Source organism: Accipiter gentilis, chromosome 28, assembly GCF_929443795.1.
Source record: "Accipiter gentilis chromosome 28, bAccGen1.1, whole genome shotgun sequence".
In the NCBI taxonomy this organism is placed as follows: Eukaryota; Metazoa; Chordata; class Aves; order Accipitriformes; family Accipitridae; genus Astur; species Astur gentilis.
Window position 1 is genome coordinate 5,337,947 of NC_064907.1, and position 134,360 is coordinate 5,472,306.

Genomic DNA, 134,360 nt, shown 5'->3' on the forward strand with positions numbered 1-134,360 from the left:
GTTAGAGATACAACCTCCGTTTCTTCTGAAAGAGTTTTCTGCACATCTGTAAAAATTTATCGACATCTAGGTAAATGTAGCTATAAAACTCAGAAGCACCTGTTTTATATAAAAGCCGTGTTCTTTACCTACCTAAAACTAGGCAGCATTATGAAACAAGTCCTTTTTTCCCTGAATTCTGAGATTATTGTTTGTGCTGTGCACCAGCGGTTGCATGCCTAAATGAGATGAAACTCCCCTAGGTTCTTCCTTGTCTCAGGTGAATTAACTGTATGCTCCAGCATCTTTGAAGAGGTAGTTTTTAAATAGGAAGTGCAATTAAATGAAAGATGGAAGAATATGAACAGAAAATGTGCACATGTGAAAAGGTTGACTGTAAATGCTGATACTCTCAAAACAGCTTACCTGGGTTTCTTCAAATGCTAACTTGCGTAATTCATCGAAGATGTTTTGAACAAATTGAAGGACAGATTCCTCAATTACTACTTGTACAAATACCATCAAAGTGGTTTTGCGCCTTTTTTTTTTTTTTTTTTTTTTTGCGTTGGTGCTAGCATTAAGGCAGAGTTAGCAGGATTCGAGCGCCTTCAGTATCAATTTTTGCAAAAAACCACCTCTGTCTTCTCATCTTCCTTTCTGTCTCATTTCTCTTCTGGCACAAGTGTTAGAAAGAGTTAATATATGGCCAGATTGCTAAGATACCTGGGTTCTCCTTTTCTATTTGAGCACTTAATGGTCTATCTTTCCACGTTAATCCCTATCTGGTTTTTGGTAGTGTTTAAAACTATTTTAAAAACCCTCCTTCAAAATCTAATGTCAGTTAATACTTTTCATATGCTTAGAGATTGCGGCCGTTGAGTCCAGCAGACATCTGTTACAAAGAAACTTTGTCAACCTTACGATATGCTGAAAGGTACGCTTTCATAAGTTTCCCCTTTCTGGTCTTGGTGCACATTGCGGTCAGGTGCTGGGCAAAATGACAGAGGATACCAGTTCAACGGGACTGACAGCTTGGAAGGAAGAAAGGGTGAATCTGTCCATAGGCAGGGGCGGCACATTAAGAGCTTATTCTTTACCCTTATTAACGAACGGCATATGTTTTTACACCTAAGTTGTGCGACAGAGGTAACTCTATTTCCTCAGAATTCCAGGTCTCCCTCATATGTGTGACTTAATTGAGCTTCTTTCCTCCCCTTCCTCTCCCAGGAACACAGCACCTCTAAAACTAAGCTGAGGTTTGGGGTCCCACAGCCCAACCGTGGTTGAAACGTAGAACGTAGAAGTGAAGCCTGCTGCCAGGCATTTGTCGCCTCTGCTTCCCAATCCCAGAGCCCAGCGACAGTACCACACAGAGCTATTCCTTCCTGCCCAGGAGCAGCTTGCTTTCCCGGCCACTTTCCCAGTCCGTCAGCTCCTTCTGGAGGAGAAGGTTCCCTCTCTGCTCCCCTTTGCTCTCCTCCTGCGCTTCCTGGGCCTCAGGACTGAAAACCGCTCTCTTTGCAGTCCTTTCAGTCAGGCTTTTGCTGGGACGCCAGCACTAATGCCTTCTTATTCCCTCTCCCATAAAAAGAGGTCAGGCACTTACACCCCAGTCCGTTATCCCAAAGCGGATGATGGCTCAGTGACCTTGTAGCCGCAGCAGCCTGGCTGTTCGCAGGTGTCAGGAGCAGAAGGTTTAATGTCTCCAGCAGCAGTTCAGTCCTGCGGAGAGCTGAACTGCTTTCATGTGCCGATATGAACGCAGACCAGCAAACTCCCCACGCCTGAGCCAGCTCCGTGCAGGGGCAGCTGGAGTTGTCCTTTGCCTGCCTCCCTGCTGTACCCACGCTTAGAGTGGGTGAGGTGTGGTTTTGAAGTATCCCATCCCATCTTGCCCCGCATACTAGAGGCAGAGCGGCTATGGCTACATTGCTGCAAGTTAGGGTTAGCTGGAGAAGAGAAGGGCTTTCGTGGGCTGGCAGGGGCAAAACCAAACCAGGCTGTGATTGCTGGTAGCGGTACAAGAGAGGGCATCGGGTGTTTCCACCGAAGGAGCAAAGTGGCTGTGAGACTTTTTCGCTTGTGAAGTTCCAGAGCTACATGGGAAATTTCCGAACAGGGAAAAGAACAAAACAAAACAAACCCCAAAGTCACGTTTGGTTGGAAACGTTGTCGTTTGCTGGGATTGTCTGGGTAACAGCTTCTTTTTTGTCTTTTATGTATTTCCATGTTTAAAAGGGCAAAACGGGTGAGGAACAAAGCAGTGGTAAATGCAAGTCCCAGTGAGAAGCTTCTAAGAGAACCAACCGCAGGCTGAAAATAACAAACTGTTGTCCAGACTGGCTGGGCTCGGGAGCACAGGGCGACCAACAGCCGATGGAACACGTACGTATTTCAGCATAAATACAGCTATGAATAGCAAGCAGATTTTGACTTCCCAAAACATTATCAGGAGGCATTTTTGGTAATCTGTAACGCTGAAGAAGTATGGTGGGCATGGAGCTGAGGAGGATTCGCCGGGGTTGGCTCCTGTGCACGCTCTGGGCGCCGTGTTTTGTTGATCACCTTCTGGTTAGAAGAGGACAAGGAAGATGGCAGCTTTCATTTCCAGTTCAGGATGCCGACAGCAGCAACAAACATCTCCGCTGTTCCGCAGCGAGGTGAGTTTGTGTCCCCACGTGCCATACGGTCCCCAGGAGGTTTGGGTTGGAAGGGCTTGCTCTGCAAGAGGCCAGACCGCCTCCCACTGCATGGCTTCCTCGCTGCTGGTCCTCGTCTCTCACGGGGTTTGATATTTTACACGTAGGTACCCTGGTTAAAGCTGTCTTGCTGTTCACAAGAGGTGTGGTTTTTGCTGGCTGAGAACAAGTGGCAGATCTGGAGCACGCAGGCGACGTGGGAGTCCCGGCTGGAGGAAGCCCAGAAGGAGTGGGAGCACCAGCACGCTGCAGTGGCTCAGGCGAGTTTCCCAGTAATGGGCATCGTGGCCAGATACCTTAACCTCTGCTCTTCTGCTTCCGATGTTTTCCCCTTCTTGTCATTTTAAGACTCGTTACTCACACGCTTCTCTGCCAGCAATGCCCCGACGAGACCCTCCAGGGGCTTTTCAGCCTGGGTAAACTGGCAATAACGTAGTCCTGGGTTAAGGGTCCACAATATAATAGCAAATCTCGCATGAGTTCAGATAACAGAATATTCTGTCTACTTCTAAGTACCTTACGGTTTCTTGGTTTCATTTTGTAGTTGTGAGAAATCATGACTGAAATAAAAGATGCCAGTGAATGTACCGAGCCATGTCAAAGCAGCTCAGGCTTGGGTCGCTTCAAAGTCCTTGACAGGCAGAACCAGAGGTTTTCACTTTAAAACCAGTCATGAGATGAACACCCTAGAACTTGGGGCAGATGTGTTCTTTGCACTTTCTGAAAGAAAAAACCAAATGCAACAACAAACCAAAACCCCCAAAACCAAACCCCCCAAACCCAACACCCCCTCCCCCCCTTTTAGTTTTGGGCATGTTTCTGAAAGCAACCAAAGTTCACATGACTTAGCCAGAGAGAAGCATCTCAGTAGGAGGCTGTGGCGGTGTGTAAGAGCCAAGGAGTGCATGACGGGCTGCTCTGGGAAAGAAGGGGCCTGGTGGTGACTTGATGAATAAGTCGTTCAAGGCACACCTTCACTGAAAGGCCATACGCTGCTCCCCTCCCAGCTGCTTTTCACGAACCATTTTATTGCTTCAACATGGGTAACTGCCAAACAGAGGAGCTGGGAAATTGGCTCTCTGCATAGAGCGGCGATTGATTGTGGGAAGAGGGCTGGGTTTAATGGGGGGAGCAGAGCTTTACAGGAATCCAGAGCGTTTTGTGGGGGTCTCTTGATTTTTGCATGAAGCCTGCATCACGCGGCAAAGTTGCTGACTTAAACAAAAGTGCTTGATTTCTTCTGGCCTCGAGGTCTGGAGCTTCTGCCAATAGAAGGAAGCGTGGAGTCAGTCTTTCAGCTCTAGTAATTGCTTGCTGATGGTGTTTGGTAAAACTAGGGGAAATTCAGGGGCTGCATTCTGTCGGGAATGCTGAACCCCGTGTAGGGTGTACGGCTAAACGTGGTAGTTCAAGTGCCGCCTTAGGCCCATCGGTCTGGGTGATGGCATCAGTCTTGCCTGGCAGCTGTCACAGGTGTTTGGGCACACAGGGCAGTACCCTGTTCTGCTGAGGACAGCTCCTCATCCACTTGCTGCATCAGCTCGTTTTCCTGCATTGATTTGCCTAGGGTTTGCTTTTTGAAGACGGTGAAATGAACTTAATTGGGCTTCTTATTAGTTCTGTGTCTTCTCCCTAGCAAGCTGTTGGATATAGTTTTAGAGAAGTAATGGTGACAAGCCTTTGCTGGTGTGGTATTTTTTCACCTGTGTGGTGGAGAGAATACTTAAATTGGTAGGAGAGAGTCACGAAAAGCCTGGGCCTGTTGCACGTGTTGCCAATGTTTCTGCGGTTCAGCTTGTCAGGTTGCTGTTTGTCCAAGTACGTTTCAGAGCTAGATACTCAGAAGCCGTCTGGATGTGGTGCTGGGCAGGCTGCTCTAGGTGACCCTGCTTGAGCAGGGGCTTGGAACAGATGGCCTCCAGTGATTCTGGAAGGCCTTCTTCTTCCAGAAGAGAACTTCTGGAAGTTCTCTTCCTTGTGATTCTGTGATTCTAGAATTTGTGCTGGGAGGGGCAAGCACCAGGGCGATGGCACACCGGTGTGGTATGCTGGAAACGTCAGCTGCTGTCTCCCTCTCTTAGGAAGGCTGCGCCTGTGTTCTTTACTGAGACACTTGGCACCAATGTCTGTCCAGGTACGCCAAGCAATGTAAAAAGAGCGTAAGTTCAGGAGGGGCTTGAGGAACTTTTGCTAGCTTAGCCACGTTAGACAGGGGCTTCGACTCTTGAATGCAAGTATGGTCGTGTTAGAGAATAACCATAGGAGGTGGCTGGGTAAACTGGCTCCAGTGTCAAACTCTGAGCTGTGTTGGTTTTGTTTGTGTTTTCATTTGAGGGGAAGTCAAATCTATGGTCTTAGCTGTTGGGGGTTGTTGGGATAGAGAGCTGAAATTCTTCCTTCTCCTGGCCTTCTGCTGTAGGTTTGGGCTTGTGGAGCATCCGCACAAACTCTGCAGGAGAATCTGTAGGCTGCACTTGAGTGAAATAAGCCTGGTTGTGGAGTTCCGATACAGACCGTCTCTGTTTCGCTGGTGGCTTTTTAGACTAGAACTTAGGCCTTGGATTAAATGTAGGGTTGTTGCCTAAAGCATCGGGGCGGGGGGGTGTTTCTGCCTAAGTGGGAAAGAAATGACCCTGTGGTACTCACAAAGTCACCTGCTAACTCACTCACTAAATCCTCTTTCGGCAGGAGTAAAATATGGCAAAGCCCAAATTCACTGAACCCGACTACTAAGGTGCAGAAAGTGTCTTTTCCGTCCACTGCTCCTCCAGCACTTGTGAGCTGCCTCCTGCTTTTCTGGGGAAAATGTCATTGAACCAGTCGTTAATTATAATTCAGAAAATTCTGTCATTGTCATCTTTACGCGTTATTCAACAAAGTGGATGCTGTTTTTCTCAAAAGAACTTAGTTTTTCTTCCGTTTCTTCTTCTTTGGCTTCGTCCCACTCTTTGTCCTGTTTCCTTGGAAAATGTGACCTGAATCGTGTCGCACACTGTTGTCCGTTCTCTGATCGCCAGGTAGCACTTCCCTGAAATCGCTTTAGCTTCCACATCTGGCTGAATGAAAGAATGACGCCTGTCAGCTGCAGCCTTTCTCAGTGAGACAGTGAGTCTCTACGCGCACGAGGGAGTTAAAAGTTGACTGGCTGTGTCTCGGGTGGTGTCCTTTCTAAAAGGAAAGGGTTCTGCAGCTCTCCTTGCAAACTGCGTGCGTAGTTTCACACGTGTATGAGCTAGCATAACGGCTTACTGCCACCAAATGGAGACGGACGAATTCCCTCTCCTTCTTCCCAGCGCGCTGTCCTGCCTCCTTCCTTGTGCCAACTTTCATGCTTGCTCGTTCTCTCTGCCAGCCAGTTTAACTCTCTAAGCTGGTGGAAAACTAGCTCCTCTTCTGGGTTCGTTTCCCGTCTGCTTAGGCAGTTAACCTGGCTCGTAAAGTGCTCTAAAAAGTGCTCAAGTCAGTGCAAGGTAAGCCACAGGAATACAGCAGTAGAACAAAGGAGCAGATGGAGAGATGGGAGGCGGCAGCAAGGCCTCTCTTCCGGCGGCAGTGAAGGCAACGTGTTTTGTGAAGCCGTATCTTCAGCTGCGACTGAGCGTGTTTTTAGCTTTTTCTTCAGTAAGCCTGTAACATTGTTGGCCTTTGATTTTCCTGGACTACCGTCAGTCAGAACTGACATCGCAGAACTCTGACTTGGCTGTATGTGATTCCACTTGAACATGTAATTTCTCTCTTTTTTTTTTTTTTTTTTTTTCCTGGGGATTTTTAATCCAGAAGTCTGTCATCAGTCTATGACTTGTGGCATGTTCCTTTCTTTGGAAACAGTTCATGGTGTTTAGAGGTCATAAGTAGCAAGGGTGAAGAAGAACGGTAATTTTGGCAACTTGTGCGCAGACCACTTTGGTGTCGGATACAGCTGGGAGGTTGGATTCTGGCTTCCTCCTGAACATGGAGTAGGCCTGTGGCGTTTTACACTGATCCGTTTTCTACCAGACAGAAGGAGGAATGTGACTGTAGTTGTTGTTTTCAAAGAGAGCAGAAGTGCAGTTAGCGTTGGATATCTCTCTTAAAGGAGAGGCTTCATGCCTTTAACCTGGTTCTATCTAACTATTTTCCCACTGTGTGGATTTGCCAGTAATCCTTGGTTTAACTTAGCAGAATGATGCAAGTCAAACATCCTAATAGCCAGGTCACTGTATATACAGTTCAGGCTTTATTATGGAGTTTATCTTCCTAGTTCCATATTGCCAAGCCAGATGCCTAGGAACAAAATGTTTCAAATGCCCATTGGCATACTGGAGGAAACCTGGGCATGCCTGATGGTGTAGCGTTTTCACGTGCTTTTCTACGCCGTTAATAACTGCAGTGGAATTAAATTTAAAGTTCCATGAACGGTCCGGGCATTGGAGTGCTACATATTTGGTGGTTCTTAGCGGTGGTATGGGCCTGATAAGCACATTTGATGTGTACTGTAGGCAGGAGTACACTGTGTCAAGGTGCGAGCTTTCCACCAGAGAAGAATTATTTCTGATTTGGTGGGGAGTTTGGGGTGGCGAGTAGTTTGTTTTTACGCTCAACTCTCCCCAGTAGAGTATCTTAAAATTTGATGTGCAATTTGGCCACGCAAAGTTCTGTGCTCTTGGCCTGTCCAGGTAGGCAGTGGCAAAGGCAGGGTGACGCAGGGTGACTCTTGTTCTTCCTCTTCTGAAATTTCTTCCCGTGATAATCTTCTCTGGTCATTCCTCCTTTCTTATTCAGCATCACGGTATTGCTGAAGGCACCTATCAAAACAGTTGGATGTTGAAGGCCTTTGAGAGATGCTATTCACCACCCCAATAGATCTGTATTTGTATTTGGTATTATGGGTTACTCATAAACCATATTGATTAAATCATTACAATTAAACTGAGCCAGAAGGCTGGTCAAACTGTGGGGCTTTTTACTCTCTGGAGCCCCTGGATGCAGTGCAAAAGTTCATCCGGCTGTCACTGTGGAAGGATGGCAAGTACCAAAAAGCAAACGCGAGAAAAGTGCTGCAAATGAGTTGTCCCACTTGGAACTTGACCTGTGCTAGTTGTGAATGCTGGCAGGGCAGTCAGGCTGGCTGGCTGCAGCAGCACCCTGCGATACTGGCTTTGCCATCGGCAACCTTTTTTTCCGAGGGTTGACTTGCGCTTAGTGCGGGACCCTGGCTCACACTGCCTGTGTTTCACGCGCTCGTTGTTTTCATGCTGGCAGAAGATACTGGAACGTGTTCTCAGGTAGAGTGCTTGTGGCCTGAAATATAGTAGATTCCAGTGCCCAGGCTTTAGAGCATAACCTTTCTCCACAGAAGTACAATTTGTGTAAATGGTATTATTTATAAGCGTTTCCCTTGAATAACTGTGTTGCTCCCAGAGTCTGGTCTTCAGAACTAGCTGTAACCTCCTATGCCGTAAGGAAAATAGGTTATTAGTGCACGCTGCAAGGAGCAACCATAAAACTTTGTTTGCGGGAGAACGTGTGTGCTACAGTTAATGCAGTGGGCTTTGTGTGCCCATTGAAGTGGCTGGCTGTACTGGTTTGTGGCATAGGGTAAGGGTTCTGTTTGATGCCCGAATTGGTCGGCACGTGTAACGCCCAGGAACAGCGAGCTACGTAGAATATCTTCCTTCTGAGACTCCATGGAGAAAGCAGTGCTATTTGAAGAGATGCTTGAACCTGTCTTGTCTTCCGGAGGCTTTTTCGATAACCCACAGAACTTGCAAGACGTAGTGAGCTAAAGTAGTTTGTATTTCCACGTGTGTGGCATATCTCTTCTTTAGCCTCCTATTCAATCTTGTAAGTCACCTGAGCTTTTAAGTGTGTGTGTCCCCCCCAAATCTGTCTTGACATGGTGAAATGTGAACTGTCTGTGGAGCACCGATAGAGGTGTGGAAACTGAAAGGCCTCGAAGTTTTTGTAAAATACTGCAGAGATGTGATAAGGACTGGCAATAGGAAGGAAAGGACTGGAATAAGGAATATGGGGATTTAAGTGTAGAAAAGAATCCGTGTTTTAAGGTGCTGTGTTACGTTCAGGTGATAAGTGTACGGAAAACTACTTTCCAGCTGATGAGCTATGAAAGTCTGTATTGCTTGTGATGTGGAAACATCAACAGTACATTATCTGGAAGAGTTTGAGAGTGAAAGTAGTTAAGGACTTAGTATTCCTTAAAGTTCAAAATAAACACACAAGAAGTGAACAAGACACAAATGATGCCTGAAATCTACTAGAAGACAATTGGCAATAAATAATGAAGTACAAAATCAAGAGCAAGGACAAATGGAAACTCATACCTCTTACTGCAGCGCTAATTGAAATACGCTTTTTCTCGGACCGCATCTTACTACAGACTTACATATCTGAGTAGACTTGAACTCGGTGTATTGGTTTTTTTCCTGTTATTGACCTTATCAATACCCCTGTGTCACTTTTTGTTGGTGATCTCATAGGCATTAGAAAAGTAAAAGCATTGTCCTTTTGCTCTGCTGTGAGATCAAAAACTGTCCTGAGTGCCATTTTTTGAAGGAAAAGAGCTACAGGAGCTGTATAGGGATTATTTGCGGCATACTGATGAAACTTCTGTCAATCTCAGAAAGCAAATCTCAGTTATGGCTGACATGAGTCTATTTTTGCATTTTTTTCTTTATTTACAGTGAAGAATGCAACACCTATCTGCTCAGGTAACGAGCAGTCTGCTGCAGTTTCCAGAGGTGACTACTCAGGCACTTGGGGAAGATGAGATAACCCTAGGTTCTGTGCTGCGCGGGAAGTTTTCTGGAGGTGAGCATTCTCCTTTAAATTTGGTCTCGGTCTGAAGTTCTTGTTGCCTGGAGGTTACCTGAAGCACAGGGTCACAGTATCGACTGTGTCAGGCTGGTGCTGTTAAGATGCATCAGGTTTCGAGAGAACAGCAAGGAAGGAAGTTTTAACTATTAAAAATGCTGATGTTAAAACTTTACAACTAGTAGAGTTAAACTTTGAAATTACAGCAACCTTCACCAGTCTTGTGCTACTCAAATAATTTACTTAAGCATGCTGAGTCAGCAGGCCTTCCTCAATGTCGTGGTCACTCAATTTTTAATTAAATAAAAGGCAGTTTTCAAAAAAGTAATAGTGTTGTTTTGGGCCCTATTTATTTGTACCAGCTCAAGCTCTATGACCATCGTAACACCACATGCTGAACTAGTTCTTCTACAACGTTACAGAGGCACCCCCCCGTTACAGAGGCACCCCCCCCGTTACAGAGGCTTTGTCTTTTCCTAGTGTGAATACAAACAGCAAAGGAAGAGGATAACACTGTTAAGCGCTGCAGCCATATTTCCAACGTATTTAACAGGGTGCAGATGAGTACCCAGGGAGAGCTGCTGAAAGTGGCTAAGCAGATTAGGTAGTTGACTTTCTAGGCGATCCACAAGTAGAGCTAGCTGGGTACCTGTCTGGTTGTCTAGGCTTCTGTTAGACCAGGTGGAATCCATCTACCTGACTGAAAGTGCAGTAATTGAGTTAATACTTCCTCCGAGTTTGTTCAGTGAAAGAAAATGTGTTAAATTCTTTCTGTCATCAGCCCATGTAAAAGATTAGATTTACTCATGCAGTGCCCATTTTACAATAATTTCTTGCTGCCATCCAAATCCCTGCCCCAAGCAGGCCTGTGTCAAGTAAAATTAATAAACTAGAAATGAATTGGTTTAGATTTGTTAACTTTGAAGTATGCTTTAAGACTCGTATTCCCGTATGTATTTAGACGATTTCTAGCCAAAACAAGCCGAATATGGGATGAAGACTCTAGATCAATATGTTGTCATCTTCATCCCAAACAGTCAAAATCCTTCAGTGCGGGAATGAAAAGTAGAAGTGCAAAATAATGAGGTTGTTAACATTAAGAGGTAGTGCTGGCGGATCTCCATGGGTGATTTTAAATAATTGACCACAACTAGGGAAGTCGGTCTTCCCTTTGGGGTACTTTAATTGAAGGAAAGGGGCAGTGGCTGCAATTTTTCCGTTGTTTGCAATCTTGTGTTGGAAATTTGCTTTAGTTAGCTTTCTTTTCTCTTACAGGGAGAAGTGGCTTGGCATGGTTGGCGTGTGGTCCTCAACTGGAGGTAGTGAACTATGTGACGGGAGAGCGGCGCTCTGCTTACCATTTCCGTGGAGTAAAGAAAAAGCCTCCCACCATTCGTGTGGTGAAGGATTTTTCCTGGCAGAAGAGAACGGGACTGCTGGTTGGGTTGGAAGAAGCAGAGGGAAGTGTTCTCTGTCTGTACGACCTTGGAATATCGAGAGTGGTTAAAGCAGTTGTTCTCCCAGGAAGGGTACGTACTCTTTAATCGGAGGAACGAAGCTTTTGCGTTGTCAGGTGCTGCGTAATCCTGTTTCAGGAGAAGCTTTGGAGCGTCTCTTTGCAGGCGGTATTTCTTCTATCTTGCATTAGTGCAGACTGTCACTTCAGAGTATCCAGTCGAGAGAGCCTTGGTGCGAACTCTTGGGCTTAATGGTACCATTATCTTTTGAGCTTACTGATGGTAAAACAAGTTTTCTGGGTTTATGGTAGAGCACATAGTTACCTAATTCTCCACTGCCACAAAAAGGCATTGAGAACTATCTTTTTTTGGCCAGAGTGAAAAAGAAAAAAACCAAAACCCCCTGTTCCCAGTGTTTGTAACATACATTTCCTAAATGCTTGATTTCTATATATGATAGAAATAGTGTCTTTAAAATATCTGAAACTTCCATAGTTGTGCTGTAAATGACTTAGACACATTCCCCAGAATCTCAGACTAGCAAGCAGGTGGCTTTAGAGCAGAACAGATTTTTATGTTGACTTAGGATAGGAAAGAAGAGCCGTTAGGGAGTTACTGATGGACTGTCGAAAGATTGACTTTCAGCTTGCCGTCCTTGAATCTCTGCTTATTGAATATTGTGTTTGTGTAGATGGGAGAGGCTGGTGGAATGTTACTCCTTTTTTTCTGTCTTCTATAACCCAGGAAGTCCAATGATGTAATGTCCCCTAGTCTCATTATCTGAATGTAAACAAGGATCAGTGCAAGTTAATAGAACATCAAGATTCACTATATTGTTTTTTTCTTGATATAACTGGAAACAATGCTTTGGTTTTAAGTCTTATGGTCCTCTGTAGTTACTTTCTTGTTTCTGATGTGCTAATTCTGGCTTCACTTTTGAATGATTTCTGTTTAGCTTGTCAAAGAGCTTAAATGCTAGCTTGCAGTTTTCCTGTAGGTAACTGCTATAGAACCCATAACTAATCACGGAGGACCCAGCGTGAGCACTCGGCACCTACATCAGAGTCTGCGATGGTTCTTTGGAGTGGCAGCAGTGGCTACAGATGTTGGTCATCTACTTCTGGTGGACCTTTGTTTGGATTTCTCTTGCAATCAGAATGAAACACAAGCCTCGGGTAAGCCTGCAGTTTTTAAACTTGAATTTGAGAGTGAGAAAACTTGTGTATAAACAATATGCATCCCACTTGGAAGACACTAGTGTGCAGGCATTTCTGACTGCTGATTACAGGTGGCGGTTTGACTTGGTGTAGTCCTGACCTGCTTAAAAACGGGAGTGACTTAATACTCCTTCTAATGTGATAAATGCCCCCCTGCCACCAAGATCCGTATGTCACTATGATGCTTGCCGGTGAGGTGTAGGAATTTTACCACGTTTTGTCAATGCAGCTGCCTGAGAGGAAGTGGTGTCAGAGGCGCCCTATTTCTTGGGAATGTTCTTCTGCTTCTGTGAATTGACTTGGGGCAAATTTTAGGCTTGCTTGTTAAAATGAATCCGACTTGTCAAAAATCGTGCCTTTGGATGACGGGATTCTCTAATTTGCATATTCGGATTGCATGCGCTGTTTTGGCTATTACAAGAGTGGCTTCAGGAGTTGGTGTCGCTTCAGACAGCTTCATCATGAGGCCCAAACGCGTGATTATTATAGAGTCCAGGAAGAATTTGTCTACGAAGGTTACGCTTTTACCTGGTTTTATAATACGATTGAGAATACCTGTCCGATCAGAGAGTTCCTCTGTTCTTTGGAAACATGCAAAAGAAAGCGTTGCATAAATGGGTATTTTGCCCGGGGCGGTAGAATTGGATGAGATGTGTTGTCACATCAGTGTTCAAAATGCAGCCTAAATGGCCTAACACATTAATTCATGGCGTGGTTTTGTGTGTGTAGGTCTAGAAGTTGCCACTAGAATTCCTGCTGAAGTTCCACAAAGAAGAGAAGCTGTGACCAGAGAAGGGAGACATCTCTGCTTTCAACTACAAAATCCTTCAGGAACAGCAATATCAACCCTGTACTACATAAGCAGAAGCAATCAGCTCGTTGTGGGTTTTTCAGATGGCTGCCTGTCACTGTGGAATATGAAAACTTTGAAGAGGGAGTAAGTAGGCCTTTACACCTGGCCATGCCTGGAGGTGCAGGGGTCTCAATTGTTTGCTTACGGAAGCATGTTCACGAAAGAGAACATTTTAGGGACTGAAATTTTGGGTATAATCTTGGAATGTTTAGAAATCCTCTTCTGAAATAACTATGAAAAGTCAAACATGGATTAAATGGACCGCCTTCTCCCCAGTGGACTAGGATTGTTTTCCTTCTTGTGCCTGTGGCTCGAGGGATTGTGGAAAGCATGCTTCTTTGGGTTACGTCAAGCAGTTTAGGATGCGGTAGAGCTCATTTTTCTAAGACGCTTTGTCCGATCAGTAGTGTTCAGGGAAGCCAGGAAATGTGTGTATTTTGATGAACCAGATTTTCGGAATGATTTTGCAGAACCAGTTACTGCAATTAGGGCATACATTGTGAAGCTTAAGTATGTTAATAATGTGGGTTTGGTGGTAATATTCTTTAAAGTGTCCAGGATGAAACTAGTGAGACACGAAATATCAATAGCTGATCTGTGCCTGACAAGATATTCTTTCCTACATGTCAGCCTTGTCCAAACTAGGAGGCAACGTTGTGTGTGAATGAAAATTTGCTTGGAACACTTGGAGATGAGGATAAGGGGCATGTAAATCTATAAGCAATAGAAAAATTAAGAGACGATTTTATATCTGCCAAAGAGCAATCGCACGTGAAATATGTGACCAAATTCAGATAGGGATTGGCTTAAGCAAACGTGCAGTGACTCACCAGAAACTGTTGGATGCATAAATAGACAGTGGAGGACTAATTGGGTGGCAAGAATAGATTGTGAAGATACACGTAAGGTTCAGAAGTCTGGAGGAAAAATGCTTTACGTAGCATCCGAGTGAAGAAATGAGAAAGTACTTGTGTTTGGCACTGTCCTAGATTTGTTCAGAAGATAGGCTGCATTTTAAGTTCAATATTGAAGTCGGCTGGAACAGGAGGAACAATCTTTTGCCTGGCAGCTGAAGTAATCATTTATGTTCTTCCTCCCTAGGCAGAGAAGGATATAAACCCAGGTTATTGCACTTGATGGACAGTAATTTCCTCAGCTCTTGACTGTTGCATAAAAAGCAGTCGCTTCCCTGACTCACCTGTCTTGAGATGGAAGTGTGACCTTCTGTACTTTGAGGATAAGCATGGAAGGATAAGCTCTTTTCTCAGAAGATGCTTCTACCCTTCCACAAACAGTTAGGGCCCATCGTAGGCTCACAGGGGTTTTATTTCCTACCTTTTCCCCTTTTCCTTTTTCTTTTTTTCATTTTTTTTCTTTCTTCTTCCCCCCCCCCCCGCCCCCCCCCCAAACACGTAGGCACCACTCTCAGCTTGAAGGAGGAAGGATTCCTGTCTATGCTGTTACTTTTCAGGAGCCTGAGAATGATCCTCGCCATTGTTGCTACTTGTGGGCTGTTCAGTCTACACAAGAAAGGTGAATAAAAAGTTACGATAAGCCACGGAATGCATTTAAATTTTTTTGTATCTTTGTTCACATACAGTTGATACATGTATATTTGTTTTGTTTATGTAGCTGTGCAGGAGATTCTCTCAGGTATGGAAGGTGTTAAGCTTACAATGCAATTTTTACAGGATTTAACAGATGTGAAGAGGGACCTACTAGTGCCTACCTTCTGAAAGAAGGCAGAGCAACAGTGGCTATATTTTTGTGCTTGCATTCTGAAACGATTTCCTTTGTTTCTTGAGGACTGCTTCACGATTTGTTTGGTACTCGCACCATGGGATTAAAATACCATTACAAGTAGTTGGGGCTGCAGATCCCGAGCGCTAAACGTGCCAATGTGACAGCCGGCTGCCCCTAAAGGAGGGAGGTGACAGTATTGCGGATTACCTTGTGCCAACTTGCGCGGTCTTTGGAGCCTTTGTGAGCCAGGTCAGCTCACCTGGCGGAGACCGATCACTGTTCAGCAGCAAAGTCAATGGTTTCCTGCTGGGCTAATGACCCAAATCCGTATGTGGAAGGGTGCAGTGTGTGTATGCAAGAGAGGGGCTGGAACTTTGGTGGGAAGGGAAGGGAAGGGGAGAAAGATCTCTCTCTTTCAGCATCAGCAAGCTATTTAATCAGCTCAGCTGTTCACAGAGTGGCAGTCTTCTTAAGTTTGACTTTAAAGCAGCAATTTGTAGTCCATACAACATATTAAAGCTTTCAGATTGTGTGGTTAGCATTTGCCCCTGAAGCTGTTAGTGTCCAAATGTCCTCCTTGGTGTTATAGCGGCTACACATGACCAGTTATCTGATGGTTTGGGAAGTGGTGTTTTTCTTTTCAGCAAGAAAACACCAGTCTAGATCTAATAAAATGATAACAAGGCCTCTGAAGCAGCTTTGTAATCAAATGTCATAATTTCTACCTTTTTCAGTGAAGGTGACGTTGTGAGTTTACGTCTGTTGCAGTTAGCATTTGGTGACAGAAAACGCTTGGCCCCAGGACAAGTCATGTATGAGGTAAGGCGTGCATGTATGTGAAAAGATGAAAATAGTGATTTTGTCTATGTGAGTATCAGTTAAGTTGTCAGGGGTGATTTTTACCATCAAAATTCAGCGGTGACTGAAAACCCAATCTTTTGCTGAGTCTTCTTGGGCATGTTTTATACTGCTGCATCTCTTGTAGTGCTCTAAGCACTTGGGCAGGTCGACTGGAGAAAGATGCTTTAATCGTTCTCCAGTTTCACTTTTGAACTTCTGCTTTGCTTTATCCTCTTGTAAAAGTTATTTGTAGCTACAGTCTTAGCAGTGGCAAAGACAATACCTTGTACTGTGTGCTGCTTTGGAAGAACACCCAGACGTCGATATCCATTCCTCACGTGGCTACTTTGTTCTGTCTCAAGGCTTTAATGTTAAAATGGGGGACCTTTTACTATTTGGCAATGCTTTGTCTCGGTCATCTTATTTTCCTGAATAAGGTGTGACGAGTGTCAGATTTCACCTCAGAGGGTTGAAATGTTTCAGCAGCTTTGAAAAATGGGTCTACTAAAAACTCCAGTTTTAAAAAAAGCACACAAAGTGATTAAATTATGTGGTTTGCGTTTGTGACCTGAGAAGGCTGTGGTGTCGTTAGTGTAAGACTTTTAACCCTCTACAGACGGTGCAACCAGTAATACATTCACAGGCTTCTAAGAGGTGTCAGGCACCAGTTTCTGGCTTTGAGATATTTTACTCCCCTGCTGTTCCTGCGTTCCTGTGATGAGCATTGTGCAAGGTTGAAACAGGAACCAATCTCACAAGGTAGTTGAAGAGAGAACTAAACAGCTGGACCTCTGGGGGGAAAAGTCAGGTTCTTCAGCTAGCTTCCAGATGAGCCACTTAACACATGTAGCTTCATACCAAGTCTTGCTAACACCTACTGCCAAACCCCGCCCCAAACAACTCCCCCCCCCCCGCCCCCCCCGGAAAAAAAAACATAAAAGAAGCATTAGTACAGGATCTGTGTTCTACAGAGGACACTTGGAGTGTCGGAATACTTCCCTGTAGTCACAGATTGGTCAGTACTACGTGACTGTCTGCCTGCGTGACTGGCTGAGTCAAGTTTCTTGTCCGTCTTCCGTGGCAGAAAATTTCAGAGTTGTTCCCAGTTGCCAGGCCAAATTTGAGTAAAGGAGGAGGAATCTCCTGTTGACCCTTGTTCGTTGAAGAGGGTGCACAGAAGCTTGAAAGAAAGCTTGAAATCTAGTGCATCCAGGCACGGTCGTGGAGCGCACCTTTACGTTTGTCCTACGTGATGCTTGCAGGTGGATAGAGTATACAGCCTCCACTTCCACATCAGAGTCTGACGAGTGCATCTCATTTGAAAACTGTCTTCAGATTTTACGGGTCAATGAAGTCATTATTTAACATCTTCCATGCAGTGGAGTTCCTTAACTTAGATTTGCTTGCCCCAGTGGAGAGCTTAAAATACACTGTTTTGCTTCAGAAGTTGTCTTAGGCAGGAATGGTTTGATATCTTTTTTCCCTTCCCCTCAGCCCTAACTTTGGGAGGGACTGGCTCTTCCTAGATGAATAAAAGTTGAAATTTCTAGCGGTTAAAATTCATCTCTAAGAGGTTGATGGAGTTGTAGTACTTTATCCGACGAAAGGGTCTTTTGGCATGGTGGACCTGTTCAGGACATCTTTTATGATAAACTGTGTTTGGTGATTATTCCTTCTGCAATAAAAATGGGATTCTTTGCTTAGGCTTCATGCTAGTTTTTCGAAGAGATGGTTTAGATTTTTCCTATCTACTCTGCACATGTCTGTTATTTCCAAAGTTACTTGATAAAGTAGAATGAACTGTGCATACTTCAGAGCAAATTTTAGCTAGGGAAATGCTAAATTTTGAAAATGTGCAAAGCCCGTTACTATTTGACGCTTCATTCTCTTGCATGCCAGGTATAGTTTCTATTTGCCGTCAGAAATAAGCTCGTGGGAAATATACAGTACAATAGGCATATTATATTATACATATCCACATTCTTTCGTATTTAGCTGTAATGTATGTTTTTATCTCAAAATGACCTTTTCTCTCTCCTTTTATTTTTTCCCCAGGGTCTGGAATACTGTGTCGAAAGATACAGTTTAGGTCTCACAGGTGGAGTCTTTCCCTTGAGCGGGCGGGCCAGCGATATTAAATTACTTAGCTGTCAGACTGTAGAAAAACTTCCCAAACGTGTCGACGGAGAGGATAGTGTTAATGCAGGTTTGTTCTAATGTCCCTGTTTGGTTATTCTAAAATAAGTAGTTTTGGAATCTAAGCAATGAATGCTGTTCTGTACCCCAGTCTGTGAGTCTTGAATACCTTTACAGACTAGCTTGTTGGGCTTATTTAAAATGGGTGCTTAAGTTATATGGGACTTCTTCAAAGGAAAAAATAAGTTGTATTTTATGCTTGCTGACATGCTATAGCAATGTATGGTGGAGTCACCTGCATGATGCTTGCCAGTCGTTTTATTCCTCCAGCTGTCATCTTTGAACAATAAGATGATGCTCCCCATTGCTTAGGAGTGTTACCTGAATTTTTCTTTCCCTGTTCCAACCTATGTCTGCATCTGCATCCAGCTGGTGGCCGGTCACAAGTGGTGTTCCCCAGGGCTGGGTATTGGGGCCAGTTCTGTTTAATATCTCTGTCAATGATCTGGACGAGGGGATTGAGTGCACCCTCAGTAAGTTTGCAGATGACACCAAGTTGGGTGGGAGTGTTGATCTGCTTGAGGGTCTACAGAGGCTCTGTGGAGGGATCTGGACAGGCTGGCTCAATGGGCCAAGGCCAACTGTATGAGGTTCATCAAGGCTAAGTGCCAGGTCCTGCTCTTGGGTCACAAGAACCCCATGCAACACTACAGGCTTGGGAAGGAGTGGCTGGAAAGCTGCCTGGCTTTGGGCCCCTCGCTACAAGAAAGACATTGAGGTGCTGGAGTGCATCCAAAGAAGGGCAACAGAGCTGGTGAAGGGTCTGGAGAACAAGTCTTACGGGGGGCAGCTGAGGGAACTGGGGTTGTTTAGCCTGGAGAAGAGGAGGCTGAGGGGAGACCTTACCGCTCCCTACGAGTACCTGAAAGGAGGTTGTAGCGAGGTGTAGTGTTGGTCTCTTCTCCCAGGTAGCAAGTGATAGGACGAGAGGAAATGGCCTCAAGTTGCGCCTGGGGAGGTTCAGGTTGGATATTAGGAAAAATTTCTTCACTGACTGGGTTACGAAGCATTGGAACAGGCTGCCCGGGGGTGAGTCGCCATCCCTGGAGGTATGTAAAAGACAGGGAGACGTGGCGCTTAGGGACGTGGTTTGGTGGCGGACTTGGCAGTTGGGTTTAGGGTTGGGCTCAATGAGCATAAAGGTCTTTTCCAACCTAAGCAACTCTATGATTCTATGATCTGCCTGTCCATTTCTTCCTCTCTAAATCTAATAGGTTCCTACACCTGCAAGTTCTTAAAGCAATAGCTTTCCTTGTCCATATGCACAGTTAAAACTCCTACGACGTCTTTCATTATCTTGCAATAATTAAATGTCCATCTCTGGGTTTACAACTTCTCTTATGCTCTGACCATATTTTTGAGCCCGCTGCAGTGATAACTTTCATGGCCCTTTGTTTTGACTGCATTATTCACCTTCCCTCTCTTCTTACTGGCCTTTACTGATGTATGATGTTTACAAAGAAGACACTTGCATGATCTTTCTAGGCTACTTCTGTTTATCATCTTTGACTTAGTCCTGAAGCGGCAACTTGCATCTCTTTTGTGATGCCACCCTCTGTCAACAGTGTGTCCAAATCTAACAAAAACCCCTTTGGATTTTCTCCACTCGTGTCACGTTTCTGAGGAGAGTGCCTCCTAAAAGCTTGTTAAAAACAAACACACACCACCACTCCACCACACCCGACAAAAAAAAACCCAAACCAAAATAAGAACAACAAAGCCCCTTTCTGTCTCCTTTTTATGAAGCATGAGGCATGGAGAAATACCTGTAATTTCTCTGATGGTTTCTAATTAGCTCTTATTCAGAATCTGTTCAAGTGAAGTTCTAGGCACACAGGAGCTGCTGTTGGATGTGGGTTGAGTCTAGCAACGAAGCTGTCTTCTGAATTATGAAATTAATTGGTATCTTCAAAGGCACTTGCAGCAGCTACAAAACGGAAGCGGCACAGGTGTTCACAATGAAACGTAGTAAAGTGTGTGAGGATCCCTAAACGTAATGATGAATTCAGCAGAGAACAGAGAAACATTTTGCCAAACAAACTGTCGCCCCCTTCCTTACTCTACTAGGGTAAATGATATACCACATCCTTTGCTTCCATCTGGAGAATGCGTTCTCCCCAGAGAAGACAAACCATTCCACTTATTGAGAGAAGTGGAGTATAACATTGTGAATGTTTTATGTTAAAATCTTTATTCCAATTTCCCATTTGTTGGGTTTGGGGTTTTTGTATTTGTTTTGTGTGATAATTGTGTTCGTTCATTCTGAATGTGCTGGAAAGGAGCTATTCTTAAAACCTGTAATTGAGTCCAATCTGGAAATTAGTAGTGCCTGCTGAGTGATACAAGAAGAGGGGGCAGTATGACTGAAACCTGTCACAGAGATGTTTGCTATTCCGTACATTTTTTTGTTATTCTCAGTGAGTGTTGTGCTTCGTGAGTGATATAACAGAATTAAGCCAAAATAGGAAGTGGTGTTTTAAACATATCAGCTATAGCGTTATTTTCTACAAACAAGAAACAATGTCTTGTCTTTTACAGTAGTATCGCCTGACACCAGTGTATCAATCTTCAGCTGGCAAGTGAATACATGTGGTCAGGGAAAACCATCTGCTTACTTGGGTGTATTTGACATTAATTGCTGGTATCATGCTCACATGCCAGATTCACTAAGGTATATTTTTATTAAGTTGTTTTCAATATCCCTACAAATCAATCATTTGAAAGTCGGTGTTTAGCTCATGCACTTGCTTGCTTTCAGGCCAGAAGAACTCCTTCATCATTGCCCCTATTTTGCGTTGTGGTCACTGGATACTGTAATAAGCATGACTTCTCCAAACCCCCTTTTGGATATTCTGGTACACGAGCGGAGTCTAAGTCGGGGAGTTCCTCTTTCTCATCCACTACCTGAGCAGTTTTTTCATCCAAGCTCCTACAATTTTGGTAGGTATTTCACTGCTTTTGATAGTGATAAGCTTAAAGTGAGGTCAAATGCCATTTATTGGTTCTCCTGTTCATTGTTTGTCACTCAAAACCCATCCGAAACCAAAAAGCCCCAAACCCTCACAAGCTCAACCCTTGATTACGTTGTACTAACAAGGTGTTTAATGCTGTGACACATACCTGACAGTCTGCTGAGGTTTGGGTTTTGGTGCTTTTGTAATGTAGCCTGTGAAGTGGTGATGGTCATCAAATGAAATGAGGTTGAACTGAAGCTCAGAGCAGAGCACCTCGCTAGCACTAGAGATAAAATTTCTACACGCAGTAATTATTTTCAAAAAAATAAGTTTGGAAGTGATCTGACGAAGAAAATGGGTACTCAGTTACAGCTTTCCAGATACTGCTATTTACAAAACGTAAACTGGTCATAAGCTAAGTGCGAGAGTATGGAAGGCTGTCAAACGTTCATTGTCTCTGCAGGTGGTACGTGCTTGCTGAACTCCGGAGTTGTTCATATGACTTGCATCGGCTTCCAGAAGGAGGTGATCTTTTACTGTATCTCTATTGAGAATGGCAAGAGATGAACCTTTCCTCTGTTTTCTATTGCACTGCTTTCAGTGTCGGAGATCATTTTATGCCCATCCTGCCCATCCACACGCATGACGGCAATTGTGTCCTGCCAGTTTTATGCAAATGGTAACATTTTAGGTGCACTCTTGGGACTGTAAAACTACCACTGTCTCCTGTTGAAGCACGCTGAGGGATTGAATGTCTAGAGCGGAATACAACGTTGCTGTTGTAGGAGCAAGAACAAAAATGTTGTGGAAGTTGGGGAAAGCTGTTACTTCTGCATTACCCATCAGTGGAACTGCATCCATAGTCTTGAGTTAGGGTTTTGATGCCTGATTAACTTGAAAAAGGAGGGCAGAATGGAGAAAATGAAATATTACTTAACTGTTTGAGAAAAATGATTTTTTTTTCTCCCGCACTTGGCCAAACTGAAACTTCCAAGCCACTGCACAGCTTGTGACAAATAATTTTGAATTAAATTTCAGCTCACTAAGTGTTTCCAACATAAATCGACTTGTGCACAAACAAGCACAGAAAGGGTCCTCCAAAGCGTGATTTGGAGTTGTGTGCTAGCTTTAGCTTATACAGAATATATTTTGTGTCAGTGTTCAGGGTCAAAAAAGGTCTGTGTATTGACAGAGAAGCTAGAGAATACTTAATTAAGCATTGCAAGGGCTGACCTTTTGTTTTACAGGATATTTTTTATAAACCGTAGCGGTTAGTTTGGCTGCCGTCTTTAAGACTCTACCTAGTAGTGCTTACCGATGCAAGCTTTCTAACAATTTAAGCGAACATTTGTATTATTTCTCTTAGCGATTATTCAGAACCTTAGTGACTGGATAACACTGCTGTCTTAATCCGTAGTTTTTGATTAATGTTTCAGGCCTTGAATTTTTTAAAGAAATGTGGTCCTTTAAGAAGTGAAGCCATTCATGATAGCTACAAGAGGTGTCTTGTAGCTGGCTTGCTGCCTCCAAGACGCGTTGATGTCCAGCCATCCAGTTTGAGTCAGGTGAGTGCGTATCAGGGAATCAAGGGGGAAATACATCCATCTTGTCTGACAGGGCTGTAGAGGCTACAAGACATGATAATCTGATTTTCCTATTATTCGCAAGTTGCATTGAAATGCAGGTGTTGACTTGAGTTAGCAGAAGTTACAGTATTCTTCAATCCAAACTACCGAGTTTGAGTGGGGGCAGCCCTAAGAGATCTGCGTTGAGAGACCCATCTCTTAATTCCGTGCCACAGATGGGCACAAGGAAGCGTGCAGGCAGTGCTGGTCATGCGCAACATAAAGCATCTTTCCCTCACAACAACCTTCACCCCATCGGTTTCTCAAAGCATTATGTTCATGCAGTAGCTGACTATGGGGGTGTCTCACTCGGATGCGAGCTGTTGCAAACATCAGCTTGCTGCACTAGACGTGATCACTTGCTTCCAAGGAATTGGGCTGTGGTAAACAATTACTCTTGTCAGCTCTGCCCGACAACTTCATCACCGCTCCCCCTCATCTTCCCTTCATCAGTAGGCTTTCCTGCAGCCTCTCAAAGCAGATCTTCACCTCTGTAGCCTCGTAGCCCAATTTACTCTGCTTAGAGTGCCCCCTTGTTGCTGCAACACCTGCATCGCCTTTATCTCATGACACCCACTATCTTCTCTCTGCTTTGTCCCCCCATAGGGACTCCACCCCCCTCGTCACAGGTTTTCCATTTGCAGTGCACCAACCTTTCTCTCTCATCTGAAGAGTTTCATGAGAGACGGAGCCTTTGTGATGAACAGCCCCTCTTCACCCAGGCAGGATCCAAGCTAAACGATTAGCTAGCTGGTCGTCACACAGTGGAGCCATTAGTAGGAAGGGGAGAGCGGTCTTCTCACTGCCCTCATCTTCCTGTCTACTGGATTGTTCACCAGATTTGTGGAAATGCGTTAAGGCAAATAACACTTCTGCACAGTGTGGTAGCTAAAATAAGTTTCTTGGCAAGCTGCCCTAGCCCACAGACTGCTTATTTTGCAAGCCTGACGTAGACTCTTGCATTCAAATGGGATGTTCTGATGTCAGCTCCGATTTGGAAATAGCTTGGGAAATCAAGACGCGTTTTAAGAACCTTTGCTGAATTGTGGCCATATCATTCAGAGACTTGTTATGCATTTGAGCAGGGATTTCTTTTGAAAGTTAGTAAGACAAATTTCAGAGTTAGGGTCAAGAAGCTGGGTTTGGAGTTTTGTTTGCCACCATAAGTAGTATCTGGTGTGTTTCCTCGTCTGAAACCCATTTTCAGAAAAAGATGGACATATCATATGTGTATTCTAATGGGTAGAAATTGCTTTGAATGTAATGATTTTGCCTAGAAGGGAAAGCTACTTTTGAATGTCTTTAAAAAAAACACATTAAAAAAAAAACAAACAAAGAAAAAAACAAAAAGAAAAAAGTAAAATTTTATGAAGGCTCATTTCACCTGAAAGAAGTATCACAACACCAGATGAAATTAGCTGCTACTTAATAATCGCACGTCTGTGCATAGCTGTGCATTATCCTGCTCAAGGATTACCACTGCATTATAATACAGTATTTGAGCAGCCTAAAATTTAAACCTATTAGAATTTAAATGTTTCACGTCTTTTTCTGTCATTTTAGAAAATGATAAAGTTTTGGGTGTCTGAACTGCTTCATGTCTTCAGAGTCTAGGAAGCTGCTTGACCTTAGCTTCACTGTTTCCGTGCAAGCGTTGCACCGTTGTCTTTGCTCTGTCCCCTTCACGCATTCCTGATGGCAAACTTCTACGTGCAAAATGCGTGACGGGTATTAGCAGAGGATGTTACCGGAAACAGTTAATTGGAACTCGGTAAACTGAGACTATGCTGCAGAGGCATGCAAATAAAGGTTAGAATCAGCCTTCAGTAAGTTGCAATGTTAGAGGAAGAGTTTAACGTGTTTCTCAGACCAACAAGCAGTGCAGCCTGTGGCTAGAGTCAAGAAAAGGAACGTGGAATTAGCTGCGTGTGTACTAGCGGACTGTGTGATGCCTGAATGAGTGTACAGTTAGAAACAAACGCTTGCTGTTGCTGGTTCAGATATTGAAAACATGTAAGATTCTCAGTTTATTTTGTCGGTTACGTTTAGGAGGAGCAGTTAGAAGCGGTATTGTCAGCTGCTGTCCAGACAGGTTCTTTAGAACTTCTGACTGGATGCATTAAACATTGGGCATCTGAAGGTAATATTTCTTACGTTGTTCTTATGTTATCTATTTTTCTAGTTTGCAATTGTCGATTCATTTCTTTTTTGTTTTCTTTTTTTAAAGCGCAGCCAAGTTCTGCTGCTAATTTACGGTTTGTTCTTGAGTGGACATGGAACAAAGTGATCTATGCAAAAGATGAGTTTGACCAAATATGTGAGTACTAGTGTAGTCATTCTGCAAACATAAAATGGTTCTTTCTAGTTGAGCGTATTCAGGAATGTGGCGGTATATGGTACCGCACGGGGTTCTTTAAGCGTACTTTGAAACTCTGAAATTGCTCTGCAGGCTAATGATGTAATATTTATTCTTGAAAAGGTGTTCCGCTGTTTGATGGCTCTCGCAACTTTGTTGACCCGCAGACGTTACAGTCTCTTCAGCACTGCCAGTTGCTTTTGAGCAACCTTAGCGTGGTCTTAACCCGTTTTCTAACAGAAGCACAAGAGCTTACTGGAAAAGGTTTGTAATCGTATCTATGAAATCTTTGGTACCTTTTACTAAGATTTGGAATTATGCTTGAGTTGTAAGTGTGGAAAGATGAGCTTCTGTTGGTTTTGATGATTGGAAGACAGCCAAATTTAGCTGGGAGAAGGGGCTTAAATCTGAGAAGTTGGGACTACCACTTAATATGCGTTGATTTCAGGGAAATAGTTGGTTGTGGAGTTCATGCAAGTGGGTAGGGGAGGCTACATTCAGCAAGAAGCTGTGTAAGCAGCTGGGTGGAGATTCCAGCAACCGGATGTGGTAGCGCTGCAAATGATTCCTTTTAATTCTTAGCTAGCAATTTATAATTGCATGCGAATATTGTACTGCAAATTGCTAGAAAATACAAAGGAAGCACAAATGAGTAACTTGTGAAATAAGTTACTTGAGTTTCTGTAGCTTTTTATGTTACCACTTGTCCTTGGCATATTGAGGGGAAAAGAAGACTATCCCTTTGCTACGGTAAAAATCCCCACTACGTGAAGAACAAGTGTCTTATTTGTGAGTGTATTTAATAGTTCTGGCTTGAGGGTTTTTTTCTTTTAACCTTTAGTGGATCTGGTTCTTTGTAGGGGTTGCTTTTTTGTTTTGGTGGTGAATGTGGTTTTTTTTCTTCAAATAAGAAGGTGCTACAGAGCGCGAAATGCAAAGACCACGATTTCTACCGCGTTGCTTTGATTCTTTCTATTTGGGATGATGAAGGGGGTTTTGTAAAAATGAAAGGAATTGGATAACAAAAATCATCTTACGCCTTTTTTTCAGGTTTTACTGACTTGACAAACAAGCAGGTGGTAACTGGCCTCCTTTCTTTGTATGCACGAGTGGTCATCTGGTTCTGTCGATCCAGTCTCCTTCCAGAGGGTTTAGGTAAGCATAAACTGTAATACATTTGTAACCGGGAGACTATCCAGTAAGTGATTCCGATGAACACATGCTTAGCCGTGTTTTTGTAAATGTTTTGTCAGTGCTGAAGTTCTGTTGGTGAAACGGAGATTCTCCTGTTTTTTTCAAATGCATAGTGTAGAATAATGCAAGCAGTTTCTTTCCTGGATGTTCCTTAGAAAGAGCAATAAGCCTCTGACTTGAAGGAGTTGCTTGTGTCCACAGCTTGAAAGACTTGGGATTTTAAACAAATTACTGTTACACAACAAATACGGGAATGCTTGTTTTTACAGCAAAGGCATTACTTGCGTGTTTGGAACTTTTTATTCATTGCTTGAGGAAAAAATACACCTCAGCAAGACTTCTTTATTTGGGTGGATTATAAAGTCTATTGTCAGCCTTCATTGTCTCACAAATGCTCACAGGACATGTTTAAGAAACCATTCCCTTTGAGAATTGTCCTTTCTGTAGTGAGCTTCCGCTTACAGTACGTGTTCTAAATGCTACCTCAATTGTAAACTTGAAATGGCACTTGAGAGAAGAAGGAGTTGAGTCTTGTGTCTTACCACTCCTTTAGCAAAGGCAGAAAGAGGATCGGCTTCTTTCAAAGTTGGAGGCTTGCCTGTGTGCTTCTTGATGCTTAGCTCATATGATCGTCTGTCTTTTAGTCAAACGTTTTAGTTTCAAAATGTGATATTGCTTCTTTAACTTGCTTTTACTTTATTGCCTGTAGATGATGATGCGCGTTTGGGTAGACCTTTCTACAATTACCCTCTGATTCAGAGCTACTACACTGGTCATCGACAGAAACTTGAGCGTTTATCAAGGTAAGCCTTACAGGAGAACTTGAGAACACTTCCACTGTGAAATGAGAAGTGGCAGTGAGTGGCTTTGCTATCAACAGTTGGTATTTGCTCTGCTTAATGCAGTTGCCAGCAATCCTCTTCACTTCAGTGATGCATGCGTTCTCTTGAACACGGAGGTTACTTTCCTGTGTTACAATATTTGTATATACCTCTGCTTAGTACCACTTGTTGGCATCGTCGTTTCTTGGTAGCGTGCTTAATCCGGCAGCCAATCTGTATCATTTGGTACTACTGAAAAAGGTCATGTGTTCAGGAGAGGGTCAGCGATCTCCCGTTCAGCAAAGCACGGCGTTCACAGAACAGGTGCTTTGGACAGAGAAGAAAGCAAGTTTTAAAAACAAAACAAACCTCATCTCGTTTATTGACTAGCGAGCGATGGTAATAACTGTATTGGCCTAAATCACAAGTACATTTGTGTGATTTAATGAGATAGTCAGAGTTTGATGTAGTTGGCACACCTAGCACTCTACTGGCTGTTGGATAAAAGTCACTTGCCGAACGTGAACTCTCTTTGCTGCGCTAGCTCACTAGCATATAGGTGATACGCCTTGGATTGGACGATAATAGATTTTTCTTTGGAAATTGTGCTGAAAACTAAATAAAGAGCTCAAAGAAGCTTAGGCTATGGCACCGCGAACAAGAAGAGGATGCTGCAAGATGAGTTAAGGTGCAAGCTGCGGCGTAGTAGCTATTGACTTTAAAGTTCATCTTACTTAGCTTACTTCTCAAGTAACTTACATACCGGCTCAGGTGTTCCTTAGAAGCATACAACCTCCAGTGTGCTCTTTCTGCTTCTTATGATGGGGAAATGAAAGGGTAGTGTCCCAGTCAGCCAAAGATTGCGATGGACTTGTGAAGAAAGCAATTTTTAAAGGTTCACCCATCCGTGGTTGTAATGGTCTGTGCATAGAAACATAATGGGGATGTGCATAGAAACATAAATGCTGCTTAAGATGACACTAAACTTCACCTGTATGCTCAGCTTTCTGAAAACAACTTTTTTCAGTAACAAAAGTGAGATGCTGAGAACAAAATCTGAACTTTCCGTGGTGTTGTCTTCTTCTCACAGCTGTGTATTGGAACACTCCAACGGGAGGCATTAGACTTGCGTTAAAGAATAGTCCTGGTATTTTGACACTGTTGCGTTTCCTCTGTTAGACAGTAGGAGAGTGGTTATTTCTGGCACATAAAAAACTTAGTTCACACTTCCTTTGTACTACAAGACAACAAAAGAGAAAACCTGAAAACGAAAAGGTCCCTTAGTAGGGGAGCTTTCCAGGATGTCTGTTTGGAAGTCCTCTAATAATTCAGTATGATCTAACAAAGATCTTTCATCTGACTCAGACATTCCTTTCATGTGCCGTTTCAAGTCATAATCATGCCTTTGTGTGTTTGTCACTTTCTTTGCCTCGTGGGAGCTTTTTTTTGTTTGGTTTGACTGGAGGAGATCTGTTACACTGAGAGGCTGGAATTAGTGTTTGACTCTCCAAATCCTTGCTACCTTTTGTTCCAGAGGAAAATGGGATTCTGACTGCTTGATGATTGATGGAATGGTTTCCCAGTTAGGAGACCAAGTTGAGAAGTTGTGGCGGAGAGATGAAGGAGGAACTGGGAAATACCCACCTGCTAGTTTACACGTGAGTGTTATGTTCACTGAAAACAGCAACGAACCCCCCAAAGCCCCACCCAAAAGCCAATGATTGATGAAAGACAGGAGTTTTTAAAAAACTTTTGATTTTTCATTTTCAGGCACTGCTGGATCTCTATTTGCTAGAAGGCATTGAAGAAAGCTACAAACATGCAATTGTATCCTTTCTCGTTATTTTTACTACACCTTCAGTATACGCACATAAATGTTCTTAAATGTTTGTCACCTGCGCGTTTAATAACGTTTTTGAATTTATGCTTCCAACACAGTGCAAGTGAACACGTTTAGTTTAGAATGGAGATGTGGACAGGAGTGTTGTTTTATTTCTTTGTACTGTGGATTCTTTATGATTTATTTTGTTTTAATGTTTTGTTGCAAAGTCTTTTCTGACATGCGAAAACAGGTTTACTAAGAAATGTTAAAGCTAAAAATCTCCCTTGGTTTTTCTCAAAACTTAGCACAGTTTTTAATTTTTTAAAGCACCCGTGTCTGTAGCAAATGACTGCTTACTAGGATGATGCAGTAATACGTGCTGCTTGAGAGCAGAAGGATTTCTAACCGGTACCTGATTTTTGCCCAAGTCTTCTGTCTTCCTGCCCAGATAGCAGTGCTTGCTTTTGTTCTGTTAGAAGTGCAGGCACACGGAATAAGAAAGAGAGAGAAGAGAAAAGTCATTGGGCAGAAACTTAATTTTTAAGCTGCTGAAATCTACAGAATTACTTTTTGTTGTTTGCTGCCTAACCTGAGAGGGGAGCCTAGAGAGCAAGGGGTTTAAAAAGGGTTGTACCCCAGAGCTGTCTTGTTAGAATATGTCCCTAAAAACGGATGTCAGAAAGAGAAAATGACACTACTGATGAGTGATCCGCATACTGTTTTAAATCCAGTGTCAATCATTCAGTGCTAGGTTCTCTTGTAAGGACACCTTAATTTCCATTGTCCTATATACTCTGGAAATGAGGGAAAAAACCAACGGTAGAAATTGTTTGCTTTAATAATTAAGCATTGGATGTTCAGGTGTTTTGAATGTCCAGCTGGTAGCTCCAGTGACTAAAGAGGGAGCCTGAGTTTGTAACAACGGAAGTATTTAAGTATCTAAAGTTAACCTTTCTGAATGCCTTACAGAAATCAAAGAGTATTTCTTTCTGGCTATTTATTCAGAATGCAGTTTTGTGGTTAGGACCTGACCGTCCTCAGGTTATAATAGCTCAAAATGGCCAGACTAATACGGCAGTATTTTCTGCTTCCTACCACTTGTATATTCTGATTTCACTGTGTTTTTCAAAATGTGATGTGATAAATGTTTGGTCTTCCAAATTTATTAGCCTTAACTAGATACTTGATGTCAGACAATTTACTTGCTGCTAGATATCATGCATTCCTTTCCGAATAAAACAGAGACTTCAATCGACTCCTTCCCAACTGCCTTTGCTATCCCCTGGGGACTTGTTAAGCTTGTTGAAGGCTTTTGGCTTCTAGATCACAATGATTACGAAGTAAGTACGTTACAGTTCAGTTAGACATCCCCTACAGTCCAAAGCTGTAATCTGTAAAATGATTTTAAAAAAATCGGTGCTTAGCTAATAACAGGTGCTACAACATTAGAAGCCCTTTTGTCATACTGCTACGACATGTTCAGCAATAAGTTATAATCTGAAATTTTCTTTTAGCCACTTTGACAGGAAATTGATTAAAACAAAGAAGAAATCAACTTTAATAATGCTTGATACTTGAATTTTCAAAGCCATCCATTTAGGTTGTTTTCAGCAGACCGATGGAGCGCTTTCTCAAAGACAGTGTTTTAGGTACTTTAAATACTAAAACGACGATCATAGCAGCAAGGTTTGAGGCAGAAGACTGCAGAAGTGACTGTTCAACCTAATTCATGTTCTTTCTGATGCTGAAGGTTGTTCTTTGCCTGTCACGAAGTTAATATATCTGTTTGTCTGGGAGAACAGCTTATTATTTGGTAATGTATTTATAAAAAGTGGTGTTTGTACACAGAGATTTGGTTACTCTGGAAAAGTGTGAACTACTCCTTTTAAAACACTCGCTTTGTTCTGTACGGCTAACTGGATTTCTTTTTTGCAAATACTTGAGAATTTTTATTTACAGTAGTTAGTCATCTCAGTTTATTTAAGACACGTCCACCCTTACTTAAGGTACTTTTGAATGTTCTTGTGGTGTGCGTGCATGTGCATATCGTAATACACCTGACCTCTAACCTCTACAGAATTCACTGGCCCTGCTCTTTCATCCAGCTACAATCAAAACTGTGTCATGGCAGCACAGGAGAATTATTCAATCCCTGATGTGCCAAGGAGAGCATAGGCGAGCCCTCAGATACCTACAGATGATGAAGCCAGCAATGCCAAGCAGCAGTGAAGTGCGGCTTTTCCTCGCTGTGTTGTTGTCCAATAGGTAAAGAAACCTGTCCCACCGTTTTGGCATTCAAATATTGTGAAAGGTGGAGAACAAATAATACGAATCACCATCCCCTAAATTCCCTTTAAACTCTGAAGACAGTAGTTTGGGGGCATCTTTTTGGTTATACTAGTAATAAGCCTTTACGTCTCAAAAAATTTAATTACAGGTGTGTGGTGGAGGCCTGGGGTCTGTTGCAGCAACATGCCACCAGGTTAAACATCGAAGAGCTGTTAAAACACGTGTATGAAATCTGTCAGGAGATGGGACTAATGGAAGACTTACTGAAGCTACCTTTCACAGGCACTGAACAAGTAAGTGTGGACACGACAAAAATCTTAATGGTCTCTTTGAAAAGAGAAGAGGCAGAATCATAACAGTTTTTTGAAATGTGTTATTTCGCATAGGAGTGTTTGGAGAAGATTTTACAGAGCGACGCTGCTGTTCGGAATCCTAGATTTCCTTTAGACCACCATGTGCAGCGTGCCAACTATATCCCAGCGCTGCAGTCGAATCGTTCAATGAACGTTAATCTTACGGTAAGCATGAAAGTTCTGTCAAGTGTGCAGGTTTCTGTTGGGTGTTACTAACCATTTTTGGTAGTAAATAAAATAAAAATCAATGCTTTGTTTTCTATACCATTCTTTGAAATACTAGGAATAAGTTTCTACACTTTCCGTTACAGCTGAACCTAAAAGTTGAACAAAATATTTCACTACTCCAAAGCTACTGCGTGAAGTTATAAATTAAGTGTTGCAGACCATTGTCAACTCCACTTAACATAGTTTGTTTGCATCTAAGGAATAATGGTTTAGAATGCTGAACGCTGTTTGTGTCACTCCTTTCTGTGGCCTGAAGAGTATGTTGTATGTCATCTCTTGAATCTTGCACACAACTTTATTTTTCTAGCTGAGAGCAGTCTGGATGCCAATCCACAGGTAAAATCTGTGTGCTGGTTTGGTTTTCTTTTTATTTCCTCCAGGTATAGCATGAGCTCTGCGAATCCGCAACTTCTGGTTTACCCCTTTGATGACAGAAATTCCTATCTAACTTCTATTTCTCAAAACAGCCAGAACAAATTTTGCGTTTGGCGAACTTCTGTTATGAATCTGTGATACATGTTCTGTTTTCCGGAACCATAGTTTTCCAGTGGATCGCACTTATAAAGTGGTCTTGGAAGGTTTAGGTCCTGCATTTGAAAACTTTACTTCAGGCAGAAGGTGTGTGTAGGTAGCCTTTTCTTACCTGTTTTAATATTCACATCATTGCGTCCACTGTAATTTGCAGTTGTCCTGAATATTCAGTCATCTCGGACATTGGTGTTACAGGAAAAACAAGAGAAAGCCTGCTATTTCATAAGGCATTTGAAAATTGCAGGTGAGAACAAGAGGATCGGAGTAAGGTTCTGCCGAGTGCCGGAATTGTTTCAACCAGAAGTTGTAGGTTCTGTTCTTATCCTAGTCTGCCTTGCCCTTTGCTGAAATTACCGGGTGGAATTGGTGTGTGCCGAGGAGTAGAACTTGCTGCTCCTCTGTGCAGTGGCGGTATTGTACAGTATCTGTGGAGGAAATGTATTCACTAATTAGAAATAGCAGAGATAGTTGTGTGCAATGAACTTCTTGTAATCAGTTGCCTTCTTGCTTTATGCTTTTTGTTCATCAGAATGATGGTGAGCCTCGCTTGAGAGAGAGAGCAGTTGCCAGAAGTTCTAGATTGGACCAGTGTGGCAAGATCCTTCCTAGAGTTCAAAGGAAGCTGGCCAGAGAGAGAGCCAAGCCTTACCACTTGCCTTCATCGGTCTCAAGAGAAGGTAATTTTTAGGGGAGGGAAATACAATGGACAACTGACCACGACTTTGATCACACAAGGCTGATATTTTTTCCCCTCTTGCTTTACAGTCGCAAGACCAAAGCCGTTATCAACAGTAACAAAACAAGCAAATGCAGGAAATGTGCGTACAAGAGCAACGTTCATCAGTAATATATTGTCCAAAAGTGGAGAAGTAGGGGTAGGAAATGAGCAGAAAACCAGTTGCTCACGCCGTGATAGGTAAGCAGCCTTTTAAGAAAGTTTAGTCTTGAGCTGCGTGTCTGGAGAGAGAGAGAGAGAGAGAGAGAGAAATCCACTTGAATTATGTTAGTGTTTTGGAGGGAAGGGGCACCTGAATAAAGCTTCCTTTGGCTTTTTTGCACCTACAAGATATAACATTTGAGAATCAATTCATCGTAAGTAATACTTGGAGCGAGAGTTCTTCTGCTATGATAATCTCATTTGTGCAAATACATCTATTTACATTACAGTAAATGTGTTTACAGAATTTAAGGTAGCTGAAACGAAAACCATGGTTGCCAACAAGCTGTTGGTGTACAGGTTTTGGTAGACTTGATTGTGTGATCAAATAGTAATCTTTTACCACTTTGGGCCCAGTTTCTGCTTCGTTTCTGCCTTTTGTTTTGTTTTTTTTTACTCAAAACCAGGCAGAATTATAAAGAGCAAAAAAGAAGCTAGCAGTTGTCAGATGATTTTCCTAGCGGTGGTATATTCAAGGTGAAACTTGAATTCTGGTACGTTTGGACTTGAGGGGAGTGAAAGTCAGTTACATTTTCCGTCTAATTCTAGGCCTAGAGCTACAGAACCACCAGTCATAGCACGTCCTCTCCCTGATGCGGAGCTGCCCGATGCATTTGTTGGGACACCCGTTAACAAAATTTAGCTTTGTACCTGTTAAAGAAAAGGTCAGCTTGGGGACACAACTAAAGTGGAGAATTTGAAGTGGCCCCAGCAGTGAAATGCAGAGGAATTTTCTTCTGACATGAGAATTACACATCACTTGTGCCACGTAAAATTGCATTACTCTTGCCTCAGATGGCAGGGATTTAGGAAATTCAGTGTGACATGTCACGAAATAATGAAAAAACAAGAGAAGGCCTGTAACTTGTTCATGGGCCTGATACATCAGCCCAGCAGTGAGGGTTCACCTGTATTTCTTGTTCCTTGAATGTCTTTGTTAAGTATCACCTCAGATGTCTTGAGCGCAGCATGATTTTATTTCAGGTATTTATTTATGTTCACAGTTTCAATTGTGTCTCTTCACAGATCGCTGGATTTGGTGGTTCGTCCTGTTCCTTCAAGTTCTGCAGCACAGGGTGATAGCTGGCAGTCACCATGCAGCGCTTCTACTTCATTCATGGCACCCAGCCCGCTGAAACCAAATATGCTTGGTTCCATCTCACAAAAGAATTTTTCAGGAGCATCAGAGCTGAATTTACTGGAGACACCTCTTGTGGTTAAGGTTTGTGTTTTAAAAAACAGGATCAACCAACCGAAGCAAAAGCCTGTAAACTTTGTTTCACATGAAACCACCACAGTATTTAACACAGACCCTGTTGGATTCAGACTGTGGAATATTTTCAGCATGCGTGTGGTTATTGGACGTAGAATCCTTTTGGAAGCAGGACAAAGTTGGGAACAGTCTTGAAGAGGGAAAGTTTAGTTCTAAGTTAACTGCCGTACGCACATTGTCCCATAGCTTCGTGAAATACTTTGCTCCATGCAATAAAAACGAGTGTAGGTTATAAATTGGACTTCTCAGTACACATAGATCCTTAGAGATGCAATTTGTAGCTTAACCATCTCATTGTTTAAGTGCTCAATAGCTCTGTGGAGTTTGACTTGCATGCCTACAAGCAAGAATGTATATGCTTCCGTTTCTTAATCCACTTAAGGGAATGACAACGTAAGGGATGCCAGTTAAGCGATGTCAGTCTCTGTCAAATTCAGTGATGGCTTTTTGCAGGGATTCTACGTATTGATGCTTGTGTTAAACTCTCTTTCCATTCACCGCCATCAAACTCTCCTCATGTAAGGAAATAACAACTGACCAATCAATCTTCTTGGTGCTGCTCTTTTTGCCTTTGCCTACCTGAACAGAATAGTAGTGATCTCTCTGAATTATAACCTTTTTCTTCTTACTAACTATTGTCCATATCGTTAAGCTGGTTTCATTCTCTTCCTTTTAAACCCATTCAATACTGTAAAATCTTTTCTGAGCTGACGTAAGGAGACCTGAACGCTTCTAGATGAAGATGTGTAGGTATGTTTACAGCAGTGTCACTTCATTCAGTCCAGCGCGTGGATTGATTAATCAGAGAAGAAAGAAGGTATCGCTGTTGCTTTGCCGATTGCCATTTCTCATGGCAGTGTTTTCAGTTGCTGTATCTGGGGTAGCATTTGAAGCTGTATGCCTTGTAGAAGAGCAGTGTAGATATGGCAAAAGTTACTGGGATGGGAGATAGCATTGCAGACAAGAAGATGCCATATCCTTGTTTCTTCAGAAAATTAATTTGAACACTAACATTTTATGTTGCATTAATTAAAAAAAAAAAGAAGAAGAAAGAAGCCAAAAGAGTCATAAGAAACATAAAACGCATGGGTTTTATACCATTAAGTTTTTTGTCCCTTTGGAAAAAGAGCAGTGCAGAGGCTAATCTTTGTCCTCTCTGCTGGTACAAAGTCAGTTTAATTTGAGCTAATACTTTAGTTGTGTGCAATGAACTTCTTGTAATCAGTTACCTTCCTGCTTTATGCTTTTTGTTCATCAGAATGATGGTGAGCCTCGCTTGAGAGAGAGAGCAGTTGCCAGAAGTTCTAGATTGGACCAGTGTGGCAAGATCCTTCCTAGAGTTCAAAGGAAGCTGGCCAGAGAGAGAGCCAAGCCTTACCACTTGCCTTCATCGGTCTCAAGAGAAGGTAATTTTTAGGGGAGGGAAATACAATGGACAACTGACCACGACTTTGATCACACAAGGCTGATATTTTTTCCCCTCTTGCTTTACAGTCGCAAGACCAAAGCCGTTATCAACAGTAACAAAACAAGCAAATGCAGGAAATGTGCATACAAGTGCAACATTCATCAGTAATATATTGTCCAAAAGTGGAGAAGTAGGGGTAGGAAATGAGCAGAAAACCAGTTGCTCACGCCGTGATAGGTAAGCAGCCTTTTAAGAAAGTTTAGTCTTGAGCTGCGTGTCTGGAGAGAGAGAGAGAGAGAGAGAGAGAAATCCACTTGAATTATGTTAGTGTTTTGGAGGGAAGGGGCACCTGAATAAAGCTTCCTTTGGCTTTTTTGCACCTACAAGATATAACATTTGAGAATCAATTCATCGTAAGTAATACTTGGAGCGAGAGTTCTTCTGCTATGATAATCTCATTTGTGCAAATACATCTATTTACATTACAGTAAATGTGTTTACAGAATTTAAGGTAGCTGAAACGAAAACCATGGTTGCCAACAAGCTGTTGGTGTACAGGTTTTGGTAGACTTGATTGTGTGATCAAATAGTAATCTTTTACCACTTTGGGCCCAGTTTCTGCTTCGTTTCTGCCTTTTGTTTTGTTTTTTTTTACTCAAAACCAGGCAGAATTATAAAGAGCAAAAAAGAAGCTAGCAGTTGTCAGATGATTTTCCTAGAGGTGGTATATTCAAGGTGAAACTTGAATTCTGGTACGTTTGGACTTGAGGGGAGTGAAAGTCAGTTACATTTTCCGTCTAATTCTAGGCCTAGAGCTACAGAACCACCAGTCATAGCACGTCCTCTCCCTGATGCGGAGCTGCCCGATGCATTTGTTGGGACACCCGTTAACAAAATTTAGCTTTGTACCTGTTAAAGAAAAGGTCAGCTTGGGGACACAACTAAAGTGGAGAATTTGAAGTGGCCCCAGCAGTGAAATGCAGAGGAATTTTCTTCTGACATGAGAATTACACATCACTTGTGCCACGTAAAATTGCATTACTCTTGCCTCAGATGGCAGGGATTTAGGAAATTCAGTGTGACATGTCACGAAATAATGAAAAAACAAGAGAAGGCCTGTAACTTGTTCATGGGCCTGATACATCAGCCCAGCAGTGAGGGTTCACCTGTATTTCTTGTTCCTTGAATGTCTTTGTTAAGTATCACCTCAGATGTCTTGAGCGCAGCATGATTTTATTTCAGGTATTTATTTATGTTCACAGTTTCAATTGTGTCTCTTCACAGATCGCTGGATTTGGTGGTTCGTCCTGTTCCTTCAAGTTCTGCAGCACAGGGTGATAGCTGGCAGTCACCATGCAGCGCTTCTACTTCATTCATGGCACCCAGCCCACTGAAACCAAATATGCTTGGTTCCATCTCACAAAAGAATTTTTCAGGAGCATCAGAGCTGAATTTACTGGAGACACCTCTTGTGGTTAAGGTTTGTGTTTTAAAAAACAGGATCAACCAACCGAAGCAAAAGCCTGTAAACTTTGTTTCACATGAAACCACTACAGTATTTAACACAGACCCTGTTGGATTCAGACTGTGGAATATTTTCAGCATGCGTGTGGTTATTGGACGTAGAATCCTTTTGGAAGCAGGACAAAGTTGGGAACAGTCTTGAAGAGGGAAAGTTTAGTTCTAAGTTAACTGCTGTACGCACATTGTCCCATAGCTTCGTGAAATACTTTGCTCCATGCAATAAAAACGAGTGTAGGTTATAAATTGGACTTCTCAGTACACATAGATCCTTAGAGATGCAATTTGTAGCTTAACCATCTCATTGTTTAAGTGCTCAATAGCTCTGTGGAGTTTGACTTGCATGCCTACAAGCAAGAATGTATATGCTTCCGTTTCTTAATCCACTTAAGGGAATGACAACGTAAGTGATGCCAGTTAAGCGATGTCAGTCTCTGTCAAATTCAGTGATGGCTTTTTGCAGGGATTCTACGTATTGATGCTTGTGTTAAACTCTCTTTCCATTCACCGCCATCAAACTCTCCTCATGTAAGGAAATAACAACTGACCAATCAATCTTCTTGGTGCTGCTCTTTTTGCCTTTGCCTACCTGAACAGAATAGTAGTGATCTCTCTGAATTATAACCTTTTTCTTCTTACTAACTATTGTCCATATCGTTAAGCTGGTTTCATTCTCTTCCTTTTAAACCCATTCAATACTGTAAAATCTTTTCTGAGCTGACGTAAGGAGACCTGAACGCTTCTAGATGAAGATGTGTAGGTATGTTTACAGCAGTGTCACTTCATTCAGTCCAGTGCGTGGATTGATTAATCAGAGAAGAAAGAAGGTATCGCTGTTGCTTTGCCGATTGCCATTTCTCATGGCAGTGTTTTCAGTTGCTGTATCTGGGGTAGCATTTGAAGCTGTATGCCTTGTAGAAGAGCAGTGTAGATATGGCAAAAGTTACTGGGATGGGAGATAGCATTGCAGACAAGAAGATGCCATATCCTTGTTTCTTCAGAAAATTAATTTGAACACTAACATTTTATGTTGCATTAATTAAAAAAAAAAAGAAGAAGAAAGAAGCCAAAAGAGTCATAAGAAACATAAAACGCATGGGTTTTATACCATTAAGTTTTTTGTCCCTTTGGAAAAAGAGCAGTGCAGAGGCTAATCTTTGTCCTCTCTGCTGGTACAAAGTCAGTTTAATTTGAGCTAATACTTTAGTTGTGTGCAATGAACTTCTTGTAATCAGTTACCTTCCTGCTTTATGCTTTTTGTTCATCAGAATGATGGTGAGCCTCGCTTGAGAGAGAGAGCAGTTGCCAGAAGTTCTAGATTGGACCAGTGTGGCAAGATCCTTCCTAGAGTTCAAAGGAAGCTGGCCAGAGAGAGAGCCAAGCCTTACCACTTGCCTTCATCGGTCTCAAGAGAAGGTAATTTTTAGGGGAGGGAAATACAATGGACAACTGACCACGACTTTGATCACACAAGGCTGATATTTTTTCCCCTCTTGCTTTACAGTCGCAAGACCAAAGCCGTTATCAACAGTAACAAAACAAGCAAATGCAGGAAATGTGCATACAAGTGCAACATTCATCAGTAATATATTGTCCAAAAGTGGAGAAGTAGGGGTAGGAAATGAGCAGAAAACCAGTTGCTCACGCCGTGATAGGTAAGCAGCCTTTTAAGAAAGTTTAGTCTTGAGCTGCGTGTCTGGAGAGAGAGAGAGAGAGAGAGAGAGAAATCCACTTGAATTATGTTAGTGATTTGGAGGGAAGGGGCACCTGAATAAAGCTTCCTTTGGCTTTTTTGCACCTACAAGATATAACATTTAAGAATCAATTCATCGTAAGTAATACTTGGAGCGAGAGTTCTTCTGCTATGATAATCTCATTTGTGCAAATACATCTATTTACATTACAGTAAATGTGTTTACAGAATTTAAGGTAGCTGAAACGAAAACCATGGTTGCCAACAAGCTGTTGGTGTACAGGTTTTGGTAGACTTGATTGTGTGATCAAATAGTAATCTTTTACCACTTTGGGCCCAGTTTCTGCTTCGTTTCTGCCTTTTGTTTTGTTTTTTTTTACTCAAAACCAGGCAGAATTATAAAGAGCAAAAAAGAAGCTAGCAGTTGTCAGATGATTTTCCTAGCGGTGGTATATTCAAGGTGAAACTTGAATTCTGGTACGTTTGGACTTGAGGGGAGTGAAAGTCAGTTACATTTTCCGTCTAATTCTAGGCCTAGAGCTACAGAACCACCAGTCATAGCACGTCCTCTCCCTGATGCGGAGCTGCCCGATGCATTTGTTGGGACACCCGTTAACAAAATTTAGCTTTGTACCTGTTAAAGAAAAGGTCAGCTTGGGGACACAACTAAGTGGAGAATTTGAAGTGGCCCCGGCAGTGAAATGCAGAGGAATTTTCTTCTGACATGAGAATTACACATCACTTGTGCCACGTAAAATTGCATTACTCTTGCCTCAGATGGCAGGGATTTAGGAAATTCAGTGTGACATGTCACGAAATAATGAAAAAACAAGAGAAGGCCTGTAACTTGTTCATGGGCCTGATACATCAGCCCAGCAGTGAGGGTTCACCTGTATTTCTTGTTCCTTGAATGTCTTTGTTAAGTATCACCTCAGATGTCTTGAGCGCAGCATGATTTTATTTCAGGTATTTATTTATGTTCACAGTTTCAATTGTGTCTCTTCACAGATCGCTGGATTTGGTGGTTCGTCCTGTTCCTTCAAGTTCTGCAGCACAGGGTGATAGCTGGCAGTCACCATGCAGCGCTTCTACTTCATTCATGGCACCCAGCCCGCTGAAACCAAATATGCTTGGTTCCATCTCACAAAAGAATTTTTCAGGAGCATCAGAGCTGAATTTACTGGAGACACCTCTTGTGGTTAAGGTTTGTGTTTTAAAAAACAGGATCAACCAACCGAACCAAAAGCCTGTAAACTTTGTTTCACATGAAACCACCACAGTATTTAACACAGACCCTGTTGGATTCAGACTGTGGAATATTTTCAGCATGCGTGTGGTTATTGGACGTAGAATCCTTTTGGAAGCAGGACAAAGTTGGGAACAGTCTTGAAGAGGGAAAGTTTAGTTCTAAGTTAACTGCCGTACGCACATTGTCCCATAGCTTCGTGAAATACTTTGCTCCATGCAATAAAAACGAGTGTAGGTTATAAATTGGACTTCTCAGTACACATAGATCCTTAGAGATGCAATTTGTAGCTTAACCATCTCATTGTTTAAGTGCTCAATAGCTCTGTGGAGTTTGACTTGCATGCCTACAAGCAAGAATGTATATGCTTCCGTTTCTTAATCCACTTAAGGGAATGACAACGTAAGTGATGCCAGTTAAGCGATGTCAGTCTCTGTCAAATTCAGTGATGGCTTTTTGCAGGGATTCTACGTATTGATGCTTGTGTTAAACTCTCTTTCCATTCACCGCCATCAAACTCTCCTCATGTAAGGAAATAACAACTGACCAATCAATCTTCTTGGTGCTGCTCTTTTTGCCTTTGCCTACCTGAACAGAATAGTAGTGATCTCTCTGAATTATAACCTTTTTCTTCTTACTAACTATTGTCCATATCGTTAAGCTGGTTTCATTCTCTTCCTTTTAAACCCATTCAATACTGTAAAATCTTTTCTGAGCTGACGTAAGGAGACCTGAACGCTTCTAGATGAAGATGTGTAGGTATGTTTACAGCAGTGTCACTTCATTCAGTCCAGTGCGTGGATTGATTAATCAGAGAAGAAAGAAGGTATCGCTGTTGCTTTGCCGATTGCCATTTCTCATGGCAGTGTTTTCAGTTGCTGTATCTGGGGTAGCATTTGAAGCTGTATGCCTTGTAGAAGAGCAGTGTAGATATGGCAAAAGTTACTGGGATGGGAGATAGCATTGCAGACAAGAAGATGCCATATCCTTGTTTCTTCAGAAAATTAATTTGAACACTAACATTTTATGTTGCATTAATTAAAAAAAAGAGAAGAAGAAAGAAGCCAAAAGAGTCATAAGAAACATAAAACGCATGGGTTTTATACCATTAAGTTTTTTGTCCCTTTGGAAAAAGAGCAGTGCAGAGGCTAATCTTTGTCCTCTCTGCTGGTACAAAGTCAGTTTAATTTGAGCTAATACTTTAGTTGTGTGCAATGAACTTCTTGTAATCAGTTACCTTCCTGCTTTATGCTTTTTGTTCATCAGAATGATGGTGAGCCTCGCTTGAGAGAGAGAGCAGTTGCCAGAAGTTCTAGATTGGACCAGTGTGGCAAGATCCTTCCTAGAGTTCAAAGGAAGCTGGCCAGAGAGAGAGCCAAGCCTTACCACTTGCCTTCATCGGTCTCAAGAGAAGGTAATTTTTAGGGGAGGGAAATACAATGGACAACTGACTACGACTTTGATCACACAAGGCTGATATTTTTTCCCCTCTTGCTTTACAGTCGCAAGACCAAAGCCGTTATCAACAGTAACAAAACAAGCAAATGCAGGAAATGTGCATACAAGTGCAACATTCATCAGTAATATATTGTCCAAAAGTGGAGAAGTAGGGGTAGGAAATGAGCAGAAAACCAGTTGCTCACGCCGTGATAGGTAAGCAGCCTTTTAAGAAAGTTTAGTCTTGAGCTGCGTGTCTGGAGAGAGAGAGAGAGAGAGAGAGAAATCCACTTGAATTATGTTAGTGTTTTGGAGGGAAGGGGCACCTGAATAAAGCTTCCTTTGGCTTTTTTGCACCTACAAGATATAACATTTGAGAATCAATTCATCGTAAGTAATACTTGGAGCGAGAGTTCTTCTGCTATGATAATCTCATTTGTGCAAATACATCTATTTACATTACAGTAAATGTGTTTACAGAATTTAAGGTAGCTGAAACGAAAACCATGGTTGCCAACAAGCTGTTGGTGTACAGGTTTTGGTAGACTTGATTGTGTGATCAAATAGTAATCTTTTACCACTTTGGGCCCAGTTTCTGCTTCGTTTCTGCCTTTTGTTTTGTTTTTTTTTACTCAAAACCAGGCAGAATTATAAAGAGCAAAAAAGAAGCTAGCAGTTGTCAGATGATTTTCCTAGCGGTGGTATATTCAAGGTGAAACTTGAATTCTGGTACGTTTGGACTTGAGGGGAGTGAAAGTCAGTTACATTTTCCGTCTAATTCTAGGCCTAGAGCTACAGAACCACCAGTCATAGCACGTCCTCTCCCTGATGCGGAGCTGCCCGATGCATTTGTTGGGACACCCGTTAACAAAATTTAGCTTTGTACCTGTTAAAGAAAAGGTCAGCTTGGGGACACAACTAAGTGGAGAATTTGAAGTGGCCCCAGCAGTGAAATGCAGAGGAATTTTCTTCTGACATGAGAATTACACATCACTTGTGCCACGTAAAATTGCATTACTCTTGCCTCAGATGGCAGGGATTTAGGAAATTCAGTGTGACATGTCACGAAATAATGAAAAAACAAGAGAAGGCCTGTAACTTGTTCATGGGCCTGATACATCAGCCCAGCAGTGAGGGTTCACCTGTATTTCTTGTTCCTTGAATGTCTTTGTTAAGTATCACCTCAGATGTCTTGAGCGCAGCATGATTTTATTTCAGGTATTTATTTATGTTCACAGTTTCAATTGTGTCTCTTCACAGATCGCTGGATTTGGTGGTTCGTCCTGTTCCTTCAAGTTCTGCAGCACAGGGTGATAGCTGGCAGTCACCATGCAGCGCTTCTACTTCATTCATGGCACCCAGCCCGCTGAAACCAAATATGCTTGGTTCCATCTCACAAAAGAATTTTTCAGGAGCATCAGAGCTGAATTTACTGGAGACACCTCTTGTGGTTAAGGTTTGTGTTTTAAAAAACAGGATCAACCAACCGAAGCAAAAGCCTGTAAACTTTGTTTCACATGAAACCACCACAGTATTTAACACAGACCCTGTTGGATTCAGACTGTGGAATATTTTCAGCATGCGTGTGGTTATTGGACGTAGAATCCTTTTGGAAGCAGGACAAAGTTGGGAACAGTCTTGAAGAGGGAAAGTTTAGTTCTAAGTTAACTGCCGTACGCACATTGTCCCATAGCTTCGTGAAATACTTTGCTCCATGCAATAAAAACGAGTGTAGGTTATAAATTGGACTTCTCAGTACACATAGATCCTTAGAGATGCAATTTGTAGCTTAACCATCTCATTGTTTAAGTGCTCAATAGCTCTGTGGAGTTTGACTTGCATGCCTACAAGCAAGAATGTATATGCTTCCGTTTCTTAATCCACTTAAGGGAATGACAACGTAAGTGATGCCAGTTAAGCGATGTCAGTCTCTGTCAAATTCAGTGATGGCTTTTTGCAGGGATTCTACGTATTGATGCTTGTGTTAAACTCTCTTTCCATTCACCGCCATCAAACTCTCCTCATGTAAGGAAATAACAACTGACCAATCAATCTTCTTGGTGCTGCTCTTTTTGCCTTTGCCTACCTGAACAGAATAGTAGTGATCTCTCTGAATTATAACCTTTTTCTTCTTACTAACTATTGTCCATATCGTTAAGCTGGTTTCATTCTCTTCCTTTTAAACCCATTCAATACTGTAAAATCTTTTCTGAGCTGACGTAAGGAGACCTGAACGCTTCTAGATGAAGATGTGTAGGTATGTTTACAGCAGTGTCACTTCATTCAGTCCAGCGCGTGGATTGATTAATCAGAGAAGAAAGAAGGTATCGCTGTTGCTTTGCCGATTGCCATTTCTCATGGCAGTGTTTTCAGTTGCTGTATCTGGGGTAGCATTTGAAGCTGTATGCCTTTTAGAAGAGCAGTGTAGATATGGCAAAAGTTACTGGGATGGGAGATAGCATTGCAGACAAGAAGATGCCACATCCTTGTTTCTTCAGAAAATTAATTTGAACACTAACATTTTATGTTGCATTAATAAAAAAAGAAAAAAAAAAAGAAGAAAGAAGCCAAAAGAGTCATAAGAAACATAAAACGCATGGTTTTTATACCATTAAGTTTTTTGTCCCTTTGGAAAAAGAGCAGTGCAGAGGCTAATCTTTGTCCTCTCTGCTGGTACAAAGTCAGTTTAATTTTAACTAATACTTTTGACAAGTGAAGTCTTCTCTTTTGAAGATTTAGCAGGTCTTAAATTATTATTTTTTTTCATAGGGAGCTAAAGTTTTGGCCACAGCTGCTTCTGGTTTTCCTGCGTTTACTCCTCAGTCTATGCTCAGATCCAGCCTTCACACTACACCCCTAGCAACTCCTTCTGCATCTCCAGGACAATCAGTTACTCCTCCTCTACAAGCAAAGGAGCACAGAATATCTTTCAGGGAAGAGAACTTGAATGCAAAATGGACTGTTGGGGTAAGCTGGCCTGTAGTTAGTGATCTTTATAGTTAAAGGCTTTACAGACTGTGATTTGATTTAGGTTTTTTCAAGTTTTCCAAAACTCCTTATATTGAGAACTGGAATAGCAAATCAGAACGGCAGACTTGAATTTGGTCAAAAAAGGTTATGTTAGACCTTCTGTAACATCACCTGCCTGCAGGAACATATTCATAACAAATACCAGGGACCTTGGTGGTTTTTACTGCAGCATCGCTAGGCGCTGTGGTTGTTCCAGATTGCATGTGTGCAGCTTCCCGCTATACCTTTCGAAACGGTGGTATGGCAGGAAGGTAAGGAATACAGATTGAGTCAGTTGTTTGGGTTCGTTAAGCTTTGTGAACGAAACACCTCTGAAAGCAACAAAAGTCATGAGCTGCATTTACTTTCAGTCTCTCTTTTTGCAAGGACTGGGTTTCCTTAAGTTATGGTAAAAATAGACTGCCGATGAAGAGAGCTGTATGGCTGTCTCTTCTCTAGCCCTAAAGTTCTCGGTTTTGCTTCTTGCCTTGCACCAGCGATAGCATTCGTATAGTTGTCAAATGAAGTCTGTCCACCTGGAAGTTGCCCCCTTCTGCTCCTCCTTTTGTTCTGTCGGGTGGCTTCCCTGATTCAGCTCGTCATGGAGTTGCCAGAGTAACGTACCAAACGGATGGGGGCATGTGCTAGTATCTACCTGTAGGAGCTTTCCGCACCTGTGCTAACAAATTGTCTTAACCTGTTTTTATCGTACCTGTTATTGCCTGTTAGAAAGAGCTACTCAACTGTAAGAAGAGGCTCTCTCTCCTGTAGGAAGTTCTTAGTAATAGTGCAGCGTGGCCGGATTAATTTCCTTGTTCCACGCCACAGGCATAGTGAACGCTAAAATATGTTAGTAGTGCATACAAGCTGAAAAGGCAAGCATAAAAAAAGAGAAATCTTGGAGTTACGATTTTAGGTATGCAAAGCTCCCTCTTCTTGAAAACACAGTAGTGAACCCAATGAACAGCCTTGAGATGACAGGGTAAGCACGCACTTACAAGGCCCACTTCATCTTAATTCTCCAAGGCTGTGGAAACTCAATAAGCAGTCAACAGTGTGATTGGTTTTTACACTCCGCTTTAAAAGCCAAGATAGCGCTAGAAGGAGAACTAATTTTGTAGCACCTTGCTTGAGGTGACACTTGTAAAACTGACAAATATTGGTATATATTTGTTCTTTTTTTTGTCTGGCTTTGACAAAAAGTATATGTGTGATCTTGATTGTGAACTTTCTTTTTAAAAAATAAAGGTGACGGAAGATAATAAAGCACCATCTGGAGTTTCATCTGAGCATCATCACGGAGTGGTGGAGGAAAGTAGAGATGAACCAACTCTGTTTCCTCTGAGCAATCCCGAGGAAGATGGTGCTGAAGTAGAAGAGTCTGGAGATGGTTTGGAGAAAATGGATGTCAGCAAAGAAAACAGTAACTTCTCTGCCAGGTCAGACCAAGCTGCTTTGGAGTATCATGATGCAAAATCACCTGGCGATTTTGAAGATGAAGTCATCTTTATAGCTGTTAATCCAGCTAATTCTTCCACTGAAGAAACTGCCGATTTTGAAGAACTGGAGAAGGAGGAAGACAGTGAAATAGTTGAAGAGAAACCCTTCCCGATGGAACAACCAGATTCATCAGAACTAAGAAAAGCAGCTGGTATGTTTCCTGGTATGATAACCTAAGCTTCTGCATTTCTCGGATGACTTCAAAAGGCTAAATTACGGATGGGTGCAACAGTCCATGATGAGCATTCACAAATGTCCCAGGCACTTCCTTGTCCTAGGCTTTTAAACTTGCCACTGTGTTTTGAGTCCTTTTTTAGGTCTCGTGGACATTCTGAATGTATACTGCTTTTGGCGGGCACTTCTTGTGTGTAATTGCAGCAGAGAGGCAGCAGTGACTTGTGGGAGTTTTGAGAGGGGTACAAGTTGAAAACTTAGGCTTCTGGTTCTGTTTTAGGGGTACTTCTGTAGGCTGCAGGTTTTTTTACAGCACGTTTAGCGTATGGCGTGCTTTGACTAGATAGGTAATTTTTTGTTGTTCTTTTGTTTTTTTACCCCCCTCGTTAGTGCTCAGTTAAATAGTTTTCTTTGGGAAGTGAGTCTGCTTGTGTATCTGCTTCTCATTACAGCTATGCTTGCTCCTTTTGCTGGCTCAACAGCTTATGCAGCCTTTTCCAAACCTATTTCAGCTGGTCTTTGGTAATTGAGCTCCATTCAACTCATTCAAGCCAGTGCAGCTGCTGAGGATGTGTTCATATGAGCAGGTCTGCTGGCAGGTTAGAAGAGATGTCACTCACTAGGTGGTGAGCAGTGATGAAGAGCTGGGAATGACAGTAGTGCAGGAACAGGGAGAAGATGTGTAAACACAGCTACAGTCAGGATTGGACAAACAGAGCTCAGTCCGCTCAGCTCCTTATAACAGAAGTTTGCTATTCCTGGGAGAGGTATGCAAGTGTCGGAGTTCTGCGTCCGAGGTCTCGAAACAGTTTGTAGTGGGGAGCGTGTACTCCGGTATCAGTGCATCATATGCAGCCTGATTCAGTCCTAAGCCCGAGATGATTCCGGAGGATCCTGGAGAGTGACTGCTGCTCCTGAAGTTCCTCAGCTCCTCTTCTTTTTCAATAAGAGGAGTGCCCAGACAGGGGCTCCGTGTACATGGGAATTCAGACCTGGGGTTCTCCAGGTCTGAGTGTTTCTAGTAAGACAGGTCAAAACATTTGCCTGTCTGATTTTAGCTGCCCTGTGTTTGGACAAGAAATCAAGGGTGCTTTTCCTTAAAAACAATGATGAGGTCCTAATCATTAAAGAATAACCTTATGAAGAAAGTTTGTCATTGCCGGACTATGGTACAAAGAGTTCTGTACAATTTCAGTACTCTGGAAGCGTTAGAGGGCAGTCAGTATAGCTCTTGTTTGGCCTGAGCTAGCAAAATTATCCCAGTCCTGCGTACTGTCTGCAAAGGTAATTGTTGGATCTGGAGGAAGCAGACGGCAGAAACAAAGAAGAAAAGGAGGAGGGTGTTTCTAAAATTTGGCCTGTTGAGAGAAAAACAGGCTAGCAAGCAGTTGGGTTTCAACAGCACCAGTCAATCGCTAGAGAAAAGAACGGGAGACGACCTTAGATGCATTCTTGTAGAAGAGGGCAAACGAAATCAAGAGAGGAAAGAAGCATTGCTGGGATGAGTTAAATATCCAAAGAGAAATAAGAAAAACTTATGACCCGATTTTAAGAAGGAGGGATGTTTCCTGAGGTTTTTATGTATTAGGTCAGTAACATATCAAGTTGAGTTTGTAAACAGAATGTCAATGGCCATGCTGTTTTCTTGACGGAAATTACGCGTCAGACTTCTTCTTTTACTGGAAAGAAGAATTCAGACCTTCTGTGCATTTGAAGTCTTGGTAGCGTTATTTTGTTATGTCACCATCCTAGGTGAAATGCGTTGCCGGCTCTCTTGAAAATCATATGAGCATTTTAAAAGAAATGATGTTACGTGCAACAGGGAAGTCACCCATCTGTCTGTTTTTGTAGGATTTGTGGAAGAATCAAATGCTGAACGTCTTACCCTTCCTGAGGATGGTAAATGGTTGTTTCAAGCTGCTGAGGCTGCTACTTCTGGGACTGCAAGTGAAGGGTAAGTTTATGAAATCGAGACACCTTTAGGTTCACACAACGTGTGACTGCTGGCTTTCCTGTGTTTGAAAACTATGATTTTTGAGCTGGTATTGGTTCTGTCCTGTGTTCTTAAATACAACAGGTTTCCTGTCCCTTTCTGTCTGTGGACAGAACTAATGTGGTGTGAATAGAAGTGAAATTGACGAGCTGTCACTTTGAGCCTTTTTTCTCAAATCATTGCAGACCCCAAAGTAGTGGGCTGAGGACTTCATTCAGCAGGCTGTATGCACCTTTCTACAGTTTGAGGGGGCTACTAAGCAGATACTGTGAAGAGAAGCCCTGCTTTTGTCGGAATGTTATGTCAGTGAAAATTACACCTGAGATTCCTGTAACTTTAGTGGGTTTATTGTGCGGCTTGAATACTTTCTGGCAGTATTTTATACACTTAATTTCTATTTTCTGTGTGTGGTCAATTAGCATCTATTTGTTTCCGGAAAGGGAAGCAGTTTTCTCACCAGGTACTTGAAAAGCTGCAACTGCTTAGTGAGAGACGTTAGCGATGAAATAACCCTTAATTTCACGTGGTAACTTACAGTGGCACACACTTTTGTTCAGTTGCTTCTAGACCTCGAGTATGGCAGCTGCACTCTTTCTACAGAAGACAAATAATATATTATTCTTTAATACAACTCTGTTGTTATGTTATTATCCAGTGTGAGATAGCTGGGAAGAATGTTAAGTACTTGATTCGTTGCACAAGATGAGTCGGGAATTGAATGTCGATGTGTTGGTAAAGGAATTTCTAATTTTTCTTAATTTTTTTCTGTTTGGAAACTTGAAGACTTTACAGTGAGAAAGTAATTTGTAAAGCTCTTCAAGGTTTGTTTTGAAGCTTTATGATGGATTTCTCTCTTTCTGTTCATGCAGTGAAGCAAACCAGCAGGAGTCCAAAATGTCCTCTTCATCAGCAGAAAAAGCCATACCAGTTGCAACAAACCCACAGCTTTCTGAATCCCTGCAGGCAGAGGGTGAATGTACGTAACAGTATGTGGGAGATGTTATGTGAGTTAAGGTAGCTGAACGCCTCAAGTAAAACGTGCAGTTTGCCATAGCGCTACAGGCGTCTCAGACTGAAGTAGTACTAGCATGTTACTGCTACCTTTCATTAAACCGTAGAGGGAAGAATACCCTCCTCAGAGAAAGTCCTTGTAGAAAATGCATAGCCAATGTTCCTGTTCTGGATAAAGGTACTGAGAACACTGGTAGAATGTAAAATATTAGGAGAGATCAGTGTTTATTTCGGTGTTGTACACCACTACTAATTTGTGTGCTATGGGATCTGCTGCTTGAGTTACTATTTTGAAAGATGATGCATCCCTCACTATTCCGGCTGTGAAGAATAACTAGCTACCAGGTAGATGGTTCTGGTTTCTAGCGTTTGGGGAAAGCCCGATGTATGTGGCAGGATGGAGAACTGTATTCTTGGCTCCTGCTCCCTCTGTTACTTCCTGTTGCTTAAACGCATCTCATTTGTAGAGCAGTTAAGTTAAAATCATATAAATCTCTTCCAGCTGTGATACGTACCCTTGACAGCGAGGATGTGGTCAGTACTCATTCAGAAAATTGCCTTGAGGGGAAGTGTGTGGATTTACCTGAAGAACATAACCCAGAAGCAGCTGAAGATGAAGGAAACGTTCCTTTTCCACAGGAAGAGGTAACTGTTTGTAACAATCTTCCTAAAACTGAGGAAATTAATGTAAGTAAACTATTTTCCCATTTTCTACAAAAGAGAAAACACCTTGCAAATTGAGGACAGTCCTGTCTAACTGACAATTAGAAGGCACGCAAAACCGTCTCAGTTTCTTTAGCTGGGTAACACAAGTCCAAACCTCGTTGGGTAAGGGCAGATAGGTTTTTCTCCTATGCATTTGCTGTGCCTAGAACACAGAATAGAACCTGCCAAGACTTGGGCCTTTGAGAGCTGTAGGAGTGCTAAAACCCGCCTAAATATTCTTTAAAATCACCATGCCTTCATTTGGTTTGCTAGACTGTAAATGTTTCTTATTTGACTTAAAAAAAGAAATAGTTTTAATGTTGAAGACAATAAGAAAAGTTGGGGAGCGCAGCTTTTCAATACCGGAGGCCGTTTAGCAAATGACAAAATGACGTGGGAACCAAACTCATTTTCAGAATGATTTGGGTGCTTAGGTCCTTTGCTATTTGTTCCTTATTAACATAAAGAGAATTCCCAGTAATGAGTTAATTTCAGTGTCAAGATATTTCCAGCTACCTAAAACTCTTTTTGTGTGTGTGTGAAAATGTGGGGGTTTTAACATCTCAACTTTGTAAAATATGAATTTTAAAAGGTTGTTCACAAGGGCTGAAAATCAGAGCCAGAGATTCCTCAGTTGTCGCAGGTTGTCCCCATTGTTCTCACTTCTGCTGGGGCCGAGGAGTGATTTGGATTCATTGTGGATGTCCTCTAAGTAGCATATAGAGTATGCTGTCGATTTCCTGTAGGGTTGTTCTCACAGGAATTAGTAATAGTTAGAGTGAAATACAAACTGAAAGGTAGGCATAGCACAACTAGATTGGTCTCAAGCAACAGAAGATGCTTTTCAGTGTCCCAGATTTCAGATGAAGTTGAATAGGCAGTCGCTTGCGTAGCTCGTCTCGGCTTTGGGGTTTAGGACAATGCTCTAGAGAAGATGATTATAGACTTGGGAATACATAAATCACGCACTTATGGGAGTAAATGGAAAATTTGTGATGGGAAGAAGGGAGCCGGCATGTGAGACGGTCACAAAGCTGCTGCAGCCATTCCTGTAGCAGTAGAGTGAAGGTTTTCCTGTTTTCGTTATGACTGGTTCTTACTGAGCTATACGTAAAGGTGTCTTTTTGGCTTGTCTACCTTCACTGAATTTAGGACAAACTACTTCCTACTGTCTTGGTCGTAGATTTATAAGCATAAAAGGAAAGTTTATGCAGACTGAGAGGGTTGTCAAACATTGAAATGTGCTGCCCAGGGAAGTGGTTGAGTCACCATCCCTGGAGATATTCAAAAAGCGAGTGGACAGGGTACTTCAGGACATGGTTTAGTGGGCATGGTTAATGGTTGGACTCGATGATCTTGAAGGTCTTTTCCAACCTAAATGATTCTACGATTCTACGATTCTATGACTAGTGTTTCTCGAATTTAGCTTTGAAGCGTGGCACGTTGCTAGATGCGTGTTGCGCAACTACATGCACTTGTTCTCAAATTTGCGCTAATACCTCGCTTGCGGTCTGTGCTCCCTGCCGTGCTGTTAATGGCCGGTGGGAACCGGGCTGGAGTTACCCTGTTGTACTTCGTAACGCCGGCTTATGACAGGGTAGAATTGCTGGTGGTCGTGAAACTAGTCTGGTATTTGTACTCGGTATTGCCGTCACCTTCATACTTCGGGAGCCATCCATCGGAAACTTAGTAATTACAGCTTTTAGCTTTTTTCCTCGGCGAGCCCGCCTATGGGGGGCATCTCCGTACTTGGGGTGCCATCGCCTGGAGACTGTTAATGATTACACTGTTTACCTTTTCTCCTTGGGGAGCCAGCCTAGGGAGGAGAAATCTGCCCGCATCTTCCCCTTCTCTGCCAGGCTAATTACAATAGTGTTTGAGGACTTTGAAAATTTGCATATCCTTGGGCTGCTGAAACCAGCATGGTCCTATGCGAGGTCTCCTGCATGTCGTTCGGGTCTTGTTTAGGGTTGAACAACTGTTTAAGAATACGATAAAAGATGATGCGTTAGCAACTTTTGACAAGGCAGGAGGCAAGAAAATAAGCAGATTCTATGGAGGCTCCCGCTGAGTGGCTTCTTCCTTCTGCCCTCTTCGGCTAGCACTGTAACTTAGAGGGTTGGGCAAAGGTCTTCACGCGTTGATTAAATTATCTTGGCCATCTGAGTCACTTGAAATACATAACAGAGACTACTTTTGTTCTCAACATAAAAGCTTGAGTGTCTCATGTGGCTCTAGCAGGAGAGAATAATTGCTCAGTATGGGGAGCTACAAAGGCTGAGAGGGAGGTACTTAGAATCTATGTGTTGTCTCCTGCAATCCAAGTGATTCCTTAAAGTGCGGTGTTGAGTTGTGCGATGTGATACCTGGCCAGTTTGACTACAAGTGTTGCGGTGACAACTATGATGACCGAAACTTTAAGCTTGGGGGACATCGTTGTACTTTGCCCCGTTCGTTAGATGCAGAGTCGGTCACTCTGTGTGGATTTGTAGTCAGTCCGGAAAGTACTGCAATGTGATGATTGCTGCCAGCTGGGTATACAGCTTGTATTGTAAAACTGCTCACTTTGTTCACGGGGGGTGGCAAATCGTTAGTCAGGAACAGAAGTATCAGAAATGGAGCATGTGATTGTATACACGGAATACTCTGTTCTCTGTCCCTTAAACGCATAAACTTTTATCTGTAGTAGAGAGTACCTTGTATGTTTCTAACTTTACGTTTGGTGGCGATCTGAAAGGAAAAGCAGCATTTCACTGTCCTCAGCTTCATCTAGCTCAGCCTGAAGTTAGTCTGTTTGGTAACTGATAATGCATTAAGAGACATTTTTTAACTTTAGGTTATTGAAGATGGTGCGGTTAAGGCACAAACCTCAGAAGCAGCACCTGAAACATCACCATATAGTGAACTACATCCCTCAGGCAATCTTCAGTACAGCCATGATACTACAGAGCAACAGCTTGCATGTCATTTGCCTGATAACAGAGATGGCGAATGTGATGCAGCTGAGGGAGATGGAGAGCTTTTTCTATCCCAGAGTAATTCTACTTTAGTCTTGGAAGGAGAAGAAGGTGAAGCAGAGATGGGAGACCGTACATTAGTAGATGCTTCTAAAGCAGCTGGCACAACAACAGAGGAAAAACCTGTCAACAGTTTAGGAAATACTGAAACCCAAGAACATGTTACCAACTCGGTGTCCACTGTAACTAGTTATCAGGCATCTCAAAATATGGCAGAGTCGCTCCCGTATGTGCCTGAACCCATTAAGGCAGCTATTGCTGAGAACTTACTGGATGCAATCAAAGACACAAGAAGTAAAGAATTTACATCTGAAGTTGTAGAACAATCTATTCATGAAACCACAGGTAAAAAGGTAACTGGATTCCAGAAGGCAAAAGCTCCCTTAAGAACTGTGCCAGAAGGAGTGGAAGACGGAACCAGCGTACGTCAAGTAGAGCACGGCATCGCTCCTAGAACACGTACAAGGGGACAGCTGAGTAGAAGTCTAAGTGCTCCATCGGCAGGCACTCAGCAGCTACTGAAGACAGGCAAACCAGGTCTGTTTGCACTGTCTCCTAGGAGAAATACCAGGCAAACAAAAGAAGCGCCTGAGACTTCTAGTCTTCAAACAGAAGAAAATGCTCAAGAGGAGCAAATGCTTGTGATACCTGTTACTCCTAGGAAAGGCAGGAAGCCTAAACCAAGTACTGCAGAAAAAGTAGAAAGCAGTCTTTCTGATGGACGAACATTGTCCCTCCCTACACAGTCCGTAGCCGCTACTCCAAGAAGAAGATTAAGGAGAGCAAAGGAAGCTGCAGCTGAACTCTTGGGAGAGGCTAATGAGGAAACTTCTGTTGCTGAAGGTAGCATTATCGCTTCTGCTACTTCCCAAAGGACTAGAGGAGGGAAAAGTTCAGCGGGAGGTCAAGACACTGGCCAGATTGACACTGGTCATAAGATAAAAACGTCAGTCAGTCCCAGCAGAAGTACAAGAAAACTGAAAAGCGTTAATTTACAATTTATGCAAAATATTGTCAAGGATCAAGAGGTGCAGCCTAGTGCGCAACACCTTTTACCGGTGCCAGCTAAAAGAGGCAGAAGAAGAAAGATGAGTTCATCAGAAGATTCAGAAAATTCTGACCTTGATCTGTCTAAATCATCGCTTCCTCAAACAGAATTCAAACTTCCCGTCACTCCGGGAAGAAGGGCCAGGAAGCAGGCACAAAATCTCCTGGCAGACACAGAATCTCTCTCTGCTCAGGAAGACATGTGTGCAGGTGGGAAAGTGGGAATCCTTGATACTCCTGAGAGAAGAATAAGAGGAGTCCCACATGCTAAACTAGAAAAAACGGATGCTCCTGAGCAAAGAGCTGCCCAGCCAAACGAGGAATCAAGCACACCCAGGACTACAGTAGGAACAGGACGTCGGGGCAGAAAGAGACGATTAGTATTGGAGGAGAGCACAGGGGAGGAGGCCTTCCCCCAAGGACCTGCTGGCAGTCCTTTGATGCTAGAAGAGAGAAACCCATCAAAATGTGCTGCAATAATAAGATCTGTAATGGATCGTATTACAAGAACATGCCTAGTGTGTAAATAAAGGCGCAGATAACTCTCAGGGTTGTCAGTGCAATACATTTATTTCCTGGAATTTCATCGGTTCCCATGTAACTAATCAGAAATAGCCTAGGTGTTGATTTCTGGTGGGGAAAAAAACAAGCTACAGGCAGAAACCGGTCCATAGTTTCTTGTGAGTTGTTAGGCAATCCTTGTAACCTATTAGTCTAGGCCAATCTGAAAATATGAAGAGAGAATAGGATTTCAAGTAATAAGACAGCATTTGTTTCCTATTCTCTTTGTACTTTTGTCTTCTATGCAAAACTTCCAGGTTTCCATTCCAGGAATGCTTGTTTTCACCAAAGCAGTCAAGATCATGAGTCTCTTTGATAAGCCTGGAGATAAATGTACCGCAGTTCCTTTTGAATTAAAGCTGTTCCTAAAATGCAATGCATTTTCCAATGCACTGTGCTGTGCGGATGACCAATCTGTGAGGTAGTGGGAAAAATGCAAGTTACGGTCACTGATGTGGCTTGTTCGTTCAGGTCACTCACTCCTTGGCTGTGACTCTGACCTGGCAAGGTCCAAGAGCAGGCTTATCCCACAGCAGTCATTGGTGTGGTGCGCGTTGCTGTTGAACTTGGTTTCAATCCAGCCTAAATCGTGAATTCTTAGTGAATGACTGATTGCTTGTATTTTGGTACTACGACTGCAACTTCAATACACAGAGAGAGAAAGGTGAGGAGGTAGGTGTGTGATTTGTATGAGCACCAACAGCACAAGCGTATGTAGAATCCTTTTGGAAGCAGGACGTTGGGAACAGTCTTGAAGAGGGGAAGTTTAGTTCTAAGTTAACTGCAGTACGCACATTGTCCCATAGCTTTCTGAAATACACTCGTGTTTATTGCAGGGAACAAAGTAAGTTAACATTGGACTTCTCAATATACTTAAGCCGTTAGAGATGCAATTTGTAGCTTAACCGTCTCATTATTTAAGTGCTCAATGGCTCTGTAGAGTTTGACTTGCGTGCCCACAAGCAAGAATGTATATGTTTCTTAATCCATTTAAGGGAATGACAACCTAAGCGAGGCCAGTTAAGCAATCTCAGTCTCCATCAAATTCAGTGATGGCTTTTTGTAGGAATTTTACTTGTCTTAAACGGTCTTTCCATTCACTGCCATCAGACTCTTCTCATGTAAGGACATAACTGACCAATCTTCTTGGTGCTGATCTTTTTGGCTTTGCCTACCTGAACAGAATAGTTGTGATCTCAATCTTCAATACAGCTGTGATACTACAGAGCAACAGTTGCATGGGATTTGCCTGGTAATAGAGATGGTGAATGTGATGCAGCTGTGGGAGATGAAGAGATTTTTTCTATCTCAAAAGAGTAATTTTCAGAACTTTAGGAGGAAAATTTCTTATGTAAAGTACTTCAGTAAGGGTCACCAATATTAGCTTTACTCATTACAGTTTTCATTTGTCTTACCTAGTTAATGACATAATGCAAGTAATCAACCAAAAGGAAAATACTATTAAGAGCCATATTCCGTTTTCCTCCAAGTTTCAAAATAAAGGATGATGTAGAATGTAAAAACCGAGATGGACTTAACCGGTTTTGGTAGATCTTAGCTACAACAACAAAAACACCCCCAACAACCACCACCACCAAACACCCCACCCAGAAAAACCCTGAACCACCACCAGCTTGTAGGGCCACTCAGGCCTCCCAGCCCTGGCACCGCTGGCCACCATGGGGAGAAGAACTGCCGTGTTGCTGATGACGGTCTCATTGACAAACCCTACTCTTTGTGCTTTCTCTTCTATTTTAGTGCAAGTCACTACAGGCAAGCTAGTAAGAATGAAAGTCAAAATACCTTATGACAACAGTACAGAGTCACCTGGTCTCTATAATAACCCAGGGGGAAAAAGGAGACAAAACTGTTCCTTAAGCTCTGAGAAACAACAACTACTCTTTTATTTCACTATGGGCACTAAGGCTTTGAAAGCAAGAACACCACAAAGCAATAGCGCCCCTCCCAAACAGGCATGAGGAGTAACTAGTTGTTTCATCTGCTAAGGCACTTGTTATCCAGGGCCTGCCTGCTTTTAATAGTTGCAGACTGGGGCCAAGCAAGAAGGCTGTGGCTGATTGTGAAGCAGATGCCATAGTGGTTCTCTTAAGTAGTAGCTTAAAATTTAGCTAGAAGAGATCAAAGAAAATTCTAGAACTAGTACCCAATAAGTCACTGATTTAATATGCTTGGGAACTAAAACTCAAGCCCCTTCATGGGCTTGCTCGCTATAGCAAATAGTACTGTAACTTTTAACTCCATTTTTCTTCTGTTTCTGCTGTAAACAATAGCACACTGAAACCATTTTATGATTAGGCTTTTACAGCCAAATGAGTTTTATTGGAGTTAGACCCAGGAAAGGGGTTAGTTCATACAGTTATGTTTTGACTTCAGAGTTCAGGCTTGCTAATAACAGAGAACTCAACACCACGTTTGTTGAGGCGATCGATCGGTTTTGTTTTGGAGAAAGCAGCTCCTGGAGAATATACACCACCCCTGTTAATGAAAATCAAAAGAGAAAAACAGTAGTGGTACAGTGAGTGAGTGAGACCTTTTATTTATTTTTAAGTCAAGGATGTATTTCACTGCCTGAGAAAGAAAAAGCCACTCTCTCCCACAGGAGAGCGTGTGCAGAATTTAGCAAGCTGGTTATATTCATAGGTTCGTTTCTGCAGCCAGCAAACTCAAGAGAAACCATTCCATTAACTGGAAATGCAGACACTGATGCAACAGATGCAGCAAAAGCATTTCTATGTATGACTACATCTTTTCAAACTGAAAGGCAGATGAAGAGTAAATGGCTGTGAATCAGTATCTGAAGGTTTCATGTATTATTTTTATAATGACCTTACAATTATTACATATATTACACGTTATTACATAGGTGTATTACGATTACACGCATAGAAGTATACTGAAATGCGGTGGACTGACCTTGGCTGAATGCCAGGTGCCCACCAAGCAGCTCTGTCACTTCCCTCCTCAGTAGGACAGGGAGAGGAGAAAATCATATGGAAAAAAACCCCTCATAGGTCAAGATCAAGGTGGTTTAATAAAGCAAAAGCAAAGTGTGTGAAGTTATCTCCCTTGCACAGCCATTTGGGTGAGGCAAGACAAAAATCCACAGGGTTATGAGATCTGTAGTTTCCAAGAGAAACATACACATATAGTAGTTTTAGGGGAGATCAAGCTGTTCTGCATGGGAAAGTACTTACTGTTTAGGCAGACAAGCTGCATCCTCCAGAAGAGATACAGCTGCTTGAACCATTGCAATTGGTATAGCAACATAGCTAGGCTCTGACAAACAAACAAACAAACAAAAAAAAACAAAACAAAAAACCCCAAACAAACAATGTACAGCGTGTTGAAATGTAGAATGTAATCTCGCTCTTACCCACAGCGTGCTGAAGAATAATCTCTTTGGCAACAAAACAGCCTTCCCCATTTAAGAACAGCTTTTTTACCTTGTAACCATCCCAAGTAGCTGGTGAAGTCCTTAAGATCTAATCTGGACAAATACTGCTTCAACTACAGGCCTATAACCACACAACAAGCATGAGCAATCACCTCACAGGTGAGAGAGGGCTCTCCATTACAGCAAGAGCTTTCCCCATTCTGTGCTTAAATTCAGACTTTTGCTGTGAGACTGTTGCATTCAGCAGTTATTTAAAGAAGCTATGCTTCATTAACTCCTTTCTGAATGCACATTCTTGCTGTCTCCAAATTTGACTTCAGGTGTCACCTCCCCTCAAAGGAATGACCTGAACACAGGTATGTTATGGCTAGAAATGATACTATGCCAGATCTGCTTCCGTTCACTCACAGGGGACTGGAAATAAACAAGTAGTAAGTCCAGGCTGCAACAACTGAAAACTAACCTTAAAGCACTCTCCCTTTAACTGCTCTACTCTGCAAAAATGAAAAATTGGAACAGGGAAAGTCAGAAGGAAAGCGAATGACAAGGCAGCAAATGAAGTGGCTGTGAATGCTACTATCCAAGGTAATACTCTGTAAAGGCTGCTGACTTTGTCCATGCTGCAAGCGCTCCTCAAGGGTGAGTAGCAGTGGAACCATAAACTTCTTTTCAAGCAGGGAATGTAAGGCAAAAGCAGTAAGCTGCTACTGACATACATACCTGGTCCTTTCACTTCAGTGCAGATCTTGACATTTGGTTTGCCATACTGGGGGTCTTGCCCCTCACTGTAACCCTCGCCAAAAAAAGTCATTGTAAAAGAGGTTCCATCCATCTGTAGTGGACAAGACAAATGTGGCCACCAAAACAGTAACTCACTTCTATCAGGCAAGCACAAGTAGTAAATACAGGTGTCTATTATGCCACAAATACTATCATCTATCTAAATATGAGAAGAGTTATTGGGAGTTATTGCTTAAAAGGTACAATCTCATCTAAATTTGTAATCACTTCCCCTTTGTTGGAACTGTTACTGTCCTAAAGTCCATTTATTCTCTCAGGGCTTTCAGTCCTGGGTTTGTACTACTCAGTCTCCCCCTGTCATCACCGTTGACAGATGTGAGTGCTGTGAGCCATCCCTGTAAATACATCAGACCCAGCAACATGACCCATTTTCTCCTGGTATGAGTTGCACATACTCTGATGTCTAATAGCAGAAGGCATGATGATTTAAATATTCAAAGCTAACTGAACAGGCACACACAATGTGCATTTAGAAATTATTTCTTTGGGACTAAGCAGCTGACTCTAGATTACTATTCCACCATTATCATAACAAATCTATTCAGTAATTGTGATGGAAAACAGTCAGCTACCTGTTTCTGGGTTGGTCCTTTCTTTGTGAAGAATCCAGCAGAGAAAAATTCCGGGTACTATATAAGAACAGGGGAAAAAACCAAACAAACAACAGTAAACTAGAGGGGGAAAAAATATCCAAACACTTAATTCTTTTGTGTTCTGAACACTTACTTTTGTCAGAAGTTTTCTTCCAAAGCTCAACTTCACAAGAAGAAGAAATAAAATGCCAGCAAACATCAGCTTGATAACAGAGCCAAGACCACCTATGTTCGCATAAGCACCATACTGCACCTGAGGCAAAACCATATTTCCAGTGGTAGAATTTACATTAAAATTTTTGCATCAGTTCATTTGTAAAAATGAATCTACCCCCACATTAGGATGCAACTGCTTGATACAATAGATAGCTGTTTAAATCGGGCCTTAGACAATTGTCTTGGTTCTAAGCAACTCTCTGAATAATGCTTCACTTTGTAATTCATTATGAGAAGACAGTGTAACTACAGAATGGCGAGGGAGCGAGCATGGTAAACAAGAGTGGAACACTTTAAAGAAAGGTGCATTTTGGTATCCAATTCCAGGCTGCTTTCCCAAGATCTTCCTTTCCTCCCCTTACTGCTTTAGTTTAAGACAAACTGACACCTTCCTTTAGAATTTTGGAATAGCAATGGGAAGCCTTTCTCATGAGTAGTTTCCAAGTATATTTTCAGAGCACTGTCTCACCTTCATCTCTTAACTGATGCCTGTGATTCTGCACAGCTGTTCTATACGTTGTTGGGGCTGGTCTCCTCTCAGGAAACCATGGAAAACAAAAACTAAACACGACCACCGCTTCACCTTGCCTTTACTCTGCACACCAGAGACCCAAGCATCAAAGACGTCTCCAGATACAAATGAGCAGCATACGAATTCTTTATCAGAATGTTTACTACACTGACCTGACCTGACCATAGTTGCACAGACTACAATTACAATGCTTTTAGAAGCTCCACTGATTAAAACAAGAAAAGCCTCTGCACAGGAACAGAATTTAACGTATTCATCATTCCCCAAAATAAGGAAGCCTACCTTTCAAATATTTCCGTGACTCAAGGCTTCCATTCCCTACAAATACAGGCCCAGAAATCAGATAGCATAAGAACCCTACGAGAGACTCTCGTATCTATTATGCTAGCAGCAATAAGCAAGCTCATCAGGCAGAGCATCGAGTAGTATGAAAGAGGCCCGTGCACCCAGAAGAACCTGGACCACATCAGGTCAAACAGCTTGCAAAGGAGACCAACAGCACCAGCCTCCTTCTTTACAGAAGCAGAAGCACATCGCAGTTCGTTACTATTTACCTAACTGCAGAAGCCCTACTACGCAGATCTGCACTAAGAACAGTTATCACATAAAGGAAAGATGCGCTGAAAATGCTACTAAGGACATAGTATACCAAAACCAGTAACTTACAGGTGTTTCCTGCAACTCTGTGTGCAAGTAACACTGAGACCGTTTCACAACGGAACCATCAGATCCCATGAATCGAATGGAGTACTCTTTGAATTCCTGATTGTAAAACACAAGTCCTCTGCCAATGGAAAAAAGAAAGTCAGAAAAAATGTTCACATGTTCACGCGTGCTGAAAGAAACAGATCATAACAGCCCTACCCATACTGGCTTTTTCCTCAAGCATTTCTATGACTTCACCTCCTTCCACTGAAAGCAAACCATTCCAAATTTATCCCTGGCTCAACTCAAAATCCCATGCACTACAGCGAGGATGAATTTGATAATCAAAATAATACTCTCCTCACATTTCTTTTTTCCTCCTACCAATCGCTTCTGAAATCAAACACAAAAGTTTGCCATGTCAACAAAAGTCTCTTAGAACAAGTTAACTTTGAGAGCCCGTAAATGCTGGGACATGTTCTCTTTTTTTTCAGTAAAATAGGAAGAAATCAGTAAAACTGAACTTATCTTCAATTCTACTAGATGAGTATCTATCCATTCATATTACACTGAAGTCCTAAATGCATCTTTTTAGTATTTAGCAAAGCAATATGTTGCCAACCTATGTAGTGAATACTGGAGCTGTTAGAAGACAGCGTGTTTCACGTCTTACGCTTCTTATACCTGCTTCTAAGTTTTGCACCAACTACTGGAACAGGGGCATATCCTATCTTTTTTCGAAGCTTCCTCAGGTTGTCTTGATCCGCAAGGCCATAAACCGCTGACTTCCAGGTCCCATCATGTGCACAAGAGCCCTGGCAACATACCATGAAACCGTAGTTAATTCAGCATCTGAAGGTTTCATGTATTATTTTAATAATGACCTTACAATTATTACATATATTACACATTATTACATAGATGTATTACGATTACACGCATAAAAGTACATTGAAATGCAGTGGATTGACCTTGGCTGAATGCCAGGTGCCCACCAAGCCGCTCTATCACTTCCCTCCTCAGTAGGACAGGGAGAGGAGAAAATCATATGGGAAAAAACCCCTCATAGGTCAAGATCAAGGCGGTTTACTAAAGCAAAAGCAAAGGCCGCATGCAGAAGCAAAGGAAAACAAAAGCTTTATTCTCTACTTCCCATCAGCAGGCGATGTCCAGCCACTTCCCGGGAAGCAGGGCTTCAGGACACAGAGCAGTTGCTCCAGGAGGCAAACCTTGTACTAACACATGCCCCCCACCCCTCCTCCTTTCTCGTAGCTTTTATCACCGAGCAGACATCATATGGTACGGAATACGCCTTTCGTCAGTTTGGGTCACTATCCTGGCTGTGTCCCCTCCCAGAATCTTGCCCACCCCCAGACTACTGGGTGAGGGCGGGGGGAAATATTGGAGAGCCAGCCTTGACGCTGTGCGAGCACTGCTTAGCAGCAGCCAGAACGCTGGTGTGTTATCAGCACCTTTCTAGCACCAGTACAGAGCACAGCACGATGAGGGCTGCTACGGGGAAAATTAACTCCATCTCAGCCAGACCCAATGCAATCTCCACCCCTTACGCCATACCATTTGTGTCATGCTCAGGTCCCACGGAAGTTAATACAGAGAAGATTTTATATTTATTTTTCTATATATATAAAAAACTGCCCCATTGTATTTAATTCTCGTTACTAAATCCCTTCTTACCAGCACTTACAACTTATCCTACATACTTAAACCACCTTTATACCCAACATACAGATTTATACACTCTCATTAACTACTATTCCCTGTCCTTTAACAGACAGATATTACTCTCCCAATCCACGCACTTCCTCCTCTCCTCCCAATGCTCATAAGAACAGGCTATGACTTGGGCCCCATCTGGCAATATGGGTGCTCAGGACAGGACAGGAGAAGCAGTATGTTCCATTGCTGGGCACCAACACTGTCTTGGTTTGGGTCATCGTTGCATTATTTCAATAATGACCTTACAGTTATTACATACATTACACCTTGTTGCAATTATTATACTTTAATGCCTGTAATGCTAATACATGTACCTTGAAACATACCCCCCAAACAAAACAAGCAAGCAAGCAAAAAAACCCACCAAACGGCCAAACACTAGGATTACTGGCAACACACTATGTATCTGTTACAGTTTATTTATGTATGAATCCTTCCGACATCTCTGCAAATATTATTTCCTGAAATGGCTTAACACAGCAAACTTTAGGTAGACAGCCTATGCAAACGAACCTTACAAAAGCGTGTTTGCTCGGCATACTTCTGTTAGCTCCTAAAGTTCTTAGAGCCATCACCAAAGACCTGCCAGCTTGTTCCTTGGTCTGAATTAATGTAACAACAGTTATTCTAATGGGCTACAGTGAAGTCACCACAAATACCTCTCAGTTTCCAAGAAGGCGTAAACCAACCAACCTCAGGCCCAGATTTCACCTTCAGGAAACTTTCAACAGCAGTTAGGGTACCTTTAAGGGAGGAGAAAACATGACTTGGCATATACAGTCATGAGTTCACAAAGCCAGAGTACACTCTGGTAGACTCAAACAGCAGGCCACTGACACTGTTAGTTGAAAAGGCAGAGTCACATCTTTACCTCAAAGTAAAATAAACTACGATTAAGTTCCACAGCTCTTTTAGTTAGCAAGTATCAAACTTCTTACGTAAAGTACTTCAAGAAGCGTCACCAATATTAGCTTTACTCGCTACATTTTTCATTTGTCTTATCCACTTAATGACATAATAAAAATAATACACACCAAAAAAAAAAATAAAGGAAAGGAATATTAAGAGCCATATTCAGTTTTCCTCCAAGTTTCAAAATTAAGGATGACGTAGGCTGTGAAAACTGAGATGGACTTACAGATTTTGGTAGACCTTAACTACAAAAAAACCCAAACCAAACAAACCACCCCCCCAACCCCCTCCCCCAAACCTCCAAACACACAAGATAGCCTAAAACCTTTAAGTTTAGCATAGCTTGTGTTTTGCAAAGCATGCTTAGTTGTGATGAATAGCAAAACAAAACAACTCCTCCAAATTCCGCTTTGTTTTGCTTTGCTCAGTTCCTTCTGAGAGCATTAAGACTGTACTTGTGGGGGCAAATGTCAATATAGCAAGCAACTGGACAGACAGTTGGTAATACCCTAAAGGCCAAACAGGAAGATATAAAAGACATCTTTCTTCAAATCAAGTATCCGACATCAAATTATAACCCCGCGAACAACCAGATCCTCATTTCCACGCCTCTCCTCTCCCTTCAATCAGATCCAGATTGAGTTTTATTAAACTGAAAGCTGATGACACGCTCCAACGTAAAGCAATCCCACTTCATAGCACTTCTAACGGTACATAAAAGCAAAACATTCGGATGCTTTCATCAGCCCTTCCGACTGCAAGTCAGACCTGACGAACGAAGTATCCGCATTTGAGATTGGGAGCAAGTACTATTTGCACAGAATGGAATCATCTCGCATCTTCCCTCAAATATATTTATCCTCTTTCAGTTACTGTCTGGCTGCTCTTTAAGACAAAGGCACGGCACGGCACTGGCTGTCTACTTACACTCAGACAATGGCTTCTCAGGGCTTCCAGTAGAGAAAGAAAACCTAGGAAACCGGATCACCCACTAATTTCCAATCCCTCTCCCGCAGCCTTCCTGTCCCCACTGTCTTTTCCCTACAAGATCCGCACTGCACAAGGGGCAGTGCGCTGAGCCTTGCCTAGGGATGTCCACAGCCTGGCTCAACAGCCTGCTGCTGACAGCTGCAGGTTCTGTTCTCTCAGCGAGCAGCATTACCTTGAATCCCTCCTTCACCTAATGACCAATCTTCTCCAAGCTAATGGGAATATGATTTACTTCTCAATTTTTATTTACCAGGTTTGGTTGAAACTGATCAGCTGGTAAAGGCAGGCAAAAAGAGAGACTGAAGGAGTCTCCACATAAGCATTGCTGCTTTGGGAAGCCAGATGAAAGCATGGTCTGCACTTCTTTTTCCGCATAAGGTCACACTTAAATAAGTCACCTTTCAACTTGTCTCTGGTGTACAGTACTCCCATATCAGCTGGTATAGAGTCAAAGCCACAGCTTCCAATGACATACGCTCCCTTTTCCGCAGCTTTTTCGTTGTATTTCAGGCACATTCCTTCCAGAAACTAAAACACAGTCAGAACAAGTATTTTAAGCACAACTCTGTACTCGGCCACACCCAATATGAGCCATCAGCGCTTTACTGTCTTATCACAGCACCCCGCATACTTCAAAACACTTACAAGCATCTTTAAGACAGATACATGCTACTCCTGTTTTACGGCATGAAAGTATCACAGCAGTACAAAGAAAGGTGGCCTGCACAAAATTCCCATGTAGAATCACAACCCAGACTCGAAGCAGAACTCAAGCATTTTGGATTTCCAGAGAGAACCCGAGAGGCTCTTGTCTCCAAGTAAGAAAACTATCCAACTAATACACATTAATGTACTTAAAAACAAGTAATGCATCGTAAACCAGCAGAGCAGGAGGCAAAATTTGTCTTCACGCTCAGCAACGTTAGCAGAAAAAATACTACACAAATACCCCTTTAACAGCTCTTTGATAGAAGGTAGCATTTTTCTACGGTCACGTACCTGGGGTTCTCCACAGACGTCAATGCGGCTCGCACCGTTTTCAACACCAGCTTCTACCACAGGCTCTCCAAAGAATCTACACTATAGAAGGAAAGACCACCCCACGTTACAAAAAATAAAACCCACCCACCACAACTCACCCAGCGTGCTTCATCTGACAGAGCCACCCACAAGAGAAGTAAGCCCTTGGTGGGTACTGGGTTTGCTACGTGGGGCCAAAATGTAATAGTACTTGTGGGTTTTGGGGGGCTCGGGAGAAGGAGCAGCACAACAACCTTCATCACTGATGATGCAGTTTGCTGCACAGACTGCTGCACCCTGTTTCTCTCCAAAGGTAAGACCACCAAGGCCAACTCAACGTGTCTAATCTCAAGGTATGCTTTTTGCGCTCCTGTTATCAGCATATTCTCTACTTAAGTACCCCCAATTTCCAAGACGTCGTCACGACCCAACTTCCAGCTCTTGTACTTTGATCCCCTCCAAGCGCGCTGCAAGTATCGCCACCGAAAGTTTTAAAGGGGCCAAGAACTTAGAACAGGGCCCACTTTCAGCCTCAATACAAGCACTGAAGGAAGCCGACTGTTGGGAGCAGAAGAGCTTCAACCTTAAGCAAGAGACACAAGAGAGACTCGCAGTCTCACAGCAGTAGCCATAGCTTTGTGCTGGTGCAGCAGCAGTATCTAACCCAGGCACCATCATTCTAGAAGAGCAGGTGACAAAACCCAGCTGGAGATGATTGTGCCTCTGCCACCTGGGTGTACAGCCTCTCCCCCTTCCACCTGCACACTCACTGCTTCTTGGAGAAGAGGCTATGAAGGAAGCAGGCTACTCCAGCAGGACAGAAAGAGACGAGGAACCAATGGGGAGACCCACAGGTTAGCTGGAAAGAAGCCACAGGAGGGGATGTGACACCATCTCAGCAAGGCTAGGTCACACAGACAGTGCTGGCAAGGAGCAGGAGAGGAAGGCTTAAGCTACTGCACAAGCATGCAGGTCAGCACCACCACCGTAAATCTCCTTTATTTTGGAAAACTTTTGCCTGCATCTGGACATACAGATTAACGAACCCAAGATCTTGTCAGTTGCTGAACACTTACTGTACCAACATATAGGTAAAATACTGCAAGAAATTGTCTTATCTTCAGAAAGAGATGAGAAAAATCATCTTGCAACATTACACACAGAATCAAGATCAATACTTTTATGTACCTGAAAAAGGGAAACGGGCTCTAACACCTGCAACTACTGACCCAGTGAGCTGGTCCCAGTTGTTTCTTCAGTAAAGGTTTTCCAACGTGATTAGGTGGAACCTTTGCTAGGGCTTCCTTCAGCTGTTAGGAGACGTATCAAAATATAAGCATTGGCTAAAAAAAATAAGCTTTTCAAGATTGAAATTACAGAAGAGGACTCTTGGACGGTCACAGCCTTGACAGAGCAACCTCCAATATCAAGTTGTTTTCTCTGGGACAGAGAACCAAGCACACTTCTTTTGGAAGGCAAGTATTTTTATATTTCTGGGAGTCTCAGTTATAATTATTTAAGAGAAGGGGCTATAGAGTAGATCTACAGTTAAAATAGACAGATTCCATGAGGTACAGCTCCCCTTGAAGACAGCAGTATTATTCTACACGTCATCTCTTTAGTTCAGAAAAACACCCCACACTTGTATCAAAAAAGGGACTAAGACTATGTGAAATGTAACACAATCTAAAGAAGGACCCCTCTTTACAATCCAAAGGAGAAAATCTTCAATATGAAAATTTAAATTTAACTTGCATTTTAAAAGTTTGGGCACAACTTAGGTTATCTTTCCCATCTTAAAATTTCTGAGGACTTCAGGGGGAAGAAATGGAGTAGCAGTGACAAAAGCTTGGACCATCTTACAGTCAAGTAAAATTTTCACTCTATGTTATTTTTCACATTTTGCTCGACTTTGTGATGTACTTTCACTTCAAAGTAAATTAAGTTTTTCAGTTGTCAGATTTTCTTTTTCCTTCTCAGATACTACCAACATCTGAAGTGTTCAGACTGCAAGCACCACAGCTATATATGATTTCTAAAAAACCCTGTAGGTTAGAAATTGCTGATGTATTTTATTAAGCTATAAGGACTGTTCAGTTGGGTTTTTTTAGTATAACCACCTATGGATATAAAGCAATGAGGTAACGGTAATTTAACCTTAACGATTTTGCAAGGTGTACGCAAATTCGACTTTAAAGCAAGACAGTGTAAAAGTCAATTAGTAAAGCATAACAGAATTCCCAGACTAAAAAGATCTTGATCTACTTTGTAGTCTGTATTTTTATAGAGTCTCTTTCACCAGCGAACCTTGCTAGCATTGTTCACTGTTATGTATATTTTCTACCTTTTCTAGAAAATGGAAGCACAGTTTTCTTATCTAACTATTTGATGCCCATGACAATGCCAAAATCAGAAAACAAACTGCTTCCATTCTACTCGTTGGACTTCTGCTGGAAGACCATCCTCCTCTTCTTAAACAAGTCAATCCAAACCGATTTCTTGCAAAGAAGTGAAGCACTAGTTTCAGTGGCTTGGATTTATTTAAGTACAATGCAACTAAAAGGTTAGTCAAAAAAACTCTCTGAAATATTTTGGGGAGCTTTGTAATCATATCTGTTCTTTAAAGTCCACAAAGGTTCTCTTCTCTCTCCTCTACTCTGCAAGTTAACTTACTTAACTTAAAAACTTTCTGTCCTCCACCTTTGGTCTGTGCACTGGACAGTCCGTTACACTTCAATTTTCTGTTTTATAAAAATTACTCAGACAGAAGTAAATGTCTTTTAAAAACCCCCACAACAACCTAGAGAACACATATATGTAAAGGAACAAAAATAAACAGAACCAAAGAAGCCTTAGGGAAAAGGTGTAAACTTGACTTGAGCTACAACAGCTGTTAACCTAAACATTTTTAAAACAGTAGGTTCCTGTAAAAATTTGTTTAGGTGTATTTCTTGGAATGTGTTTCTCCTTAATGTTCTTCCTGAGGCTTAAGCGCAGCAGCTTCCGTGTCTTCTGCAACAGGGGATGACATTAAAACCTACAGCAGAGTAAGAAATACCTCACCCCGTAAGGCAATGATAGCAGTAGTCCCTGACCTCGTGCCTTGGCATGGAAAAAGCCTTTAAACGCATTTTCAGGATCCTGACTCTTGGCATACTCAGTAAAGCACGTTAACCCTCCTTCACAGTTCAAACACTGGAGTTTCGCAAGAGGTAACTATCTCCCTGGTAGCAGAACTATTTTCCATCAAAACAGTAACATCATAAATATTCTAGTTTTGTTCCTCTGGATCTTTTTTTTTCCAATTCCACTGAAGAACTGGAACATCGTTATGTTGGCTGGAGGCTTGGACGTGCCTAAAGCAATACTTACGCCTTTTAGCTCCTGAAAGACTTCACTGCCACCTCCTTCCTGTGCTTTTTAAGGAGGGGCCTTCACACACAGCATTCCGGCAGCTTCCAGGTCTGAGGTGAGGTATGCTGGGCAAGAAAAACTAGATTTCGGCATCAGATACAGCCGAGTTAGAATTATTTTAGAACCAGCGAGAACTCAAGCGCTTACAACCAATGAGTGTGCAAATGGACTGTTTTAGAAAGAGTCAGGGCTACAATTTTGGTATCCACAGAACGCTCCTATTTCTAACAAGCACTGAGCTCAATGCTAGGAACACAACAAACAGGGGAAAGGTTTAATACAACCAATTAAATCCTGGAAAAAATCCTTATGATTCCAACCGGTATTAATCACAAAGTTCAACAGAGCACAGCTCTTTTCCTCGGGCTTCGCCCAGCAAAGACAGGAGACTAGGAACATGGAAGTAAGCAGGATGAGAGACTTGGATGTGCACTTTAAGCTAGACAAGCAAGCACTCCTTGAGGCTCTAGGAAACAAAGCAAGGAAATGAGTAGAGAGAAGTGAAGTGTTGGATGAATCTCCTCTACTTCACCAGGCAAGATGCAGAGTGGAAAACCCCCCCCGCTTTTAAAAGTACTATTGAGAATTCAGGTTTATAATAATTCCAGAAAGGAAGGCAGTAACTGATGAAATAAAAGCTAGAATGCCTGCAGGGCTCTTCAATATCAGAACTGCAAGAGCCTACCACCACATTAGAACTCCTTTATCAAACAAACAAAAAATATTAAAATGACAATTTCTGAACACGGTACACACCCAAAATTTCAGCATTAGGTGTTGGTTACAGTGATATATAAACTTAGCACACAGCCTTTGCTTGTGATTGTCACAACTTCAAGGTCTGAACTGAAAGAAATGCACAGGTTTAACAACACTTTTATCATGAATCATACTGTGTGACCATAACAGTAACGTAAATAATTATTTCTAAAAATAAGGATTGAAAAATAGATACTGCACTGATAAAGGCAGACTTGTGAGCAGGGCTATAAACCCATGGCTATACAAAAGCAGCTTGCCACCTATGAAATTGGGACAGATCAAAAGATTAAGAAAAGAACAAAGCATTTTAATGATCTCTAGAATTTCTTCTAGATCTCTAGAATGTCTTCTGCTAAAGACACAGAACACCTTATGAATTATAACATTCTTAATATGCAAAGCAGTGAAGAATCCTTTCTAAGTTCTTTCAATGGTACTTTATATAGATTTTTCTTATATTCAACTTTCAATTATTTACACCCCATTAGGACCTCCTGAAAAAGAAACTAGCAGCAGCATTTTGTTTCAAGAATTCAGAGACTATATTCAAGCTACCTTCAACCTCCTCTGACAAAGACTGAAATTTTTAAGTGTATCACTGTAAGACACAGATGTTCTCCAGATAGTGATTCTTTTTTGCAGACCTTTTCTGAACCAACCTGAAACTCTTGTACTTTTTATTTTTGCTGATGCCAGTACTTAATATTGTATTCTAGTGATGCTGAACACCAAGGCAATCTAACTATTTATGTTTATTTGGCGCTTTCCTCTCGCAGCAATACTGTTACATCTTCCAACTGACATAAACTGTGCTGCATTTTGTTAAAATATAAAATAACCTGGCATTCAATTAAAGAGGGTTATTCTGTTTCTTCTGAAAAAAATCTGGGTTTATGGTTCCCGTACAACAGGATACCTAATAAGTTAGCTTAATGTAGGTAAAGCAAGCTATGCAACTATCACAGTACACATAAAAGGAGTTTGGCATCTATTTCAATTCCATATTTGACAGTAAACACAGTGTTCCTGCCAGCTTCTGGACAAGGCCTTTTATTACCAAAATGTACATCACAGAGGACCTCTGGAATAAACTGTGTGTCACAGGCAAGCCAAATTTACTAAATGGCTTGGCTTACAGAGAATAAGCTGAAGGGCAGACTGTTGGAGCTACAAAATATTTTAAACGCAATTATTACCTCACTTCACCTGACATTTTTGAACATGCTATCAAAACAAATTCAGATTAAGTCTTACTACTCATCTCTCTCCTACTGTTGAAATACTAGAACCTACTCTGTAATTAATTTCTTACATCGCAGCTGAGGGCAGAACTAAATTTCTGTTTTGAAAAGTTAAAAGAACTGGCAGCAACTGAGGAAGCAAATAAAACATTATGTTGAATTTAAGATCAGATTAAAATTAGTATTACAATTTCTAACTCTGACACTTGTAAATTTTATTATTTTTTTTTAAATGTGAATCAACATCACACACTTTTTCCAAACTGAAGTACTATTTCTTCTCCTCTAACATTTCCTAAGCAGGAATAAAACCAATTTAGGTATTGAGATCTGCTGGGTGGAAAAGTAAAGGGAAGACATCACCATTGCTACTGCTAATTTATTTTCAATCAGCAGAAAGCAACATTGAAGCTATTTACTCAGGGAGATGATCAAAAGAACTAGGAGTTGGGATAAAACATTTTCTCTTCTTCACAACAATTCCAGTTGTTGTCGGAGTGTAGGAAAATGCAAGTCTTATTGCACCTTGCAAGTCATCATGGTGGGGACTCCAAAACGATGATGCATCTGGTGTTAGCTGTCTTTTTTACAACCCTTCTAAACAAAGTTCAGTGGCTAAATCCTGGCAGAAGTCTTCAAATTATTCCCTCTTCAGAGTACCTCCTGAGAAGTAACAGGACAGGCCTGTTGCTAGTGAATGTGAAAAATGTTAATATTCAGAGTATCTTCCATCCTATACTGGCTACAGAATGACTGGTAAGTTTATTACACCCAAAAGTATAACATTCTGACAGTATAAATTACAGGGGGAAATAATTCATCATTTTAGGTAACTGTTTATACATTGTGGTAAACAAAACAGTATATCATTAAGTATAAGAAACAATACTATGATTCTTGCACAAAAACAGATTTGCTTGCAAGCACCCCTTTAACTTACTAAGCAGCAGGAGACAGTTCTTTTGATTATGAAGGCGTTTTGTCACATCTCCTGATGTTAATGATGCATATGGACAGTTCATTTCAGCCAGCAACCCACTCATTTCGAGTTGAAATTCTTCTGCTTCATTTGGACCTTAGAAGGAAAAGAATAGTAATTTCTTTACACCTAATACATATATCTCTGGCTGTGAGTAGAATGAATTGGATACTTAAAAAAAAAAATTATAAAAAATTATGCTTTGCTCCAGTTGCTATTTAACATTAAAACCCTGCTTTTAATGGAAGCCAAATGTGTTCTTTGAGTTTCTCAAAGACACAGCACAACCTACTTGGAGCCATGATATTCCTCATTATTGTAAAATTATGTTTCACTGGCAGCTTTCCCCAGCTACAACAGAGAGCCACTGGCAACTTCTACAATGAAGTGACATTAAAAACATCGCAAATTTTACAGGGGTATTTTAAGTATCAACTAACTTTTCCCACTACAAATGTATTAGGTAGTTCTGACAAAGTCACAAATAACATGGTTTATGAGCTCTCACGCTTTTACCACTTCTCCCTGTAAGCTCACATTTGTCAAATGATCTTACTTCATAATCAGGTCATGTAAATCAAAGCTTAGACTGATATTTGTGTCAGAAATTAGTGAAACTAATCTGAATTTGTTAAGCCAAGTTATGCAAAAAATAGCGATCAATGAGAGGTAACAGTTTTCCTTCATTTTAAAAGGGACTTCAACCCAAAATGTCTGTTATTTATAAACTCAAGTCCCACAAAATGAAGGTAGGGCTTGATGGTACTACAGATAAAATGTTTCTATCACTGCGTTTAAAGAATTTGAAATAGGTGCTAGAGTACTTCTGGATTGTATTTTTACACAAAACATAGTAGGAACCTTATACTGCTAGAAGAGGTGAAATGCTGTATTGTTACAGAGCTAGGGAGTCAAATACACTCAAATAAGAAAGGATGGACATGTCAAAAACAGAGAGAAAGAGGAAAAGAACAGATATTGAGGTGAAATGCAGCAATCTTTGGCCATCGAGTAGACTGAAAGTTAAGTTCATAAAAGCATTACAAGTTAATACATTAGATACTCAGAAGTACAGGTTATCACACCAATTTAATCTGTAGAATGTCATGACCAGTTGACCAAAACCAACATTTTTTGAAAACTAAGGTTTGCTTCCTCCGCCAAAATAATAAACAAACGAACATTTTCAGGCTCCTTCTCCCAGAGTATTTCATAAAGGGGGAAAAATACATAGTAATCACAGAGTTAAGGTAACCAAAAATAAAAAGAAAATATCGTTACTGTAGTCATGAGAACATTTCCTTGAACAGTAGTAGGTATTTCTTACATCAAAATTACAAACAGGAGCATTGAAATACAAGTATTCTCATGATCTAATTAAAAAAACCCAAAAAACCTAATGTTTTGTTAAATCCATCCAAGAATTTTAAAAAAAAGTTCTATGGTTGAACAATTAAAAGAAAAAGCTAATTTCAGAACAAAGACTGTTTGAGCCTCACTATTATTTCAATCTCTACTGGCTGTTCATGAGGCAAGTTTCAGGTGGAAAATAACCAAAATCTGACAGCGCACAGACAGTGCTCCCTGGTACAACAAATTTGGCAATTGTCAGCCCAAATCTTTATGGCATGCAAGAACATACATTAAGTGCACGTTTGTGCTAGAGTTATGGCTACTTACTGTTAGTTGCCTGCACATTTTCCTCTAGTTTACAGAATAGCCGTAACTCAGATACCAACCAAGCACAGAGTTTGGTGAATTCAGGGGAACTGGCTCCACGAGAGACTGCCTGAGCCAGCGCTCCGTCATCTAACAATGGACCTTTGTAACTGACAAGTAAAACAAAAGCACAGTTTATTAACTTTTGCTATGACTGATGTCCTGCGATAGATTTACTTTATGCTGTGTGCATATTGAGAAACACACCCTCATCACATCTGCAATGCTGAACATCTAAACTGATAAGATTCCCGCACTGAACTGTAAGGAAAAGCACACTGAAAACATCTGAGTGAAATCAGCATTTCCATGCACATTAGCTTACTGACAAAGAGACTGTGTCACAAAATATCATCATCAAAGGTTTCATCCTGGAGAATGTTATCACATGCAGTGGCAAATTCTCTGCGTCTATCTCCTTAATATGTTACTTACAATATAGCTATCTAGAGCAACTGCAGTTTCAAAGTATCATTCTTGAGCACTGCTTTACAGTACATTGAATAATTACTGCTGAACTAGTGCATCTTTTCTGTCATTTCTTATCTCGTATCAAAAGGTTGCCACACAAAACAAAGCCTTCGATACAAATGTTACAAAAGTGATCTGCAAAACAATATCCTCTCTTGAAAAATTACCTTCTTAAGCGGGCACAAGAAAAAAAACCAGAATTAGCTCTTTCTGTAAACAAGCCAAGATCAGGCCTAGTGTAAGAAAGCATGAGTCTACAGATCAGGTCTTAGTAGACACAGTTTTCAGGACATCTGTGTACTGATACTCTGTCAGGGGGAGGAGGAATAGTAGGGAGAAGGCTGCCTTATTAACCAGGTAGAAGCACAAAGTCAGAGCTTGCCAGAGTATTTAAGAAAAAATGCACAGTATTATTTTGATACACTGCACCCAAAACAGAAAGACTGAACTCCCTCTTTTGAACTTCCAGGTATAGTCACCCGCTATGTCACAGCAACCCAGTCAGTCCAGTCAACTCTTGGCAAACCTCAGAATTTAAAAAAAAAAAAAAAAAAAATCTCTCAAAGAGCAAATTAATATGTTAATCCCCATACTTTGTTCTTGTGCTTAACATCACGTATAAAGGATTTGGTCTTTACTGTAACAGCCTGTTACTCCATCCAACCAAAATGAAGAAGCCACACTCAAAAATAACTTTTACCTCACAGAGCAGCTCAATTAGCCACACAGAGTTCATCTACTAGCAGCTGGTGGGAAACTGTAATTTGATGTATTACAACCCTACTATATTACCACAGTAGGCTAGACAAGTCCAACAGGCTAATTAGAGCAAGCCTAAGTCCTACCCCACAGATGTTTCAGACCTACACTTGTATAGGAACATCTGGGACTCGGAATAGAAACATCCAGTTATAGATCAAAGTAGAAAGGAAGCGATGACAAGCCTTTTGCTTTGGCAGGATCTGGATTTAAGTCACTGGTCACATCAGAGGCCCCTTTTCTAGAATTTTTCTTTGACAGATATGACATCTTTACTGTGTTATCTCTGATAATTATGACTTCAGCTACACATCTACCTGGCCCGTAATCCAACTTGCAGATTCCTGGCTGCAAGTAGCTTTTTCCTTCCATTCCTGCCAATGGCACATGTTCTAGAGCTACACTTCTCTTTTGGTAACATTATGATCTCCAGTTTGTTTACTTTTTCAATAGTTCAACAGACTGACTTACAAGGCATTTGAGGACTGCAATCCAAGCTGTGGCATATCTTTTTGAGAAATCCGTGTGCAAAATTTATCTTCCTGACTACCAGAAGTCCATGTAGCAAAATCAGTAATCTCTGTTTTATCCACTGTTTTTTCAATGCCCATCTTCTTAAGTTTATTGGACTCCAACCTAATGGATGCAATAGTTTCTAGTTTTGAGACTTCTTCCGTACTCTTATTTAAATGTCCAGCTGTACGGATGCTGAAGCATTCACGTTTTACCTTAGTATCTCCCTGTTGAGGATTTCTTGGCTGGGCGAGGGCACGTGAGCAATCCAGCCGTTAGCTGGGAACGAAGCATAAGTTTACAAAGTGCTGAAGCCGACAAGGACGCTGTGTCCTTGTACGCTGGGAAAAAGGAAGATAAGAAGAGCCTGACAAACAACTCCTGGATGCCGAAGAACGAGATAAGTAACTGCTGGACACCTCGTGAAGAAGCTTGCACAGCCAACAGAGGATAAGATAGCGTCGCGTGAGACAGGGTATTGTACCCATTAGAGTATTGTATAAGGCACATGCACAAGCGCATAAGGTATATAACTGGGCTAAAAGTTGTAGTAAATGGGCTTCACTTGATCACATTGGTCTGTGTGTGATGTCCCCTGTGGATCCTCCGAAACAACCAAGTACTTATCAGTGACTTTTCAAGGACACATCTACTAAAAATGTATTGAATGGAAGAGTCTGTTGCAAGACTGTGTGGAGTATTGCACAAGTTCTGCCCAAACACAGCAAGCTCTTGTGGTCGTGTTCTGAATTCTAATATGTTAGCAAAAATCACTTCAGAACTATACTGGAGAAAGAAAAAGTCATGTGGTATGCAAAAGAAAAAACTAAACTCTAAAAAGAAGAGAAGGAACCACACTATGTTTTCCTGCATTCTTGCTTCATGACCTTTTTCCACAAGAACAACCAGGAAATTAAATTATTTGTCTTTTACCTAATAATACAGCATCTATATGTGTTCCTCTAACAAGGTAAAGTTTTGAAATTCCTTTCTCTGAGCAACTGGAACCTGCTGGAGGGCAAAGGGAGATGACACCCAAGCTAAAAGAAATTAACGTACCTTTGGCAGGAACAGTTATCGATGCGTTTTATGGAGTCTTGTTTGGTCTCACTCTGGGTCTTCGAAGCCCAAGGTCTGTTGTAAGGATCCAGGGTCTATTTGCACAGTGACAGAGGTATACAGGCTCATATATTACACTAGCAAGGCAAGTACACTTGTCTTTTTCCTTTTTAACATCCTTTCAGAACACTGAACATCAGAATCAACTTGCAAATATTTACAGGAACTATGTTTTCCTCTCCTTCCCCTCCCATTTTGCAATTTATAAGGAGAAAATAACCTGTGAAAAGGGTAAAATGTAAATGATAGCAAAGAACAGGTAAACATAAGAAACACAAATATCAAATGCTAGTTTCCGAGTGAACTGGACACAGGCCCCATTTACACTAGTCAGAACACACCGGTACCTGTACAAACTGCTCAAGTCCAACATTAGGGAAAAAGAATTTGACAAGCAACTTCTTGGGTTCATTATTACTTCAGGTTCGCTTGTAAAATGTAGTTCTGTGATGTATATTTTAGTGTTAACGTTTATAGCGATATGAAATGCACTTAGTGAAGGAAGCCTGCAACATACCTGTCTGTGTTTCTTATCATGCGTGTGTGTGAAAAAGTCAAATGTGGTCCCGCAGATGGTATTGCAGTCTTTGCACCAGTGGTTCCCTGCATCATAATACTCATAAATATTGGCCAACTGGAAAGGATGTTTGGAGGACTGTGAAGAGGATTCTGCTGGCTTCGGGCTTCTACCTCTGGATTTTTCATTAGCAGGTTTTGATTCCTAAATTGAACAGAAGGAAACACTTCTCTAAGACAAGGCAGGACAGACATAATGCTCTAGAAATCAGAACCTGCCTCCAGCAGTAGCCACACACGCCAAAAAAAAAAAAAAAAAAAAAAAAAAAATTTATCACCTGCTTTTCAGCACCCAGGCTAATTCCACTGTTTCAGAGAGCTGGTATTGCCAACTAAGACGCTGCATGGCCTCAGTGAAGAGCTTCCAATAAGGTTCCCAGATGTAATGGCTGGATGGTTGTAGGTAATCAAGGAAGCAAATGAACAAATTCCCTATGGCATGCACCCTTCCCACTTTATGGGTTTCACATAAAGATCTGAATAGTTCCAATTTACCATACTAGCCAAACAGTGCCCAGAAGACCTAAAATGGTTCCCCTGGAAGCGTTCAGAAATTACTGTAAAGTAGCTTGGATGAAAGCAGAATGAAAACAGAAGTAAGAATTAGGTGACTAAATGTATTTAACTCAGATTTATCAGATTATTTGAGAGTTCCTGAATTCTCCAGGAGACTCGTTGCTTAGCATTAATAGAAAGATGGTGTTTTGCTAACTACCTAAGTATATAAGGTGAAGCATCTTGTGATTTAAGCATGTGATATTTGCACTTACATTGAGTTGTACAGAAAGACATCATACATTTCAGGACTCTAGCCAAAATTAATACTATACTAACACTGCAGAGTAGCAAAACAAATAATCCCTGAAACAGATCTGAATGAGCCCTGCTAATTTAGATTACAATAGTACTAGATGTATTTTGAGTTTTGAGTTACATTTTCAATGGCTGAAAGCCCATTATGTTATCATTTCTAATCTGCATGGCAGTCTGGAAAGAATAGCATATTAACTTAGACCCGAGTTGGTTGCATGATTTCCAAGTTATTCACTACTGGTGTTGAACAAATTTACTTAAGCAGATTCAAAACTATTAAATAGCATCTGCCTTACTTGAAATTCCATTTGATAATCAGGGATAGATTCTCTCCTATTAACACCAACCCACACAACATACATTGTAAATCAAACAATGAAGAGAAACCCAGGCTACCATGCACCCCACAGATAGCACTATCCCAATACAACCTAGTTCTTGATAGCAGAGTAGGAAGTGACCAAGTAAATAGTTGCATATATTCTGTCTGCAAGAACACCACAAAGCTGACATTCTCTTAAACAATGAGAAGATCAACTTACAATCTGCAGGAGGTGCATGGAAGGATGTTCATGATGTCTGAGAAGTGTCACTGTTTGTGTTATTTACAGACATACACCCACCCAACATATCCTATAAAAATACTATCTCAATCAGAACTTTAAAAAGACAATGCTTCTCACATAGATAGGTGATAGCCAACTCTTAAACCCAGTTTGTGCTTAACCCCAGCTCAAAGATGCCTTTATAATTGGCTGCTCTTCAGAGCCCACAAGGGACAATCTGTCTGTTTAGTACAACAAGGCTCACCTCTGCAACGACTATGTAACTGCAATACACAGACACAGGTTCAGCAGCAAGGGACTACAAAGGAGCTTGCAAATCAGCAGAAAGGCACACGTTTCTGCCCTTAGGTTGGCAGTCAACCAACCTCAGTGTCAATAGGCCCGCACCATCTTTCTCTTCATTAAAAAAAAAAAGTTAACAATCAGAATTACAAGGTGAATCTTAGAGACTAAAGGCAGTGTCCTACGTGTCTACAGATATCTGAAATTATTAAATGTTCCTGGCTAGAACTCAGAATTTTCCATGTTAAAATACGGAACTATGAAAAGGGGATCAAGTCATTATGGGCTTGGACAATACAAACAATGGAAGTTAAAATAATGAAAAATATATTCACACACACCATATTGCAAGAAAAGAAAGCAATATAACACTGCAACGTAGGATTTAACAGACATTGTTACCTACTTTAGCTTTACAATGTGGTGACTGAAGCAAATGATTTGTAAAATTAAGTGGATACTAAACTTCAGTGATGTTTCAAGAAACAGTAAAAAACAAAACACAAAAGCAAGTCTTAAAATGAACGGCACCTAATGAGTTCTCTGAACCAGACCGGGATGAAGCATAAGGAAAAGTTTACAGGATACACTGATCCGAGTGACCTTGTAGTTTATACCTCTTATCCTACTAACATTTCCCTCTCTGCAAAAAATATACAGTAAGGTCTACACAAAAAAGCATCTACCATCTCCCATCAGCTATTTCTGTTAAATATTTGAATAAACATCTGAAAAGCAGAATAATTAATCTTCTGAATACATGCATAACCCTTCAGACATTACTATCATACACTACTTCCAAAGCAAAAACTATCTTCTGGAATGCAATAAACCTGCGTTAGTATATCCAGCACTCAGTAGTATAGACCACGTCAGAGAGACCATACCGATGCATACTGACATTTCTTAAGAGAAAACACATAGCATGTACATAATAATCATTTTAAGCTTACAATCATATGCAAGTCTTGCGATTTGTTAGTATATTCACCCAGTGAGAAGACCAACATGCTCCAAACTTGCAGAGAGCTTTGCTGCTACAAACATTCCTCCCTGATAGGCCACGCCAGAAATGTTGTAGAGAAAAAAAGTCTGTCCTCCTGGTATGGCACTGAGACCAAACAGCTGCAAACACTCATGATACTGTTCAATCCAACACCTCAGCAAAACCAAGATCAAAACCAGTAAGTGGTATTGAACTGCACAAACCTTGAGATAAATTATAAGCACGGATGCATTGACTCTCACCTGCATGCACGATCAAAACCAGCATATGAGATGTGATAACAAATGACATCAAATGATCTTCTAGTAAAGGTTTGGGAGCAGCTGCCTCCCCAGTGCCCTCTTCTCTTAGTGGGAAAATCATTAGCATAGAAGCCAGAAGACTTTACCTTGTTGGAGGAAGATGTTTTCTCCAGACCTTTTGCATTTGCTGACTCGCTGTTCTTTTCCAAGGAATCTTTTGTTTCCACGGCTGGTTTCCAGGGTTTTTCAAATATGTTAGTCCCCAGGATTTGTGCCACTTTGTCAAGCTCAGACTGCTTCTTGTCAGCTGCATCAGATTCTTTATGCAGCTCTGAAATCTCCTTCATAATATTCTCTTGTAATCTGTTCACCTCAACCCCAGTATGGGGTCTTTGTGTCCATCCTTCTCACGACGCTTTTTTCCTCAACATCTCTCCTGAGCCAATCAAGGAAGTAGAGGAGTTGGAAAATTGTCTTAAGATCTGTACAACTATTCCAGCAACAAGTAAAATACTAATATAAAATACTACAGCTATATCTTGACTAGGGATTTGTAAAGACAGACCTGACTCTCAGGTACAGCATCGCTAAATCTGCACGATCCACCTCTATAAGGATCGCCTTAATATACACCCCTAACAGAGGCACCATAATCCTCAAGAGAGAGAATCAATTTAATAATCACTATTTCCCTGTGTGACCAAACAAGCAAGAGTTAATCGTACGTTCTACCCTGAAAGTATCACTTTCCAAAGGTGAGGGAAATTAGTATTTACTTGGACCAAACAGAAGTTTTAAAAATAAAAAAAGTTAGCTCTGTCTAGAGAGGACTTTTCCTTCTCCAAATAAGATTAATGAAAAATTAAAAGGCACGATGACTTGTCTTCAGTCACTATTTCTCACTTCTTCGAAAGAAGTGCTAAAACACATGAAGTACAATTCATTTAACTTATCAAGCTGCCGAAGAAGATGCAAAAGCTACTATTTGCTTCAGTGTAACAGCCAAATTTTGACATAATTAATTTTAATATAGTAATTAGGTCACTGCTTTCTCAAGAGTTCTGCATTGCCCGGAGTATGACAATATTAAACTACAGACTATTATTAATATTTTGGTATTCACTTCTCCTAGCAGGTACTAGGACTTGAGAAACACCCCAGTGGGGAAAAAAAAAAAAGCGGGGGGGGGGGGGACACGCACCATACCTTGCTGTCTACGAAGCCTGTCCAACTCAGTCCTGAGAGAGTAAAGCTGCTTCTGCCGTGCTTCTCGCTCGTTCTTCAGTTTTTCCCTCTCTTCTATCACCTGAACACATTGGAAGGGGACTGGATTTTCTTCTCTTCCCAACACAGGATAATCAGTCTTGCAAGAATGACAGCAAGACCTCAATTTGCCAGTCACAGAACACTGCTCGCTGTTCTCAAAATGTTCTTGAGTATCTTAACACAACAAATACACCTCATCCTCTGCATCTGTACGTAACTATATCACGTGCTCACGCGTCAACCCTACAAGAATATATGCCTGCAAAATATCTCTGGTGATACGGTTACGATCAGATTGAAGCACAAGTCTAAATAATAGCTGAAATTGGCCAGAGCCAAAGCAGGAGGCAAGGAAAAGGGCTGTGAACTCTTTTGTCCCTGATGGAACATGCTAGCTGTAGAGATTACTGCATGAGCTCTGAAGACCCGTTTAGCCTTGATCTTGCTCACCCCTGCAGAAAGATAATCGGCTGAGTGCAAGTGCCTTGGGAAATGGTGCAACAAACAAGGCAGTTCTGGGGAATACACTGCCCAAAAGAAAAAAATCGGCAGGGGGCGGGGGCGGGGGGGCTCGCCCCGCGTCGCCCCCTCAGCCCTTCCCTTCGCAGCCGCCCGCCGGCGGCTCCCCACGGAGGGGGCCGGGGCACGGGGGCCGGGCGGCGGCGCGGCGCCAGCACGACCCCCCCCCGCCGCGGCCCGTACCCAGCCTCTCGGCCGCCCGCTCGAGCACCGCCTGCAGCTTCTCCCGGCTGCGCCCGGCCACGGCCCAGCGCAGGGCGCCGCGCAGCTCCCCGCCGGCCGCCGCCCGCGCCACCTCCTCCACCACGACCTGGCCGGTGAAGCCCGAGGCCCCGAACACCACCAGCTCGTCGGGCCGCTCGGGCGCCCCGCCGCCGCCGCCGCCGCCGCCGCCGGCCGCCGGCCGCCGTGAGGAGAGCGACCGCCGCGCTGCCTGCCGGCGCCAGGCAGCGGCCGGTATCGCGCCGTCCCGCCCAGGTCCGCGCCCGTTGCCGGCGGGGGCGGGACGGGAGGCCGGCCCGCGGGGCGGGCGTTACGGCCCTTGCGGCGGTTGGGGCTTGCGGTGCCGAGCGGCGGGCCGGGCTCCGGGCCTGCCGGGCCCCGGCGGCGCCCAGCCCTGCCCCGCTCCCGAGGCAGGCAGTCGGCCGCTGCCGCGTAGCGCCGGTGACAGCGGGGGCTCAGCCCTCGGCCCCCGCCGGGGGAGAGGTAACCTTTGGTCTCGTTGCAGCAGCTAGGAAGGAGGGAGAGGTGCTCTCTCTCACGGGACCTTTGGCGTACCGTGAACGACTAAAAGTATACCACGATACGGCCGAGAGGCTTTGGAGCCCAGCAGCATAGGCAACAACGGTTTGTAGGGAGAGGCCATCCTCACTGGTCCCACAGCAGACACTCTTTCTCCTGAAGAGCACAGCTCGCTGCTGCCGTAAGCATTTCAGCATAGGTAGTAGAGATGAACCGAGGGCTGTTACTAATCAAAATTACCTTAATTACCCAGAAGTAAAATGAAATACTCTGTTGCCCCCCGAACTACAGGAAATATTTGTGTTGTCCGTTCTCTGATCGCCAGGTAGCACTTCCCTGAAATCGCTTTAGCTTCCACATCTGGCTGAATGAAAGAATGACGCCTGTCAGCTGCAGCCTTTCTCAGTGAGACAGTGAGTCTCTACGCGCACGAGGGAGTTAAAAGTTGACTGGCTGTGTCTCGGGTGGTGTCCTTTCTAAAAGGAAAGGGTTCTGCAGCTCTCCTTGCAAACTGCGTGCGTAGTTTCGCACGTGTATGAGCTAGCATAACGGCTTACTGCCACCAAATGGAGACGGACGAATTCCCTCTCCTTCTTCCCAGCGCGCTGTCCTGCCTCCTTCCTTGTGCCAACTTTCATGCTTGCTCGTTCTCTCTGCCAGCCAGTTTAACTCTCTAAGCTGGTGGAAAACTAGCTCCTCTTCTGGGTTCGTTTCCCGTCTCCTTAGGCAGTTAACCTGGCTCGTAAAGTGCTCTAAAAAGTGCTCAAGTCAGTGCAAGGTAAGCCACAGGAATACAGCAGGAGAACAAAGGAGCAGATGGAGAGATGGGAGGCGGCAGCAAGGCCGCAGAAGGAGCAGAAGTGCAGTTAGCGTTGGATATCTCTCTTAAAGGAGAGGCTTCATGCTTTTAACCTGGTTCTAACTATTTTCCCACTGTGTGGATTTGCCAGTAATCCTTGGTTTAACTTAGCAGAATGATGCAAGTCAAACATCCTAATAGCCAGGTCACTGTATATACAGTTCAGGCTTTATTATGGAGTTTATCTTCCTAGTTCCATATTGCCAAGCCAGATGCCTAGGAACAAAATGTTTCAAATGCCCATTGGCATACTGGAGGAAACCTGGGCATGCCTGATGGTGTAGCGTTTTCACGTGCTTTTCTACGCAGTTAATAACTGCGGCGGAATTAGATTTAAAGTTCCATGAATGGTCTGGGCGTTGGAGTGCTACATATTTGGTGGTTCTTAGCGGTGGTATGGGCCTGATAAGCACATTTGATGTGTACTGTAGGCAGGAGTACACTGTGTCAAGGTGCGAGCTTTCCACCAGAGAAGAATTCTTTCTGATTTGGTGGGGAGTTTGGGGTGGCGAGTAGTTTGTTTTTACGCTCAACTCTCCCCAGTAGAGTATCTTAAAATTTGATGTGCAATTTGGCCACGCAAGGTTCTGTGCTCTTGGCCTGTCCAGGTAGGCAGTGGCAAAGGCAGGGTGACGCAGGGTGACTCTTGTTCTTCCTCTTCTGAAATTTCTTCCCGTGATAATCTTCTCTGGTCATTCCTCCTTTCTTATTCAGCATCACGGTATTGCTGAAGGCACCTATCAAAACAGTTGGACGTTGAAGGCCTTTGAGAGATGCTATTCACCACCCCAATAGATCTGTATTTGTATTTGGTATTATGGGTTACTCATAAACCATATTGATTAAATCATTACAATTAAACTGAGCCAGAAGGCTGGTCAAACTGTGGGGCTTTTTACTCTCTGGAGCCCCTGGATGCAGTGCAAAAGTTCATCCGGCTGTCACTGTGGAAGGATGACAAGTACCAAAAAGCAAACGCGAGAAAAGTGCTGCAAATGAGTTGTCCCACTTGGAACTTGACCTGTGCTAGTTGTGAATGCTGGCAGGGCGGTCAGGCTGGCTGGCTGCAGCAGCACCCTGCGATACTGGCTTTGCCATCGGCAACCTTTTTTTCCGAGGGTTGACTTGCGCTTAGTGCGGGACCCTGGCTCACACTGCCTGTGTTTCACGCGCTCGTTGTTTTCATGCTGGCAGAAGATGCTGGAACGTGTTCTCAGGTAGAGTGCTTGTGGCCTGAAATATAGTAGATTCCAGTGCCCAGGCTTTAGAGCATAACCTTTCTCCACAGAAGTACAATTTGTGTAAATGGTATTATTTATAAGCGTTTCCCTTGAATAACTTTGTGTTGCTCCCAGAGTCTGGTCTTCAGAACTAGCTGTAACCTCCTATGCCGTAAGGAAAATAGGTTATTAGTGCACGCTGCAAGGAGCAACCATAAAACTTTGTTTGCAGGAGAACGTGTGTGCTACAGTTAATGCAGTGGGCTTTGTGTGCCCATTGAAGTGGCTGGCTGTACTGGTTTGTGGCATAGGGTAAGGGTTCTGTTTGATGCCCGAATTGGTCGGCACGTGTAACGCCCAGGAACAGCGAGCTACGTAGAATATCTTCCTTCTGAGACTCCATGGAGAAAGCAGTGCTATTTGAAGAGATGCTTGAACCTGTCTTGTCTTCCGGAGGCTTTTTCGATAACCCACAGAACTTGCAAGACGTAGAGAGCTAAAGTAGTTTGTATTTCCACGTGTGTGGCATATCTCTTCTTTAGCCTCCTATTCAATCTTGTAAGTCACCTGAGCTTTTAAGTGTGTGTGTCCCCCCCAAATCTGTCTTGACATGGTGAAATGTGAACTGTCTGTGGAGCACCGATAGAGGTGTGGAAACTGAAAGGCCTCGAAGTTTTTGTAAAATACTGCAGAGATGTGATAAGGACTGGCAATAGGAAGGAAAGGACTGGAATAAGGAATATGGGGATTTAAGTGTAGAAAAGAATCCGTGTTTTAAGGTGCTGTGTTACGTTCAGGTGATAAGTGTACGGAAAACTACTTTCCAGCTGATGAGCTATGAAAGTCTGTATTGCTTGTGATGTGGAAACATCAACAGTACATTATCTGGAAGAGTTTGAGAGTGAAAGTAGTAAAGGACTTAGTATTCCTTAAAGTTCAAAATAAACACACAAGAAGTGAACAAGACACAAATGATGCCTGAAATCTACTAGAAGACAATTGGCAATAAATAATGAAGTACAAAATCAAGAGCAAGGACAAATGGAAACTCATACCTCTTACTGCAGCGCTAATTGAAATACGCTTTTTCTCGGACCGCATCTTACTACAGACTTACATATCTGAGTAGACTTGAACTCGGTGTATTGGTTTTTTTCCTGTTATTGACCTTATCAATACCCCTGTGTCACTTTTTGTTGGTGATCTCATAGGCATTAGAAAAGTAAAAGCATTGTCCTTTTGCTCTGCTGTGAGATCAAAAACTGTCCTGAGTGCCATTTTTTGAAGGAAAAGAGCTACAGGAGCTGTATAGGGATTATTTGCGGCATACTGATGAAACTTCTGTCAATCTCAGAAAGCAAATCTCAGTTATGGCTGACATGAGTCTATTTTTGCATTTTTTTCTTTATTTACAGTGAAGAATGCAACACCTATCTGCTCAGGTAACGAGCAGTCTGCTGCAGTTTCCAGAGGTGACTACTCAGGCACTTGGGGAAGATGAGATAACCCTAGGTTCTGTGCTGCGCGGGAAGTTTTCTGGAGGTGAGCATTCTGCTTTAAATTTGGTCTCGGTCTGAAGTTCTTGTTGTCTGGAGGTTACCTGAAGCACAGGGTCACAGTATCGACTGTGTCAGGCTGGTGCTGTTAAGATGCATCAGGTTTCGAGAGAACAGCAAGGAAGGAAGTTTTAACTATTAAAAATGCTGATGTTAAAACTTTACAACTAGAAGAGTTAAACTTTGAAATTACAGCAACCTTCACCAGTCTTGTGCTATTCAAATAATTTACTTAAGCATGCTGAGTCAGCGGGCCTTCCTCAATGTCGTGGTCACTCAATTTTTAATTAAATAAAAGACAGTTTTCAAAAAAGTAATAGTGTTGTTTTGGGCCCTGTTTATTTGTACCAGCTCAAGCTCTATGACCATCGTAACACCACATGCTGAACTAGTTCTTCTACAACGTTACAGAGGCACCCCCCCGTTACAGAGGCACCCCCCCGTTACAGAGGCTTTTTTTTTTCCTAGTGTGAATACAAACAGCAAAGGAAGAGGATAACACTGTTAAGCGCTGCAGCCATATTTCCAACGTATTTAACAGGGTGCAGATGAGTACCCAGGGAGAGCTGCTGAAAGTGGCTAAGCAGATTAGGTAGTTGACTTTCTAGGCAATCCGCAAGTAGAGCTAGCTGGGTACCTGTCTGGTTGTCTAGGTGTCCTGGTTTCAGCTGGGATAGAGCTAACTGTCTTCCTAATAGCTGGTACAGTGCTATGTTTTGAGTTCAGCATGCGAAGAATATTAATAACACTGATGTTTTCAGTTTTTGCTCAGTAGTGTTTAGACTAATGTCAAGGATTTTTCAGCTTCTCATGCCCAGCCAGGGCACAAGAAGTTGACACAGGACACAACCAAGGCACCTGACCCAAACTGGCCAACGGTGTATTCCATACCATGTGACATCCCATCTAGTTTAGGAACTGGGAAGTGGGGGGGCAGGAAATCGCCGCTCGGGGACTGGCGGGGTGTCGGTCGGCGGGTGGTGAGCAATTGCCCTGTGCATCATTTGTGCATTCCAATCCTTTTATTACTACTGTTGTCATTTTATTGGTGTTATCATTATCATTATTAGTGTCTTCTCTTCTGTTCTATTAAACCATTCTTATCTCAGCCCAGGAGTTTTACTTTTTTCCCGATTTCCTCCCCCATCCCACTGGATGGGGGGGAGTGAGTGAGCGGCTGCGTGGTGCTTAGTTGCTGGCTGGGTTAAACCACGACACTAGGCTTCTGTTAGACCAGGTAGAATCCATCTACCTGACTGAAAGTGCAGTAATTGAGTTAATACTTCCTCCGAGTTTGTTCAGTGAAAGAAAATGTGTTAAATTCTTTCTGTCATCAGCCCATGTAAAAGATTAGATTTACTCATGCAGTGCCCATTTTACAATAATTTCTTGCTGCCATCCAAATCCCTGCCCCAAGCAGGCGTGTGTCAAGTAAAATTAATAAACTAGAAATGAATTGGTTTAGATTTGTTATCTTTGAAGTATGCTTTAAGACTCGTATTCCCGTATGTATTTAGACGATTTCTAGCCAAAACAAGCCGAATATGGGATGAAGACTCTAGATCAATATGTTGTCATCTTCATCCCGAACAGTCAAAATCCTTCAGTGCGGGAATGACAAGTAGAAGTGCAAAATAATGAGGTTGTTAACATTAAGAGGTAGTGCTGGCGGATCTCCATGGGTGATTTTAAATAATTGACCACAACTAGGGAAGTCGGTCTTCCCTTTGGGGTACTTTAATTGAAGGAAAGGGGCAGTGGCTGCAATTTTTCCGTTGTTTGCAATCTTGTGTTGGAAATTTGCTTTAGTTAGCTTTCTTTTCTCTTACAGGGAGAAGTGGCTTGGCATGGTTGGCGTGTGGTCCTCAACTGGAGGTAGTGAACTATGTGACGGGAGAGCGGCGCTCTGCTTACCGTTTCCGTGGAGTAAAGAAAGAGCCTCCCACCATTCGTGTGGTGAAGGATTTTTCCTGGCAGAAGAGAACGGGACTGCTGGTTGGGTTGGAAGAAGCAGAGGGAAGTGTTCTCTGTCTGTACGACCTTGGAATATCGAGAGTGGTTAAAGCAGTTGTTCTCCCAGGAAGGGTACGTACACTTTAATCGGAGGAACGAAGCTTTTGCGTTGTCAGGTGCTGCGTAATCCTGTTTCAGGAGAAGCTTTGGAGCGTCTCTTTGCAGGCGGTATTTCTTCTATCTTGCATTAGTGCAGACTGTCACTTGAGAGTATCCAGTCGAGAGAGCCTTGGTGCGAACTCTTGGGCTTAACGGTACCATTATCTTTTGAGCTTACTGATGGTAAAACAAGTTTTCTGGGTTTATGGTAGAGCACATAGTTACCTAATTCTCCACTGCCACAAAAAGGCATTGAGAACTATCTTTTTTTGGCCAGAGTGAAAAAGAAAAAAACCAAAACCCCCTGTTCCCAGTGTCTGTAACATACATTTCCTAAATGCTTGATTTCTATATATGATAGAAATAGTGTCTTTAAAATATCTGAAACTTCCATAGTTGTGCTGTAAATGACTTAGACACATTCCCCAGAATCTCGGACTAGCAAGCAGGTGGCTTTAGAGCAGAACAGATTTTTATGTTGACTTAGGATAGGAAAGAAGAGCCGTTAGGGAGTTACTGATGGACTGTCGAAAGATTGACTTTCAGCTTGCCGTCCTTGAATCTCTGCTTATTGAATATTGTGTTTGTGTAGATGGGAGAGGCTGGTGGAATGTTACTCCTTTTTTTCTGTCTTCTATAACCCAGGAAGTCCAATGATGTAATGTCCCCTAGTCTCATTATCTGAATGTAAACAAGGATCAGTGCAAGTTAATAGAACATCAAGATTCACTATATTGTTTTTTTCTTGATATAACTGGAAACAATGCTTTGGTTTTAAGTCTTATGGTCCTCTGTAGTTACTTTCTTGTTTCTGATGTGCTAATTCTGGCTTCACTTTTGAATGATTTCTGTTTAGCTTGTCAAAGAGCTTAAATGCTAGCTTGCAGTTTTCCTGTAGGTAACTGCTATAGAACCCATAACTAATCACGGAGGACCCAGCGTGAGCACTCGGCACCTACATCCGAGTCTGCGATGGTTCTTTGGAGTGGCAGCAGTGGCTACAGATGTTGGTCATCTACTTCTGGTGGACCTTTGTTTGGATTTCTCTTGCAATCAGAATGAAACACAAGCCTCGGGTAAGCCTGCAGTTTTTAAACTTGAATTTGAGAGTGAGAAAACTTGTGTATAAACAATATGCATCCCACTTGGAAGACACTAGTGTGCAGGCATTTCTGACTGCTGATTACAGGTGGCGGTTTGACTTGGTGTAGTCCTGACCTGCTTAAAAACGGGAGTGACTTAATACTCCTTCTAATGGGATAAATGCCCCCCTGCCACCAAGATCCGTATGTCACTATGATGCTTGCCGGTGAGGTGTAGGAATTTTACCACGTTTTGTCAATGCAGCTGCCTGAGAGGAAGTGGTGTCAGAGGCGCCCTATTTCTTGGGAATGTTCTTCTGCTTCTGTGAATTGACTTGGGGCAAATTTTAGGCTTGCTTGTTAAAATGAATCCGACTTGTCAAAAATCGTGCCTTTGGATGACGGGATTCTCTAATTTGCATATTCGGATTGCATGCGCTGTTTTGGCTATTACAAGAGTGGCTTCAGGAGTTGGTGTCGCTTCAGACAGCTTCATCATGAGGCCCAAACGCGTGATTATTATAGAGTCCAGGAAGAATTTGTCTACGAAGGTTACGCTTTTACCTGGTTTTATAATACGATTGAGAATACCTGTCCGATCAGAGAGTTCCTCTGTTCTTTGGAAACATGCAAAAGAAAGCGTTGCATAAATGGGTATTTTGCCCGGGGCGGTAGAATTGGATGAGATGTGTTGTCACATCAGTGTTCAAAATGCAGCCTAAATGGCCTAACACATTAATTCATGGCGTGGTTTTGTGTGTGTAGGTCTAGAAGTTGCCACTAGAATTCCTGCTGAAGTTCCACAAAGAAGAGAAGCTGTGACCAGAGAAGGGAGACATCTCTGCTTTCAACTACAAAATCCTTCAGGAACAGCAATATCAACCCTGTACTACATAAGCAGAAGCAATCAGCTCGTTGTGGGTTTTTCAGATGGCTGCCTGTCACTGTGGAATATGAAAACTTTGAAGAGGGAGTAAGTAGGCCTTTACACCTGGCCATGCCTGGAGGTGCAGGGGTCTCAATTGTTTGCTTACGGAAGCATGTTCACGAAAGAGAACATTTTAGGGACTGAAATTTTGGGTATAATCTTGGAATGTTTAGAAATCCTCTTCTGAAATAACTATGAAAAGTCAAACATGGATTAAGTGGACCGCCTTCTCCCCAGTGGGCTGGGATTGTTTTCCTTCTTGTGCCTGTGGCTCGAGGGATTGTGGAAAGCATGCTTCTTTGGGTTATGTCAAGCAGTTTAGGATGCGGTAGAGCTCATTTTTCTAAGACGCTTTGTCCGATCAGTAGTGTTCAGGGAAGCCAGGAAATGTGTGTATTTTGATGAACCAGGTTTTAGGAATGATTTTGCAGAACCAGTTACTGCAATTAGGGCATACATTGTGAAGCTTAAGTATGTTAATAATGTGGGTTTGGTGGTAATATTCTTTAAAGTGTCCAGGATGAAACTAGTGAGACACGAAATATCAATAGCTGATCTGTGCCTGACAAGATATTCTTTCCTACATGTCAGCCTTGTCCAAACTAGGAGGCAACGTTGTGTGTGAATGAAAATTTGCTTGGAACACTTGGAGATGATGATAAGGGGCATGTAAATCTATAAGCAATAGAAAAATTAAGAGACGATTTTATATCTGCCAAAGAGCAATCGCACGTGAAATATGTGACCAAATTCAGATAGGGATTGGCTTAAGCAAACGTGCAGTGACTCACCAGAAACTGTTGGATGCATAAATAGACAGTGGAGGACGAATTGGGTGGCAAGAATAGATTGTGAAGATACACGTAAGGTTCAGAAGTCTGGAGGAAAAATGCTTTACGTAGCATCCGAGTGAAGAAATGAGAAAGTACTTGTGTTTGGCACTGTCCTAGATTTGTTCAGAAGATAGGCTGCATTTTAAGTTCAATATTGAAGTCGGCCGGAACAGGAGGAACAGTCTTTTGCCTGGCAGCTGAAGTAATCATTTATGTTCTTCCTCCCTAGGCAGAGGAGGATATAAACCCAGGTTATTGCACTTGATGGACAGTAATTTCCTCAGCTCTTGACTGTTGCATAAAAAGCAGTCGCTTCCCTGACTCACTTGTCTGAGATGGAAGTGTGACCTTCTGTACTTTGAGGATAAGCATGGAAGGATAAGCTCTTTTCTCAGAAGATGCTTCTACCCTTCCACAAACAGTTAGGGCCCATCGTAGGCTCACAGGGGTTTTATTTCCTACCTTTTCCCCTTTTCCTTTTTCTTTTTTTCATTTTTTTTTCTTTCTTCTTCCCCCCCCCCCCCCCCCCCAACACATAGGCACCACTCTCAGCTTGAAGGAGGAAGGATTCCTGTCTATGCTGTTACTTTTCAGGAGCCTGAGAATGATCCTCGCCATTGTTGCTATTTGTGGGCTGTTCAGTCTACACAAGAAAGGTGAATAGAAAGTTACGATAAGCCACGGAATGCATTTAAATTTTTTTGTATCTTTGTTCACATACAGTTGATACATGTATATTTGTTTTGTTTATGTAGCTGTGCAGGAGATTCTCTCAGGTATGGAAGGTGTTAAGCTTACAATGCAATTTTTACAGGATTTAACAGATGTGAAGAGGGACCTACTAGTGCCTACCTTCTGAAAGAAGGCAGAGCAACAGTGGCTATATTTTTGTGCTTGCATTCTGAAACGATTTCCTTTGTTTCTTGAGGACTGCTTCACGATTTGTTTGGTACTCGCACCATGGGATTAAAATACAGTATTGCGGATTACCTTGTGCCAACTTGCGCGGTCTTTGGAGCCTTTGTGAGCCAGGTCAGCTCACCTGGCAGAGACCGATCACTGTTCAGCAGCAAAGTCAATGGTTTCCTGCTGGGCTAATGACCCAAATCCGTATGTGGAAGGGTGCAGTGTGTGTATGCAAGAGAGGGGCTGGAACTTTGGTGGGAAGGGAAGGGAAGGGAAGGGGAGAAAGATCTCTCTCTTTCAGCATCAGCAAGCTATTTAATCAGCTCAGCTGTTCACAGAGTGGCAGTCTTCTTAAGTTTGACTTTAAAGCAGCAATTTGTAGTCCATACAACATATTAAAGCTTTCAGATTGTATGGTTAGCATTTGCCCCTGAAGCTGTTAGTGTCCAAATGTCCTCCTTGGTGTTATAGCAGCTACACATGACCAGTTATCTGATGGTTTGGGAAGTGGTGTTTTTCTTTTCAGCAAGAAAACACCAGTCTAGATCTAATAAAATGATAACAGGGCCTCTGAAGCAGCTTTGTAATCAAATGTCATAATTTCTACCTTTTTCAGTGAAGGTGACGTTGTGAGTTTACGTCTGTTGCAGTTAGCATTTGGTGACAGAAAACGCTTGGCCCCAGGACAAGTCATGTATGAGGTAAGGCGTGCATGTATGTGAAAAGATGAAAATAGTGATTTTGTCTATGTGAGTATCAGTTAAGTTGTCAGGGGTGATTTTTACCATCAAAATTCAGTGGTGACTGAAAACCCAATCTTTTGCTGAGTCTTCTTGGGCATGTTTTATACTGCTGCATCTCTTGTAGTGCTCTAAGCACTTGGGCAGGTCGACTGGAGAAAGATGCTTTAATCGTTCTCCAGTTTCACTTTTGAACTTCTGCTTTGCTTTATCCTCTTGTAAAAGTTATTTGTAGCTACAGTCTTAGCAGTGGCAAAGACAATACCTTGTACTGTGTGCTGCTTTGGAAGAAAACCCAGACGTCGATAGCCATTCCTCACGTGGCTACTTTGTTCTGTCTCAAGGCTTTAATGTTAAAATGGGGGACCTTTTACTATTTGGCAATGCTTTGTCTCGGTCATCTTATTTTCCTGAATAAGGTGTGACGAGTGTCAGATTTCACCTCAGAGGGTTGAAATGTTTCAGCAGCTTTGAAAAATGGGTCTACTAAAAACTCCAGTTTTAAAAAAAGCACACAAAGTGATTAAATTATGTGGTTTGCGTTTGTGACCTGAGAAGGCTGTGGTGTCGTTAGTGTAAGACTTTTAACCCTCTACAGACGGTGCAACCAGTAATACATTCACAGGCTTCTAAGAGGTGTCAGGCACCAGTTTCTGGCTTTGAGATATTTTACTCCCCTGCTGTTCCTGCGTTCCTGTGATGAGCATTGTGCAAGGTTGAAACAGGAACCAATCTCACAAGGTAGTTGAAGAGAGAACTAAACAGCTGGACCTCTGGGGGGAAAAGTCAGGTTCTTCAGCTAGCTTCCAGATGAGCCACTTAACACATGTAGCTTCATACCAAGTCTTGCTAACACCTACTGCCAAACCCCGCCCCAAACAACTCCCCCCCTGGAAAAAAAAAACAACAAAAGAAGCATTAGTACAGGATCTGTGTTCTACAGAGGACACTTGGAGTGTCGGAATACTTCCCTGTAGTCACAGATTGGTCAGTACTACGTGACTGTCTGCCTGCGTGACTGGCTGAGTCAAGTTTCTTGTCCGTCTTCCGTGGCAGAAAATTTCAGAGTTGTTCCCAGTTGCCAGGCCAAATTTGAGTAAAGGAGGAGGAATCTCCTGTTGACCCTTGTTCGTTGAAGAGGGTGCACAGAAGCTTGAAAGAAAGCTTGAAATCTAGTGCATCCAGGCACGGTCGTGGAGCGCACCTTTACGTTTGTCCTACGTGATGCTTGCAGGTGGATAGAGTATACAGCCTCCACTTCCACATCAGAGTCTGACGAGTGCATCTCATTTGAAAACTGTCTTCAGATTTTACGGGTCAATAAAGTCATTATTTGACATCTTCCACGCAGTGGAGTTCCTTAACTTAGATTTGCTTGCCCCAGTGGAGAGCTTAAAATACACTGTTTTGCTTCAGAAGTTGTCTTAGGCAGGAATGGTTTGATATCTTTTTTCCCTTCCCCTCAGCCCTAACTTTGGGAGGGACTGGCTCTTCCTAGATGAATAAAAGTTGAAATTTCTAGCGGTTAAAATTCGTCTCCAAGAGGTTGATGGAGTTGTAGTACTTTATCCGACGAAAGGGTCTTTTGGCATGGTGGACCTGTTCAGGACATCTTTTATGATAAACTGTGTTTGGTGATTATTCCTTCTGCAATAAAAATGGGATTCTTTGCTTAGGCTTCATGCTAGTTTTTCGAAGAGATGGTTTAGATTTTTCCTATCTACTCTGCACATGTCTGTTATTTCCAAAGTTACTTGATAAAGTAGAAGGAACTGTGCATACTTCAGAGCAAATTTTAGCTAGGGAAATGCTATAATTTTGAAAGTGCGCAAAGCCCGTTACTATTTGACGCTTCATTCTCTTGCATGTCAGGTGTAGTTTCTATTTGCCATCAGAAATAAGCTCATGGGAAATATACAGTACAATAGGCATATTATATTATACATATCCACATTCTTTCATATTTAGCTGTAATGTATGTTTTTATCTCAAAATGACCTTTTCTCTCTCCTTTTATTTTTTCCCCAGGGTCTGGAATACTGTGTCGAAAGATACAGTTTAGGTCTCACAGGTGGAGTCTTTCCCTTGAGCGGGCGGGCCAGCGATATTAAATTACTTAGCTGTCAGACTGTAGAAAAACTTACCAAACGTGTCGACAGAGAGGATAGCGTTAATGCAGGTTTGTTCTAATGTCCCTGTTTGGTTATTCTAAAATAAGTAGTTTTGGAATCTAAGCAATGAATGCTGTTCTGTACCCCAGTCTGTGAGTCTTGAATACCTTTACAGACTAGCTTGTTGGGCTTATTTAAAATGGGTGCTTAAGTTATATGGGACTTCTTCAAAGGAAAAAATAAGTTGTATTTTATGCTTGCTGACATGCTATAGCAATGTATGGTGGAGTCACCTGCATGATGCTTGCCAGTCGTTTTATTCCTCCAGCTGTCATCTTTGAACAATAAGATGATGCTCCCCATTGCTTAGGAGTGTTACCTGAATTTTTCTTTCCCTGTTCCAACCTATGTCTGCATCTGCATCCAGCTGGTGGCCGGTCACAAGTGGTGTTCCCCAGGGCTGGGTATTGGGGCCAGTTCTGTTTAATATCTCTGTCAATGATCTGGACGAGGGGATTGAGTGCACCCTCAGTAAGTTTGCAGATGACACCAAGTTGGGTGGGAGTGTTGATCTGCTTGAGGGTCTACAGAGGCTCTGTGGAGGGATCTGGACAGGCTGGCTCAATGGGCCAAGGCCAACTGTATGAGGTTCATCAAGGCTAAGTGCCAGGTCCTGCTCTTGGGTCACAAGAACCCCATGCAACACTACAGGCTTGGGAAGGAGTGGCTGGAAAGCTGCCTGGCTTTGGGCCCCTCGCTACAAGAAAGACATTGAGGTGCTGGAGTGCATCCAAAGAAGGGCAACAGAGCTGGTGAAGGGTCTGGAGAACAAGTCTTACGGGGGGCAGCTGAGGCAACTGGGGTTGTTTAGCCTGGAGAAGAGGAGGCTGAGGGGAGACCTTACCGCTCCCTACGAGTACCTGAAAGGAGGTTGTAGCGAGGTGTAGTGTTGGTCTCTTCTCCCAGGTAGCAAGTGATAGGACGAGAGGAAATGGCCTCAAGTTGCGCCTGGGGAGGTTCAGGTTGGATATTAGGAAAAATTTCTTCACTGACTGGGTTACGAAGCATTGGAACAGGCTGCCCGGGGGTGAGTCGCCATCCCTGGAGGTATGTAAAAGACAGGGAGACGTGGCGCTTAGGGACGTGGTTTGGTGGCGGACTTGGCAGTTGGGTTTAGGGTTGGGCTCAATGAGCATAAAGGTCTTTTCCAACCTAAGCAACTCTATGATTCTATGATCTGCCTGTCCATTTCTTCCTCTCTAAATCTAATAGGTTCCTACACCTGCAAGTTCTTAAAGCAATAGCTTTCCTTGTCCATATGCACAGTTAAAACTCCTACGACGTCTTTCATTATCTTGCAATAATTAAATGTCCATCTCTGGGTTTACAACTTCTCTTATGCTCTGACCATATTTTTGAGCCCGCTGCAGTGATAACTTTCATGGCCCTTTGTTTTGACTGCATTATTCACCTTCCCTCTCTTCTTACTGGCCTTTACTGATGTATGATGTTTACAAAGAAGACACTTGCATGATCTTTCTAGGCTACTTCTGTTTATCATCTTTGACTTAGTCCTGAAGCGGCAACTTGCATCTCTTTTGTGATGCCACCCTCTGTCAACAGTGTGTCCAAATCTAACAAAAACCCCTTTGGATTTTCTCCACTCGTGTCACGTTTCTGAGGAGAGTGCCTCCTAAAAGCTTGTTAAAAACAAACACACACCACCACTCCACCACACCCGACAAAAAAAAACCCAAACCAAAATAAGAACAACAAAGCCCCTTTCTGTCTCCTTTTTATGAAGCATGAGGCATGGAGAAATACCTGTAATTTCTCTGATGGTTTCTAATTAGCTCTTATTCAGAATCTGTTCGAGTGAAGTTCTAGGCACACAGGAGCTGCTGTTGGATGTGGGTTGAGGCTAGCAACGAAGCTGTCTTCTGAATTATGAAATTAATTGGTATCTTCAAAGGCACTTGCAGCAGCTACAAAACGGAAGCGGCACAGGTGTTCACAATGAAACGTAGTAAAGTGTGTGAGGATCCCTAAACGTAATGATGAATTCAGCAGAGAACAGAGAAACATTTTGCCAAACAAACTGTCGCCCCCTTCCTTACTCTACTAGGGTAAATGATATACCACATCCTTTGCTTCCATCTGGAGAATGCGTTCTCCCCAGAGAAGACAAACCATTCCACTTATTGAGAGAAGTGGAGTATAACATTGTGAATGTTTTATGTTAAAATCTTTATTCCAATTTCCCGTTTGTTGGGTTTGGGGTTTTTGTATTTGTTTTGTGTGATAATTGTGTTCGTTCATTCTGAATGTGCTGGAAAGGAGCTATTCTTAAAACCTGTAATTGAGTCCAATCTGGAAATTAGTAGTGCCTGCTGAGTGATACAAGAAGAGGGGGCAGTATGACTGAAACCTGTCACAGAGATGTTTGCTATTCCGTACATTTTTTTGTTATTCTCAGTGAGTGTTGTGCTTCGTGAGTGATATAACAGAATTAAGCCAAAATAGGAAGTGGTGTTTTAAACATATCAGCTATAGCGTTATTTTCTACAAACAAGAAACAATGTCTTGTCTTTTACAGTAGTATCGCCTGACACCAGTGTATCAATCTTCAGCTGGCAAGTGAATACATGTGGTCAGGGAAAACCATCTGCTTACTTGGGTGTATTTGACATTAATTGCTGGTATCATGCTCACATGCCAGATTCACTAAGGTATATTTTTATTAAGTTGTTTTCAATATCCCTACAAATCAATCATTTGAAAGTCGGTGTTTAGCTCATGCACTTGCTTGCTTTCAGGCCAGAAGAACTCCTTCATCATTGCCCCTATTTTGCGTTGTGGTCACTGGATACTGTAATAAGCATGACTTCTCCAAACCCCCTTTTGGATATTCTGGTACACGAGCGGAGTCTAAGTCGGGGAGTTCCTCTTTCTCATCCACTACCTGAGCAGTTTTTTCATCCAAGCTCCTACAATTTTGGTAGGTATTTCACTGCTTTTGATAGTGATAAGCTTAAAGTGAGGTCAAATGCCATTTATTGGTTCTCCTGTTCATTGTTTGTCACTCAAAACCCATCCGAAACCAAAAAGCCCCAAACCCTCACAAGCTCAACCCTTGATTACGTTGTACTAACAAGGTGTTTAATGCTGTGACACATATCTGACAGTCTGCTGAGGTTTGGGTTTTGGTGCTTTTGTAATGTAGCCTGTGAAGTGGTGATGGTCATCAAATGAAATGAGGTTGAACTGAAGCTCAGAGCAGAGCACCTCGCTAGCACTAGAGATAAAATTTCTACACGCAGTAATTATTTTCAAAAAAAAAAGTTTGGAAGTGATCTGACGAAGAAAATGGGTACTCAGTTACAGCTTTCCAGATACTGCTATTTACAAAACGTAAACTGGTCATAAGCTAAGTGCGAGAGTATGGAAGGCTGTCAAACGTTCATTGTCTCTGCAGGTGGTACGTGCTTGCTGAACTCCGGAGTTGTTTATATGACTTGCATCGGCTTCCAGAAGGAGGTGATCTTTTACTGTATCTTTATTGAGAATGGCAAGAGATGAACCTTTCCTCTGTTTTCTATTGCACTGCTTTCAGTGTCGGAGATCATTTTATGCCCATCCTGCCCATCCACACGCATGACGGCAATTGTGTCCTGCCAGTTTTATGCAAATGGTAACATTTTAGGTGCACTCTTGGGACTGTAAAACTACCACTGTCTCCTGTTGAAGCACGCTGAGGGATTGAATGTCTAGAGCGGAATACAACGTTGCTGTTGTAGGAGCAAGAACAAAAATGTTGTGGAAGTTGGGGAAAGCTGTTACTTCTGCATTACCCATCAGTGGAACTGCGTCCATAGTCTTGAGTTAGGGTTTTGATGCCTGATTAACTTGAAAAAGGAGGGCAGAATGGAGAAAATGAAATATTACTTAACTGTTTGAGAAGAAATGATTTTTTTTTCTCCCGCACTTGGCCAAACTGAAACTTCCAAGCCACTGCACAGCTTGTGACAAATAATTTTGAATTAAATTTCAGCTCACTAAGTGTTTCCAACATAAATCGACTTGTGCACAAACAAGCACAGAAAGGGTCCTCCAAAGCGTGATTTGGAGTTGTGTGCTAGCTTTAGCTTATACAGAATATATTTTGTGTCAGTGTTCAGGGTCAAAAAAGGTCTGTGTATTGACAGAGAAGCTAGAGAATACTTAATTAAGCATTGCAAGGGCTGACCTTTTGTTTTACAGGATATTTTTTATAAATCGTAGCGGTTAGTTTGGCTGCCGTCTTTAAGACTCTACATAGTAGTGCTTACTGATGCCAGCTTTCTAACAATTTAAGCGAACATTTGTATTATTTCTCTTAGCGATTATTCAGAACCTTAGTGACTGGATAACACTGCTGTCTTAATCCGTAGTTTTTGATTAATGTTTCAGGCCTTGAATTTTTTAAAGAAATGTGGTCCTTTAAGAAGTGAAGCCATTCATGATAGCTACAAGAGGTGTCTTGTAGCTGGCTTGCTGCCTCCAAGACGCGTTGATGTCCAGCCATCCAGTTTGAGTCAGGTGAGTGCGTATCAGGGAATCAAGGGGGAAATACATCCATCTTGTCTGACAGGGCTGTAGAGGCTACAAGACATGATAATCTGATTTTCCTATTATTCGCAAGTTGCATTGAAATGCAGGTGTTGACTTGAGTTAGCAGAAGTTACAGTATTCTTCAATCCAAACTACCGAGTTTGAGTGGGGGCAGCCCTAAGAGATCTGCATTGAGAGACCCATCTCTTAATTCCGTGCCACAGATGGGCACAAGGAAGCGTGCAGGCAGTGCTGGTCATGCGCAACATAAAGCATCTTTCCCTCACAACAACCTTCACCCCATCGGTTTCTCAAAGCATTATGTTCAGTGCAGTAGCTGACTATGGGGGTGTCTCACTCGGATGCGAGCTGTTGCAAACATCAGCTTGCTGCACTAGACGTGATCACTTGCTTCCAAGGAATTGGGCTGTGGTAAACAATTACTCTTGTCAGCTCTGCCCGACAACTTCATCACCGCTCCCCCTCATCTTCCCTTCATCAGTAGGCTTTCCTGCAGCCTCTCAAAGCAGATCTTCACCTCTGTAGCCTCGTAGCCCAATTTACTCTGCTTAGAGTGCCCCCTTGTTGCTGCAACACCTGCATCGCCTTTATCTCATGACACCCACTATCTTCTCTCTGCTTTGTCCCCCCATAGGGACTCCACCCCCCTCGTCACAGGTTTTCCATTTGCAGTGCACCAACCTTTCTCTCTCATCTGAAGAGTTTCATGAGAGACGGAGCCTTTGTGATGAACAGCCCCTCTTCACCCAGGCAGGATCCAAGCTAAACGATTAGCTAGCTGGTCGTCACACAGTGGAGCCATTAGTAGGAAGGGGAGAGTGGTCTTCTCACTGCCCTCATCTTCCTGTCTACTGGATTGTTCACCAGATTTGTGGAAATGCGTTAAGGCAAATAACACTTCTGCACAGTGTGGTAGCTAAAATAAGTTTCTTGGCAAGCTGCCCTAGCCCACAGACTGCTTATTTTGCAAGCCTGACGTAGACTCTTGCATTCAAATGGGATGTTCTGATGTCAGCTCCGATTTGGAAATAGCTTGGGAAATCAAGACGCGTTTTAAGAACCTTTGCTGAATTGTGGCCATATCATTCAGAGACTTGTTATGCATTTGAGCAGGGATTTCTTTTGAAAGTTAGTAAGACAAATTTCAGAGTTAGGGTCAAGAAGCTGGGTTTGGAGTTTTGTTTGCCACCATAAGTAGTATCTGGTGTGTTTCCTCGTCTGAAACCCATTTTCAGAAAAAGATGGACATATCATATGTGTATTCTAATGGGTAGAAATTGCTTTGAATGTAATGATTTTGCCTAGAAGGGAAAGCTACTTCTGAATGTCTTTAAAAAAAACACATTAAAAAAAAAACAAACAAAGAAAAAAACAAAAAGAAAAAAGTAAAATTTTATGAAGGCTCATTTCACCTGAAAGAAGTATCACAACACCAGCTGAAATTAGCTGCTACTTAATAATCGCACGTCTGTGCATAGCTGTGCATTATCCTGCTCAAGGATTACCACTGCATTATAATACAGTATTTGAGCAGCCTAAAATTTAAACCTATTAGAATTTAAATGTTTCACGTCTTTTTCTGTCATTTTAGAAAATGATAAAGTTTTGGGTGTCTGAACTGCTTCATGTCTTCAGAGTCTAGGAAGCTGCTTGACCTTAGCTTCACTGTTTCCGTGCAAGCGTTGCACCGTTGTCTTTGCTCTGTCCCCTTCACGCATTCCTGATGGCAAACTTCTACGTGCAAAATGCGTGACGGGTATTAGCAGAGGATGTTACCGGAAACAGTTAATTGGAACTCAGTAAACTGAGACTATACTGCAGAGGCATGCAAATAAAGGTTAGAATCAGCCTTCAGTAAGTTGCAATGTTAGAGGAAAAGTTTAACGTGTTTCTCAGACCAACAAGCAGTGCAGCCTGTGGCTAGAGTCAAGAAAAGGAACGTGGAATTAGCTGCGTGTGTACTAGTGGACTGTGTGATGCCTGAATGAGTGTACAGTTAGAAACAAACGCTTGCTGTTGCTGGTTCAGATACTGAAAGCATGTAAGATTCTCAGTTTATTTTGTCGGTTACGTTTAGGAGGAGCGGTTAGAAGCGGTATTGTCAGCTGCTGTCCAGACAGGTTCTTTAGAACTTCTGACTGGATGCATTAAACATTGGGCATCTGAAGGTAATATTTCTTACGTTGTTCTTATGTTATCTATTTTTCTAGTTTGCAATTGTCGATTCATTTCTTTTTTGTTTTCTTTTTTTAAAGCGCAGCCAAGTTCTGCTGCTAATTTACGGTTTGTTCTTGAGTGGACATGGAACAAAGTGATCTATGCAAAAGATGAGTTTGACCAAATATGTGAGTACTAGTGTAGTCATTCTGCAAACATAAAATGGTTCTTTCTAGTTGAGCGTATTCAGGAATGTGGCGGTATATGGTACCGCACGGGGTTCTTTAAGTGTACTTTGAAACTCTGAAATTGCTCTGCAGGCTAATGATGTAATATTTATTCTTGAAAAGGTGTTCCGCTGTTTGATGGCTCTCGCAGATTTGTTGACCCGCAGACGTTACAGTCTCTTCAGCGCTGCCAGTTGCTTTTGAGCAGCCTTAGCACGGTCTTAACCTGTTTTCTAACAGAAGCACAAGAGCTTACTGGAAAAGGTTTGTAATCGTATCTATGAAAACTTTGGTATGTTTTACTCAGATTTGGAATTATGCTTGAGTTGTAAGTGTGGAAAGATGAGCTTCTGTTGGTTTTGATGATTGGAAGACAGCCAAATTTAGCTGGGAGAAGGGGCTTAAATCTGAGAAGTTGGGACTACCACTTAATATGCGTTGATTTCAGGGAAATAGTTGGTTGTGGAGTTCATGCAAGTGGGTAGGGGAGGCTACATTCAGCAAGAAGCTGTGTAAGCAGCTGGGTGGAGATTCCAGCAACCGGATGTGGTAGCGCTGCAAATGATTCCTTTTAATTCTTAGCTAGCAATTTATAATTGCATGCGAATATTGTACTGCAAATTGCTAGAAAATACAAAGGAAGCACAAATGAGTAACTTGTGAAATAAGTTACTTGAGTTTCTGTAGCTTTTTATGTTATCACTTGTCCTTGGCATATTGAGGGGAAAAGAAGACTATCCCTTTGCTACGGTAAAAATTCCCGCTATGTGAAAAACAAGTGTCTTATTCGTGAGTGTATTTAATAGTTCCAGCTTTAGGGTTTTTTTCTTTTAACCTTTAGTGAATCTGGTTCTTTGTAGGGGTTGCTTTTTTGTTTTGGCGGTGAATGTGTTTTTTTTCTTCAAATAAGAAGGTGCTACAGAGCGCGAAATGCAAAGACCACGATTTCTACCGCGTTGCTTTTACACTTTCTATTTGGGATGATGAAGGGGGTTTTGTAAAAATGAAAGGAATTGGATAACAAAAATCATCTTATGCCTTTTTTTCAGGTTTTGCTGACTTGACAAACAAGCAGGTGGTAACTGGCCTCCTTTCTTTGTATGCACGAGTGGTCATCTGGTTCTGTCGATCCAGTCTCCTTCCAGAGGGTTTAGGTAAGCATAACCTGTAATACATTTGTAACAGGGAGACTATCCAGTAAGTGATTCCAATGAACACATGCTTAGCCGTGTTTTTGTAAATGTTTTGTCAGTGCTGAAGTTCTGTTGGTGAAACGGAGATTCTCCTGTTTTTTTCAAATGCATAGTGTAGAATAATGCAAGCAGTTTCTTTCCTGGATGTTCCTTAGAAAGAGCAATAAGCCTCTGACTTGAAGGAGTTGCTTGTGTCCACAGCTTGAAAGACTTGGGATTTTAAACAAATTACTGTTACACAACAAATACGGGAATGCTTGTTTTTACAGCAAAGGCATTACCTGCGTGTTTGGAACTTTTTATTCATTGCTTGAGGAAAAAATACACCTCAGCAAGACTTCTTTATTTGGGTGGATTATAAAGTCTATCGTCAGCCTTCATTGTCTCACAAATGCTCACAGGACATGTTTAAGAAACCATTCCCTTTGAGAATTGTCCTTTCGGTAGTGAACTTGCGCTTACAGTACGTGTTCTGAATGCTACCTCAATTGTAAACTTGAAATGGCACTTGACAGAAGAGGGAATTGAGTCTTGTGTCTTACCGCTCCTTTAGCAAAGGCAGAAAGAGGATTGGCTTCTTTCAAAGTTGGAGGCTTGCCTGTGTGCTTCTTGATGCTTAGCTCGTATGATCGTCTGTCTTTTTAGTCAAACGTTTCAGTTTCAAAATGTGATATTGCTTCTTTAACTTGCTTTTACTTTATTGCCTGTAGATGATGATGCGCGTTTGGGTAGACCTTTCTACAATTACCCTCTGATTCAGAGCTACTACGCTGGTCATCGGCAGAAACTTGAGCGTTTATCAAGGTAAGCCTTACAGGAGAACTCGAGAACACTTCCACTGTGAAATCAGAAGTGGCAGTGAGTGGCTTTGCTATCGACAGTTGGTATTTGCTCTTCACTTCAGTGATGCATGCGTTCTCTTGAACACGGAGGTTACTTTCCTGTGTTACAATATTTGTATATACCTCTGCTTAGTACCATTTGTTGGCATCCTTGTTTCTTGGTAGCGTACATAATCCAGCAGCCAATCTGTATCATTTGGTACTACTGAAAAAGGTCATGTGTTCAGGAGAGGGTCAGTGATCTCCCGTTCAGCAAAGCACGGCATTCACAGAACAGGTGCTTTGGACAGAGAAGAAAGCAAGTTTTAAAAACAAAACAAACCTCATCTCGTTTATTGAATAGTGAGCAAGGCTAATAACTGTATTGGCCTAAATCACAAGTACATTTGTGTGATTTAATGAGATAGAGTTCGATGTAGTTGGCACACCTAGCATTCTACTGGCTGTTGGATAAAAGTCACTTGCTGAATGTGAAGTCTCTTTGCTGCGCTAGCTCACTAGCATATAGGTGATATGCCTTGGATTAGACGATAATAGATTTTTCTTTGGAAATTGTGCTGAAAACTAAATAAAGAGCTAAAGAAGCTTAGGCTATGGCACTGCAAACAAGAAGAGGATGCTGCAAGATGAGTTAAGGTGCAAGCTGCGGTGTAGTAGCTATTGACTTTAAAGTTCATCTTACTTAGCTTACTTCTCAAGTAACTTACATACCGGCTCAGGTGTTCCTTAGAAGCATACAAGCTCCAGTGTGCTCTTTCTGCTTCTTATGATGGGGAAATGAAAGGGTAGTGTCCCAGTCAGCCAATGATTGCGATGGACTTGTGAAGAAAGCAATTTTTAAAGGTTCACCCATCCGTGGTTGTAATGGTCTGTGCATAGAAACATAATGGGGATGTGCATAGAAACATAAATGCTGCTTAAGATGACACTAAACTTCACCTGTATGCTCAGCTTTCTGAAAACAACTTTTTTTCAGTAAGAAAAGTGAGATGCTGAGAACAAAATCTGAACTTTCCGTGGTGTTGTCTTCTTCTCACAGCTGTGTATTGGAACACTCCAACGGGAGGCATTAGACTTGCGTTAAAGAATAGTCCTGGTATTTTGACACTGTTGCGTTTCCTCTGTTAGACAGTAGGAGAGTGGTTATTTCTGGCACATAAAAAACTTAGTTCACACTTCCTTTGTACTACAAGACAACAAAAGAGAAAACCTGAAAACGAAAAGGTCCCTTAGTAGGAGAGCTTTCCAGGATGTCTATTTGGAATTCCTCTAATAATTCAGTATGATCTAACAAAGATCTTTCATCTGACTCAGACATTCCTTTCATGTGCCGTTTCAAGTCATAATCATGCCTTTGTGTGTTTGTCACTTTCTTTGCCTCGTGGGAGCTTTTTTTTGTTTGGTTTGACTGGAGGAGATCTGTTACACTGAGAGGCTGGAATCAGTGTTTGACTCTCCAAATCCTTGCTACCTTTTGTTCCAGAGGAAAATGGGATTCTGACTGCTTGATGATTGATGGAATGGTTTCCCAGTTAGGAGACCAAGTTGAGAAGTTGTGGCGGAGAGATGAAGGAGGAACTGGGAAATACCCACCTGCTAGTTTACACGTGAGTGTTATGTTCACTGAAAACAGCAACGAACCCCCCAAAGCCCCACCCAAAAGCCAATGATTCATGAAAGACAGGAGTTTTTAAAAAACTTTTGATTTTTCATTTTCAGGCACTGCTGGATCTCTATTTGCTAGAAGGCATTGAAGAAAGCTACAAACATGCAATTGTATCCTTTCTCGTTATTTTTACTACACCTTCAGTATACGCACATAAATGTTCTTAAATGTTTGTCACCTGCGTGTTTAATAACGTTTTTGAATTTATGCTTCCAACACAGTGCAAGTGAAAACATTTAGTTTAGAATGGAGATGTGGACAGGAGCATTGTTTTATTTCTTTGTACTGTGGATTCTTGATGGTTTTTTTTTTTTTAATGTTTTGTTGCAAAGTCTTTTCTGACATGCGAAAACAGGTTTACTAAGAAATGTTAAAGATAAAAATCTCCCTTGGTTTTTCTCAAAACTTAGCACAGTTTTTAATTTTTTAAAGCACCCGTATCTGTAGCAAATGGCCGCTTACTAGGATGATGCAGTAATACGTGCTGCTTGAGAGCAGAAGGATTTCTAACCGGTACCTGATTTTTGCCCAAGTCTTCCGTCTTCCAGCCCAGATAGCAGTGCTTGCTTTTGTTCTGTTAGAAGTGCAGGCACACGGAATAAGAAAGAGAGAGAAGAGAAAAGTCATTGGGCAGAAACTTAATTTTTAAGCTGCTGAAATATACAGAATTACATGCAGTTTTGTGGTTAGGACCTGACCGTCCTCAGGTTATAATAGCTCAAAATGGCCAGACTAATACGGCAGTATTTTCTGCTTCCTACCACTTGTATATTCTGATTTCACTGTGTTTTTCGAAACATGATGTGATAAATGTTTGGTCTTCCAAATTTGTTAGCCTTAACTAGATACTTGATGTCAGACAATTTACTTGCTGCTAGATATCACGCATTCCTTTCCGAATAAAACAGAGACGTCAGTCAACTCCTTCCCAACTGCCTTTGCTATCCCCTGGGGACTTGTTAAGCTTGTTGAAGGCTTTTGGCTTCTAGATCACAATGATTACGAAGTAAGTACGTTACAGTTCAGTTAGACATCCCTTACAGTCCAAAGCTGTAATCTGTAAAATGATTTTAAAAAATCGGTGCTTAGCTGATAACAGGTGCTACAACATTAGAAGCCCTTTTGTCATACTGCTACGACATCTTCAGCAATAAGTTATAATCTGAAATTTTCTTTTAGCCACTTTGACAGGAAATTGATTAAAACAAAGAAGAAATCAACTTTAATAATGCTTGATACTTGAATTTTCAAAGCCATCCATTTAGGTTGTTTTCAGCAGACCGATGGAGCGCTTTCTCAAAGACAGTGTTTTAGGTACTTTAAATATTAAAACGATGATCATAGCAGCAAGGTTTGAGGCAGAAGACTGCAGAAGTGACTGTTCAACCTAATTCATGTTCTTTCTGATGCTGAAGGTTGTTCTTTGCCTGTCACGAAGTTAATATATCTGTTTGTCTGGGAGAATAACTTATTATTTAGTAATGTATTTATAAAAAGTGGTGTTTGTACACAGAGATTTGGTTACTCTGGAAAAGTGTGAACTACTCCTTTTAAAACACTCGCTTTGTTCTGTACGGCTAACTGGATTTCTTTTTTGCAAATACTTGAGAATTTTTATTTACAGTAGTTAGTCATCTAAGTTTATTTAAGACACATCCACCCTTACTTAAGATACTTTTGAATGTTCTTGTGGTGTGTGTGCATGTGCATATCGTAATACACCTGACCTCTAACCTCTACAGAATTCACTGGCCCTGCTCTTTCATCCAGCTACAATCAAAACTGTGTCATGGCAGCACAGGAGAATTATTCAATCCCTGATGTGCCAAGGAGAGCATAGGCGAGCCCTCAGATACCTACAGATGATGAAGCCAGCAATGCCAAGCAGCAGTGAAGTGCGACTTTTCCTCACTGTGTTGTTGTCCAATAGGTAAAGAAACCTGTCCCACCGTTTTGGCATTCAAATATTGTGAAAGGTGGAGAACAAATAATACGAATCACCATCCCCTAAATTCCCTTTAAACTCTGAAGACAGTAGTTTGGGGGCATCTTTTTGGTTACACTATTAGTAAGCCTTTACGTCTCAAAAAATTTAATTACAGTTGCGTGGTGGAGGCTTGGGGTCTGTTGCGGCAACATGCCACCAGGTTAAACATCGAAGAGCTGTTAAAACACGTGTATGAAATCTGTCAGGAGATGGGACTAATGGAAGACTTACTGAAGCTACCTTTCACAGGCACTGAACAAGTAAGTGTGGACACGACAAAAATCTTAATGGTCTCTTTGAAAAGAGAAGAGGCAGAATCATAACAGATTTTTGAAATGTGTTATTTCGCATAGGAGTGTTTGGAGAAGATATTACAGAGCGACGCTGCTGTTCGGAATCCTAGATTTCCTTTAGACCACCATGTGCAGCGTGCCAACTATATCCCAGTGCTGCAGTCGAATCGTTCAATGAACGTTAATCTTACGGTAAGCATGAAAGTTCTGTCAAGTGTGCAGGTTTCTGGTAGGTGTTACTGACCATTTTTGGTAGTAAATAAAATAAAAATCAATGCTTTGTTTTTTGTACCATTCTTTGAAATACTAGGAATAAGTTTCTGTTACAGCTGAACCTAAAAGTTGAACAAAATATTTCACTACTCCAAAGCTACTGCATGAAGTTATAAATTAAGTGTTGCAGACCATTGTCAACTCCACTTAACATAGTTTGTTTGCATCTAAGGAATAATGGTTTAGAATGCTGAACGCTGTTTGTGTCACTCCTTTCTGTGGCATGAAGAGTATGTTGTATGTCATCTCTTGAATCTTGCACACAACTTTATTTTTCTAGCTGAGAGCAGTCTGGATGCCAATCCACAGGTAAAATCTGTGTTCTCAGAACAGCCAGATTAAATTTTGCGTTTTGCAAACTTCTATTATGAATCTGTGATACGTTTTCTGTTTTCCGGAAACATAGTTTTCTAGTGAATCGCACTTATAAGGTGGTCTTGGAAGATTTAGGTCCTGCATTTGAAAACTTTCCTTCGGCCAGAAGGTGTGTGTAGGTAGCCTTTTCTTACTTGTTTTAATATTCACATCATTGCGTCCACCGTAATTTGCAGTTGCCCTGTGCATTCAGTCATCTCAGACATTGGTGTTTCAGGAAAAAGACAAGGGAAAGCCTGCTATTTCGTAAGCCATTTGAAAATTGCAGGTGAGAACAAGCGTATCGGAGTAAGGTTCTGCCGAGTGCCAGAATTGTTTCAACCAGAAGTTGTAGGTTCTGTTCTTATCCTAGTCTGCCGTGCCCTTTGCTGAAATTACCGGGTGGAAATGGTGTGTGCCGAGGAGTAGAACTTGCTGCTCCTCTGTGCAGTGGCGGTATTGTACAGTATCTGTGGAGGAAATGTACTCACTAATTAAAAATAGCAGAGATAGTTGTGTGCAATGAACTTCTTGTAATCAGTTACCTTCCTGCTTTATGCTTTTTGTTCATCAGAATGATGGTGAGCCTCGCTTGAGAGAGGGAGCAGTTGCCAGAAATTCTACATTGGACCAATATGGCAAGATCCTTCCTAGAGTTCAAAGGAAGCTGGCCGTAGGGAGAGCCAAGCCTTACCACTTGCCTTCATCGGTCTCAAGAGAAGGTAATTTTTAGGGGAGGGAAATACAATGGACAACTGACCACAACTTTGATCACACAAGGCTGATATTTTTTCCTCTCTTGCTTTACAGTCGCAGGACCAAAGCCGTTATCAACAGTACCAAAACAAGCATGTGCAGGAAATGTGCATACGTTCATCAGTAATGTATTGGCAAAAATTAGAGAAGTAGGGGTAGGAAGTGAGCAGAAAACCAGTTGCTCACGCCGTGATAGGTAAGCAGCCTTTTAACAAAGTTTAGTCTTGAGCTGCGTGTTTGGAGGGGGGGTGAGAGAGAAATCCACTTGAATTATGTTAGTGATTTGGAGGGAAGGGGCACCTGAATAAAGCTTTCCTTGGCCTTTTTGCACCTACAAGATATAACATTTAAGAATCAATTCATCGTAAGTAATACTTGGAGCGAGAGTTCTTCTGCTATGATAATCTCATTTGTGCAAATACATCTATTTACATTACAGTAAATGTGTTTACAGAATTTAAGGTAGCTGAAATGAAAACTGTGATTGCCAACAAGCTATTGGAGTACAGGTTTTGGTAGACTTGATTGTGTGATCAAATAGTAATCTTTTACCACTTTGTGCCCAGTTTCTGCTTCGTTTCTGCCATTTTGGGTTGTTTTTACTCAAAACCAGGCAGAATTATAAAGAGCAAAAAAGAAGCTAGCAGTTGTCAGATGATTTTCCTAGAGGTGGTATATTCAAGGTGAAACTTGAATTCGGGTACGTTTGGACTTGAGGAGAGTGAAAGTCAGTTACATTTTCCTTTCAATTCTAGGCCTAGTCATACCAGTCATAGCACGTCCTCTCCCTGATGCAGAGCTGCCCGATGCATTTGTTGGGACACCCGTTAACAAAATTTAGCTTTGTACCTGTTAAAGAAAAGGTCGGCTTGGGGACACAACTAAGTGGAGAATTTGAAGTGGCCCCAGCAGTGAAATGCAGAGGAATTTTCTTCTGACATGAGAATTACACATCACTTGTGCCACGTAAAATTGCATTACTCTTGCCTCAGATGGCAGGGATTTAGGAAATTCAGTGTGACATGTCACGAAATAATGAAAAAACAAGAGAAGGCCTGTAACTTGTTCATGGGCCTGATACATCAGCCCAGCAGTGAGGGTTCACCTGTATTTCTTGTTCCTTGAATGTCTTTGTTAAGTATCACCTCAGATGTCTTGAGCGCAGCATGATTTTATTTCAGGTATTTATTTATGTTCACAGTTTCAATTGTGTCTCTTCACAGATCGCTGGATTTGGTGGTTCGTCCTGTTCCTTCAAGTTCTGCAGCACAGGGTGATAGCTGGCAGTCACCATGCAGCGCTTCTACTTCATTCATGGCACCCAGCCCGCTGAAACCAAATATGCTTGGTTCCATCTCACAAAAGAATTTTTCAGGAGCATCAGAGCTGAATTTACTGGAGACACCTCTTGTGGTTAAGGTTTGTGTTTTAAAAAACAGGATCAACCAACCGAACCAAAAGCCTGTAAACTTTGTTTCACATGAAACCACCACAGTATTTAACACAGACCCTGTTGGATTCAGACTGTGGAATATTTTCAGCATGCGTGTGGTTATTGGACGTAGAATCCTTTTGGAAGCAGGACAAAGTTGGGAACAGTCTTGAAGAGGGAAAGTTTAGTTCTAAGTTAACTGCCGTACGCACATTGTCCCATAGCTTCGTGAAATACTTTGCTCCATGCAATAAAAACGAGTGTAGGTTATAAATTGGACTTCTCAGTACACATAGATCCTTAGAGATGCAATTTGTAGCTTAACCATCTCATTGTTTAAGTGCTCAATAGCTCTGTGGAGTTTGACTTGCATGCCTACAAGCAAGAATGTATATGCTTCCGTTTCTTAATCCACTTAAGGGAATGACAACGTAAGGGATGCCAGTTAAGCGATGTCAGTCTCTGTCAAATTCAGTGATGGCTTTTTGCAGGGATTCTACGTATTGATGCTTGTGTTAAACTCTCTTTCCATTCACCGCCATCAAACTCTCCTCATGTAAGGAAATAACAACTGACCAATCAATCTTCTTGGTGCTGCTCTTTTTGCCTTTGCCTACCTGAACAGAATAGTAGTGATCTCTCTGAATTATAACCTTTTTCTTCTTACTAACTATTGTCCATATCGTTAAGCTGGTTTCATTCTCTTCCTTTTAAACCCATTCAATACTGTAAAATCTTTTCTGAGCTGAGGTAAGGAGACCTGAACGCTTCTAGATGAAGATGTGTAGGTATGTTTACAGCAGTGTCACTTCATTCAGTCCAGCGCGTGGATTGATTAATCAGAGAAGAAAGAAGGTATCGCTGTTGCTTTGCCGATTGCCATTTCTCATGGCAGTGTTTTCAGTTGCTGTATCTGGGGTAGCATTTGAAGCTGTATGCCTTTTAGAAGAGCAGTGTAGATATGGCAAAAGTTACTGGGATGGGAGATAGCATTGCAGACAAGAAGATGCCACATCCTTGTTTCTTCAGAAAATTAATTTGAACACTAACATTTTATGTTGCATTAATAAAAAAAGAAAAAAAAAAAGAAGAAAGAAGCCAAAAGAGTCATAAGAAACATAAAACGCATGGTTTTTATACCATTAAGTTTTTTGTCCCTTTGGAAAAAGAGCAGTGCAGAGGCTAATCTTTGTCCTCTCTGCTGGTACAAAGTCAGTTTAATTTGAACTAATACTTTTGACAAGTGAAGTCTTCTCTTTTGAAGATTTAGCAGGTCTTAAATTATTATTTTTTTTCATAGGGAGCTAAAGTTTTGGCCACAGCTGCTTCTGGTTTTCCTGCGTTTACTCCTCAGTCTATGCTCAGATCCAGCCTTCACACTACACCCCTAGCAACTCCTTCTGCATCTCCAGGACAATCAGTTACTCCTCCTCTACAAGCAAAGGAGCACAGAATATCTTTCAGGGAAGAGAACTTGAATGCAAAATGGACTGTTGGGGTAAGCTGGCCTGTAGTTAGTGATCTTTATAGTTAAAGGCTTTACAGACTGTGATTTGATTTAGGTTTTTTCAAGTTTTCCAAAACTCCTTATATTGAGAACTGGAATAGCAAATCAGAACGGCAGACTTGAATTTGGTCAAAAAAGGTTATGTTAGACCTTCTGTAACATCACCTGCCTGCAGGAACATATTCATAACAAATACCAGGGACCTTGGTGGTTTTTACTGCAGCATCGCTAGGCGCTGTGGTTGTTCCAGATTGCATGTGTGCAGCTTCCCGCTATACCTTTCGAAACGGTGGTATGGCAGGAAGGTAAGGAATACAGATTGAGTCAGTTGTTTGGGTTCGTTAAGCTTTGTGAACGAAACACCTCTGAAAGCAACAAAAGTCATGAGCTGCATTTACTTTCAGTCTCTCTTTTTGCAAGGACTGGGTTTCCTTAAGTTATGGTAAAAATAGACTGCCGATGAAGAGAGCTGTATGGCTGTCTCTTCTCTAGCCCTAAAGTTCTCGGTTTTGCTTCTTGCCTTGCACCAGCGATAGCATTCGTATAGTTGTCAAATGAAGTCTGTCCACCTGGAAGTTGCCCCCTTCTGCTCCTCCTTTTGTTCTGTCGGGTGGCTTCCCTGATTCAGCTCGTCATGGAGTTGCCAGAGTAACGTACCAAACGGATGGGGGCATGTGCTAGTATCTACCTGTAGGAGCTTTCCTGTCTTAACCTGTTTTTATCGTACCTGTTATTGCCTGTTAGAAAGAGCTACTCAACTGTAAGAAGAGGCTCTCTCTCCTGTAGGAAGTTCTTAGTAATAGTGCAGCGTGGCCGGATTAATTTCCTTGTTCCACGCCACAGGCATAGTGAACGCTAAAATATGTTAGTAGTGCATACAAGCTGAAAAGGCAAGCATAAAAAAAGAGAAATCTTGGAGTTACGATTTTAGGTATGCAAAGCTCCCTCTTCTTGAAAACACAGTAGTGAACCCAATGAACAGCCTTGAGATGACAGGGTAAGCAAGCACTTGCAAGGCCCACTTCATCTTAATTCCCCAAGGTTGTGGAAACTCAATAAGCAGTCAACAGTGTGACTGGTTTTTACACTCTGCTTTAAAAGCTAAGATAGTGCTCGAATGAGAACTAATTTTGTAGCGCCCTGCTTAAGGAAAACTGACAAATATCGGTATATATTTGTTCTTTTTTTTTGTCTTGCTTTGACAAAAAGCATATGTGTGATCTTGATTGTGAACTTTCTTTTTAAAAAATAAAGGTAACGGAAGATAATAAAGCACCATCTGGAGTTTCATCTGAGCATCATCACGGAGTGGTGGAGGATGCTTGGTCTGAAAGTAGAGATGAACCAACTCTGTTTCCTCTGAGCAATCCCGAGGAAGATGGTGCTGAAGTGGAAGACTGTGGAGATGGTTTGGAGAAAAAGGGTGTCAGCAAAGAAAACAGTAACTTCTCTGCCAGGTCGGACCAAGCTGCTTTGGAGTATCATGATGCAAAATCACCTGGCGATTTTGAAGATGAAGTCATCTTTATAGCTGCTAATCCAGCTAATTCTTCCACTGAAGAAACTGCCGATTTTGAAGAACTGGAGAAGGAGGAAGACAGTGAAATAGCTGAAGAGAAACCCTTCCCGATGGGACAACCAGATTCCTCAGAACTAAGAAAAGCAGCTGGTATGTTTCCTGCTACGATAACCTAAGCTTCTGCATTTTTCAGATGTCTTCAAAAGTCTAAATTACGGATGGGTGCAACAGTCCGTGATGAGCATTCACAAATGTCCGAGGCACTTCCTTGTCCTAGGCTTTTAAACTTGCCACTGTGTTTTGAGTCCTTTTTTAGGTCTCGTGGACATTCTGAATGTATACTGCTTTTGGCTGGCATTTCTTGTGTGTAATTGCAGCGGAGAGGCAGCAGTGACTTGTGGGAGTTTTGAGAGGGGTACAAGTTGAAAACTTAGGCTTCTGGTTCTGTTTTAGGGGTGCTTCTGTAGGCTGCAGGTTTTTTTACAGCACGTTTAGCGTATGGTGTGCTTTGACTAGATAGGTCATCTTTTGTTGTTCTTTTGGTTTTCTACCCCCCTCGTTAGTGCTCAGTTAAATAGTTTTCTTTGGGAAGTGAGTCTGCTTGTGTATCTGCTTCTCATTACAGCTATGCTTGCTCCTTTTGCTGGCTCAACAGCTTATGCAGCCTTTTCCAAACCTATTTCAGCTGGTCTTTGGTAATTCAGCTCCATTCAACTCATTCAAGCCAGTGCGGCTGCTGAGGATGTGTTCATATGAGCAGGTCTGCTGGCAGGTTAGAAGAGATGTCACTCACTAGGTGGTGAGCAGTGATGAAGAGCTGGGAATGACAGTAGTGCAGGAACAGGGAGAAGATGTGTAAACACAGCTACAATCAGGATTGGACAAACAGAGCTCAGTCCGCTCAGCTCCTTATAACAAAAGTTTGCTATTCCTGGGAGAGGTATGCAAGTGTTGGAGTTCTGCGTCCGAGGTCTCGAAACAGTTTGTAGCGGGGAGCGTGTACTCCAGTATCAGTGCATCATAGGAAGCCTGATTCAGTCCTAAGCCCGAGATGATTCCGGAGGATCCTGGAGAGTGACTGCTGCTCCTGAAGTTCCTCAGCTCCTTTTCTTTTTCTATAAGAGCAGTGCCCAGACAGGGGCTCCGTGTACATGGGAATTCAGACCTGGGGTTCTCCAGGTCTGAGTGTTTCTAGTAAGACAGGTCAAAACATTTGCCTGTCTGATTTTAGCTGCCCTGTGTTTGGACAAGAAATCAAGGGTTCTTTTCCTTAAAAACAGTGATGAGGTCCTAATCATTAAAGAATAACCTTATGAAGAAAGTTTGTCATTGCCGGACTACGGTACAAAGAGTTCTGTACAATTTCAGTACTCTGGAAGCGTTAGAGGGCAGTCAGTATAGCTCTTGTTTGGCCTGAGCTAGCAAAATTATCCCAGTCCTGCGTACTGTCTGCAAAGGTAATTGTTGGATCTGGAGGAAGCAGACGGCAGAAACAAAGAAGAAAAGGAGGAGGGTGTTTCTAAAATTTGGCCTGTTGAGAGAAAAACAGGCTAGCAAGCAGTTGGGTTTCAACAGCACCAGTCAATCGCTAGAGAAAAGAACAGGAGACGACCTTAGATGCATTCTTGTAGAAGAGGGGAAACGAAATCAAGAGAGGAAAGAAGCATTGCTGGGATTTTCCAAAAAGAAATAAGAAAAACTTATGACCCAATTTTAAGAAGGAGGGATGTTTCGTGAGGTTTTCATGTATTAGGTCAGTAACATATCAAGTTGAGTTTGTAAACAGAATGTCAATGGCCATGCTGTTTTGTTGACGGAAATTATGCGTCAGACTTCTTCTTTTACTGGAAAGAAGAATTCAGACCTTCTGTGCATTTGAAGTCTTGGTAGCGTTGTTTTGTTAGGTCACCATCCTAGGTGAAATGCGTTACAGCTCTCTTGAAAATCATATGAGCATTTTAAAAGAAATGATGTTAAGTGCAACAGGGAAGTCACCCATCTGTCTGTTTTTGTAGGATTTGTGGAAGAATCAAATGCTGAACGTCTTACCCTTCCTGAGGATGGTAAATGGTTGTTTCAAGCTGCTGAGGCTGCTACTTCTGGGACTGCAAGTGAAGGGTAAGTTTAGGAAATAGATAACACCTTTAGGTTCACACAACATGTGACTGCTGGCTTTCCTGTGTTTGAAAACTATGATTTTTGAGCTGGTATTGGTTCTCTCCTGTGTTCTTAAATACAACAGGTTTCCTGTCCCTTTCTGTCTGTGGACAGAACTAACGTGGCATGAATAGAAGTCAAGTTGATGAGCTGTCACTTTGAGCCTTTTTTCTCAAATCATTGCAGACCCCAAAGTAGTGGGCTGAGGACTTCATTCAGCAGGCTGTACGCACCTTTCTACAGTTTGAGGGGGCTACTAAGCAGATACTGTGAAAAGAAGCCCTGCTTTTGTCTGAATGTTATGTCGGTGAAAATTACACCTGAGATTCCTGTAACTTTAGTGGGTTTATTGTGGGGCTTGAATACTTTCTGGCAGTATTTTATACACTTAATTTCTATTTTCTGTGTGTGGTCAATTAGCATCTATTTGTTTCCGGAAAGGGAAGCAGTTTTCTCACCAGGTACTTGAAAAGCTGCAACTGCTTAGTGAGAGACGTTAGCGATGAAATAACCCTTAATTTCACGTGGTAACTTACAGTGGCACAAACTTTTGTTCAGTTGCTTCTAGACCTCGAGTATGGCAGCTGCACTCTTTCTACAGAAGACAAATAATATATTATTCTTTAATACAACTCTGTTGTTATGTTATTATCCAGTGTGAGATAGCTGGGAAGAATGTTAAGTACTTGATTCGTTGCACAAGATGAGTCGGGAATTGAATGTCGATGTGTTGGTAAAGGAATTTCTAATTTTTCTTAATTTTTTTCTGTTTGGAAACTTGAAGACTTTACAGTGAGAAAGTAATTTGTAAAGCTCTTCAAGGTTTGTTTTGAAGCTTTATGATGGATTTCTCTCTTTCTGTTCATGCAGTGAAGCAAACCAGCAGGAGTCCAAAATGTCCTCTTCATCAGCAGAAAAAGCCATACCAGTTGCAACAAACCCACAGCTTTCTGAATCCCTGCAGGCAGAGGGTGAATGTACGTAACAGTATGTGGGAGATGTTATGTGAGTTAAGGTAGCTGAACGCCTCAAGTAAAACGTGCAGTTTGCCATAGCGCTACAGGCGTCTCAGACTGAAGTAGTACTAGCATGTTACTGCTACCTTTCATTAAACCGTAGAGGGAAGAATACCCTCCTCAGAGAAAGTCCTTGTAGAAAATGCATAGCCAATGTTCCTGTTCTGGATAAAGGTACTGAGAACACTGGTAGAATGTAAAATATTAGAAGGAGAGATCAGTATTTATTTCGGTGTTGTACACCACTACTAACTTGTGTGCTATGGGATCTGCTGCTTGAGTTACTATTTTGAAAGATGATGCATGCCTCAGTATTCAGGCTGTGAAGAATAACTAGCTACCAGGTAGATGGTTCTGGTTTCTAGCGTTTGGGGAAAGCCCGATGTATGTGGCAGGATGGAGAACTGTATTCTTGGCTCCTGCTCCCTCTGTTACTTCCTGTTGCTTAAACGCATCTCATTTGTAGAGCAGTTAAGTTAAAATCATATAAATCTCTTCCAGCTGTGATACGTACCCTTGACAGCGAGGATGTGGTCAGTACTCATTCAGAAAATTGCCTTGAGGGGAAGTGTGTGGATTTACCTGAAGAACGTAACCCAGAAGCAGCTGAAGATGAAGGAAACGTTCCTCTTCCACAGGAAGAAGTAACTGTTTGTAACAATCTTCCTAAAACTGAGGAAATTAATGTAAGTAAACTATTTTCCCATTTTCTACAAAAGAGAAAACACCTTGCAAATTGAGGACAGTCCTGTCTAACTGACAATTAGAAGGCACGCAAAACCGTCTCAGTTTCTTTAGCTGGGTAACACAAGTCCAAACCTCGTTGGGTAAGGGCAGATAGGTTTTTCTCCTATGCATTTGCTGTACCTAGAACACAGAATAGAACCTGTCAAGACTTGGGCCTTTGAGAGCTGTAGGAGTGCCAAAACCCACCTAAATATTCTTTAAAATCACCGTGCCGTCATTTGGTTTGCTAGACTGTAAATGTTTCTTATTTGACTTAAAAAAAGAAATAGTTTTAATGTTGAAGACAATAAGAAAAGTTGGGGAGCGCAGCTTTTCAATACCGGAGGCCGTTTACCAAATGACAAAATGACGTGGGAACCAAACTCATTTTCAGAATGATTTGGGTGCTTAGGTCCTTTGCTATTTGTTCCTCATTAACATAAAGAGAATTCCCAGTAATGAGTTAATTTCAGTGTCAAGATATTTCCAGCTACCTAAAACTCTTTTTGTGTGTGTGTGAAAATGTGGGGGTTTTAATATCTCAACTTTGTAAAATATGAATTTTAAAAGGTTGTTCACAAGGGCTGAAAATCAGAGCCAGAGATTCCTCAGTTGTCGCAGGTTGTCCCCATTGTTCTCACTTCTGCTGGGGCCGAGGAGTGATTTGGATTCATTGTGGATGTCCTCTAAGTAGCATATAGAGTATGCTGTCGATTTCCTGTAGGGTTGTTCTCACAGGAATTAGTAATAGTTAGAGTGAAATACAAACTGAAAGGTAGGCGTAGCACAACTAGATTGGTCTCAAGCAACAGAAGATGCTTTTCGGTGTCCCAGATTTCAGATGAACTTGAATAGGCAGTCGCTTGCGTAGCTCGTCTCGGCTTTGGGGTTTAGGACAATGCTCTAGAGAAGATGATTATAGACTTGGGAATACATAAATCACGCACTTATGGGAGTAAATGGAAAATTTGTGATGGGAAGAAGGGAGCCGGCATGTGAGACGGTCACAAAGCTGCTGCAGCCATTCCTGTAGCAGTAGAGTGAAGGTTTTCCTGTTTTCGTTATGACTGGTTCTTACTGAGCTATACGTAAAGGTGTCTTTTTGGCTTGTCTACCTTCACTGAATTTAGGACAAACTACTTCCTACTGTCTTGGTCGTAGATTTATAAGCATAAAAGGAAAGTTTATGCAGACTGAGAGGGTTGTCAAACATTGAAATGTGCTGCCCAGGGAAGTGGTTGAGTCACCATCCCTGGAGATATTCAAAAAGCGAGTGGACAGGGTACTTCAGGACATGGTTTAGTGGGCATGGTTAATGGTTGGACTCGATGATCTTGAAGGTCTTTTCCAACCTAAATGATTCTACGATTCTACAATTCTATGACTAGTGTTTCTCGAATTTAGCTTTGAAGCGTGGCACGTTGCTAGATGCGTGTTGCACAACTACATGCACTTGTTCTCAAATTTGCGCTAATACCTCGCTTGCGGTCTGTGCTCCCTGCCGTGCTGTTAATGGCCGGTGGGAACCGGGCTGGAGTTACCCTGTTGTACTTCGTAACGCCGGCTTATGACAGGGTAGAATTGCTGGTGGTCGTGAAACTAGTCTGGTATTTGTACTCGGTATTGCCGTCACCTTCATACTTCGGGAGCCATCCATCGGAAACTATTAGTAATTACAGCTTTTAGCTTTTTTCCTCGGCGAGCCCGCCTATGGGGGGCATCTCCGTACTTGGGGTGCCATCGCCTGGAGACTGTTAATGATTACACTGTTTACCTTTTCTCCTTGGGGAGCCAGCCTAGGGAGGAGAAATCTGCCCGCATCTTCCCCTTCTCTGCCAGGCTAATTACAATAGTGTTTGAGGACTTTGAAAATTTGCATATCCTTGGGCTGCTGAAACCAGCATGGTCCTATGCGAGGTCTCCTGCATGTCGTTCGGGTCTTGTTTAGGGTTGAACAACTGTTTAAGAATACGATAAAAGATGATGCTTTAGCAACTTTTGACAAGGCAGGAGGCAAGAAAATAAGCAGATTCTATGGAGGCTCCCGCTGAGTGGCTTCTTCCTTCTGCCCTCTTCAGCTAGCACTGTAACTTAGAGGGTTGGGCAAAGGTCTTCACGCGTTGATTAAATTATCTTGGCCATCTGAGTCACTTGAAATACATAACAGAGACTACTTTTGTTCTCAACATAAAAGCTTGAGTGTCTCATGTGGCTCTAGCAGGAGAGAATAATTGCTCAGTATGGGGAGCTACAAAGGCTGAGAGGGAGGTACTTAGAATCTATGTGTTGTCTCCTGCAATCCAAGTGATTCCTTAAAGTGCGGTGTTGAGTTGTGCGATGTGATACCTGGCCAGTTTGACTAAGTGTTGCGGTGACAACTATGATGACCGAAACTTTAAGCTTGGGGGACATCATTGTACTTTACCCCGTTAGATGCAGGGTCGGTCACTCTGTGTGGATTTGTAGTCAGTCCGGAAAGTACTGCAATGTGATGATTACTGCCAGCTGGGTATACAGCTTGTATTGTAAAACTGCTCACTTTGTTCACGGGTGGTGGCAAATCATTAGTCATGAACAGAAGTATCAGAAATGGAGCATGTGATTCCATACACGGAATACTCTGTTCTCTGTCCCTTAAACGCATAAACTTTTATCTGTAGTAGAGAGTACCTTGTATGTTTCTAACTTTACATTTGGTGGCGATCTGAAAGGAAAAGCAGCATTTCACTGTCCTCAGCTTCATCTAGCTCAGCCTGAAGTTAGTCTGTTTGGTAACTGATAATGCATTAAGAGACATTTTTTAACTTCAGGTTATTGAAGATGGTGCGGTTAAGGCACAAGCCTCGGAAGCAGCACCTGAAACATCACCATATAGTGAACTACATCCCTCAGGCAATCTTCAGTACAGCTATGATACGACAGAGCAACAGCTTGCGTGTCATTTGCCTGATAACAGAGATGGTGAATGTGATGCAGCTGAGGGAGATGGAGAGCTTTTTCCATCTCAGAGTAATTCTACTTTAGTCTTGGAAGGAGAAGAAGGTGAAGCAGAGGTGGGAGACCCTACATTAGTAGATGCTTCTAAAGCAGCTGGCACAACAACAGAGGAAAAACCTGTCAACAGTTTAGGAAATACTGAAACCCAAGAGCATGTTACCAACTCGGTGTCCACTGTAACTAGTGATCGGGCATCTCAAAATATTGCAGAGCCGCTCCCGTATGTGCCTGAACCCATTAAGGCAGCTATTGCTGAGAACTTACTGGATGCAATCAAAGACACAAGAAGTAAAGAATTTACATCTGAAGTTGTAGAACAATCTATTCATGAAACCACAGGTAAAAAGGTAACTGGATTCCAGAAGGCAAAAGCTCCCTTAAGAACTGTGCCAGAAGGAGTGGAAGACGAAACCAGCGTACGTCAAGTAGAGTACGGCATCGCTCCTAGAACACGTGCAAGGGGACAGCTGAGTAGAAGTCTAAGTACTCCATCGGCAGGCACTCAGCAGCTACTGAAGACAGGCAAACCAGGTCTGTTTGCACTGTCTCCTAGGAGAAGTACCAGGCGAACAAAAGAAGCACCTGAGACTTCTAGTCTTCAAACAGAAGAAAATGCTCAAGAGGAGCAAATGCTTGTGATGCCTGTTACTCCTAGGAAAGGCAGGAAGCCTAAACCAAGTACTGCAGAAAAAGTAGAAAGCAGTCTTTCTGATGGACGAACATTGTCCCTCCCTACACAGTCTGTAGCCGCTACTCCAAGAAGAAGATCAAGGAGAGCGAAGGAAGCTGCAGCTGAACTCTTGGGAGAGGCTAACGAGGAAACTTCTCTTGCTGAAGGTAGCATTATCGCTTCTGCTACTTCCCAAAGGACTAGAGGAGGGAAAAGTTCAGCAGGAGGTCAAGAAACTGGCCAGACTGACACTGGTCATAAGATAAAAACGTCAGTCAGTCCCAGCAGAAGTGCAAGAAAACTGAAAAGCGTTAATTTACAATTTATGCAAAATATTGTCAAAGATCAAGAGGTGCAGCCTAGTGCCCAACTCCTTTTACCGGTGCCAGCTAAAAGAGGCAGAAGAAGAAAGATGAGTTCATCAGAAGTTTCAGAAAATTCTGACCTTGATCTGTCTAAATCATCGCTTCCTCAAACAGAATTCAAACTTCCCATCACTCCGAGAAGAAGGGCCAGGAAGTGGGCACAAAATCTCCTGGCAGACACAGAATCTCTCTCTGCTCAGGAAGACATGTGTGCAGGTGGGAAAGTGGGAATCCTTGATACTCCTAAGAGGAGAATAAGAGGAGTCCCACCTGCTAAACTAGAAAAAAACGGATGCTCCTGAGCAAAGAGCTGCCCAGCCAAACCAGGAATCAAGCACACCCACGACTACAGTAGGAACAGGGCGTCGGGGCAGAAAGAGATGATTAGTACTGCAGGAGAGCACAGGGAGGAGGCCTTCCCCCAAAGACCTGGTGGCAGTCCTATGATTCTTGAAGAGTGAAACCCATCAAAATGTGCTGCAATATTAAGATCTGTAATGGATCGTATTACAAGAACATGCCTAGTGTGTAAATAAAGCCGGAGATAACTCTCAGGGTTGTCAGTGCAATACATTTATTTCCTGGAATTTCATCGGTTCCCATGTAACTAATCAGAAATAGCCTAGGTGTTGATTTCTGGCGGGGAAAAAAACAAGTTACAGGCAGAAACCAGTCCATAGTTTCTTGTGAGTTGTTAGGCAATCCTTGTAACCTATTAGTCTAGGCCAATCTGAAAATACAAAGAGAGAATAGGATTTCAAGTAATAAGACAGCATTTGTTTCCTATTCTCTTTGTACTTTTGCCTTCTATGCAAAACTTCCAGGTTTCCATTCCAGGAACGCTTTTTTTCACCAAAGCATTCAAGATCATGAGTCTCTTTGATATGCCTGGAGATAAATGTACTGCAGTTCCTTTTGAATTAAAGCTGTTCCTAAAATGCAATGCATTTTCCAATGCACTGTGCTGTGCGGATGACCAATCTGTGAGGTAGTGGGAAAAATGCAAGTTACAGTCACTGATGTGGCTTGTTCGTTCAGGTCACTCACTCCTTGGCTGTGACTCTGACCTGGCAAGGTCCAAGAGCAGGCTTATCCCACAGCAGTCATTGGTGTGGTGCGCGTTGCTGTTGAACTTGGTTTCAATCCAGCCTAAATCGTGAATTCTTAGTGAATGACTGATTGCTTGTATTTTGGTACTACGACTGCAACTTCAATACACAGAGAGAGAAAGGTGAGGAGGTAGGTGTGCGATTTCATGAGCACCAACAGCACAAGCATATGTAGAATCCTTTTGGAAGCAGGACGTTGGGAACAGTCTTGAAGAGGGGAAGTTTAGTTCTAAGTTAACTGCAGTTAACTCAACTCGCAAGCCTTCTCCCCGGCTCGGCTCGTTGCCGTTGAAGCTCACGGGTGACACCAGAGGCATGCTGTCACCCTGCAGGTTCCCACGCATGCCCACGTTTCCAGAGCCCCGGAAGGTCAGCACAGCCTCGAGCCCAGGTGCCGTCTGTGCCCCCACCCTGGGCTCCCTCGCTCCCCTCTGGCTGAGACACCGAGTCTCTCCAGAGCGGGGTTTTCCTCCCGCTCGCTGCCTAGCCCACCCCAGACTCTGCTAGCTATGTACACGTGCGCCTACGGCTAGGGGAAAATACAATCACCTGCTCCCTCCCCTTGCTGGCACCTCGGGCGCCTGCGCCCCATGACTGCGGTCCCCCGTCCAGCTGCTGGCACCGAGACCCTCACCGCCCCGCTTGCGGACACCGCAGACACACGGGCCTCTGTCACCCGTGACCTGACTTGGGTTGCTGACGCTTAACCGTGACCCGTGGTCCCACCAGTTGCTGGCTCGGGGACCCTCGTGCGATCTGATCGCCGTGAGGTAGCAGATGCTCTCACGTCACACGTATACCCTTACGCAGGTAATACGTATGGCTGCAGCTGTTCATCCAGAAATCAGAACCATTGGCTTTTTCTTTCTTAAAACAGCCTCGAAAATAAGTACTGGTTGAACCACCATGCCCAGCTATCAAAAATTAACATTTGTCCTTCTTGAATTTTCTGCATAGCTGTCTAGATGCTGCATAACTTAATTTCTAAGTAAAATGCCTTCTTGAAATGCACCTTCTGATGGCGTCTACCTAGACGGCGATAAGGATTATGCACGTAAGAGTAGGTTGGAGAAATGCTGGAGAAGAAAGAGAGCTGGGATGAAACGGTACGGATCTGATAAATAGCTGCATGAAGTAAGCTTATGTAATGGTTTGGGATGAAGGCAAGTTTTGATCTGTGTAACCTGTGTTATTTTTACAGTGGGATGACACTCTGTGAAGTTGGTGGGTTTTTGCCCAAACACGTGTTACCTTCTAGTCACTTCTCGTCTTTACAGATTACTTCCAGTATGCTGGGAACTTCTAACCAACAGGTGATGAACTCGCTTTGTTTCAGCATTAACAAACCTTAGTTTTCTGTGTACATTTATTTCTCTTTTTTTGCTTACTGCAATTGGAAAGTCATCCGTTCTGCTATCTTAACATGAGCCTTCTGGGCACGTTGGCTGAAGTGTGGGGGTGCTACCTGGACCTCGCAGCACCTTTGTGCTGCTTTTTGCTGCCCGGCTGCTCTGCCGTGCCACTGGCCAAGCTGTTTCATCCCTTGTAGTACTTCTCTTCTTTCTGTATTTTGCTCCTTGGTGAAGAAGAAAGGGGTTAAGAAGAAAGTTAGCATTTTTATCTGCTCTCTTTCCCCGCTGCTCCTCGTCTCGTTAGTCTCTGACGTTGGCAGACGCGGGACTCGTTGCTAATTGGAAATGGGTAATCTGTTTCTCTTGAGCTGGGAGGGGATTTTGAAGATGGTGTATGTGTCAGAGCACTGAATTTTTAGCTTTCCTTCTAAGGTTTATGCAGTTTGCCACTTGCCTGCGAACTACTTTCCCCTGTACCTTCCTCCTCATTGGTCTGGAGCCACGTGGCCAATTTCAGACAGGTTTGATGCAATGGGCAGGAAAAAAATAGGAAAAAAATGAGCACAGGGGAAGACAGACCTCATTCACTTTAGCGGCTCATGGAATAAGCTTGTTTAAACTCCTTGTCTAATGGCGATGACAGAAGCAGAGGCAAATGACGCCTTTATCCTGAACGTTGCAAACGTCTTAAGTCTACAGATGTGAGCTCTCAGTGCAGATTAAATTTGCCTGGCAAGTGGAACTCTCCGGGAATGAACTTCTCACCATGGTAAAGCCCCAACAACTCCCCCGTGCTCCGCCATAGTCGATCTTAATTTTTGTTCTATCCTTACTAAGCGTAACGTGGTTTTTTTTCTTGTGCTGGTCACACATTTTGGCTCTCTAAAACCAGGAAGCCTGGTGGGCTCAAGGTAAGAGAAGAGCAGCAGCGAGGTTTTTAAGTGGACGGTTTGAAGCTGGTGCCCTGGGCTATTTACGCACAGGTGGAGAGGTTAATGGAACACGGGAATAAGATGAGAAGAGCAGCTACGACTACCGTGAATGCCACCAGCCGTCGGCCTCAGGGGGTCGTCACCATCCAGTTGGAAGAGGTGTAGTGTGCAGGCACTGTTTCCACCGTTCAGGATAGCTGTTTAGCACTCTGAATGAACTCGGTCCTCTTAGATGCACCGTCAGACGAACTCGTGGAAGTTCGTGCAGACGCAAAACGCAGGGTGGCTCTGTTTTACCTAGACCCACCCTTGTTTATTGGCACCTCCACGACAGCGAGCAGGTGAGAGCCTGTCGGGTTGCCTCACCCCGGGCTGCAGGGCCAGCCTTGCCAGCCCACCTTTTCGGCGCTTGCACGCTGCCCGCCACTGCTGCTCTCGGAGCGGGGATCGCCGAAGGCAGAGGTGTCCGAAACCACTGCCTGCCTGCAGGTTGGCTCCGTCTTTAAGATCCTCTGTGTGCCAGAGATTACAGGCGGTCTTTGAAAATCTCTCGCTGGTGTCCAGAAATAACCTACGGTGGTCCCTGTTTCTCTCTGGCAGCTGCTGCTTGCCCGTGAGCGCTCGGCAGAACTCCTGGGCTCGCGCTAACCAGCAGCCCTGCAGGGAGCAAGCTCACAGGGCACGGCACAAGGGCGGGGCAGTCTGCGGCACCGCCCCGAGCCCGCGTGAGGGAAGGCCGCAGCGCGGCGGTGGCAAAGACGTGACCCCAGAGGGTCGCCGTGGCCCGAATCCTGCTGTCCTCGCTGTGTGTGCCCCCGGCCAGGCGGAGGGGTGCTGGGTGAGCCTGGTGCTGCTGCTGACGGGCGGCTGAACCACCTCAGAGCAGCCGGGCCGGGGGAGGCGACTGCTCGCGGCTCTGCTCCGGACAGCGGGCCTTGCTGCTGTCGTCGCTCCCCCAACGCTTCTCCTCGGGAGACTGACACCGGAACTACCGTTTTCGCTGAAGTCCCCTGTCGACAGAGCTGGAGAGGGGTCTGCAGAGCCGCTTACGCAGGACGAGCCCGGGCTGGGGCTGGTTGAGGAGGAGGGGGCTCCGGCTGGCCCGGACGTGCGTGACCCGTCTCTGGAGCACACGCGAGCTCAGCTCCCCACGGCTGCTGGCGCAGGCAGCTCCGAAAGCTGCTCAGCCCTGGCAGGCCCGGCCAGTCCTGGGCTCCTCTGGGACGGGGATGGGAGGGAGACGTCGTCTTTGCAGCCGGGGGAGGTTGGGAGCCAGCGGTGCTTCCATACCCCCTTTCCGCGGGTGCAGGGGATGAGCGGCTTTGTCTGCTGCTTAATCCTGAGAGACGGTAGGTCGTTTGCTTTGTGGTCCTCGTATTTAAAGCAATTCGTCGTATGTCAGGTGTTCCGATAGCGGTAACTGTCACAACCTATTTCCTCTGCGTTTCTGCGGAGTACCGTTTTCTGTATCTTCCTTCATAATGTCTGAGCGACGGATTTGGTAATTTTTCCTGCTGTTGATACCGTATTGTAACAGATTTTTCTCGATGGAGCAATCGCCAAACAGCCAGTTACAAATCTGGCGGACTTGGCAGGAAGCGAAAGGCAGAAATCCTCTGAAGGACCTGCAGGAGACAGGCTGAAGGAAGGCAGGTGGGTAAATCTAAGTCTAACCACATTAGGAAATGTCACCAGGTATTTTTCTTCCTCTTTTTTGTTTGTTGTTTGTTTGTTTTTTTGTTTGTTTGTTTTTAAAATCCTTTCCTGTGAAGTAAAAATTAAATTCCTGCAGGTGAAAAATAGTTTTCCCTCCTTTCAGGATTCCTTGCCGTCTGGCTAATGAAGTTACTTAAATGAATAAAGCCTGAGATGTCCATAAGCGCAAACATACTGAAGCATGTGCCTAAGCATGAATATACGGAAGTTTCTAATCTGGTAGCCTCTTCCCCGCCGCCAGCCCCCCAGATTTGCTTTTCATAGTCATGCTTCTACTTTTCACTTTATTTTCCCTTAGTGCTCTGGCTGAGGTCGCTGCAGGAAAGAGGGCGGTGCATATCCCATACAGGGACTTGGTCCTGACGAGACTCCTGCAGTCTGCTCAGGGGGGAAGCAGCAGGACCATCATGGTAAATTGATTCTTGAATTTATAACCCGCTTTGCCCATTGAAATAGAATTGTGCGGCTCGGACATTGGTGAAGGGGAGTGTAGTTTAAAAGTTGACCTTGCTTCCTGTGCAACATAAAGGGGAGATCCCCTCTGCTGGTCTCAAAAGCTTCTAGCCACTACTAAACGCGTTACTCAAATGGAGAGCACTTCTGTTTTCGGAACAGAAATGTGGCTGGCACAAAAGAGATATCTCTGTCTACGTTAGAGATACAACCTCCGTTTCTTCTGAAAGAGTTTTCTGCACATCTGTAAAAATTTATCGACATCTAGGTAAATGTAGCTATAAAACTCAGAAGCACCTGTTTTATATAAAAGCCGTGTTCTTTACCTACCTAAAACTAGGCAGCATTATGAAACAAGTCCTTTTTTCCCTGAATTCTGAGATTATTGTTTGTGCTGTGCACCAGCGGTTGCATGCCTAAATGAGATGAAACTCCCCTAGGTTCTTCCTTGTCTCAGGTGAATTAACTGTATGCTCCAGCATCTTTGAAGAGGTAGTTTTTAAATAGGAAGTGCAATTAAATGAAAGATGGAAGAATATGAACAGAAAATGTGCACATGTGAAAAGGTTGACTGTAAATGCTGATACTCTCAAAACAGCTTACCTGGGTTTCTTCAAATGCTAACTTGCGTAATTCATCGAAGATGTTTTGAACAAATTGAAGGACAGATTCCTCAATTACTACTTGTACAAATACCATCAAAGTGGTTTTGCGCCTTTTTTTTTTTTTTTTTTTTTTTTTTTTTTTTTGCGTTGGTGCTAGCATTAAGGCAGAGTTAGCAGGATTCGAGCGCCTTCAGTATTAATTTTTGCAAAAAACCACCTCTGTCTTCTCATCTTCCTTTCTGTCTCATTTCTCTTCTGGCACAAGTGTTAGAAAGAGTTAATATATGGCCAGATTGCTAAGATACCTGGGTTCTCCTTTTCTATTTGAGCACTTAATGGTCTATCTTTCCACGTTAATCCCTATCTGGTTTTTGGTAGTGTTTAAAACTATTTTAAAAACCCTCCTTCAAAATCTAATGTCAGTTAATACTTTTCATCTGCTTAGAGATTGCGGCCGTTGAGTCCAGCAGACATCTGTTACGAAGAAACTTTGTCAACCTTACGATATGCTGAAAGGTACGCTTTCATAAGTTTCCCCTTTCTGGTCTTGGTGCACATTGCGGTCAGGTGCTGGGCAAAATGACAGAGGATACCAGTTCAACGGGACTGACAGCTTGGAAGGAAGAAAGGGTGAATCTGTCCATAGGCAGGGGCGGCACATTAAGAGCTTATTCTTTACCCTTATTAACGAACGGCATATGTTTTTACACCTAAGTTGTGCGACAGAGGTCACTCTATTTCCTCAGAATTCCAGGTCTCCCTCATATGTGTGACTTAATTGAGCTTCTTTCCTCCCCTTCCTCTCCCAGGAACACAGCACCTCTAAAACTAAGCTGAGGTTTGGGGTCCCACAGCCCAACCGTGGTTGAAACGTAGAACGTAGAAGTGAAGCCTGCTGCCAGGCATTTGTCGCCTCTGCTTCCCAATCCCAGAGCCCAGCGACAGTACCACACAGAGCTATTCCTTCCTGCCCAGGAGCAGCTTGCTTTCCCGGCCACTTTCCCAGTCCGTCAGCTCCTTCTGGAGGAGAAGGTTCCCTCTCTGCTCCCCTTTGCTCTCCTCCTGCGCTTCCTGGGCCTCAGGACTGAAAACCGCTCTCTTTGCAGTCCTTTCAGTCAGGCTTTTGCTGGGACGCCAGCACTAATGCCTTCTTATTCCCTCTCCCATAAAAAGAGGTCAGGCACTTACACCCCAGTCCGTTATCCCAAAGCGGATGAGGGCTCAGTGACCTTGTAGCCGCAGCAGCCTGGCTGTTCGCAGGTGTCAGGAGCAGAAGGTTTAATGTCTCCAGCAGCAGTTCAGTCCTGCGGAGAGCTGAACTGCTTTCATGTGCCGATATGAACGCAGACCAACAAACTCCCCACGCCTGAGCCAGCTCCGTGCAGGGGCAGCTGGAGTTGTCCTTTGCCTGCCTCCCTGCTGTACCCACGCTTAGAGTGGGTGAGGTGTGGTTTTGAAGTATCCCATCCCATCTTGCCCCGCATACTAGAGGCAGAGCGGCTATGGCTACATTGCTGCAAGTTAGGGTTAGCTGGAGAAGAGAAGGGCTTTCGTGGGCTGGCAGGGGCAAAACCAAACCAGGCTGTGATTGCTGGTAGCGGTACAAGAGAGGGCATCGGGTGTTTCCACCGAAGGAGCAAAGTGGCTGTGAGACTTTTTCGCTTGTGAAGTTCCAGAGCTACATGGGAAATTTCCGAACAGGGAAAAGAACAAAACAAAACAAACCCCAAAGTCACGTTTGGTTGGAAACGTTGTCGTTTGCTGGGATTGTCTGGGTAACAGCTTCTTTTTTGTCTTTTATGTATTTCCATATTTAAAAGGGCAAAACGGGTGAGGAACAAAGCAGTGGTAAATGCAAGTCCCAGTGAGAAGCTTCTAAGAGAACCAACCGCAGGCTGAAAATAACAAACTGTTGTCCAGACTGGCTGGGCTCGGGAGCACAGGGCGACCAACAGCCGATGGAACACGTACGTATTTCAGCATAAATACAGCTATGAATAGCAAGCAGATTTTGACTTCCCAAAACATTATCAGGAGGCATTTTTGGTAATCTGTAACGCTGAAGAAGTATGGTGGGCATGGAGCTGAGGAGGATTCGCCGGGGTTGGCTCCTGTGCACGCTCTGGGCGCCGTGTTTTGTTGATCACCTTCTGGTTAGAAGAGGACAAGGAAGATGGCAGCTTTCATTTTCAGTTCAGGATGCTGACAGCAGCAACAAACATCTCCGCTGTTCCGCAGCGAGGTGAGTTTGTGTCCCCACGTGCCATACGGTCCCCAGGAGGTTTGGGTTGGAAGGGCTTGCTCTGCAAGAGGCCAGACCGCCTCCCACTGCATGGCTTCCTCGCTGCTGGTCCTCGTCTCTCACGGGGTTTGATATTTTACACGTAGGTACCCTGGTTAAAGCTGTCTTGCTGTTCACAAGAGGTGTGGTTTTTGCTGGCTGAGAACAAATGGCAGATCTGGAGCACGCAGGCGACGTGGGAGTCCCGGCTGGAGGAAGCCCAGAAGGAGTGGGAGCACCAGCACGCTGCAGTGGCTCAGGCGAGTTTCCCAGTAATGGGCATCGTGGCCAGATACCTTAACCTCTGCTCTTCTGCTTCCGATGTTTTCCCCTTCTTGTCATTTTAAGACTCGTTACTCACACGCTTCTCTGCCAGCAATGCCCCGACGAGACCCTCCAGGGGCTTTTCAGCCTGGGTAAACTGGCAATAACGTAGTCCTGGGTTAAGGGTCCACAATATAATAGCAAATCTCGCATGAGTTCAGATAACAGAATATTCTGTCTACTTCTAAGTACCTTACGGTTTCTTGGTTTCATTTTGTAGTTGTGAGAAATCATGACTGAAATAAAAGATGCCAGTGAATGTACCGAGCCATGTCAAAGCAGCTCAGGCTTGGGTCGCTTCAAAGTCCTTGACAGGCAGAACCAGAGGTTTTCACTTTAAAACCAGTCATGAGATGAACACCCTAGAACTTGGGGCAGATGTGTTCTTTGCACTTTCTGAAAGAAAAAACCAAATGCAACAACAAACCAAAACCCCCAAAACCAAACCCCCCAAACCCAACACCCCCTCCCCCCCTTTTAGTTTTGGGCATGTTTCTGAAAGCAACCAAAGTTCACATGACTTAGCCAGAGAGAAGCATCTCAGTAGGAGGCTGTGGCGGTGTGTAAGAGCCAAGGAGTGCATGACGGGCTGCTCTGGGAAAGAAGGGGCCTGGTGGTGACTTGATGAATAAGTCGTTCAAGGCACACCTTCACTGAAAGGCCATACGCTGCTCCCCTCCCAGCTGCTTTTCACGAACCATTTTATTGCTTCAACATGGGTAACTGCCAAACAGAGGAGCTGGGAAATTGGCTCTCTGCATAGAGCGGCGATTGATTGTGGGAAGAGGGCTGGGTTTAATGGGGGGAGCAGAGCTTTACAGGAATCCAGAGCGTTTTGTGGGGGTCTCTTGATTTTTGCATGAAGCCTGCATCACGCGGCAAAGTTGCTGACTTAAACAAAAGTGCTTGATTTCTTCTGGCCTCGAGGTCTGGAGCTTCTGCCAATAGAAGGAAGCGTGGAGTCAGTCTTTCAGCTCTAGTAATTGCTTGCTGATGGTGTTTGGTAAAACTAGGGGAAATTCAGGGGCTGCATTCTGTCGGGAATGCTGAACCCCGTGTAGGGTGTACGGCTAAACGTGGTAGTTCAAGTGCCGCCTTAGGCCCATCGGTCTGGGTGATGGCATCAGTCTTGCCTGGCAGCTGTCACAGGTGTTTGGGCACACAGGGCAGTACCCTGTTCTGCTGAGGACAGCTCCTCATCCACTTGCTGCATCAGCTCGTTTTCCTGCATTGATTTGCCTAGGGTTTGCTTTTTGAAGACGGTGAAATGAACTTAATTGGGCTTCTTATTAGTTCTGTGTCTTCTCCCTAGCAAGCTGTTGGATATAGTTTTAGAGAAGTAATGGTGACAAGCCTTTGCTGGTGTGGTATTTTTTCACCTGTGTGGTGGAGAGAATACTTAAATTGGTAGGAGAGAGTCACGAAAAGCCTGGGCCTGTTGCACGTGTTGCCAATGTTTCTGCGGTTCAGCTTGTCAGGTTGCTGTTTGTCCAAGTACGTTTCAGAGCTAGATACTCAGAAGCCGTCTGGATGTGGTGCTGGGCAGGCTGCTCTAGGTGACCCTGCTTGAGCAGGGGCTTGGAACAGATGGCCTCCAGTGATTCTGGAAGGCCTTCTTCTTCCAGAAGAGAACTTCTGGAAGTTCTCTTCCTTGTGATTCTGTGATTCTAGAATTTGTGCTGGGAGGGGCAAGCACCAGGGCGATGGCACACCGGTGTGGTATGCTGGAAACGTCAGCTGCTGTCTCCCTCTCTTAGGAAGGCTGCGCCTGTGTTCTTTACTGAGACACTTGGCACCTATGTCTGTCCAGGTACGCCAAGCAATGTAAAAAGAGCGTAAGTTCAGGAGGGGCTTGAGGAACTTTTGCTAGCTTAGCCACGTTAGACAGGGGCTTCGACTCTTGAATGCAAGTATGGTCGTGTTAGAGAATAACCATAGGAGGTGGCTGGGTAAACTGGCTCCAGTGTCAAACTCTGAGCTGTGTTGGTTTTGTTTGTGTTTTCATTTGAGGGGAAGTCAAATCTATGGTCTTAGCTGTTGGGGGTTGTTGGGATAGAGAGCTGAAATTCTTCCTTCTCCTGGCCTTCTGCTGTAGGTTTGGGCTTGTGGAGCATCCGCACAAACTCTGCAGGAGAATCTGTAGGCTGCACTTGAGTGAAATAAGCCTGGTTGTGGAGTTCCGATACAGACCGTCTCTGTTTCGCTGGTGGCTTTTTAGACTAGAACTTAGGCCTTGGATTAAATGTAGGGTTGTTGCCTAAAGCATCGGGGCGGGGGGGTGTTTCTGCCTAAGTGGGAAAGAAATGACCCTGTGGTACTCACAAAGTCACCTGCTAACTCACTCACTAAATCCTCTTTCGGCAGGAGTAAAATATGGCAAAGCCCAAATTCACTGAACCCGACTACTAAGGTGCAGAAAGTGTCTTTTCCGTCCACTGCTCCTCCAGCACTTGTGAGCTGCCTCCTGCTTTTCTGGGGAAAATGTCATTGAACCAGTCGTTAATTATAATTCAGAAAATTCTGTCATTGTCATCTTTACGCGTTATTCAACAAAGTGGATGCTGTTTTTCTCAAAAGAACTTAGTTTTTCTTCCGTTTCTTCTTCTTTGGCTTCGTCCCACTCTTTGTCCTGTTTCCTTGGAAAATGTGACCTGAATCGTGTCGCACACTGTTGTCCGTTCTCTGATCGCCAGGTAGCACTTCCCTGAAATCGCTTTAGCTTCCACATCTGGCTGAATGAAAGAATGACGCCTGTCAGCTGCAGCCTTTCTCAGTGAGACAGTGAGTCTCTACGCGCACGAGGGAGTTAAAAGTTGACTGGCTGTGTCTCGGGTGGTGTCCTTTCTAAAAGGAAAGGGTTCTGCAGCTCTCCTTGCAAACTGCGTGCGTAGTTTCACACGTGTATGAGCTAGCCTAACGGCTTACTGCCACCAAATGGAGACGGACGAATTCCCTCTCCTTCTTCCCAGCGCGCTGTCCTGCCTCCTTCCTTGTGCCAACTTTCATGCTTGCTCGTTCTCTCTGCCAGCCAGTTTAACTCTCTAAGCTGGTGGAAAACTAGCTCCTCTTCTGGGTTCGTTTCCCGTCTGCTTAGGCAGTTAACCTGGCTCGTAAAGTGCTCTAAAAAGTGCTCAAGTCAGTGCAAGGTAAGCCACAGGAATACAGCAGGAGAACAAAGGAGCAGATGGAGAGATGGGAGGCGGCAGCAAGGCCTCTCTTCCGGCGGCAGTGAAGGCAACGTGTTTTGTGAAGCCGTATCTTCAGCTGCGACTGAGCGTGTTTTTAGCTTTTTCTTCAGTAAGCCTGTAACATTGTTGGCCTTTGATTTTCCTGGACTACCGTCAGTCAGAACTGACATCGCAGAACTCTGACTTGGCTGTATGTGATTCCACTTGAACATGTAATTTCTCTCTCTTTTTTTTTTTTTTTTTCCTGGGGATTTTTAATCCAGAAGTCTGTCATCAGTCTATGACTTGTGGCATGTTCCTTTCTTTGGAAACAGTTCATGGTGTTTAGAGGTCATAAGTAGCAAGGGTGAAGAAGAACGGTAATTTTGGCAACTTGTGCGCAGACCACTTTGGTGTCGGATACAGCTGGGAGGTTGGATTCTGGCTTCCTCCTGAACATGGAGTAGGCCTGTGGCGTTTTACACTGATCCGTTTTCTACCAGACAGAAGGAGGAATGTGACTGTAGTTGTTGTTTTCAAAGAGAGCAGAAGTGCAGTTAGCGTTGGATATCTCTCTTAAAGGAGAGGCTTCATGCCTTTAACCTGGTTCTATCTAACTATTTTCCCACTGTGTGGATTTGCCAGTAATCCTTGGTTTAACTTAGCAGAATGATGCAAGTCAAACATCCTAATAGCCAGGTCACTGTATATACAGTTCAGGCTTTATTATGGAGTTTATCTTCCTAGTTCCATATTGCCAAGCCAGATGCCTAGGAACAAAATGTTTCAAATGCCCATTGGCATACTGGAGGAAACCTGGGCATGCCTGATGGTGTAGCGTTTTCACGTGCTTTTCTACGCCGTTAATAACTGCAGTGGAATTAAATTTAAAGTTCCATGAACGGTCCGGGCATTGGAGTGCTACGTATTTGGTGGTTCTTAGCGGTGGTATGGGCCTGATAAGCACATTTGATGTGT

The 134,360-nt window shown here is 42.8% G+C and overlaps 2 protein-coding genes and 1 pseudogene across 2 annotated transcripts; 2 read left to right on the forward strand and 1 right to left on the reverse strand.

Annotated features, from left to right (window-relative positions):
- The first annotated feature begins 9,362 nt into the window (after positions 1–9,362).
- Positions 9,363–54,468, forward strand: LOC126051813 (protein ELYS-like; annotated as a pseudogene).
- Positions 54,469–58,232: 3,764 nt separating this feature from the next.
- LOC126051814 (uncharacterized) lies at positions 58,233–82,681 on the reverse strand. The gene is given in 12 exon segments (XM_049831503.1): positions 58,233–58,746; positions 59,288–59,344; positions 59,442–59,561; positions 60,723–60,840; positions 76,278–76,372; positions 76,855–76,971; positions 79,969–80,185; positions 80,388–80,457; positions 81,683–82,010; positions 82,012–82,284; positions 82,286–82,444; positions 82,446–82,681. Coding segments are annotated over 12 exon segments (2,013 nt in total). The 5' UTR covers positions 82,473–82,681; the 3' UTR covers positions 58,233–58,314.
- Positions 82,682–85,846: 3,165 nt separating this feature from the next.
- On the forward strand, positions 85,847–109,254 carry LOC126051516 (protein ELYS-like). Its single transcript, XM_049830832.1, has 24 exons — positions 85,847–85,969; positions 87,815–88,068; positions 88,994–89,171; positions 89,943–90,150; positions 91,478–91,594; positions 92,461–92,545; positions 94,613–94,763; positions 97,292–97,424; positions 97,512–97,693; positions 98,171–98,232; positions 99,145–99,273; positions 101,384–101,474; positions 101,562–101,651; positions 101,814–101,954; positions 102,740–102,844; positions 103,594–103,687; positions 105,209–105,332; positions 105,445–105,501; positions 106,251–106,397; positions 107,134–107,321; positions 107,494–107,638; positions 107,732–107,863; positions 108,873–109,020; positions 109,109–109,254. Exons 1-24 carry the CDS (start codon positions 85,849–85,851, stop codon positions 109,252–109,254), a joined length of 3,228 nt encoding a protein of 1,075 aa, XP_049686789.1. The 5' UTR covers positions 85,847–85,848.
- The last annotated feature ends 25,106 nt before the right edge of the window (positions 109,255–134,360 follow it).

Excerpts from the sequence above, each read along its gene's own strand:
- LOC126051516 (XM_049830832.1), top strand. The coding sequence starts at position 85,849 with ATGCAACACCTATCTGCTCAGGTAACGAGCAGTCTGCTGCAGTTTCCA. Across the intron at positions 89,172-89,942 it reads GAATGAAACACAAGCCTCGG|GTCTAGAAGTTGCCACTAGA; the intron begins GTAAGCCTGCAG and ends TTGTGTGTGTAG. Across the intron at positions 107,864-108,872 it reads CAATGAACGTTAATCTTACG|AATGATGGTGAGCCTCGCTT; the intron begins GTAAGCATGAAA and ends TTTGTTCATCAG.